At 42.9% G+C, this 144,179-nt stretch overlaps 6 protein-coding genes across 13 annotated transcripts in view; 4 read left to right on the plus strand and 2 right to left on the minus strand.

Annotated features, from left to right (window-relative positions):
- The first annotated feature begins 546 nt into the window (after positions 1-546).
- On the plus strand, positions 547-13,790 carry LOC128749155 (guanine nucleotide-binding protein subunit alpha-11-like). 2 transcript variants are annotated; one of them, XM_053848465.1, is made up of 8 exons: positions 547-992; positions 1,089-1,245; positions 4,027-4,211; positions 7,330-7,484; positions 7,697-7,825; positions 9,953-10,082; positions 10,339-10,492; positions 11,443-13,790. In XM_053848465.1, the coding sequence occupies exons 2-8, from the start codon at positions 1,110-1,112 to the stop codon at positions 11,628-11,630; spliced, it is 1,077 nt and encodes a 358-aa protein (XP_053704440.1). In that variant the 5' UTR covers positions 547-992; positions 1,089-1,109; the 3' UTR covers positions 11,631-13,790. The 2 variants fall into 2 exon arrangements, with proteins under 2 accessions (XP_053704440.1, XP_053704450.1); XM_053848475.1 differs by having other exon boundaries at positions 1,089-1,225; positions 4,006-4,211.
- Positions 13,791-14,149: 359 nt separating this feature from the next.
- Positions 14,150-24,765, plus strand: LOC128749164 (guanine nucleotide-binding protein subunit alpha-14-like). The gene is made up of 7 exons (XM_053848489.1): positions 14,150-14,478; positions 17,201-17,385; positions 20,367-20,521; positions 20,723-20,851; positions 22,122-22,251; positions 22,404-22,557; positions 23,722-24,765. Exons 1-7 carry the CDS (start codon positions 14,358-14,360, stop codon positions 23,907-23,909), a joined length of 1,062 nt encoding a protein of 353 aa, XP_053704464.1. The 5' UTR covers positions 14,150-14,357; the 3' UTR covers positions 23,910-24,765.
- Positions 24,766-24,891: 126 nt separating this feature from the next.
- prune2 (prune homolog 2 with BCH domain) lies at positions 24,892-43,587 on the plus strand. 4 transcript variants are annotated; one of them, XM_053848501.1, is made up of 12 exons: positions 24,892-25,021; positions 25,133-25,272; positions 29,164-29,230; positions 29,296-29,496; positions 31,824-31,991; positions 34,948-35,050; positions 39,215-39,346; positions 39,420-39,506; positions 40,075-40,173; positions 40,258-40,296; positions 42,078-42,128; positions 42,212-43,587. In XM_053848501.1, exons 2-12 carry the CDS (start codon positions 25,252-25,254, stop codon positions 42,234-42,236), a joined length of 993 nt encoding a protein of 330 aa, XP_053704476.1. In that variant the 5' UTR covers positions 24,892-25,021; positions 25,133-25,251; the 3' UTR covers positions 42,237-43,587. The 4 variants fall into 4 exon arrangements, with proteins under 4 accessions (XP_053704476.1, XP_053704495.1, XP_053704504.1 ...); XM_053848520.1 differs by lacking the exon at positions 25,133-25,272 and having other exon boundaries at positions 24,983-25,021; XM_053848529.1 differs by lacking the exons at positions 24,892-25,021; positions 25,133-25,272 and adding an exon at positions 25,321-25,575.
- A 301-nt stretch (positions 43,588-43,888) lies between these two features.
- On the minus strand, positions 43,889-79,726 carry pcsk5a (proprotein convertase subtilisin/kexin type 5a). Its single transcript, XM_053869512.1, has 37 exons — positions 79,577-79,726; positions 77,174-77,278; positions 73,380-73,428; positions 73,106-73,275; positions 72,743-72,816; positions 71,908-72,002; positions 71,616-71,788; positions 71,356-71,553; positions 71,008-71,108; positions 70,836-70,939; positions 70,396-70,516; positions 69,996-70,184; positions 67,527-67,663; positions 67,307-67,432; positions 67,035-67,137; positions 66,713-66,903; positions 64,964-65,048; positions 63,960-64,063; positions 63,756-63,894; positions 62,376-62,491; positions 60,931-61,033; positions 58,806-58,942; positions 57,943-58,143; positions 57,789-57,857; positions 57,661-57,703; positions 57,197-57,339; positions 56,097-56,297; positions 54,079-54,162; positions 53,772-53,970; positions 52,397-52,614; positions 51,909-52,151; positions 50,068-50,304; positions 49,812-49,989; positions 48,326-48,543; positions 46,903-47,003; positions 46,367-46,556; positions 43,889-44,819 (listed from the first exon to the last, which is right to left on the minus strand). Exons 1-37 carry the CDS (start codon positions 79,724-79,726, stop codon positions 44,344-44,346), a joined length of 5,571 nt encoding a protein of 1,856 aa, XP_053725487.1. The 3' UTR covers positions 43,889-44,343.
- A 13,608-nt stretch (positions 79,727-93,334) lies between these two features.
- On the minus strand, positions 93,335-136,681 carry LOC128746997 (mucin-2). Of its 4 annotated transcripts, XM_053844507.1 has the most exons (5): positions 136,029-136,681; positions 127,561-131,180; positions 125,595-125,669; positions 94,119-94,251; positions 93,335-93,990 (listed from the first exon to the last, which is right to left on the minus strand). In XM_053844507.1, exons 2-5 carry the CDS (start codon positions 130,482-130,484, stop codon positions 93,961-93,963), a joined length of 3,162 nt encoding a protein of 1,053 aa, XP_053700482.1. In that variant the 5' UTR covers positions 130,485-131,180; positions 136,029-136,681; the 3' UTR covers positions 93,335-93,960. The 4 variants fall into 4 exon arrangements, with proteins under 4 accessions (XP_053700482.1, XP_053700464.1, XP_053700473.1 ...); XM_053844489.1 differs by having other exon boundaries at positions 93,335-94,251; positions 136,156-136,681; XM_053844498.1 differs by having other exon boundaries at positions 93,335-94,251; positions 125,595-125,666.
- A 6,727-nt stretch (positions 136,682-143,408) lies between these two features.
- Positions 143,409-144,179, plus strand: part of zgc:73226 (uncharacterized protein LOC402792 homolog) — an 8,962-nt gene continuing 8,191 nt past the window's right edge. The window contains exon 1 of the mRNA XM_053854576.1: positions 143,409-143,579. Within this exon, the coding sequence (XP_053710551.1) occupies positions 143,537-143,579 (43 nt within the window). The 5' untranslated portion in view covers positions 143,409-143,536. The remainder of the gene's footprint in view (positions 143,580-144,179) is intronic.

Raw genomic sequence — 144,179 nt, forward strand, 5'->3', positions numbered from 1 at the left:
TGGAGTTTTCCGCTTCTTGCCTGCAGGGGTTAATGCACCTACTTTATGATGCTGAGTGTCAGGGAAATAACGTTGTGATCCCGGTGCAATAATAAGTCCTATACTCCTGTGTCACTTCAGGGATTCACCTCTGTGCTTGCCCATCCCCCTTTTAATAGGCACTGACCACCGCAGTTTGGGAATCGTCTCACAGGCGCTGCAATGCGATACTGAGGAGACAGTTGTTATAAACAAGTGGTCCTGGCCCAAACGAACCCAAAGTGTCTTCGGATCATGTTCACAAGTGAGGGACACCTCGGTGACAGTGTCTCCTGTCACAGGATGCTGTGTTTTCCATCCTGGTGGTGAAGGAATAGCCCAGTAGTCAGAAGTTCCAGGGAACTGTTCCGCCCGCTGCATGACACTTCCTCTCACATGGTAAGAATAACAAGAAAAATCCGCCTGATTGAAACGTATGGATTTGTATTATAAGTAATAGCTCTTAATAAATAGATAATTAAGTCATGACAAGTTGTTTGAATGAAACAACATTAACGTATGTCAAGTGGCTTTTAAATAAAGTTTGGTTCAAGACAGCTGCGCCAGGTGTTTGACAGCTCCACCTGCTGAGAGGAAAACAATGTCGCGGCGGCTCCCAGCTCGGTTTCTTTGAGCCACCCGGATAAGGACGGGTGACAAATGGGGCTCATAAAGCGCGTGGCGCTGTCAGCAGCATCCGCGGTTGTCGGGTCAACACCGGATATCACTCCCGTAATGCAATAAGGGCGAAGCCCACACGGCTTCCCATCAGAGGCCCGCCCTGCTGGAGTCCACCCTCGCGGACAGAGCAGGAGGAAGGAGGGCTGAAGAGGCGTCCATCACTAGACCAGGACCTGTTGAAGACTGGGGTTAACTTCGACGGTCACTGAAGTCACACTCCGCCATATTACTGGACGCCACGCCCGCAGACTCTGCAACTCACTGCCAGTTTCCCGTTCACCCAGAAGAAGAAGGTAAACCGCTCGGCAAGTCGCTGCAAAGTGGAAGTCACGGGCTTGAACTGCCGCGCGTTACAGCTAGCGTGTGTGTGTGTGTGTGCGCCCGGGCAGGTGAAGCGGTGGCCGGCCGAGATGACCCTGAGCTCCGTAGGGACTTGTTGCCTCAATCCGGAGGCCAAAGAAGCTCGAAGGATCAACGATGAGATCGACAGGCAGCTCCGTAGGGACAAGGAGGAAAGTCGACGCCAGTACAAGCTGCTTTTGCTCGGTAACGTTCCCACGACAGACGTCTCGATGAAACTCATGAAACATGAAAACTCATGAATCAATATTTCATCTGACTACTTAGCTCGACATTCTTGACTCAATGCTTTGACCTAATATGGCATCATCTTCTCATCATCATTTTCAACTGTTGATTCGGCCTAGTTTTTCCCCATTGTATTTTTACCGAATGTCTTCTTATTTTACCTACCAGAGCATCATTTTCTGCATTTATTATTATATTGATTCAGTGTCTCAAAATGATTTATTCCCTATACTCCAACTCATAATTCTTATATTGCCATCACATTCATTTTCAACTCGGTCATTGCAGACATTCTTTATTAGTTCATTCATCTGTTATTTGTTTTAATGTAGAAATGTTAATGTAAGTAGAGTATTTTGCCTCTGGGAAAATGAAAACAAAAGCATAATAGGAATAGATTTGGATAGTTTGAGGTTGAACTTTACACTGCGACAGTTGCCGTTTGACCTTACACTACATCGGTCCGCTACTGTGCAGTGTCTCATCATGACACTGGTGTTTGAATTTACATTCTTACTCACATTTCTTTTTCCAACAAGCATGCGACACATGCAAGTATAAGTCAATTCCAAACAAGGTAAAGTCTTGTGTTTGTATCATCCCGACTTCTGGGTTTCAGTGCAGTTATCTAGAAAAGACTGACTCATGCTGACAAATTTGACCACCCAAATGGGTTCAAAGTTTTATGCTCCTAAAACACAACTAAACAATGACTCAACAGTGGTCGAGAAGCAATGATCAACGTTTCTGAGAATGACGGTTGACCGTTTTTATATTTAAGTGCGCTGTGCTCTGTATAGGACTGATGTCACAAACTACAGTTTTGATTTCGGTGATCACTGCGATAGTAAAACATGTTTTTATTTTGCGAATGCTATGAAAGAATTTAGAATAAACTCTCTTACTGACCACTACTTGTAATAGGGTGAACATTGGCCCTGAATGACTTTTTTATAAGAGGTCAGTTGGTTGTCATTCATCTCTGGTTATCGTGTCTTAAGTCTCTTTCAATGTGTGAGCTGATGATTCAACGTCATTAATTTGTCACAGACCATCATTCCAACGGCATATACAGAACACTGAGACGTTTTCTGCGCTCAAAACACCAACCCATGTACATGTGGACAGCACACCTCTGTACGAACCCAGAGAATGGCTGCAGGAATCCACAGTATTGCTCTTAAAGTGCCAGGACAGCAGCAGCATGACACTGATGGAGACACTCATGAATATCGAGTCTGCATGTTACAGCGGGGCAGGAAGTGGACTGAGTTCAGCATCCTGACTGTCTGGTGGACGACACTGCTTGATAGCTGAGTTGAACAGAACAGCGACTCCAGGACCTTTTCCCTGATGACAGGATGCTGAGCAGGGAGGGGGAGTGGTGGGCGGGGTCACCTGCACTGCTGACGGCTGTGTGAAATGATGAAACATGAGCTCATGTTTCAGGAGAAATGTGATGATTAGCTCTATTTCTCACATTTATGTTCATCTAAAAAGAAATGTTAGGATCACTGGGTTGCGCAGTTTCAAATTCAGTTAATTCAAGAGCAAAACTGAGGTTATCTGTATCCAATCATCAGTTCAGTAGGTCAAAAGTTAAACAACAATATGAATCACGTTTAGTGACAATACACAAGTCTAAACACACATTTTTACCAAAATTGTTTTATGAATCCATGTCTAGTTCAAAAGTAAATTCAAGTCGATTGTAGCGAAATGGCTTGACGTAAATGGTGCTGTGCTGTGCTGTGTTTGTGGCCTCGTGTGTGGTTCATAAACTCCCTGGGGCTCAACCTACCTACTCCTCACAGCTTATCCATTTAGCTGGTTTGTAGTCTTCAGAATATTCCTGAAACCATGGACAGTGCACCAAACATGCAAGGTTAGCTCAGTAAAAAAAAAAAAATCTTTTTCGACCTCTTAATCACGTCTGGAGAATGAGAGAGGAAACTGTTCCACCTGCTTGAACAGTGGGTGGAGTGGAAGCATGAACTCAGCATTAAATCCTTTTCACCCATCCTCAGTTAAGATGCCTGAGTTTGAAGACTGTTAACCTTGGCTGGGGGCTGGGTTGGTTCACTAACTAGTCTCAACAGATGTGGGTCCAGCGTCACATTTTTCGGGACTAGTTACGTCCAGCGTGCTAGTAGAAAGCTCAAGATACTACACAGACTTGACCTTAAAGTGTCAACACCACTGGACCGGTGCTGTCTCAATGAATATACAATGAAAGCCACTCATAAGAGTTAAATATTAGACATAACCAGGAGTCGTAGTTTTTGTTATTTATTTACACAATAAAGAGCAGTTATCAGAGAGATGTATGTTTTGCAGAGGAAAAAATGGTAGGGACCTTGTCTAATGTCTTTTGCGTCATCTGCAAAGAAAGCATGGGAAAAATGCAATATAAACACAAATATCCTGCAAATTACCTCTTTATATTGTGTGAAGATTCATTTAATATATATATATATATATATATATATATTGTTAGTGGTGTAAATGATTAATCGGTTTCTTAAAACAGACTTGGACAAAATGAGTTCAAATTTCTTTAAACAAGCTTAGCTCAATTTAGATATGTGTGTGTGTGTGTGGCAGTCAGTTTATTTTATAAAACTGGAGTTGTTTCAAATGGTTACGTTGTGAAGACATTTTCAGAAGAACACTCGTTTTTTTCAAACTTGTCAAAAATAAAGAAATAAAATGATTCAGTTTTCATGTGTTTGTGGCCAGGAACTGGCGAGAGTGGGAAAAGCACCTTCATCAAACAGATGAGGATCATTCATGGGCGTGGCTACTCGGAGGAGGACAAGCGAGGCTTCAGAAGACTGGTGTACCAGAACATCTTCACAGCCATGCAGGCCATGGTCCAGGCCATGGAGATCCTGAAAATCCCTTACAGACACGAACTCAACAAGGTAAAGCAGCCTTTTGTCGCTCACAAAGATCTGTGCATTGTCTCCAGTCAGACTGTGAAGTGCTCCTGGAAATGTGCAGCGTTGTTTAGTTTTCCAGTCCTGCTGCAAGAGAGTCTGTTGCTCTGACTTGTCAGGAACACACAGTGTTACTCTGCAGGCCTGTGAAGACAGGTCCGGGGGACAAATACAGGCAACGCGACACGAAGATTGCCCCATTAACCACTCAGGAATTTGTCCGTGCAATAGCAAGGACAGGAGCTTATTAGTCACACACATTTGCCCACTGGTAGGTTTGATGAGGACAGGCCGCTTCCTGAGTCATGTGACTCTGATGGCCCTCTATGTAGCATTAACTAGGTCTGAGTCAGCATTAGTTCACTTAGCCACGTTTCAAGTACATGGTTGTTGACATGCTCTACCTCATCTTGGATTTCTCACTCTAGCTCTGCAGGTGGATTGGAAACTGTAGAACCTTCACCTTTTTTCAGAGAAGCTACTTTTCTTTTGGTGTCCTATCGGCATCCGAGTGTCGACCACTTCGGTTTGCGGCTCGTACAGTATTTCTTATTCATGTGCCTTTGATGGTGAACATTTCTGACGTGTGTATTGCAAAATAGCCTAGTAATTATTATCTGTGCGTTGCCGTTTTATGTTTTGTTTTGTTTTTTCCATTCACTTCAATTGTGATGGTATTCAGGAATGTTAATTCAATGAATTTTACATTTAACATTTTTTTAAATCAAATTCATTTCTAAATTACTGTCTATATATATATATATATATATATATATATATATATATATATATATATATATATATATATATATATATATATATATATATATATATATATATATATATATATATAAATACAGTGGTACCTCCAGACCTTCAACACTCCCGAAAAAAGCCGGAAAAACATAACGTGCCCGGACCGATTAGCTGACCTAGACGCACTTTGTTATTGTGTATAACGCAGTCTCTGTATGCAGACGTGTCCGGTTGGCTACATTTACTGACTGTTTTTTCTTCATACTGAGGTGTAAAACCTTTCCTGTCTCCTCACTGGACCGTGGTAGAGTGTCACAGGGGAGGTGCTCGCTCTCCACACCTCCGAGGCTGGAGCGCACACTCCAGGGTTTGATGTCCTGTTGTCGGCTGGAGCTGGGACAGGGATGAGGCGAGTCTGGGACAGAGCGTTACTTGGTTTATGACTTTGTCACAAACAAACTGCACAGAAGCGCACATTCAGAGCTGGACACGCACCGGGCACCTCTTCACTTCTGGAGAGACGTCACTCACTCGGCAACCCCTCCCACATGCAGCGGCCACACACATAGAGGAACAGCGCACCTGCAGCAGACACTCTACATTTATTCCTACAAAAGCCTATTTTAAGGCTTGGAACGCATTATTTATTTTTCCATTAATTGTAATGGGAAAAATCGATTCCGATTTCGAACAATTCGCTTCTCGAACAGCCTTCTGGAATGGATTGTGGTCGAGAACTGAGGTACCACTGTGTGTGTGTGTATATATATATCAGGGGTGGCCAACCAGTCAGAGGCTAAGAGCCACATTGTTTTACTTTGTTGCTGAAAAGAGCCACATCCTACAAATATGTAAGGTTGTAACGCTCAACCTGAACAGCTGGTCACGTGACTTCACGGCAGTATAGCGGTTAAAGCACATCACTGTGTGTCACAAGGTTGATTGTTGATCCAGCGTATGTCTCTTGTGCATGTATTTTTAAAATTCATACTTTTTACCGTGATCCTCCTTGAAATATCAAGCGATGTAGATAGAAATGTGCACAATTTATTTTACTTATATATTTTTTTACGTGGCTCATGCCACCAATAACATGACGCCCCGGTCTGTGGGTGCGCCACCAGTGTGTGTCCACAGTATTTTCCAGATTAGCAATTTGACTTACGCAAGATGAACATTACAGGAAACATTTATTATTGAACATGCACACAGTCTGCTGGGTGAGGTGGCTGTTCCCAGAAGACACAGCTCATCAATTTACAAGCCATCGGGGATTACAACAGGATATTACCAGGGACGGCAGCCACGCCAGCAAGTTGTTTACCTCTGTGTCTCTGAATGTGTTTGAATGAAAAACTCTGTGATGAGGCAAAAGGGGTCGAGTGCTTTGCTTGTAATCAAATTTGCTGGTTGATGCTCGATACCGCTTTAATGGTGGGCTTGTTGTGCTGGAACCGTCTAATGGTCAATTCGTAATTTTCCGCTTTTTTGGCTGTGTACTTAATTGCTTTTGCACGGACAACATATTCCATTTCAGTCTGCAGTCCAGGAATCACGTCAGAGATTTTTAAATACAATGGACAGCTGCCATTTACTAAGAGATTTTTTAAGGTTTTTGTGTGGTGCAGCAACTGTACAAGCAGGTCATTTTACTGTTGCTTGTGGTAATAGTGTGCGTTGTTTGAACGTGTACATGTGTATTTCTGGAGTCACAAGCTTAGACTTTTAAGAGTCAACTTATGGGTGGTGAATTGGCAATAATAATAATAACACCAACTATAATACTACTGCTACTGCTACTACTACTACTACTACTACTAATAATAATAAAATAAATAAATTATGATTATGATTATTATTATTATAGTAATAATAATAATTATTATTATAATAGCTTTCACCATATTTATGTGGGCTTCTTACCGGAACTCTAGTTTCCTCCCACAACTGGGTGTGTCACTCTTATGAACGTGCAACCTTTCCAGAGTGTCTCCCGCCTTTATGCAGCTAGAAGAACCCCCCTTGTGGCCTTTTCATTGTAGGAAAAGGTGGCACAAAATGAATGAAACACAGTTTAAGTCAATGATGTTCACATCGCCTGCCCTCAGTCACAGATCTGCACGTGAATGTTACGAAGCAGCCTTATTTGGTCCGCTGACACTTCATGAGTTTCTCTGCAGGTGTTTCATTTATGTATGTGTATACTTTTATAGAAGCTTTTTCAAGGTGTCTACTTTAAATGACAGCAGAGACGGAACTGGTGTATGTGCCAGGTCCAGTGCTCTTCCAAACAGTAAGACGTTGATCTACGAGATGCTCAACATTCTTGTCCTCCTCTGTTGCCCAGAACTATGCCAGGACTGTTGGTGAGCTCGACGTGGAGACGATCACAACATTAACAAAGCCATATGTGGATGCAATGAAGAGCCTGTGGACTGATCCAGGGATTCAGGAATGCTACAATCGGAAAAAGGAATATCAGCTCTCGGACTCGGCCAAATAGTGAGTGTAAACAGACCCTTATGACCATGCTGACGTTGCCAAAGTGATGTCCAGCATTTCATCTGCCACTTCTCTCTTTAAGTGCTGTGCAAGCTGTGACTCCTTTTAAGGATGTTGACATGTTAGCTGTAATGACAGGGATCGGAGAGGTTTTACTGGGTTATGGCTCTGCTACCATTGAGATGTAGTTCACTGTTCTTTGCTGCCGACAGCTACCTGGATGACTTGGACCGGATCACTACTGACACCTATCTGCCATCAGAGCAGGACATTTTGAGGGTGCGGGTCCCAACGACGGGCATCATTGAATATCCGTTTGAGCTGGGGAGTGTGGTGTTCAGGTGAGAGTGGCTTGTGTACTGCCAATGTTAAATGAAGTGAATAGTCAATGTCATCATCGTGAGCGAGGTTCACTCGATCATTTGTTGTGACTGGTTTATGTAACTCTACAGCGGCTTCTGGGAAACTCTGTCATGTGACCTGCTCCGTCATTGAATTAGCAGTCAATTTGTCCTCAACATTTGAGGTGCACGAATGGTGTGAAGTGGGCATGTGCCAAGGGGCACCATGTTAGAAGGGAACACTAAGACATTAAACTATTGTGTCTATATTTTATAATTGAATTCCAACAAATCATGCTTTGGCCCACAGTTATTTAGCTCTTCATTGTAGTTTTTGACGTGTTGCTGTGAGGAGAGGGACGCTCGACGCTTAAAAACATTGTGCCGGAGTCGCTCCTGCATTTAAGGCTCGCACACGACGCTGCTTTCACTTCAACTCTGCTGGTGGTTTTAGCCTGATCTGCCATTCAGAGAAACTGGAGCGAGATCAAGGAACTTGTCCTGAATCCACATCCATTGGTAACTGTCCTGAATTTACACTGCATCAGTGCTGAAGCAGAGTTAATTATGCTCATGCTGCGGCTGGAAAAATACAAGCCACCTCTGAAGGCAGCCCAGAGAACTTCCTCGGCACGGAAGTTACTGCCAGAGATTGAGCAGATTGTGGTAAAGATCTGTAGCAAATGTCTTGTAGCAATGGTTTAAGCTGCATTAACGCAGACATTTTGACTGCTAGTATGAACCAGATTCTCTTGATAACTCACCACTTGATAACTCACCACTCCTTGAATTTCACCAAATTTCCCTGCATTTTCTTGTGTGGCTGGGAGAAATTCTTGGTGGATAAGTAGCCATTAAAATCGCTAAACACTCCTTTAACATTTGAGCTAGGGATGCTCCGATCGACTGGTTGCCAATCACAACAACTGATCATGTGTGACAGCCGGCGCTCTGAAGAAGCCCCGCTGATGGCGGTGCGTCCGCTCCTCCCTACTCGCTACTCACTTGGCAGCAGCTAAACTGCTGTTCTTTCAATCTGTCATGTTAAGTTTGCATCCTGCAACACATGGACGGGAAAATGCTGCGCAGGGAAGCGGCTTCAAATGAAACACGCCATTTAAAGCTCCAGCACGGAGAGTTTTCTGGGCTCATGAAAGTCAGACCGCTGGTTCCTCAGCAGCAGGCTGTTAGCGCAGCAGGCTGTTAGAGCAGCAGGCTGTTAGCGCAGCTGACGCTTAGCAACACCCGCCGGTCCGAGCGTGACATTCGGAGCGCCAGAAATAACGTTTAATTTCACAGAGTTAGATTAACAGTTTATACGGAGACGGAAACGACTAGACCGTTTTGGAGTCAGGTGTGGCGTTTGTCAACCTGAATCTGAAAGTGTTGAAAACGTCTGAGTGTACACTTTCATAAATGTTAAAACGTGTCTGGATTAAAATGATTTAAAGTTCATTTTTTCACATCATGTACACACAAGGTCATCATATTAATTACAAATTCATTGTCAATGTGATCGGTGGTGATCGGCACTCTGGCTGACGTTGGTACTTTTCTTTTCTTGTTTTCTGTTCATTGTGCATGTGTGTGTTGTGCCGATTGATAGTGGTGTCCCTGAGGGAATCTTCCAAAAGGGGTTAATAAAAGCATGTCTGTGTCAGTCTTGCTCCCTCAGACATTACATTTCATCTTGAACTTGTGTTTCTTCATGGTTCCTGGCTCAAACATATATATATGTGCGGATATAAAACTCTGTGTTGGCTACTGTTTAAACTTGTATCTCCCAAGACCTACAGTCATTACGGCGATTTAAGGGCAGCACTGTGTCAGAATGTTTGCAAATACTGCATTGATGGGTGGTAAAAATAAGAACATGCTGCATAGCTGACATCTGTTGCAGAACAGCATGAGAAAGATTCCCACAGTGGCAATTGTATCACATCTCTCCCACCTTTTATTAAGTGCATGGTATCTCATGACGTCTATCTCTGGTTGATATTATAATGAAGTGAAGCGGCATCGTGCCACGCTGGTTCAAAACATAAGACACATGCTGTCCACTCAACATTTCCTTAATGTCTCTTTTTATTGTGAAAGTGATGGATTTTTCAACAATCTGTCCTGCAGGATGGTGGATGTGGGCGGCCAGCGGTCTGAGAGGAGGAAGTGGATTCACTGCTTTGAGAAGGTGACATCCGTCATGTTCCTGGCGGCGCTCAGTGAATACGACCAGGTCCTTGTTGAGTCGCCACATGAGGTGAGATGTGAGCAGCACACACTCATCATGATCATCAAGCTGGGCAGACTGTTGTGCGCTAGAAAGGAGACAGATTTCCGTCTCAGCACTGAGTACTGCTCACCTGCAGGGGGAGCCCTTAAGTCGCTCTATTCTGCACCACTCAGGCGGGCTCTACATTAAATTGCCTCACAAACATTCTTCACTTCTACTGTCTGCACCTTTGAAATCATGCGTGTAGTCTTACTGAGACGTTTGTGTTTTCTCTGCTGCACAGAATCGAATGGAGGAAAGCATGGCCCTGTTTCAGGCTATCATAAACTGCAAGTTGTTCAGAAAGTCTTCGGTCATCCTGTTCCTCAACAAGATAGATTTACTGGAGGAGAAAGTCATGCATTCACATTTGGTGGATTATTTCCCTGAGTTTGATGGTGAGTCTTTTGTATTCTGTTTGAAACATGATTAATGAAACCTCTCCCGGGAGAGTGTACAGTGATTCTCTGCAGACAAATCCCCGCGTTATTATCGCACGGAAATATCAGCTCATAGTTTGTGCTTGCCCATGTGAGTTTAGAAATGTTTTTGCATTTTATAGCAAAATAAAGTTCAGAGACATTCACATCGGCTGGAAAGTAGAGGACAGAACCAAGAACATCTCCAAATCGAAACAGAAGGAAACAAAGGAACAATGTACCTATGAAAAAATGCTTTGATGATTGTCTCTGTATTCTTACACAACAGTCCAAACCTAGAGTATTTCTGCCCAGCAGCCTGTTTTTCATCCCATAAAATCATTTTTCTTGTCCTTCCTACTGTGTAAAGCTCATTCTTGATGGGCTGTCCTGACGGCAGCGTGGCACTGCAGGTCACTCTTGACTGAGAGTGACGGGTCCTTCAGAAGATGTCTGTATCCGGATGCTAATCCAAAACACCACCAAAATGTGTTCCTGGCCTTGTTATCTACTCTTCCTGTCAATTTCCTCATGTTATTTTTGCTGACAGGCTGACAGGTAAATGCTGGCAAAAAGAAATATTCTTGGTCGAGGAAACAAAGGAAATGGGAGGTTGGGGAAGAAATATATGGCACCATGGGGACTTGGAGTACATGCAGTCCCACTTTCCCTTCACACTTAGGACCTGGTCATTTCCAGTGGGGCTTTAATTCATGAAATAAGGATGTGTGCCTGAAGAGGCTTCTGTTTTCCACCCTACTGCCTTCAGCTTGCTTACCTTCCTCGTGACTCAAGTCTCGATATCTCTGTATCAGTCGTTGCAACTCTCTGTGGAGGGAGGGTGGAAGTATTGTTTGGTTTAATCCCTATTTTCACTCGCTGGTGTGAGTGTTTGGTTCACTTTATCCTTCTCTGTGTGTCTATGTCAGGTCCACAGCGTGATGTGGAGGCAGTCAAAGACTTCATTCTGCACATGTTTGTCTGCTTGAATATGATGAAAAAATCCTTCTACTACCACTTCACCTGTGCCACCGACACGGACAACATTCGCTTCGTCTTCAAAGCAGTGAAGGACCATATTCTGCAAACCACCATCAGCACCTTCATCCCAGTCTAAAGCCCTGATGGTTCCAGCTGAATCACTGGCCAGCAGGGCTTCAGCCACACATGCTGCTGTCCACCCAAACAGTGGTGTGGTGTTGAGAGTGTTGAGGAGACTTTGAGTCGCTACGACTTATGTTTCCAGTTCTCCTGTGAAGCTCTGCAGCTTTCATGAAGTGTGTCCACACAATTGATGTGCTGCCTTCCTGAGGAGTTTTCACACTTGGTGCCATTCATCGTGAGCGGTATAAATGCACAGGGATGGACGGCCATTGTGTGTTTATTAGAGCACTGTAGCAGAACCTATACATGAGTCATAATTCATTTACGAGTGTGTAGTGCATTTACATGTCTTGGTGTTTATTTCAACTGCATATTTCTTGATGTGTATCGAGGAGGTTTGTGGCTTCTATTGATCGCCACTATTGGTTGACCTGTTTCAAAAACACTAGAAAAATAGACTCCTGTCTCTACTCAACGAGTATCACATGCTGCCAGTGAGCTGCAGTGGAAGCATTTCAAAGGATAAAATGCTCTTGGTCTGATGATATCAGTGGACAACTTCACTGCTTTTTAAGTATTGATGTTTCAGATTAAACAGCATTGCAAGAAGCAACTTTGCTAATGATTTAATGTCTTGTCTAAAGTAAAGACGGCACAATACGGATAAATATGGTGACAGTTAGAAACCTAAACTCTCCACTAGGTTAACTTTGAAAACTCACTGGTTGTGTGTCGAGAAGGCTTACGCTTCACCATTATATTTTCATTGTATGGTTTGAGTCAGTGAATGCACCACTGTTTTTTATAAGCCTTGTTGCTTCTAAATGATGTTTGATTTCATCATGTTATTTCTGTGCTGCAATATATTTATTTTCCTTTGGCTCAGTCTCCCTGAATGAATGTTTATTTTGGTCAAAAGTCAAAACATTTTTTTTTCACTCTGACAGCAACCCTACTGCTACTTAATGTCTTAGGAACTGTGCTGTACGTTTACTGTGTGAACTCGTTGTCTCAATGGTTTTATGGAAATATTCATATGAAAAACATGTTATTCAGATGTCCAAACACGGACCATTGAGTGTCATTGCACACTCATCAACACGGATTAACTGTTTTTTTTTTTACCACGGGACAGTATTAATGACCAATTCACACTGGGTTTGAAATAATATGTAATATGTAATGATATAACCACAAGTGGGAGAGGAGATCTGCTCACACATCACCAATGCTTCATGTGCGTGCCATGCTACTTCCTGATATCACTGCTGAACAAAAACGTGCTTGAAACAAAAAAACAGAAACTGGACTGAGGAGGAAACTTTTGTGTAATTTCAGCTGGTAGGAACACAGGTTTTGCATACACTTGCCGGTTTTTCACCACCACAAGATCCATTAATGCTAGACTCAGGTTTACTTACTACGTACTTGTTTCGCAGTGGATTAGCATCACCTGGGGTTTGGTTCCTTGACCCTTCAATCTGAGGTGGGAATTCAACAGAGCTGCGTTCATATTCCATGTGTCCACAGTCGCATCAGGATGTAAAAACAAAAATGATTTCTTTACTTCCCTTCCCAATGAGTGCTCCAGTAGGTATGAAGATCACGATCAAACACAAGAGATGAAACGTTTGTGAACGTTCCAACTGTACGCATAGATTGAGTGTTTTGAATGAATGTTTCACCAATTTGAAGGTCGAGTCTACTGTTTGTTCAAACTACAATTTTGCTATTTTGGAACACAGTGACGGAACACAGCTCTAAATACAGCATACTGCAAATGGTTATTATTTTAGCCTAATAATGGATGTAATTATTATCATTTGTAATTATTTTAAACATCATACTTGTGTATTTTTCTCAATTATTTCACGTCTTCTGTAGTTGGATGTACTTAAAAATTGTAATTTTACTGAAGCCATTAAAAATGTAAAACATTCGTAAGTATTTTCATATTTAATCTGTATTAAGCGAGAACTGTAATTGGTCTGTATTGGAAATTATCTCAAGCGTTCTCATCCTTGATCTGATCTCAATTAAAGGCCCTAATGTTCAAAGTCACTTTGCCATGTTTGTTTTGTTTATTTGTTTTTGAAGTTATTATGGTTGACACAACTGCTTGTTTTTTATGCCTTTGTTCCTGTATCTATTTGGTTTTGAAATCTTAAAATAATTTTCTGTATCACACTGTTGTAACCATCCACATCATGCTTTTTACTGAGTGTCAATTTTGTATTTGAATTCTGATATTTACTTTTAATTAATTTAATTTTTTTCCGTTTAAATGTACGAAATAAATGCACTTGCCCTTTTTCAGTTCTTACTTCATAATTTTTTTCAAAAGTATACGTAAAATAACAGACTTCATCTCTATCTTTAATGTCTACCTTTTGATAATACAAGAAAGCAGAATAGGAATTTACTCAAGCTCAGGCGAAAGCGAGATGCGGTCCTCACTGCGCACGCGCGCTGAGCATCACCTTCTCAATTCAGCCAAACTGACTTTCATCAGTCTTTCAGGTTTGGCTGAAGTGTGAGGTGTTAATGAAAAGTTGGCTTTGTAAACGTTACTGTCAGTTCCCGCTCTAGATGAAGTCGGTGTTCCGGCCCGTCCTCCTCCTCCTCCTCCTCCTCCTCCCGCCGCTCCGGCAGCTCAGGTATGTGACGCTCACCTGAGCTGAAACTTCGCCTCGCTGTTCTGTGGCGGAGGTTCTCCACAAGCTCCTGGTTCGGACTCAGAATGGCGGACTGCTGCGTGTCTGCGGACGAGTTGGAGAGTCGGCGGATCAATAAAGCCATCGAGAAACAACTGAAGCACGACGAAGAAGAGTCGCGACGGATGCTGAAGCTCCTGCTGTTAGGTGACGCTCTGAATTTGTTACGTGCCACCATCCCGCTGCCTGTGTCCGGATGATGTCAGAGACTGTAGTTGTACTGAACTGGTACCGTGTTGACGACCGTGTTTAAAGGCGACACAATCGCTGTCTGACCTTCAACTATCTCTGAGTTTACTGTCAAATGTCGAATCATGGATGTTCCCACTTATGATTGAATGTGAGCTATGGCAATTTCAACTAGCTAGCAAGTGTCTGAGACAAGTCCAATTGAAGCTCATTGTTAAAACCCATGGTTGTGATCATAGTGTCAAGTGTTGGGGGGGGCTAAATCTGACCTGCCAACTAAAAGCACACCTAAAAGAGCAGATTCTCCTCAGTGTTCATCTTAAAGTTAGCACAGAGTAATTCAACAGCAGGCAATGTTCCTTCATTCATACTGACACTTTATGTTGGGGCCCTGACTCGGACGGTGTTTGGCATCCTGGTCCATCTGAGTTTAAGGCAAAGGAAAATGATACTTCCAACCAGATGAACTGGTTTTATCCCCGGTAGAAAGATACTCCTATCAGTTAGTAAGCATCTATTTTTGCGCTGGTGCTGCCTGCTTATTTTAATGTAAAGTAAAGTGGATTAAGTTCCACTAAGTGAGTTGATCATGTCGCACACTTGTTCTGCCACAACTACCACTGAACAAACGTTTCTTCTGGTTCCCTTGTATCTGATATCAAAGAGCAACTACAACCATGTCTGGTCCGTGTTGGGCCTCCGCTTTGCCCAGTCGGGAGTTGTTTATGGACTTGTGTTTGCTAACCTGAGCATTACTCCATGAAAGGAGTCAGAGTGCCTCTGCGGTTGATACCCTTGAGATTGATGGCAGGTGGGTGTGATCCTGACCTGCAGTTGGTGAGGAGGTACAGGAGAAAACTGATCGCTCATCAGAGAGTTTTGCCTTTCACACTCGGCCTGTCCCTGCTCAAGTGTCCAACTCATTGTCCATACACTGCCATGCACCGGCCTGTGATATGGAAACACTGAAAACTGAGCAGAAAACTGAGAGACCTCACTCGAACAAGAGAATAATTGGGAAAATAACAACACACAGAACCAGTATATATTGTGTGCGAAGAAGAATTGATAGCAGTCGTGTCCTATGCGAGGCTCGTGGGCCACCCACATTGCTACTATATGGCCCACTGGCGAATGACAGTCTCCACAGTGCACTGCAGCAGCCATTGTGTTATAATGCTTTCAGATCCAAAAGTTCAAACCAAGCCTGCTCCTTGGGTTCTTGTGCGGAAAAAAAAGAAAAAAAAAACATGTTGCATTTCTCTACTCTTCTAACCCACATGATGCCTAGTCCTTGTTTGACTTGAAGTCGACAGTGTGACAGCCGGTCACTTCCACATGACACATGGTGTGTTGTTGAGGTGACATTCCTACGATAGTTGTAGATGAAGAGCTGATTAGTCAGCGTCTGGATGCTGTTCTTCCTCGTTCAGAACTCATGACTCATAAAGGCATGAAAACATGCAGCAAGATGAGATGCAATCTTAGTTGCATCGTGACATTAATGTTTTCCTTGGTCTCCAACACTGATGCTGCCTTGTTAAAACTGATTTGGGAGATGGTGACTGGGGGTTCAGCACTTGGTGGATACTTATTAGAATTGGGGGATTCAATTCATTTCGGAATTCAGTTCATTCCTGACTGGATCACTTGATCCTGAGACCGCTCTTGATCAACATGTCTAAGGTCCAGGTCTCATCTGCGGATCGGTCTCGTTGTGGCTTCATCTTAGGTCAAGTGGTCTGGATGACACGTCTGACTTGTGAACTTGGTCAGCTCATGACTAGAATCTGTGAAAGAGATTTTAGTGTTCAGTGTTAGTGTGCAGTGTAGGGCTGTGTATGGTTGAGACCCTCATGATTCCATTTGATTTTGATTCTTTAGGTTGCGATTAGGGATGCTCCCATCGATCGGTCACCGATCATCTTCGGTCGATCTCAGTCTGGTCAGTGAATCCAGATCACTACCTGTCACTGCCGATCACAACAACTGATCACCTGTGACAGCCGGCGCTCTGAAGAAGCCCCGCTGGTTGTGATGCGTCCGCTCCTCCCTACTCCCTACACGTCATGTACCCATAGAAGTTCATTGTCAATCAGTGATTGGCACTGACACAATTATTATTATTATTATTATTATTATTAGTAGTAGTATTTTCATCAGTGAATGAGATACAAGTGTGACAACAAACTGGCCTAGTGTGACTTACTCCTCTCATATGAGCCATCCACAGGACGCGAGGTGACACTGCGATTTGCCCCCCACTACTCGAAGTTGAGTGTTAAATATATGGCATCCATTTGTAGTCCCACCTTTATTTGTATACCAATAAAAGAAAAAGCTTTTCTTTTAAAAAAAAGGGAATTGTTTCCAACTATTCTGAGGGAGTTTGAAAATAAAAGAAACAATTTGGTCAACAGCATGCAGGAACAGCCGCTGTGTTATGACATTCAGATCACACGCATCAGTCAAAATGTGATGAAACCTGTGGAACTCAACTCCTTAAAATGAACCTCTATCATGCGCCTCTGTGCAGTTTTGTTTGTTGCTGAAAGCCTGTTTGGCTGCGTGTGATTGAAGTTTAGGGGATTTTTTTGTTGTCTATGTCACAGATGTCCTATTTCTAGCCTTGCTTTGATCTTATTCCGTTTCTCATCCTCCATTCATCTCATTTGCCTAGGGACTGGTGAAAGTGGGAAAAGCACTTTCATCAAACAGATGAGGATCATCCACGGCGGCGGGTACAACGATCAAGAGAGAGGACGCTTCGCTCACTCCGTGTATCACAATATCCTCACATCCATCCAGTCGCTGATCAACGCCATGGCGACGCTCAAGATCGACTACGCAGACAGAGGTGTTGTTGTAAGTGCGAGACAACCGTCACCTTCTTCAGCCTGTGGTCGGCGAATAATAGCACGCTGTCTATTTTGACCAGATTTGATCGCAAATTCGCCTGACTCTGAAGAGCACGAGCTTAGCACACGCACAAGTAGAGTCCAGTACTCTGTCCTCATCAGTTGGAGAAATGAAAGAAATCTAGAAGTTCAAATACAGTCATATTGAAATGAATGAAGACTGTTCAAAATAAGGAGATACACGAGGAAAACAGGTAATAAATATGTATGAAAAGAGGTAAATAAATACACAATCGCACACAGAAGACAGTGTATTAATGAGACATGCATGCCCCACACAAGCAGAGAAACAGTCACACTGCTCCGGTAATAGCAAACAAAGAAAATAACATTGATGTTTTATTTGGCAAAGAGATGCAGCTTCCAGGAGACAGGCGTGCTAACTTCATCGGACCTCACAATGCCATTCATCAGAGCAGTCAAGTAGTTTTTGTCGTTCGCTGCTCGAGAAGTTGGTGGAAGAAGGCACAGATGGTGTTGTTGAAGTTGACTTCAAATATCATGCCGAATTCTTTGTGTCTCAGGTGACGTCACGTTGGTAGCTGGCAGGAGTGGAAGACTCTGCTCCGGAGCAAAAACGTTGGATGTATTTTGGGTTCCGGCTGACTAATTTCTAATAATCCGAACTCAATGAGAAATTCAGCTGAAACAAAATAAGATAAAGTATTATTATTATGATCTAAGGAAGTTTAGGATAACCTTTTCAATGAATTGGTTTTAATGATGGATGATTCGCTTGCCACACACACCACACTCACACACACCTTAACACATACTCATGCATGTTCACCATGACCTCATGAGTCGGACTTATTCACCATCTGTGCCATCATGCCATCTGTCTTTGAGGAGACAGGTTTTGTCAGTGGTCTGAAGCTCGCTGGATATTTTTGAAGCCACAAAAAGGAAAAACAGTTTTTCCTGGAGAATTTTTGTGTGTGGCATTTCCATCTCACACTCCCCACAAACAGAGATCTTGGGTGGTGTTGCAGTGAAGACCTTTGACTATAGCTGGGGCTAACAATGCTCATTTCAGTGCGAGCAAGTAAAGAGAAGCAGAAGCATCTCATGCTCGTCTAAGCAAAGCAGGTTTCACGGCTTTGTCAACATCAGCGCAGTCTGCAGGTCTGTAAGTGGAACAAACAACTCACTTTGCTCCAGTCAAAAAAAAAAAGCAAGAAGCTGGAGGAGCAGCTGTGGAACTGTTTCTTTATCTTCCTGACTACATCTGAAAACTGTCGCACCTGTCATGCTCTCACCGATCATCCTCAGATGCACTTCTCCTGCAATGTGCAGCACAATGTTTGGGTGGATAATGTCCCCAAATTGTGAATAAGCTTGGTGTCCTTAAGCATCAACCCCAAGGACAATGCCTTTATCTTCTTTCCAAATGATCCTCCAATAAATCCTCAGTTATCACAGGAGGCGTATCATCCTCCAGGTGACAACAAGGTTGGGTTGGGCCAAATTAATTCCAGATTTCAAGGAATCACACTCTGGATAAATTGTTGTGACAAACTAGGGATGAGAGATAACTTATCGTACGCAGTATACTGCTAAACACAATCTCCACGATGACAATTCTGCATCTCACGATAAACACGCAGCTCTCTCGCTGCATTGGACTTGTACACTCTCCAGCTCCGCTGCGCTTGACAGCCGACACCGGCGTGTGACAGCTGTGGAGAATGTGGTGGACTTTGGTTCACGATCATAGTTTTAAACTTCCAGGGAGCCTTTTATTTACCCTTAAAGCATTCAAAATGTGCTATTTTCACCCATGTGTCCACAACTCAGTCTGCAGAGTGGATCTCCTGCAGGTCTGGAATCGAGAAGCACCACTGAGACCGGCAGTGGTGTTGGAACTTCGGGCACACAGGCGAAAACAGTCCATTTTGAGGGCTTTAATGTGAATAAAAGATGTGAGATGCTGTCTCCAGACAAAGTTCGTTCAGATCAAAAGTCCGACGTGAACACAAGCGAGTCAAATTTTGGCCGCTGTCTTGATCCCGGCTGGAGAGCTGCACCTTGTCTACTGTGAGAGCAGCGTGGATAAATCAAGACGCTCAGTATTACACAGCTTGATTCCGCTATTTCCTCACTCTTGATGCTGGATCCAGTTTTATGTATGAACAAGATCTATTTTTCTTCTTAAATGTAGTGGGTGCAGCTATTATTCCGGTGCGCTCTATAGTCCGGAAATTACGGTATATGCAAATGTATTTATTACACAAATCAAATGAGTGCCTATCTCTGTATTTTAAGTTTTATGTACCATTCATTGTTTAAGTGTTTGCGCTCCCAGTGGTTTCTTGTACAGTTGTGTATCAGGAGAGAGACTGTGGAAAGTGCTGATGCGGTGGAATGTAAACTGTGTCTTTCCATGTTTGATTTAGACTCTTCTCAATCACCCTTGTTTGAGCTTCACCTCTTTGCTTTAAGAATTGATTTTATTGTTTGGCTGTTCAGTTTTTCAGTAAACAATGAAACATATCAAATTAAAACAATCAATGGGATGTTACTTGAGCAATATGGAGCCACATAGACAATGTTACACTTGTTATCAACTGCATATGACTGAAAAGTCCGTGGATAATAAGCCAAATTCAAAAACAATTTAATAGTCGCAGCTTAGACGTAGGAGTAAAAAAAACAGTCAAAGGTAAGCGAAACAAAATGGAGGCACAATATTTGGAACCGCAGCTTGTGCGTTGACTAATGAGGGTCGTTGCAAAAGATTATACATTTGATTGTTCATGTATTAAATATGAGCGAAGTGCTTTCGCCGGCTCTGTTTTTTAATCATATCCAGAAAAAAAAGTGTGTATGTCTGTGGGGAGTTGAGTTTCTGATTGCATTTCTTAAGATCTATTTTTATGTGAAGCATTTAAACTTGAAGTGGGTAAAAAAAAAATCCCCTGGTGCCAGAGCCACGCGGAGAAGCTGAGCCGAGTGGAGCCGGAGCAGATGTCCACTTTGGAGTCCTGGCAGGTGGAAGCCATTAAAAGAGTGTGGAGTGATGCCGGTGTTCAGAGGTGCTATGAGCGCAGGAGGGAATTCCAATTACTGGACTCTGCCAAATAGTAGGTATTATTTATTTCCTGTGAAAATCATGAGCTTGCAGTCAAACCAAGAGGGAGCACAGAACCTTGGCACAGAGCTCTTTTCTTGAGTCATCATTTTTAAAACCCTGTTTTAGTCAAGTTTAATGTTGACTTTGAAGAAGTGAGTCCCGTTCTGCTTTTTTGGATGGAGAATCGTGCTGATAGCTCTAATCCTTCCAGCTACCTTTCTGACGTGGACAGAATCTCTCAACCGTCGTACGTTCCCACTCGAGACGACATCCTGAGAGTGCGGGTGCCCACCACTGGCATCATAGAGTACCCTTTTAAAGTCAAGCCAGTCACCTTCAGGTAGCTATCACACTGTTCTCTGCACACAGTCCTTGGCGTTTCATCTCAGTCTTTTCAAGGTTTTGTCACCGACTGTCATTTCCAGACTGCTACTTTTTTTTCACACATAATCAGATCTGCTCAAAAGTCTGGAAATGATGGTACGTGGCTCTCACCACAATGGCTCATCACAATAAATCGTCTTCCATGCGACTGTGATAACAAAACGTGCCATTGTTTATATTGTTCTAGAGTCTTATTCACCCCCACAGGCGGAGTTTCAGATCAGGTGTGGCTGCTTCTTATGTCCCGTCAGCCAACCAAAGTTTAGTGCTGTGTTTCTCTGTGCAGCTGTCGTTGAACTCTTGAATCACGGAAATTCTTCTATTGAATTGTTTGCTTTGTGAAGTCCTGTGAAACGATCTCCAACAAAATATCCACTTCATAGTATTGATCCACATTAATGAAAGCCACCAATAAAAATAGTTCGATGGATTTTAGGGTTCGCAATTCGCATCCACCCTGTGGAGACTCCGCCTACTTGTCATTATCTCTCTGTCATGTTGGCTGTGCAGATCAAACCGGTCAATTTTGAGGCAACGAAGAGGGTAGGCCAACACATGCACCATACTCAGTTTCTGCTATGTCAGATTGTTGTAGACTTTCTTTGTTCTTTTGAGGACAACGGTGTCTGCTTTTTTTTTACCAGATTGAAAAAAAAAATCTGGCTCTGGAACAACAGGAAATCAGGACCTTTAGTGTCAGTGTCAGTTTTCAGCACAAAAAAAATGACCAATCTGCAAAGACTTAGAGAAAAGATGTTGTATTTGCAAAAAGCGACATGTATTTCAAATACAAAGAACAGACACACACGCACTCCTATCCTTGCAGGGACTTTGAGGTTTCTCATTGTTATAATGCTTTACCCAGCCTCTACCCATCCAAAACACGTGACTAACCCTAACCAGGACTCTGAACCAAACTTACAGCCAATTATGATGAATTATAATGATAGTTTGAAGTTTTAATCCTCAAATTGAAGCTTAATGTCTTGGTATCCAGCCACAGAGTCACAAGTGTATTGTCAAGAATTGGTCCTCACAAAGTAGGATGGACAAGCACACACACAATATATAAATTAAATAAATGTACATGCTAAACAATAATAGTAATAATAAAACAAACTATGACACAATAAGTCATAAGTTCCGTCAGCAGTATGGTGAAAGTGAGAGAACCTTCCCTGCGTGACCAAGACTCATGCTGTTTGGTCTTCTTGTGTTGTTTTCAGGATTGTAGATGTTGGTGGGCAGCGTGCAGAAAGAAGGAAGTGGATTCACTGTTTCGAGAATGTAACCGCCATCATTTTCCTCGCGGCCATCAGCGAGTACGATCAAGTTCTCTCTGAGAACAAGGACGAGGTAACCAAATTGGCTGCAGTCGAAACTACATCTTGCAACATGCAAGATACAATAGCAGAATATTACAATTCAAAATGAGTCGCACTTGTACCTGTGACTTCCTTCAACAAGTTTCATCGTCCTCTGATTAACATTTTTTTTCTTTGAAACAGAATCGAATGTTGGAAAGTCTGTCTTTGTTCAAGATCATTCTCACGTACCCATGGTTCCAAGACACCTCCTTCATCGTCTTCCTGAACAAGACGGACCTACTGGAGGAGAAAATCACAACCTCTCATTTGGCCACTTACTTCCCAAACTACAAAGGTAACACCCCGATTGATTGATCCGCAATTTGCTATTGCCTGAGAGAAATTGGAAATACAGAAGGATTGGGGTGAAACACTATTTGAATAACTCACTAGTTTTACTTTGCATTTGAGCTGGAGTAATGGCTGAAACAGCTACTGGCGGTTCTTGGTCTATGTAGGCTGCTGACATACTGTGTTTTGATCAGGTTATTCTCATGGAAAAAGCAGTCTTGAAGTTTTCATGATGGCGGGGCATTGTCGCTCCTCTCCTCCTGTCCCGGACCTGTCCCTTGTAGCACACCATGGGAGACCTTTCTGGTCCATTTCAGGATCATTTTTTTCTTAGGTTGAGTCCTATATCCACTTCACACTCCTCTCTTTTTGGGTTTGACCATGACCTGGCAGGCAATAACTTCTCTGGCTCACTGGTGGTTCAGCACTTAGTTTGCAGAATAGCAGCAAAATGAGAGCTGATTAATCACAGAAAGTGTGTATGCTAAATTTTGAGGAGTCATGAGAGCTTATTGTTTTTTCCTGCAGCTGCATTTTTAAAAGAGCGATGAATATTCTGTTTCTAATGAGTCATTCAGTTTCAATGCGTCCTTACCAAACTAACCTGTTTGAAACTTGTCAGCAAATAAAGAGGAAGAAAACGTTGACTCTGCACTTCACGTGTGATAATGCAGTACGCTCTCTTGAACTGTAATGATAATAAAACAGACAAAAATTTGGACGCAGTCTGTTTCTTGATATGTGACGTTCTCACTGAAGCAAATACAGTAGAGGAGCTGCCTCAGTGTTTTTACAATTCTGACAAATTCCTGCCACAATTTAGTTTAAAGTTATCCTGAAAAAAACAAAAACAATGAGTTCATTTATGTGTCCTTGGCGGATTGTAAGGATCTGCAAAGGGACTTACTTATCTTGAAAAATTGGTTTGTGTAAGTTGACAACTAACTTTCCGTTAACAGCCAAGAATTCAGTCCGTAGGTTGCATCGCGACAGAGTCGTGTGTGTCTGAAAAAGCTGTCTGCTTCGATCACTTTCTGATGTATATACTGTATGTCCCATATGGATGAAAGCAAAAGGCAGCAGGCGAAATTGGTATCTAGTGCTCCTCAAACAGCACTCGTGAGGCAAGACAGTTGGTGACTAATTCTGTTGGACTTTACTCCCGCAGGGCCGCGCTGCAACGCTGCAGAAGCCAAAAAATTCATCCGTGAAATGTACGAGGAGCAGCTGGAGCCGCAAAAATCCTTTTACTCGCACTTCACCTGCGCCACAGACACAAAGAACATCAAGTTTGTCTTTGAAGCTGTCAAGGACAAGCTGCTCCGCGATAACATGATACACTTCAACCTTGAGTAGTTCAATTACCTGCGAGCGGTACAGTGCTCGAGTAGTAGTTGTAGTGATTAGTTAAAATAAACAGTCCAGATAGGAAGTCTTCGGAAATGTTTGCGTGAAGATGCACAAGAATGTTGGACAGTTGCCACAGTCATGCGGTGAGAATGCAACCGATCCAGTTCCAGAAATGAGGATGAGCCTGCCAGCAACTGTGCCACTTTTGAATGTTTGTACTGTGATCATTTCTGTTCAGTAAAAATATTTTTGACAGTAATACCAGACGTCTAATTTTCAAGCACACACCACACATACAGCTGACATCTGTGCCTTACAGTTTAGGAGCTAGCTAAAGTAATTCTCATGACTAGGTTTGTGTAGGTATTTTTTTGATGTGAAAACTGTCATTAACTTGTGTCTTCATGGTCCAACAACTGTGAAAAAGCAAACATAAATATATTCCGTGGTGTTGTCTAAGGTTGAGTATGCAATGATGTGACAAACATGCAAATAAAAATAATTTATCTTTCGAGACGTTCCGCAGAGCTCCCTCTAAACTCAAAGGTCTCATCTCACCAAGCACTGTTGAATCCTCAAAACAGAGCCTGTCATGTGGTGACCTGGTGACAAACCGTACCCCAGATCTGAATGCTTGTATGCCCAGAAAATCACACTGTCTACTGCCATGTTCTAAATTTATATCGTTTTTTAAAAATTTATTTATTCTTGTGGTCAAGTCTGTGGATTAGTATTTATTTATGTACATTCTTACGTACGTGTACTACACATTTTTAATTTATGTCAATTTTATGTCTACTCCTCTTTTATGATTTTTTTTTAATGATTATAGTACATTTTTCTGTTGTTAATTTCTGTTGATTTTTATCTTCATTAAATGTATGCAATAACAACAGTAATAATATTCATATAATGAACTATCATTATTTTATTATAACATGAAAATGTGTATCTGTCATATATCTAAGTAGGTCAAACAAAGAAAACTGATTAACTGCTGGCGCTCCAGGCGTGGCCTCCGTGACACTATCACCTCGGTAACAACCTTTGGACCACACTTCGACAATAATGCCCCAGATCTCGTCGTCTTCCAGTCCAACTGTCGGATCAGAACTGTGGTAAGTAGATCTTCAAATCACTCCGTGGAGACATGCTTATCATGTCATCCGCCTAAGTGTTGACAATGTTCTACAGCAGCCGTGCATGATGGTGATGTTTGCTTTCTAAAGGGGTTCGGTGGGTGTCCTGGTTTGGGATACAATCCAGCTCTCCCCTCGGGAGCCATAACCTCCACCAGACTCGTTTCCAATGGCGGAATAACAACACCTAGTGTTGGTGTCTGGAAGCCATGGCAACAGTGCAGGACAAGGTGAGGTCTCTTGAGCTCTAGGGAAGGTCGGCGTTTCATGCTAGATCTAAAGAGTGTGAGTGATTGAGTTATAGTTTTTGCAGCAGGTAGAGTACACACAGGAATTCTTCCAACAAAAGTCAGTACATTTTCAAAATAAATCACTAGAGGAACCAGTCAGAGACATGCGTGTGGTTGGTAAAGTAACTTTCTTTTTCCTGTGATGCTGTTCTTCTTTGGAGCGCCAACAATATTGAGGTGTTCCATTTCTCACGTTGGTGACACGCTCTGCCTCATCAACGCCTCTGGTGTGACTACATACAGGTGTGTGGAGCCGCTGCAAGGCTTAGCCGCATTTGCTCTGATTCCAGAGTTTGTTTCACATCTTGTTTTCAGAACGAATGAACTGTAGGTTGCATTGTAATTGTGCGGCCCGGCAGCCACATGCAGCTCAGCTTATGTGGTCCTCATGAGGTCTCAGTGAAACTACAAAATAATATTGTACTTTTACCATCATTCATTACTATTTCACGTTTTCTTTCTTCATCCATTTATCTTTATCCATATATATATATATATATATATATATATATATATATATATATATATATATATATATATATATATATATATATATATATATATATATATATATATATATATATATATATAAACCTCCAGATCTTGGAATGCAGACTTCACCTAGATAAGAGAAAGCTACTTCCTTCTTTCTAGTTTTAGTGGCTAGGTTTGGCTCAATGGCTCAGTTATCGGTCTCAGATAAATGTGGCAGTTAAATGACATGCAATGCAGTGTAACAACAGTATAATTATTATTCATTTCTCATTCTCAGTATTCTGGGGTGACAGGGAGCAGATGCCTATCTCATCAACCAAAGAAAAGGAGGGGGGGGGGGGGGGGGGGGGGGTTTGTAAGCAACCTATGTTTGTTTTTTTGGACTATGGGAGGAGTGCCAGCAGGAAGTGTGGGGAGGACATGCAGAATGACAGCCCAAACTCAGATCATTTTACTCCTTTAATACACACATATTAATGTAGTGAGTCTTTATTACTCATCAGATTTTATTAGAGAAAAGAAGTGTATTCTAAGAACAGTATTTACAGTATATGGAGGGCTGTGTGAGTCGTCCTACACCACAGGGCTGGCTGCTGTGCTCACCAGCAGGTGATCGCCCTTATATGGTACGATCCTCCTGGTCATGTGACTTCAAAATGGTGGAAGCTGTGAGCTGTTTGTAGGCTGAGCATCACCACCGGGAGGAGAAGTGGAACAGGAAATAGGCAGGGAGTCACCATCCATGATCTAAGACACTGAAGATCAGAGACTCCCGAGCAGTGGTGAGTACCTGCTCTTTGTTCTGTGAGCGTTTTAGCAGGAGAATTAGGGTTTGTTCCTTTTTCATGCTCACAGTCAGGCAGACAGGAAGCAGGAGAGAGGGAGGGGCTGCTGTCATCAGCACTGGGCTCCTCTGCTTCACTGTGGCTTTGAAGCAAATTCATTCAGCTCCACTCACAGTGTATAAGAGACGGGTCGGTCTGTGGCTGCTGATATTGGTTCGTGCTGTGTGTAGACCTGTAAAAGGTGTCAAGTCAACATCGCAACTGTAAAGCAAACACAGTTTCCTTGTTCGCCCAGGAACACGTGACACGAATTTGCATCCTCACCAGTCCCTGCGCTGATGTGAGCATTTGAGTTGAGTGCCAGATAGAGGCAGCGCGGAGGGGGACTGGGTTTGTTGTGATGTAATGAGGACACCCCTCCCCCGGCATCTTCATCATCCACTTTCCCTTTCATTCACTCACCCCATCCTAGGTGGCCTTTACTCTCACACACTTCCACTCTCGCACCACCGGTCGTCTTACATGGAGGATGTTGTGATATTGAGATAAAGGTGCCCTCTGTAATGCCACCGCCCATATGTGACAAAGGTCGGCAGTAAGGCATCCTCTGACTTGCCTCCAGGACTGTAACATCAGTTGTCCTCTTAAAGGAGTGAAGGTTATTGCTCCATGTTAGCGAGCGTGTAGTGCGAACTCTAGAACTAGTCCTGGGATTTGAGACGCATTCTTCCTCTCAGAGAATGCGGTGTTGACAATTACGTCCAACCTCTGAAAAAATTCGACCTGTTTGGCGACTCTTGTGAATATCAACATCTGCGTGTTTGCTGCCCAGGTTGTCCCCTTCCTCTCACTCCATGTAGCTGGGATAATTGCATCACAACTTCAACAGCGGTAAACTGGGCTTCTCAGTCAAATGTGTTGGCTACATAGTGTAGCCCATTTAGCCTTTGACAATTAAGTGTAATACAAAAATACATGAACAATGATAACAACAGGGCCCAAACAGTAGCCTTGGCTCACTCCAATATAATAAGATTTATGGGAATTTTAACCAGAGGTCTGTGGATGGTGTCAGACACTAGGACCTCTAGTGTTGTTAACTCTTGCTAAGTTATACAATAGCAACTAAAGCCAATACACTCAGTACTGTCCAGAAGGTGAATCTGGTACACGGTGAGACTTTACTTACAACTTGGTGGCTGGTAACTTTATACCCCTATACAGTTCATGGCAAAGGAATAATGACTGTGTTGAGTGAGAAGTATTTTGCCATGAACACACTTATTCATCCAACAATTAATTTAAGTCTAGATTTGTCAACAAACATCAGTTCTGGTGGTAAAGGTAGAAGAACAGAAGTGTGATGTGGAGACAAACAAATGTTTTCAGGCCTTAACTGCAAGATAAAGAAAGTCTTTCAGTCTCAGCTGTCAGTCTACTTGGTGTGACAAGATTGTCAACATTTCCCAACTGCAGTGGCACTGGAACTTATCTGAAAACTATCAGTGTATGTACGTAGAAGTAGCACTGTGGAGGTACTGGAACATTTTTGTATGACAGGAACAACAAAACATTGTCTCCTCACTGAACCAAATGTACCTAAATTGTGATGAGACAAGTTGTTTTCTTCAGCTCCTTCATTACATTCATGTCATCATCTATAAGCTGTTTCATAGCTTAATGCCATTAATATTGAAGTAAAGTTGTCAAAAAAAGCAAAGCAAAAAACACACAATAATTCACCAATAGTTTAATGAAAAAAAGGGGGGAAAATGGACTGATAACTAAACTCAAGTGAGCGTAACCAAGACCAAAAATAAATGAACGAAAAAGAAGAAATTCATGAATAAGTCATTGAATGCAACATCAAAATCACTTAATAGCAATAGAAGAAGGACTGTCTTTTTTAAACTATCAAGTACTAAAAACACTAGTGTTTGTTGTCAAGACTGTGTCAAGACCAGAGCAAACCCTGACCAAGACCAATGAGGGCAGTAAGACCGAGACCGAGACCAAAGTGAAAACAGAGCAAACTACAAGTTTGTACCAATGAAATGATTTATTTTTGAAAAAGACTACCGCCTCTTTTGCTGTAAGAACTAACTGTGTGTCTACATGACTGGTGGACTTATGCTTCAGTATTCTGTATTCAGGTTGGTCTTAGTCTAGGTCTCTGTGTGCTGTGGTCTCAACACACTCTCCACTACCGCACTGTTCAACACACCAATAACAATGGAACTAACAGAAATGTAGCAACAGAATGCTAAAAGCTGTTGAGTGACTCGGCGGTGTCTTCCGTCCTCCACTGCTGGTGATGGTGTTTTATGCCTGCCACAATTTCCATTTATCCTTTCACGAAATGATAAATGGCAGTCCACGAGACACTGGGCTACATTCGGGGCCTCCTCTTGCACTGCCACTCTTAATTAAGATGGAAGCTGCTTTTGAGGATCAGAGTCACCACAGTCACGGCGGGTGATTGAAGCGCTCCCCTGGTTTGTTGTCATATCATGGCTGCTTCTTATTACTAATTCTAATTATGATCCTGCAGGTCCTCCAGGGGATGGACCTGGTGCCAGACACGAAAATGACTTCTGAGGCGAGCGAAAGTCGGCCAGGTAAGTGAGAGAGCGATGGACAAACTTTGAGAACGGTTTTGCCTGATCATGATTTTACCTCGTAGCTCCGCCCACCTCGCTCCCCCTGCAGGGGGCGCCCAGCCAAAGGAAGAAGCTGTCGGCTCCTCGTATCAGCCTGTCGCTGGACCAGAGCGAGGACGACTTGGGCGAGACGCCGGACGATCTGGACATTAACGTCGATGATCTTGACACCCCGGATGAAGGGGATTATCTGGATTACACAGACCATGAAATGGACTGGGACGGTGAGTCTGTCAGAATATCAACAGAGTTTCACGCACTGTTCCACTCACAACTTCCAAGTGTTCCCACCAACTTAGACACCAAACAGGTCGATACACTAACCCCTCCCTGCAGGTGTCATCTGGACTGAGCTCGAGAAGTAAAGCAGAAAGTACAATTGCAAATACATTGATGAAATATACTGTATGTATGTAGGAATGTAGGAATGTTGTAAGATGCTTCATTGTCAGGGCTGATATCCAAATGTTCCACTTGTATTTGTGTACTTATTGTGTAATTAAACAAGACAGAATTTAGCCATTTGACATCACTGCCTGCTCCTGTTCACCAAAATGATTTAAGGATGACCTGCAACAGACTGGCAATCTGTTCATTCGCCTCTCACCCTAGGTAGCTGGGTTCTGCTCCTGACACCTTCGCTCCTTATGGGGAGTAAGCAGAGGGGTGGATTGGACATTGCTCTAAGTCTGTTGTTTTGATATCTATATTTCAGGTTTTTACTTATCAAATATATTTTGTCAGATGCATTTTGGGAATTTCATGGTGATGCCACTTGGTTTGAAACTCAACACCATGTAAAAAATATGCATCAAGTTTGGAAAGATGATGCTTTTGCCCAAGTTAGTACCCACTGTCAATTGTCTTGTCAGTTCTTTATGATTCTAGAGTATCTGACAGTTTTGAACCAGTTGGATTCCCATCCCCACTTATTCAGCGTTGCATGTCAGTTCAGACGTCACCGACTTGACATTCAGTTAGTTTCATGAAAAACTTTCATTTTTATGTGTATTCCAGTTGAAAAAAATGATGTACAATTCAAGTTTTAGGTTTTTTTGTTAGTTTTCATGAACTATAGTTACCTTGGTAGCAAATGAGAATCTCTATATTACTTGAATCGATTTTTTTGGCACAGCCCACATTATCCTGGCAGGTTCATCCGACTAAATTAAATTCATATTTCTCTCCCATAGTTGGACAAAGCTGCACTTTAAACATACGTTTTTCTGGGCTGTCATGTAACCATCGTCACATTTCTGTTTATTACCAGCTGTTTCAGTCAAACCATGTACTGATATACTTAGTCAGGAAAGCAGGGATGGGCAATTGAATTTCCTAAGGGTCCATTGTGACCGTTGAAAGGGGCAGTCAAAACCCATAGAAAGGAGGGTAAGAGAAAACTGAAAATAAAATTCAAGTGATGACGTGTGATTATGAAATTACATTTTAAAAATGCACAGAAAATGTTGGTGGTTTGTTGTTTTATTTATTTGTTTTATTTAATTTAAACAACAAACCACCAATCTTTCCATTTAAAGATTCTCGATGTGTCTCATACATTTCAAAATCGACTTTCAATTCTGATGTATTTTAATAGCCAATGGAAAAGAGGAATGATTAGAAAAAATCAAAAACGAGAAAGTTACATTTCAGGTGCATCATAATGAACAAAAAACAATGCACAAGACAAAAACGTCAGGGACAATGTCAGTTTTATAGTTTTACCTTGACTCCAGGAGGGCCACATAAATACAGTCAAAGGGCCACATTTGGCCCCCGGGCCGCACTTTGCCCAGGTCTGAAATAAATCGTTGTTTCAAGTGAACTTTTGCTGACTTTTCCAGGGCAAAACATGGTCTAACTTAACAAGTCACTCCTTTAAAATGATTAGTTACAGGTTGTTGCGCTGCTCATACGCACGTGAATCAGTTGTCTATTTCTGATTCACCTCCAACCAATTGGCTGAGGTTAACTGGACCGACCTTGAGTGATCTGAACTTTTCACTTCACTTTTCGACAGTGAGGGATGAGACGTGGTGCACAGTGATGAACAGAGTGCAGGCGTGGTGGAAAGAGTGGAGACGACTGGCGTGTTATTTGGGCCGTCAGAGTTGTTGCTGCAGCGTGAAGCCAGAGGTTGTTTCCACGGTAGAGAGCGCCGCCATGATTGATGGGTTTGAGACAAATGCAACAGGCAGAGATGTGTCAGGGACGTTCTGGCGAGTGGTCGACTAACACAAATGTGTGCCGCTAATTGAGAATCCTGGTGCAAAGAGCTGCTACCGAGGAAAGTATGAAATCCTTCAGAGGAATCCAGGCTTAACCAAATGTATTTCTTTTTCAATCTGAATCCTTCTTACAGGATGACAAATAGCTTACAAGTGGGGTTTCTGCTCAAGTCTTGTAATCAGATTCTGGCTCCTTCCTCATCTTTATGACCGAGGGCTTTAAATCACTGGACAGTAAAATGCTTAGCTCGCGATCGCTCGCTCAGTCTATAAATTCCAGTTCTTTGCAGAATCAATTCAAGCGTCTCTTTCTGTGGTGTCAGATCCCAACACGGCCAACGGGAGCAGGACCAGCGAGTCCATCCCCACCTACGCCGCCGAGGAGGAGCGTCAGGATGGGAAACTGTGGCGGACCGTCGTCATCGGGGAGCAGGAACATCGGATCAACATGAAGATCATTGAACCGTACATGAGGGTCATTTCGCACGGAGGTGAGAACAAGATGGCCGTTTTGATTTCCCTCTTAAAACAGTGTGATCAAATCCTCACATGATTCAGGAGAAGCAATTACCTAACATTCAAACTGAATGGAAACTTTGGGCCAGTATGTGACCTCTTTTCACCCCGAATCAAATCGAAGAAGAAGCCGAGACACAGCTGACAATCTAGTGCCTCCTCTGCTGCTCCACTCTGGTCCAGAGAGGAACAGTTTAGATTCTCTCCCTCACAAAAGCTGCCTCTGTCAGTAAAACACTTCTGCCTGACAGATCATTGGTCCTTGGTGGATTTCTAATAAAAGTGTTGGAGGCAAAAAAAAAACTTTTTTCAGAATATTCCATATGCCGCCTCAGCAGTCTTAGACGATCACTTCAGCATGAACGACTGTCCAGGGAAACAAAGTGGGGAAGTCCTGTTTGAGATGTGGCGACAGACTTTTGTTTAATGCACTTAAAGCAGCCAAAGATTCAAGTTCTTTGACAGAATACTTAGCTTTTGTTCTATAAGTTCTACATTTCAGATTGGTGCAATGGATGAACAAGGTGTCTCTTAAAAACAAGGGACGAAGGCCCGTCATCATCCGGAGCCTCAGCAGAGCCCTGGTTCTCTCTATTGGAAGATGTTTTTGAGATCTACTGAGGGTAAACTCAAAGAGACAGAACTCGGTGTCACACACCTTTTCAGTCACTGCAAGCATTCTGAGGTAGGGTCCCAGAGTTTGTGGATTTGAAATGCTTATTGCTCCGTCTCTTGGGTCGTTTGGACGACAATGACGTATGACAGAGTAGTGCTCTCTGTATTATCTGTATATATCTGTAGTGCATCTGCATTGACTGTTGAGCTCAATAGAAATATCAACACGTGATCTTAAGCTTCTCTCCACCAATGATAGCAACACAGCTAGTCACAAACACGTGACAAACCAATTGAAATTCATGGTAAAATATATAGTTGGGGCAGGATTCGATTAAAAAACATAATCTAATTAATAAGAGAATTTGTGATGAATTAATCTCAATTAGTCACAGTTTAATGGTTTCAATTGGAATGAATTTGGTATATGACTGAATCAAATGATGGACCCGTACATACATTTAAACAACAAAATATTGTTTATTTTGCATCAGTTTGACAGTAGCACAATAAATCAGGATGGTGTCTATATTCAAGTTTTTATATCACCTTATTTAAACTAAAGCTCTTTTAATGTCTTGAAAATATTTGTATAAGAATTTCAATGTTATAACAATGTCAAATCCATTCAGAGTAGTAGAAACCCTGGCCATTGGGTAGTGAAAAACATCCCTGAACCAAAGCAAACAGATGCTTTTGTTTGCTTTGGTTCAAGGATTCCTCCATGTTTGTTGTTGTTGTTATCATCCTAGCTGTCACGTGTCTTGTGTCCATCAGTGTGATCAGTGGAGCAGGAACACCTTCGGGTGGAGAAAGCAAGAGTGGCCTTTTCTGTGCGGGGGGCTCTTTGGAAAAAGATTGGACAGGAAAAAATGTGTCTTTGGAGTGGATGACTGGAGAAATGAAAATGTTCAGGCTGAATAGACAGATCCATGAAGGATGGCATGGGTGGACGTGTAACTGCTCAGAGATGGAAGGAAGCATATATAGATGGATGCTATATGTGGATAGATGAGTTACTTCAATGGGGACATAAAGAGATGGCTGGATAGATGAATTTATAATGTCTAAGGTTTTGTTCCAGGAAAAGCGTAATGGATCCTTCATTGATAGAAGGTGGACTAAATAGATACATGGAGTGATGGACTTGAAGCTGGTGATGCTAATGGCTGCTGCTCATCCATAGTTATGTCACATGATCAACGAAATCCATCAAGGCTCGAGGACATGAGCCGACACAGTGTGCCTTCAAACCACTGTACAAACAGCAGCGAATCGGCCGATCCAAATTTAGCTGCTGTTTTTCCACCAGCTTCATGGTTTGAGTGAAATAGCGTTTTTGACAGATATTGAAGCAACACGGCTGTGGTGACTTTCCACCGTCTGAGACAAGAAGTCTCTCTGGGATAAATGCAATGGCTGCTCCAGTGAGGCTCTGGAGGATGGAAGATTGTGTGGAAGCTAATCATCAGGCTGGCGGGGGCCGCCATCAAAGTTTACGAGGGTCTTCCCTTTAATTCGCTACCAATCTGTGGCCACATTAAAACTGCCGGAGGGCTGAGACATGGTTTCAATGAAGGCCAGACTCCGACTTTCAACATATTGGCTCCTGGCGTTGGTGTGCTCCGGCTCTGAGATGAGTTATTGGCTCGAATCAGTCCTCCAACCACTGCACTGTGGTCGTCTCTCCACAGGACTCTGTTGCACGCACTGAAGTGAATCACTTGGAAAGAGTCTTTCACTGATCATCACTGGCTCATTTTCAACTCTGATGATGAATGAGGGGGTGAACAAAATGGAGATGTGCAAGACAAAGATGGGATTCACTTGAGGGAAAGAGAAAACTCTCTTCAATGTGATACAAATTCAGAAACCCTTTTTCTCATCACTGAATTTGATTGTAGCTTCCAGTACCTCCGGAAATCTCTTGCAGAAGTCGACAAAAGGTTTGTAAAAAAAAGAAAACTAAAAAGTTCTCTGATTAAAAAGAATAATCATATACAAATACCAAGGAGTAATTTTGCAGATGGTACTGTGGCACCAACATGTACTGTACTTTTCAAAAGTTACAGTTGTGTTAGGGTCAGTCCAGGGACCTCCCTGGCAGCGCTGACCCTGGTGTACACGCAGAACCATGTGAAACAGAAGGATGACATGAAGGAAAACTCCAAAGAGATGCATGTTGAATATTCAAACATACTAAAGGTTTAATTGCTGAAATGAATCTTTTTTTTTACCTATTGAACTTGAATTTCTACTAGATGCTAGTACATGTGTGTGAAACTTGGTTTAAATGACCTTGATGAATGTTTGTAGGTTACTACGGCAACGGCGCCAACGCCATCATAGTGTTTGCTGCCTGTTTCCTGCCTGATAGCGACAGAGAAGACTACCACGAAATTATGGAGAACCTCTTTCTGTGAGTAAACCATTTTACATTCTATTACATCTCTCTTCCTTAAACTCCCATAAATCGTATCGTGTCACTGATGAGTGCTGAGCTCGACGCTGACTGGGTCAAACGCTCTAGGTCCCAACACTGTTTTCTGGACTATAAACCGCAACTTCTTTCTCTTGGTCTGAACCCTGCAGTCTTACACAACAACATGGCTAATAAATGAATTTTACAAGGTCAGAAGCCTTGAGCTGCCAAAATATTGAGCCTTTTCACATCAAACCGATGCAATCGCAGGCGCTTTATTTACCTTAAAACGTTCAAAATGTTTTTGAGCGTGTTAGCCCTCGTTTTCTGCCAACAGAACTGATCTCCTGGAGGACCGGAGATAGGAGGCAGCAGCTGAGACTGGCTGTGGTGTCGGAACTTAGCACCCGTGGCTCATAGTAATAATATAAGTATGTCATGTGTGTGAGTAAACAAGATACGTAGACTTTTTTTCTGGCAAATTTTGACACTGCTACTTCTCTTTGCTGCTTCAACTTTCCTGTTTGTTAATGTTTGAAACCTGTGGGTATTGCAGTCTATTTCCGATCCAGTTTGAGGCCAAAGGTTCGTGAACAGCAGCGGAACGAGGCCAATGGTTGCAACTGGTCCCTCATTGTTTTTAAGTTTCTTCACCATGTCTTATGATGCTCTCCATCTTTTGGGAAGAACAGGCTTACATGCTCACCACGACGATTACTACATCCTGTCGCCATACAACAGTTCAGCACTTCCTCTCTGTGTTTATCACGATCCGACCAAACAGGCAAAGTGAAGAGTGAGAGTGAAGAGGTTGAAAGATCCCAGAAGACAGTGCAAACCAGACATTACAATCCGGGCAAGCGGAAGGCAGAGGATGGCATAGAGGTCACTGACAACATCCAAGATTCTGAGTAGAACAGGTCAGGTTTTTGAGATCCTGAAACAAGAATGGATGTGGTGACCAGGTGAATGATGAGTGTGGAAGCTCAACTGAGCCTGGACTCTGGAGTGACAGAACTAATAGCAGACAATATCTGTGATAAAAGCACAAGAGAAAATGGTGCCTTGTTAATTGATCTGGTTTTAACATCAAGATGGGTTGTTGTTTTAAAGTGTAGCTTTTATCTACTTCTTTGCCATGAGTGTCGGTGGAGTGGCGTTTCACTTTGTGTTGTCACACTGTGGACACACACTTGTTGACATCAGTGAAAGTGAACTCTGTTACCCCCTGGTTTATATATCGTTGCCATGCTCCCCTTCACCAGATCTAATGGACTGACAGGCCATCGTTCCATTGTAGGGAGTGGGGCAGCTGCTGTTTTGACTGGATGGACGCTGTTCACACCACTTCCGCTAGGTAGTGACATATAGACACTAGCTGGATGAAATGACACCTCTTTTAAGATGGCGGACTGAAAATGAGATTTGCTCATAAAAAATTCAAGCTGCCGCGAAACAAAGAATTAATCACTAATGTGTCACTTCATTCCAGGAGTAGTTGAAAAGCAAGGAGGCTTGTGGAACAAAGAAAAGTAAAATGTCAATTCACAGGGTGGAAAAATGAGAGACTTTTGACTTTTTCATTTTCATTTTCACCCAGAGCTACATTTTGTCCCCATCGGGCTGCAGGGCATGCTGCACCATTAATACTTAAATGCCCAATAAAAAATTCAACTGCAGTCTACAGTGTGGCAGCTGTGAACCCACAACTCAAAAACTTGATTCTCTAAATCTTATCAATTTAGTCCTGACTGAAGAGCCGTGTTTGGACACTGAGATCCTGATCCTTCAGGTTGTTTCTGAGAGATTCTGGTGAATGCAGTTCCAGTGTTTCGAGTCTGTAGGTTGTGCTGCCAGAGAGCTGCGGGTTTGAATCTATGTTAGGAAGAAGAGCCAGGTGCTGAGCTGTCTGCTGAGGTGATAACCATCAGTGAATGGCTCTGTCAGCCGTACTCTGACACTGAACCAGACAGTTCCAAGAAGTTGTTAAACCTCCAGGATCAATTATCAAAAATGACTGAAGGAAAAAAAAGGCAGGCTCAATATTGTCGATATTTTTTGGCAGCTGGCGCGACAAAGCAGCTCACTGCTGGAGAGAAATGAGAAAGTGAGCGATCCTTTGGCAGAGAGGTGTTTTTAGAGAGCGGGAGATTGAGAAGCTGACAAAACCAAAGGAAAGGATTAGAAGCACAGGAAGAGCTATGAGGCAACTTCAGCATGACTGGATGAAAGGGGAGAAATAGTTCAAAAATGAAAGTCCGCGTTAAATGTTGTCTTCTATTTCATCATGACATATTTTCTCTCAGTCCGCTCTCCTGCTTCGAGATTTTTTTTCATATAAATTCTTTAAAATCTTCTGCAAGAACAAATCAACACATGCTGTATTCATATTTTCAAGCCTCTTCAAATGCTGCCATTCAATCTCTGAAATTAGGATTACATTGCTCTTCAGCTAAACAGGGTCAAAGTTAACAAACAAGCGTAAACATCATTGAGTAGATCTGGAGAACTGTAGTACCAACCTTGAGCTAAGCGTCTTTTTATTTTGTCCACGTTTGAGCAATTGAAATTAAAAAAGTCTAATTTAATTTAAAAAAAAAACCCTATCTCCACTTACAGCCTGATCTGAATTAACCACTCCCTCTCTTATAAAATGAAAAACATAACACATTCCAGTGAGTTCAAAAGGACATATCATTGAGGTTTGATGATATTTAATGGGTTAACAGGTGCCAGAGCCCAATGATTTTTCACAGAATAAGCAGTTCCTCCAGCCTCTGAGGGCATGAGAATCTGCTCAGCTGTAAGCACTGTAAGTTCTGTCAATCCATCTTCACAACACCAAGAAGCTATTTTCAAATGAATAAAATAGAACAAATAGTTGTCGACTACAAGAATGAGGCCAAAACTCGGGAGCATCTTGACACAGCGGTCCTCAAGTCAGCGTCTCAGTTGGGAGTTAGAGTGACCTCACCTGGTTTGGAGCTCACATGGTGAAATGCAGCTAACTGACGACACTTCACTTTGTGTTGTTTTTGATTGACCAACAGATGTGTGCAAGCAGCTCTCAGCATCTTGATGATTGAGTTGAGTTGAGCGGGCGCTTTTTCAATGAATAACACATTTCAACTTAAATTTCAACTTAACTTAAATTAATATAACTTGGTAGATACTAACATTTAAAGTTGTGTTTTGATTTGACGCTGCTCATTGTGTATGTGTGTGGGTGGAGGGTTTGAGGGGTAAGAAAAACACTATAAGGCCCCTTAAAAGTGATGACTGAGGGCTTGTTACCAGCTCATGGCCAGGAGCGCTATATTTGTGTCCCTTTAATCTCACACGGTGTAGCTCATCCCAAAACACATATGACTATATATGGGGGTTGACGCCGCTCCATGAGTAAAACCTGCTTAGCTAGAAAAGAACTGGAAGAGTGCAAACCCACAACACAATCTCCCACTGACAAAGTTCCCTTCAAAAACCTTGGATAATGTTAAAAAATCCTTTAAAATGTCCTGGATCCAGACAGTGATCTGGAGCAATCACATATTTCCTGATCATTTCCAGCAAATCCCTCCGTAATTCTACGTTACTATACAGACACACCAACACTTTTGAAAGCCTAACCTCACACCTTAGCATAGGTCATAATTATGGCCAGTTTCATGTTTCTAGCTAGCATGCTAGCTACAATACGGTAAATGAGTTAAAGTAAAACATTCACATTGTGAATTTAACCACATAACTCATGGCGTTAGCAAACCAGAAAAAACATGCACTTGGACCAGAAAGGTCCACAGAGCAAGTTGCAGAAGTTTTGCTCATGAAGCGCATCATTTGCGAGTGTACTTTGCAAGGCCACCGTGAGGTTGGATAAATCGGCGGAATTTTGGAAGCGGCCCTCTTTGAATCATTTAATTATGACATTCATTTGCAATGGCTCTTTGAAATGCTAAACTATTTGAAGCAGGGTTTGTCCTTGCAATCCAAGTCTCTGTGGGCACAAAAATCAGACTTTGTTGAGTGTTGTCTGCGGCTGACACTGGGAGGTGGAGCGCCGTCCTCCTCATGCTAACTAGCGCACGGTTCCAGACACATGACATAGACTCAGCATTCAGCTCATTCTCTGGCAAAGCCTTTTTTCCCTCCATCGTCCCTCAGGTATGTCATCAGCACGCTGGAACTGATGGTAGCAGAAGACTATATGATTGTCTACTTGAATGGAGCGACGCCACACAGACGGATGCCGGGTCTGGGCTGGCTCAAGAAATGCTACCAGATGATTGACAGAAGGTCTGCGGCAGCCTGATGTGTCTTTATTTAGAAAGCGAAACATGGAATCTCTCTGATGGTGTATTGTCCTCAGGCTCAGGAAGAACCTGAAGTCCTTCATTATTCTCCATCCGTCGTGGTTCATCAGGACAATTCTAGCCATCACCAAACCCTTCATCAGGTAACCATCACTTCCTGTCACTTTGTCCGACCTGAATCCCAGAGGAGCTTTTGAAACTGTTCTTCTGCGTTTCAAACTTTTATGATAGTTTCTCATTTTGTTTCTGTATAAAATGTGTTTTTCACACCACATTCTCAACTCTATTACGAGTATATCAGAGGGACAGCACATGTGGCCAGGTGTTTAGGAGACAAAGTCAGAGAGGCTAGATGGAGATGGTTTGGACATGTACAGAGGAGAGAGAGCCAGTACATTGGTAGGAAGATGTTGAGGTTGGAACTGCCAGGCAGAAGGTGGAGAGGAAGGCCAAAGAGGAGATTGATGGAGGTGGTGAAGGAGGACATGAGGTTTGTAGGTTTGAGAGAAGAGGAAGCAGTGGACAGGGTGAGATGGAGGAAGATGATCCGCTGTGGCCACCCCTGAAGGGAGAAGCCCAAAGGAAAAGAAGAATATTCTCAGTCTTTTACATGCATTTTGGTCCCAAGAGGCAGGAAATAAAAGAATTATAAACAGATGTGTATTCATGCTGTTTGCACGAGGAATGTCATTGTAAGCACTTTTGTCTCAGCACCAAGTTCAGCAGCAAGATCAAGTATGTTAACAGTTTGGACGAGCTGCGAGACCTCATCCCGATGGAATACATCCAGATCCCTGAGTGCATCATTAGGTAACTCTCTCCCATCAAACCTCAGAAAGTTATCTCCACAGTAACTTCATATATTCCTTCTGTTGCATGACCTTTCACCCTCAGCCTCGACAAGGAGCTGAAGGAGTCGGCGGAGAACTCAAAGTAAGTAGCAAACACCACTCTATTCCTCAGTGGTCCTGGTGGCTTCCCCTCCATCCGTCTGCTGATCCCTTGTTTATTAGACGGCTCACTTTTAGATGAGAGGGACTCCGGCTCCTGGACACGGACCAATCGGTTTTGGCTCCGGTCGTGGTTACGCGGAGGAGTCGAATTAAAAGTTGCTAAAGATGCTTAATGCATCACTTTCATCTCATTTATCATCGCGCAAGTATAAAGAGCTGCTTCCACGGACAGAGTGATCTATTACGCCGATAGCAATGCACGAACAAAACCTCTGGCTGATAAATGAATCTCAGATTACATCTATATCCAGCGCTGCACTGCAATTTTAACCACGGGAACAATGTTTCCACTGTATAGTTCAAGCTCAAGAACGAATTTGAGAAACTACACAAAACACAACATCAAAACACTCATGAATGAAGTTCAACGAATCGAAGATATGAAGACTTTTTACACAGTAGTTTGTTGGCTCATGCAAAGCTACTTGTACTGACTTACCTAGACAACATGTTTTCAAAGTTGCAAAGCAGCAGAGGGCCATGTGATTTATCAAGCTTTTGAATGTAAACATCGCATCTTTATTTTGGACGTATGGTGCATTCAGCCTGGGTGTGTGGGTGCCGCAATTGTAATGAGAACCTGGTTTTGAACTGCCCATCTCTGGTGTGACAAAGCTCAGAATCCTGCCCTGTTGCACCACACTGGAACAGAGTCTCGAAATGTTATCACGCAGCAGCAGCTTCTATTTTTCATTTCTGTTACGTTCATGACTCACATTAGAGCAGTCCTTGGTCTTGGACAAAACATTATGTTTTGATGAATAAGTTACAGAATTCAAACCACTTGCTGGCAGCCAAGGAACAAACAGAAAAAAAATCCTTTTATGGATGTACTGCAACACTCCAACTGCAACACATCTTTGGTCAAGCATTCAATAAGACTCAAGTGAGGTTACTTAGGCTGCGTCCCATTTCTCACCCTAACACTGGGTTGTGCGCGTTCACATGTCAATGTAGTGTGTCTCAGTACTCCTCAGACTGAGGGCACTCGCCGTTCACCACTTGAAATGATCCCTTCAAACCGAGGGAGCTCCGGAGCTGACTTGAAACCAAGTGGGAATATGATGTGTGGATAGATTTCCAGGATACCAAAGTACTTTATTTAAAAACAATGTTGGACAGGACAACAGGGACATTTTAGTAGCGAGGACGACTCTTCCGTTTGTTGACTTTATTTTTTATGTTTTTATTTCTTCTTAACAAACAACAGTGGGATAACATCCAGGCTAACGTTAACATCCTCACACCTCTAACAGATCTATCACCGCAACATAGTGGAGAAGCCCATTTCTTCTGTGTTGGTTCACCAAACCAAGTGAGATGATCAGCACCGATGCAAGAGGTTGCAAACAGCTGGCATTTCTAAAACCTCTCCAACACTGGATATGCAGGAAACAAAACACAGCACAGCAGCCAATGACATAGTGTCGTTACGCGTGACGTCATGAAGCGTTGTCCCAATTCTTAGGGACGTCAATCACTTCACTTGGTCGCCAGGGGCGCTTCATAGTGGAGGGCGCTCACGGCAGTGAACGACAGCGTGATCAACAACTCTGCAGAGACAGACAAAACTACATGTCTCTCTCGTCCACCTGGACTTGTAAACGAAATCTTGGTTGTGAGGCCCAACCCAGTGCAACTGAACCAAGTAAACTGACCGATGGATAGATGGCTGACCTGATTTTTCTCCGCCCCCTCCAGAATGAATAGTTTCCTGTATGGCCCTGAACCTCCGGCTGCAGGGAGGACAAGGTGAGGACGAAGCTCACACCTGATGCAGGCCTCTCCTGCGGCATCAAGCCTCTGTCATGGTTCTGTTCTCTTCCCTGCTGCAGAGTGAGTGAAGCCGGAGGCTCTTAGGACCCTCAGTGGTCTCCTGCTGGCCACTCCGGAGAGCTGACTGGTGAAGCAGTTGTGTGTGTTTGTCACATAAGTAGACACAGGAGTTTAATACAAAAACACATTGATACACTGAAGAATTAAATCTCAGATCGGCAGCACACTCACCTGCAATCTGGACTGGTGAACAGTGGAGTGTGATGCTCGTCAGCCCCGACGGAGCAGCATCATTGTTCACGGCTGCTGTACGAAACGCAATTACACACTAGAGAGCCGCTGAGCAAATCCATTTGTCGACAGTATCGTCGCATAGTTGAGTGCATGAGAAGCAGTCAAGCAATAATCGCGTCATTTACTGGTTTCACAGCCGCACTCTTTTAGATTAAGAGGCAACTTGAAACAATAAAAGCACCCATGTGGCCAGAAAGCAACCTGGAACTACTTCAGCCAACACTCCTGTCTTTAAACTCAGTGTCAGTGAAACTTCCAGGCCTGTATCTTAGCATCACAAGGACGTGTGGACTGACTGAATCATTTGCTTCTACTTGAGAAAAAAATGCTTTCTTTTTCTAAATGTCAACATCTATTTTTGTTTTTATTTATTATGTCACAATGTTAATTAAGCAAAACACCAATTTAATATATAAATAAACAAATAAAAGAAACATGAAGTTTATTTTTGAAAGTGTAATATGCAGATTTGAATAATAAAATAATTTCTCTTCATATAAATTGAGTTAGTTTATTGTAGAATAAATCAGATTTGTATCAGTTAAGTTAAAAAGATGAAAAATGCTGAGAAGCTCGATCTAGTTCAGGAAACTATATAATATATATAATAAAATAATATCTAGAATGAAATATTTATGCCAATTGAAAGTTGGGTTTGATTATGAGGAAAGTGACTAAATCAGATGTTGTAAAAACCTAGATTAATATATAGTGATGTAAAGTAAGTCTTTCACTATATATATATATATATATATATAAAGGGAACTACCCAAGTGAATCCATGATTCTGTGACGTTGAAGGGAGAAAGGTAGCAGGGTTCATTTTTTTTAAATATTTAGCAAATCTGAAGTGCTTTTTCTCCAGTGAAGACCAAGAGAATCAGGGAGAATTAAGTTCACTGCAGGATCTACGTGAAGCTCTCGATCTGAAGATGTATTTTTGTCACGTCATTGCCAGTTTAGCTGTTAAATTATCAAGCGGTGCCATTAGACAAAAATCCCAGAATAGTCTCTGTAAAGCACAATGTTGTACTTGTGTGTGCGTCTGTGCATCAGTGCATGTCATGTAACTTCCAAGGCACTTCTGACGACTCTGGAAAGTGCAGAAGAAAACCTGTCTAGTCATGAAATAAAGACAGAAGAAGTGTCACATCTCCTGCAGTTGTTCTTTGGTGAATTGGATGAGAAGATGAAACACCTTCACAAGGTCGTGAGGACTTTATATGTCATTACAGCAAACACCAGTCAACACACCACTGCACTGCAGATGGATAAAACAGACAAACGAAGAAATGAGCAGCTCAATCAGAAAGAAAGAAGATACAGAATGTCAACAAGTCCATTGCATAGATACTGGAGCTGGACAGATAGCAGTGAAAGGCAGCGTGAAGCTGCAACATCTGGTCCAAGGTCCCCCTTGTGGTCATCAGACAGCAGGAAAACCTCCAAAAGCAGTTGCCTTGCCCAGGGTGGAAGGGAGTCACTGCCCCGGGAAGATCACTGCTAGCACTCTATGAAGGGAATGTTTCTCACAAATGAGGAAACGGTCATGGAGACGCTGAAACAGCAGACTAGTGTTGTCATGAGGCCGTGTGGAATCTCAACCAGGAGAGGCTGAGAGTAGAACTAGTGGCTCCTCTGCATCAAACAAAGATAGTTTCAGTGATTTGTTTCCCAATTCTTGCTAAGCATCATTTGGAACATGAAGCTTTGCTTCTCAAAAATGTGTTATTAAAGCATTTCGCCTCCAAAATGAAATGACTGGTAACCAGTGTATCCGCAGTGTTTGGCGTAGGCACTGGTCAAATTTAGAAATCCTAACACGGTCAATCTTATTATTACGTACACAAACATGAGCGTCTCCACACAAAGATGGCCTCCGACGGAATAGCCAACCTCATCTGTAAGTGTAACTTTCGTCATCATACTCCAGCTCGTCCTCATTGTCATCGGCCAGCTGTCCATAGCGGAACTTTCTGTACACAGTCCCATCCTGGCCCATGTAAACAATGTCCTCATCGTCATCATCATCGTCGTCATCTTCGTCTTTGCTCCCTGTCCGCCGCTCTCTGAGGTCAACCAACTGCGATTCCTGGAAGTGACCAGCGGAGGAGCTGGCGTGGCCACTGTAGGACGTGTTGGAGGCGGAGCTGAACCCTCCGAATCCGCCGCCACCGGAGCCGAGCTTCTCGTAGCCGCGCGGAGGAATGTCAGGGGGAGCTCTCTTGGAGCGTGAGTGTCGGATGATGAAGACGATCGCGACCAACACCAGCACCAGCAGAACGCAAGCAATGATGAAGACAGTCAGGTTTCCTCTGATCTCCTCCTCCTCCTTGTTTCGGAAGGCCAAGTTTGTGCTGAGGATGCACTCGCCTGGGAATATGAAAGGAAAGGTTTAACATCTCTGATCCGGGATGAAAGGCTCAAATTGTTAACCATCATGGAGTTGCACAGAATGTTTCACAGTTTCCCACTAAAAATCACTGATCTGTTCACCACCTCCAAATCTTTACATGGATCTACAACACTCTTCAAGATGGCTAAAACTGTGTTTGTTGCCTGTGTTCGTTGAGAGGAAGGAAAGAAATAGCTCCATGTGTCATTGACAAAAAGAGATATTTTTTGCTGTGTCATGGTCAATAATAAGCAAGACAGGATTTTAAACTGGCTGGTCTTCTGCCTTTGGCGAGACCTAAAACAGGCAGGAACAACAGATGGCGAGCTGGAGCCTTTTCTGTTGGAATATTCCGTTGTTTGCTTACTGGTCACTCATTTCACTGTTTTCTTTGCCTCATTATTTGGAAGCAAAGTTGTCAGTTATGAGAACACGATAGCGCTATGCTGCCAATGTTTATGAGTGTGCTGGAAAATGAACTTCATCACGCTTGTAGGATTCTAATTTTACAAGGTCCGATGACTCACAAACCCTGAAGCTTTTCACTTGCGGCTCACGACACCGACTCGACGAAGCATTTTAAAGACTAGAGAACAAGAAAATAACAACTTAAAAAAAGAAGAGAATAACTATGTCGATGTGATTTATGAAGCTTTATAGATCAGATGATGATGGGACGAACAAGTAATATGAATAAGTAATATACAAACATGTGTGTTCAAATGTCAAAAACATTTTCACAAATATTTTTTTCACCATATTTCTTTTTTCCCCAATGTACATTTAACAAAATGACACGTCAAAATTTTGAGTTCCTTCATTATGGTCATTTAACCCCCAGGAAGTGAGATCTTGCAGTACGAGTATCAAGCTCACTCACCTAAGCTGGCAATTTTAAAACACTGTTACTGGCAGTGTAAAGCAGTACTACTGTAGTATCCCTAGTATTGACTAAGGCAGCCCCCAGGGGCCACATTATCTACTGTGACGTATTGGGGGCCATCAAGCCAAATGAAAGGAGGTGATGAAACAAAATATTATGGCGATTATATAAATTACTTTTTTTTTTAAATAAGCTACAATTGTTTTTTTTCTTATTTCATTCAAAATACATTCCATTTAAACATTCTCATTCTGTCCAATACATTTCAAAACATATTCCAGTGTATTTTAATGGCCTGGAAATAAAAAAAATAAATAAATGAATAAATCAAATTGAAAAGGAGGAAAAGTGAAATAAACCGAAATAAATAAGTCATATTTGAGATAAACTTAGGATGAACTCCAGGAGGGCTGCATGTGACCTTCAGGCAGCTCTTTACCCAGACTAAAGGCTAATTTGCCACTTTCCCATCTTTCGTCAAATTTCCTTCCATGTGCATCGTCTGGTATTTTTATGTATTCATTATTTCCATCCTAAACGCACTACGGACTACCCAAACTAAGTGCCTTCCACCGTGGTCTGGCCGTGACAGCTCACTCCTGGCCTCATCTGCTCATCTCTCCTTTTGCTTTCAACTCCCACCTCTGGTCCTAGTGCAGTTGCAGCAGTCCTCTGGTTGCCCTGTGGCCTGGTCGTCCAGGTGGCAGCAGAGCAGACAGCGACCTCCGGCCTCCAGAATGGCCGGTAGGGGACACGCGGTGCAGTTGGTGGGCCCCGGCCCTCGGCACTCCTCGCAGGAGACGTCACACTCCTCACAGGAATGCCCCGCGCTCTGGTGAGGGATGAAGCAGAGGGATGGCAGTAGCAGCTTGCAGCGCAGACACTCACTCATCCTTCAGTGGGAGTTCACCTGATTCCTGCATTTGCTAACGTGATAAATGTTGCAGCCTGATGCCTCTCGGCTTCATCACTTCATCTGCATCCACCAGTCAGTCTGCAGCTCAGTGAGCCGCCTCACAGCTTTATTTAACATGAGCACACATTCATAATTTCCACTCTCTCTCTGCCGCCGTCTCTCTGAGTTATGTTGCACCCCAGGCAACAACAAGGCTAGTAATTACAACGGCGGCGTAAGAACGGAGTTTTCAGGAATGAAATGGTGTTGGAGAAGTCCTCACCTTGATCTGGGGGTACTTTCCCTCGTCGCACAGGGACAGACACATGCCGTCTGAGAGCCGGGATCCAGGCTGGCACGAGTCGCAGGACTGAGCACGGCTACCTGCAGAGTTATGCCCCATTGAAAAGTCAGTCAAGAGCAAAAAAACAGTCTCAAAGTTGAAGTGTTTATAGTAGAACAAGCAGTCGCAGGAATATCATACACAGCTAGTAGAGTAGTTGCTGGAGTAGACTGTGGCGGTGGATTCAATTATACTTATATGATATTTAAAGAAGTAATTATTGACATTAGTTTCACGCAGTCAATGTTTAGTTGAAGTTTCAATACAAGTTGAGCTGCAGTAAAGTAGTGGCCTTCTATTGCGTGATGATCCAGCCCGTTGTAACGGTCAGGTTTGCTACCTACTACTCCCGACCACTGGGGGCCGCTGTTCCCGGGTGTACCTACACTGGCACCTGTGGCGCTTAGAGGGAGAGCTAAAGGGGAGTTTATTTAACAAAGAAGTGCGATGGTCGCGTCTTCAGTGTGGAAACTGGCTTTCTCTCGTGTCTATTAAACCAAGAGCAGTCCTTTTTCCCTACATTGTCGCGTCTTTTATTTTTCTCTTTTGACGCTGAGGAAGACCCGAACCATGACACCGTGACTTTAACAGATGTGATGGCTGACTACCGTGTCTCTCTAGGATACAGACATTGAAGGAGGCACAAATAATTTTACGTATTCGCCGTTGTGCTGACCACCTCCAGCATGAGAGGCATGCAACGCTGACACATCCTAACTGACGTCCTTGTTTAAATGTTTCTATCTTGTAATGTGTACCTTAACACCTGTTTGAATTTCATTTATCCAAGTTGCCAAAATGTAAAAAAAAGGATTGATTTAAAATGATAAATATTAAATAAAAATATGGCTATTGCATACCACATTAAATGACTTGATTTGGCCTTCAGTGGACACCAGACTTTCCTTTGCTGCCTCTCTAACAAATGAGATATGGGGAGCAATTGAGTTACTTTTTCCCATCTCGCTGGCTGTGTAATTGCAGGACCAGTTGCAGAGCCACTAGTGGAAACCACTGCCATCACTGCTTCCAGTAAGGACATAAAAAAAAGGAGCAATGCTTCCGGTAAATAAAGTAAGTTCATCAGTTAGCTCATATATTAAATTAAAATGTAACTCATTTTCTGGTATGAAGCAGGGCTACAGAATGTATTCTAAAAAAGGCTGCAGTAGAATACCCTGTTAGCTGGAGTATGTTGTTATTTCCGCCTGTTAGTGAGCGCCGTGCAGCGCGCCCGAGTCCTTCCTGCTCAGAGTGTATCAGTATCTGGTCATAAGCCACGCCATCCTCCAGTTCTCATCATCAATATTTGATCACCACATGGTGGCCATGTTGGGGGAGCCATTGTGGTGGGCGCTGGTACCTGAGCAGCTCCTGCAGCTGGCGTGGCAGGACTGGCAGGTTCTGTGCGCAGTGTCGTGGAAGTATCCCAGTGGGCAGGAGGGCAGGCAGCGACCTTCTTTCCGCAAATAAATAAGACCCAGAGCGCAAGTGAGGCAGCTGTCGTCCCCTCCCTCCAAACACTCGCTGCAGCTCGGGTCGCACTTCTCACACATCCTCGACGCCCTGTTTCCATAGTGACTGGCGGATAGAGGGTGAAAAAGTTGGGATAGATTAGATTCAATTAGAGGAGACCAGATTAGAGCTTTGTTTGTCCTCCGAGGAAATCCCCCTCCGCAGCCACTCGGTCACATGCAGCTGGCCCGTAACTACTGGCATCAGCTCTCCACGCACGGCGGCCGCACACATCCAAGTGCCGCCGAGCGCAGCCGAGCGCTTGGGCTTGACAAAGTTGGAGTGATATTTTGTTTTGGCTCTGCTGCCGCGGGGCGGTCTGTCATCCAAATAAATCCTCTTTTGTGTCACTTTCTCTGGAGTCTTTAACTGCACATCAATTTAACGGCACATTAATTTTAACTATGTGGCTCGCCTTCCCCCGAATCACATCAGGTCTGATTAGTATTTTATAGGCCATGAGAAGGTCTATTTAAATCTCGCCTCTAATGAGTTCGGACCTCGGTGTCCAACCTCCAGTTAAGTCGAGCGTCGTGTCTGGCGGCCATCGACTGACCAGGCAGATCACTGACCACTTGTGTACATCAGGAGCAGGTTGACAAACAAAAACACTCAAAGCTCCATCGTCCTGAACGGAACATGCAGCAGTGGCTTTTAAGACACGTTTTTTAAAGCAACAAACGTCCTCTGACTCTCTCCCATGCCTCCCCCTTCTTAGCCTCCATCCTCTTTCCCCTTCCATCTCATCTTCATTCCCACCTCCAGCCCTTCACGCTTGTCTTCCTACTTCTTCCCTTTCATCACTTCCACCTTCCTTCTCTTATCTTTCTCTCTTGGCTTCCCTCCATGTCCCGTGTCTGTCCACTCTGCCATCCTCCATGTCCACCTTGCATCTCCCATTTGCTTTCCGTATTCCTTCCAGCTCCTCCTATACCATTCTTTCTTCTCTACTTCATTTTTCACCGTCTCCTTTTTCCTTCCTTTTCAATCCCTCTCCCCTCCTCCTCTTCGCGCAATGTCTCCTCCTCTCCTTCACTCACTCATTCAGGCCTTCTTTCGCTTTTCTCTTGCGACCTTCTGTTTCCTCTGTTCCTAAACTTCTAGTATTGTCTACTTCATTCTGTGCTTTCTAACTTCCAACCCTACCTCAGTCCTCCCCCCTCTATCTTCTCCTCTTCCCTCTGTCTATCCTTCCATCCTACACCTCATTGCTTCCATATTTTCCCACTCTCCATGAATATATATAAAGAAATGAAATGAAACCCATGGACAAACAAAACAAAGTCAAGTCTTGTGAGAATGATTTGATGCGGACAGTGGTGCGGTTGAGGTACCCGTGCTGGCAGATCTCCACACACTCTTTTCCTTCTCTGAACAGGTCATCCTTGCAGGTCAGGCACTCATGACTGTGCATTCCACCACACGACTCGCAGGAGGGATGGCAGGATTCACACCTCAGTCCTGTGGCATCTTGGTAAAATCCTGCCGGACATTTATCCACACACGTCCCATCTGCACCGACAAACAAACACAAACTTGAAGCTGCACAAACAATGCCAGATGTTCGGAGAGATTCTGAGCATGACTCACTGAGCAGGAAATGTCTTTGGTTGCAGCTCAGGCAGTGACTCTTGCCTGGACCGAAGCACCTGTGGCAGAACTTATGACATGGATGACAGTCCCCGTCCTGGTCGGGGTACTGGTGAGGTGTGCACTCGCTGACTGATGGCACACAGTGACCGTGTCCGTCCAACTCATGGTCCTCTCTGCAGCTGGAGCAGGAGGCAGGGAGGGGCCCGAAACACGTGAGGCATGAGGCATCGCAATCTGGGGAACACAAGAGAAAAAAAACTGATTCTTCATGAACTTCTGCTGTATAGAAGAGGATGATTATGAATAGTAACATTTTCACTGGTGAGCTGGAATGAAAATTGTCAGCTCTGCAGTCGACAATACATTTTCATGTGCAGCAGCATCCATGTCAAGTGACAAAAACAAGAAGTGACTTCCACGTTTTTGTTTCCGGCTGCTTTTTTTTTTTTTTTTTTGTTGTTGTATGAACGAAGAAAAAAATGTTCCCGTTTCTCCGGGGAACTGTCTTGGGAATCTCTGTTCTGCGTTCAGGCTCTGACAGCTGCCTGTTAACTGTCTGAAGAGCGTTTCTATTTCAGTCTGAGCCAAAATCTGCAAACACACGCAGGCATGGTGAGGAATATAATTGAGGAAGTACATGCTAGGAAATCCTCAAGTGAATCAAGAAATCCAGCTACATCCAGCTACAACACGTGGGAAGTATATATATATATATATATATATATATATATATATATATATATATATATATATATATATATATATATATATATATATATATATATATATATATATATATATATATATATGCCAATCTTGCATTGCAGTGTCCCTATGAATAACTGAAGGCTAATTTTGGCATGAGGCTTCTCTGTGGTTAAAATGCATAAACTCCCAGCGCTGCTGACTCATTGTGCTTATCTTCTTGACGCACAAATGTTCATCTGTATTCCTTCTTTCATTAGATTCCCTCTCACCTGCGTCATCACCTGCATTTTCCAGATTATTTTTCTATGATCTCCAACACATCCTCACTCCCTTGGCGTGATATATTGATGTAGGGAAAGACTTTTGCATCCTATACTGATGCCAGAGACACACTTCAGCCATGCATGTTGACACATAAGCGGTATGTATGTATATATATATATATATATATATATATATATATATATATATATATATATATATATATATATATATATATATATATATATATATATATATATATATATTCTTCCAACAAACATGGAAGAATCCTTGAACCAAAGCAAACAAAAGCATCTGTTTGCTTTGGTTCAGGGATGTTTTTCACTCCACAATGGCCAGGGTTTCCACTACTCTGAATGTACTTGACATGCTTATAAAATTGAAATTCTTATACAAATATTATCGAGACATTCAAAGAGCTTTAGCTTAAATAAGCTGATATAAAAACTTGAATATAGACACCATCGTGATTTATTGTGCTGTTGTCAAACTGATGAAAAACAAACAATATTCGGTTGTTTAAATGTATGTATGTAAATTTATGGGTCCATCATTTGAGTCAGTAATATACCAAATTCATTCAAATTGAAAAATGTGGCTCTAATTTAACTCGATTTTTTTATTGAATCCCACCCCCAATATACATTTAAAATTAAAATTTTAGTGAGCTCTAAATTGGGCTCTTGCAAGAGCAGCATTTCCAACAGCACTGTAGCTCCAATTGCATTTCCGCACGATTATATCTGGCAAAGCTCCGTATCATTCAGAGCAAACTAACGCTAATCCTCCAAAATCTTATGAGTGAAAGGCCATCTTAGTGTTTTACAGTATGCTGTGTGACAAATCACCTTTACACTCTGATGTTATTGCGTCTCTGAAGGAATGAGGCGGACAGAAGGCAACACAAGCGCCATTGTGCAGTGTGGCCTCGGGGTCGACGCAAGCATCGCAGTCATTACTGTTTGGTCCGTCGCACAAATCACAGTCAGGGTGGCAATGCAAACATTCTCGCAGCTCTTTGTCCTCGTAGAACCTCTCAGGGCAGTCAAGGACGCACAGGCCATCATGGAGAAAGTGATAGTCCTCACAACCTGGACATGGAAAAGCTTTTAGCGGGAGAACCGGACAGAAATAGATCTGAGTGTGATGTTGACAGACTGAGCCGAATAGACATGTCAAAAAATGATCTTTTATCATCTATTTTACCCCCAGGTACTGTTGATAAGATCGACAGTTAGTAACATAGGTTTTACCTGACAAATTTATTTATTTTTTTTTTTTCCAGAGCCACAATAACAACTAGAGCCTGTTGAATTCAAGCTTGAACCCTCATTACCTGTGCACTGGCCAAGTGGGTTGCAGTCGTGACAGGAAGTGGGGCAGCGTTGGCATTCGCCGTCTCGTACCGTGTGACCTCGAGGACACTCGTCCACACACTGGTGCTTATGAAGAAGCAAATGTTCCTCACAGCTCAGACAGTGACTTGCGTTTCTCCAGCAGGACACACAACCCGCCGCACAACTGCGACAAATGGGACCAACAGGATAGAAGCCACTGTGGATAAATAAAGAAAAAAATGGTGTGTCAAAGCGATTCAGTACACTTCAGTGTAATATTGAACAGTAACAGCAAAATGTGTGCGAATATACATAGACAACTATATACAAATAGCTAAATATCACTTGTGTTTTTGATGCATATTCCTTTCTGTTCACTCTGGGTTTGATTGTTTGGGTCTGCTGCCCCACACAGTGTGGATTTACAAGCTCTGGCATGAACTTAACATGATAGAGACAGTTCTTTACTCTCCCCGAAACCTTTTTAAAGTGATCGTGACAGTCTTTGTTTTCACGGCCCTGTGTGAATAGCTTCAGCAGGCTAAAGCTAAAGCAAGAATGAACAATGGCGGCTGTGCAACTGCAGAAACTACGTGAAGCCTTTGGCCCTAATAGTTAATAAAGGTTTATGAATAATGATGAAAATTCATCAATTTGCATAACTGACATTGAAGGAAGGATAAATTGCATGTATAATATATATGTTTTGATATTAATACTTGGATATTATTGGATAGTAATTACTGTGTAACAATATATGTATAAAAGGTTGAGGTAGTCTTCACATTTTCACTGTAAATTGACACGATTCCATCTTTGATATTAAAGTCAAAGGACATGTGTGAAGGTGGTGATCGACACGGCAGGTTAGTTTCAACTTCACCTGCAGGACTCAGCTCTTCAGACTGCTCACTGACTACTGAGGAAAGTCCTGGACTGTGGAGAGGCATGTGGTGCTGCTGGGGTAAACACAGCCTGACATTTTGTAAAGCTATGCTCTTTGCCGAAGTCGACTCATGTAAAAATGTAATTTATGCAGACAATCATGTTGCACTTGAGTTGATTAAGAAAAAAACCCTGGCAGGTATTAGGGCGTTAAAAAAAAAGGGTTGTCTGGATGCTGATGGCGTTTCAGAGGAGGCCGCGACACAGATGTCACAATTTAATTACACCTAAATGTCAAGAGGGAAAGTCCAAATCGCAGACATGTCGAGGATCACAATTTAGTTTGGAGTGAAGTTCAAAAGAGGAGCTTTTACTGCACTTCCCCGCTGCAGGCTGCGCACGCCAGGATTTTGCAGAGTTAAACTAATCAATTTTCAAGTGTTGAAGGACACATCACAACAAGACGGTAAAGCGGGATTGACCTCTGACCTGTCACACTGTTGCACACACTCCCCGTCCTGCAGGAAAAGAGGAGCTTTTCGAGTGCTTTGACAGCGAGTGCAGTGTTGAGCGTCGGCGCACTGTAAACAGCCTGCAGGGCAAAGCTCACACACGCTGCTCAGTCGGCTGGCAAAGAAGCCCCCTGGACACTTCGACACACACGTTCGCTGTTCGGTTAGAAACCTCCCTGCGGGGGAATGCAAGCGTAAACAGCATCGGTGTTGAGCAGACGTCTCTGCCGTGGTTGAACATGTGAAGCTAAATTTGCAGTCAAACATCTAACTTAGATTTGGACCTTTTGCGCAGGCTGTGCACTGGTTCTTCTCCTCTCCGGAGCAGGACTCGCAGGAGGGGTGGCAGTCCTCGCAAGATCCAGCGACTGGGGGCCAAAACAACAACAGTGAGGAGAGTGGAGTCTCGTGGTGCTGTTCTCTTGAAAGCAAAGTTTGCAGCAGGACAAGTCTGAAGTGGCACAAGACAGGATCAAGCAGTAACAAAAACAATCAAATATAGGAAGCCTTCAGCTGATTTTAGTTCAGTCTTTGACTCCAAGGATGCGGGAGAGCTGCCTCATTTTCCAGAGAACATGCGGTTACGCCAAGCACATCATCAATCCTCACCATCACATTTGTAAAAACGCAGTCATGTGACATGACTTTACAGCTAAACCATTCAAAAGACCTTCCCTTGTTTCTTCTCTGCCCTTCCTGACCTGGCTTACTATGGGAGGAGCTGAGGGTCATTCAAAACGTGGGCGATACAAACGTATTAGCAATGTTAAAATTCATGGTTATTAACGTGTCCATAGGGCTGCAACGATACGCATTTGATTCAATATTGTCCTGATACTTGGGTGCCAATTTCAAAATAAATAATAATATCCAATATCCAACTACTTTCCCCACAGTTTTAAAGCCCAGGTCGACCATCCATCGCATAGATGGTGTTACTCCAGTGTCGACAATTCTCCAGAGCTATACTGAGCAGCGGTTAGCAGGGAGTGCTAACATGTTAGCACAGCGTTGCCAATTCTCTTGTAAGCGGCATAAAACTCTTGCAAAAGAGAGTTTTGTCAGGCCCCACTTCCCATTTGTCTCACCTTTCTAGCCACGTGACTTAATATTTTTGTCTATTATGAATGTAGTATGTGGTGCGCTGGCAAAATGGCACTGTGCAGTGACAGTTGGCTGCCAGATGCAAGCACCAGCGACGTGACTCCAGCAACCAGTCCATGGTCTACATTTGACAATAAATTGTGCTTGAAAATAAAAGTTTGTCACAAGTATTAAACTTGTGGGTTTTCTCGCTGCTCTGCTGAGCAGGAGAGGCGCTTTAGCTTGGCTACCCAACTGCTTATCACATATGATGTTGCGTGTTGCTGCTGTCATAATGTGGGCAGAAATATTGATATTTAATAATGTCATGAAAAAAATGGTGATATTATCATGTGATGTACACTGTGTAGTGTTAAGAAACCTTTATTTCTTCCAAGACTGTATAACTGTGTAATGACACACTGCCACAGTCAAGAGAAGCAGCCATGGCCCAAATGAGTGAGTTCAAAACAGACCAACCAGTTCAGCCTGATTCTATCAACAACCCAAACTGCACCTTTTCACAACACAAGCAGGAAACCCATTAAAGTCAGCTTCGCTTTACAGAGCGCCGAGAACAACAACTTGCTCCGTCCATTTACATTTTGGGTCTCATTAAACAGATGAGATATAACGGCGTGATGAATAACTTTGCCTTTGAGCCGACTCAGCGCTGCGTCCTCTTTTGTGCCGAGCTCAGCTGATCGGCTGGTAGTAATAAATACATGAGCGCAGTATTGATTGTCGCAGTCAGGAGCGCGACGAAGCCCATTTCACGGGAAGGTAAAAGAGCGGCTTTGATGGAGGGAAGCTCACGGCCGCCTTGGAACCAAAGCTGAGTGTTTCAGTTTGTTGGGAAGTTGGGGGAAGTTGGGGATAGTTTGACTTTTCTGCAGTCACCTTTGCAGGGACTTTTGCTCAGACTTATTTCACTGCTTCTAATTAAGACGTCCTGCCAATTACCATATGTTGTTTTAAGGTCGGCCTAATTCCCGCGGGACTCCCCGTGTTCCACATATACAATCATTTATTTTAAGGCCCGTATCGGTCAGTGGCTGGCACTGTTATGAGTTTTTAAGTCTGCGCTGGGTTCAGGGACAGAAGCACGCAGACCAATTACCCTCCAAGATTTCTCCTCAGCCCCTGTGAAAGTAGCCAAATCCCTGATTCATTATGGACAAGCCCTCGGATTAGCGGAATACATCAGTGTTAATCTCACCAGTGCGGAAGGTCCTAATGGGGCAGACCTCGTGGTCCGACACACACTGTCCCATTTGAAGCACTTTTCCATCCTCACAGGTCAGACAGTTGGAGAGGTTCGGGCCGTCGCATGTCAGGCAGTCAGCATCGCACTCCTCGCAGTTGTTACTGTCTTCGTCGCCATAGAAACCGTCGGGACACGCAGACACGCAGCTTCCCTCTGGGAAATAAAAAACAAGTCTGTGTAAACAACAGTGCTGCTCACGTTGGTGCTGAAACAATGTTTTGTTAATGGACTCTTCCAGATTCACAGAAGAGCAAGTACAATATTCACTGGTGAATTTACTCACATTAGTTTGATGTCCTGCTGCTTTGTTGTGGTTAATCTCAAAACACTTTTTTTTTTTTCCCTAAAGGCGTGATTACTCACAAATGTGTTGTACTGAGGAAAACATGATCACACAGTCCTTTAGCAGGTGTGATATTATTTCTATCAACTTTCAGCTGCGGTGTGTCATCTGGCTTTACTGGCTCCCTCAGTGATGTCATTTCTACTTCTACTTCTCATGTTCCTGTGCTCTCTAGGATAGAAAAGTACCATCACTAAAACAAACAACATTTGACAGTTTGTTATTATTATGATTATTGATACACCTTTTCAGTTAAATTAAGTTAAGTTATGTCCCCAAAGCAGGGACATTTGACAACTATTCGTAAAATTACAGCAGATGTGGATCTGTTCATGAGGTTATCCATGTACTTGTACTTTTTGTATGCAGTATATATTAATAATAATAATATATTACGCCACGGGAGTGAGGATGGGTTGCTAAAACATGAGTATAATTCATCAACCAAAAGAAAAAGAACACCAATACAGACAAAGATGGCTTTGAATGCTTGTACCATGACTATTTAATTTAAATTTTGTCGCTGTTGTGATAATATCATGATGGTGACATAATCATGAAGTCAAAACCAGGAATCGTGTCAACGCTGACAATGTTGAGGCCCGTGTTCTACACATTGTTCCAAGTACACAGCACACTGAAGTTAAAGTTTTAAGGCTGTGGGAGTGTTCTTGTGTGAGTTGGCGTCTGCAGAAAGTGGCTGCTGCACCTGATAAGAAGAGGTCAGTCTCGCACCAGTAGCACTTGTTCTGGTCACAGCTCACGCAGGTGTCATCGCAAGGGATGCAGGTCATCTGGTCCTCCACGCTGAAGGTTTTAGCCGGACAGTCACGGTAGCAGGCGTCCTGAAAGCTGATGACAATAGAGATCTGGATCCGGTGTCTGGGCCGCTCGTGTGCACATCAGAGAGAAGGGCACTTGGTTTGTGAGCCCACAGCGAAGCATCTCTACACAGCCACACACGCACAACCAATATATTTCTGCTCGCTCACACTCACCCCTTGTTGCCCACTAATCCATAAACATCATCAGACAGGAAGAAACACAGACACACTTGAAAACATGGCAATATATCAACACAATCTGGCTTCCATCACAAGAGTTCTTCAATTCAACATCACTGTCCTCATCTACAGGAGAACTGGAGGAAGGACAGCTCTGCGTCTGACTTACTTGTAGTAGCCCTCCATGCAGGACTGGCAGTGGCGAGGGTTATCTGTGGAGCACACACAACAGGACTCACTTGCAGCACTGAAGTATTGAAGCGGAGCTCTTCTTCTGGATCTGAAACAGTCACTTACACAAGACACACTGCTTGCATCCCTCTTCACATGGCATGCAGTCATGATAGTCAGGATCCTCCACCTCTCCTGAGAGTCAGCAGAGGCAAGTTTTCCAAGGTCACAGACCAAAAATTGGCACTGAAGCCAAAAGAGAAGCGTGGCCTCCCTTTACCTTCTCCACATTCCAGCTGGAGGCACACACCATCAGACAGGTAGTAGGAGGACTGACACTTGAGGCAGCGTCTGGAACTGCTGCAGAGTCTGCAGTGGTCAGGACAGCGCTGGCAGCGTCCATCCTGAGTGTGGAAGAAGGCCTCAGGACACGAGTCCAGACACTGGCCGTCCAACAGGTAACGCTCCATCCCAAATTTATCTGGACAAAGAGCAGCAGAATTACAGAAGGATGAAAAGTCAGTGGCCAGGTGGAGTCATTCAGTATTGCACTCACTATTGTACTATATTGTAACAAGACGGATATTGTTAATAAGGATTGATGCATGCAGTACATAAAAAAAAAAAAAAAAAAAAAAAAAAAAAATAATAATAATAATAATAATTGTCATGACCCGCTTTTATTTTGTCACTTGACGGCTAGAGTTGATAATCTCGTCAGCGTCAAAAGCTTAAAGACACCTGGACTCCAGCAACGTGTGCCAGATCGTCTCCTCTTGTTCCCGTGGTAAACTGGCTCTCCTTGTTCGTTCTCTTTCTGTGCGCTTGTTTGCTTATTTTGATTCCTCTCTCTGAAACCCTGGTGCCTGAGTTAGTGTTTTGTTCCTTCCTCTGTTTCCGCGTGTTTCCTGGTTTGTTGTGATTATTTTTGTCCCTTTGTTTACGGGTTTAAGTTTGTTTGATTCTCCCGGTTCGGTGACGCTTGCTGTTCTGGTTTCATTGTTGTGATTTATTAAATCATTGCTCCGCACCTTGCCTCCTGTAAGTTACTAATCACTGCACTTGGGTCCCGCCCCGCATCTTGAACCATAACAATAATAATGATAATAATAATAATAATAACAAAATCTCTCACGCACGTACCCGTGTCACAGCTGCTGCAGTTGCTGGAGCCTGCGTCCACACACGTGGCACACGTGTGGTCACACAGGTGACACTGTCCACCAGACTGGTACTTCACTTTGTCGCACTCCAACACGCACCGGCCCTGGTCCAGAGCCCTGTGGTGCGCCACACACATCCACGTCATGGTCAGAAGACAAGAGCGAGCTGTTTGAAGTGTGTTTGAAATGTGTGTTTGAGATCACGACATCCACTGACTCTGGAAGATCTGCTTAAGATTCATCACAGGGACATTTGATTTGCAAATCCAAGCACTTATAACACGTTCCTCTCAAGTGTAAACACGGTTACGTTTCCCATTTCACTCTGTGACCACCAAGTAATGAAGGTCTCGTCGGGATTAATAACTGGATGATAAATGTTAGTGAAACAGCATATTTTACTTTTCACTTCTATCTCCTGCACCTCACCAAGTGATCAGTGCAGCAAGCCATGCTTTTGGCAATGTTCATGAAATGTATCATGCATCAGTAATACACGAGCAAAAATGCACACAGACTCTGGAGATTTACATCTCATATATGCGCACATTCACTGACGAGATTACAGAGAACCAGAACAGCGGTCTGCAGCCCTGACTCCACCACCAGTCAGAGCCTGTATGCTACCTGAACAAAGGTACTGGTACTGATTTCTTTTCAGAATTCACAGCCTCAATAAATCTATTTTTATATTACATACATACAAAAATAACAGTGTTTAAAATTGACCATTAAAACACTGAATTGAAAACTTCAGGTTAATTCAGTGAAAGATTTCTAATGTACAGTATATTCACTTCACATATTGTGTTCGTTCCTTTTTAAAAATTTCAATTTGTCTTGGTCAGAAGTCTCAGACTTGTAGTTCCTTGCAGTTTACGTGTTCGTGTGTATCTGACATTCGACCATTGCTGGCTCCGACGGTACGGGCGACTGCTGTCAGTGTATGGCTGTGTGTGCGTGGCTAAGTGACTCAGTACGAAGCGCTTCGGTCGATGGATAACGCTGTCGATCACACCATGGTGCTTGGTGGTCTTTTACTGAAGGAGCCTGTTCTACAGATCTTCAAGCTGCCCCTGTTGACACTAAAGTGGATTTACTATCAACTCAAGTTTTGAGTGCAAATACATTACTCCATGAATGTTTACTGTTTATGTGGCTCCAATTACATGTTGAAGATGGAAATAAACTTCACTTTACTTACTTTCCTTCCTTTTAAATGGATAGAATACATGACAGTGGCATTTACTTTTAATTATATTTACCATTATTTTTTCAAACTGAAAATGTATTTATTTGAAAAAAAAAATCATGCTTTCATTTAAAAAAGCTAGATCTACAGAATCAAATCATCGAAGAATATTGGCCACACAGCAGAATTTTTTGCACTGGCCTGGCATACTTATCAATTTTGTTCTAACCAAGTTGTTTCATGTAAACAAAAAAAAAAAAAAAAAAAAATCTAAGAAAATAAAGTAAAATAACTTGATGAGGAAACTTAAATTTGAAAGACCGTATTTATTGAACTTGATTTTATGTGACTCAAATGGATGTTTTACGTCATAATATTCAGAAAATTTATATTATAATGAGGTTGAATTTCCTAAAGGGCCACATTATAAACTGTCACAAACAAAACAAACAAACAAAAATTTAGTCATGAATGGGTTGTATTTACTCTTGAACCAGTACTGGCTAAAACGGAAGCGACAGAAAAATGACAACTTATCAGTTGTATAATTTTTTGTCTGACCACAGGAGGGCCACAATACCACAGGCAAAGGGCGATATGTGGCCCGCGGGCCACACTTTGCCAGGGCAGTTCTAAAGGAAGAGTGAGCATGAAGCAACACACGATGTTGGTTTCTGTTTCGATTTATAAAGACAAACTGGTGAGGAAAGGTCAGACATGATTCACTTCTGCACAGATGGAGATTCAGTTCTGAACAGTAGCCCAGCACGGCTCTTTAATTTATAGAAAATGAACAATGCCTCCGTCAGAGATTGCATACACGTGAAATATTCATCGTCGCCACTTAACACTGCCACATGACAAATTCATTCCCCCTCTGACCCCAAATGGGAACAGCAAAACTCCAACCCACCGTGAAGCGACGCAGCTGATGCAGTCTCCGTCTTGCGGCCCTCTGCACTTCAGACACGTTGCATCACATGCGTGGCACTTCCCGCTGGAGTCCTGGAATTCTCCTGGTAGTAGAACAAGAAAGATGCAAATCAAATATCACGCAGTGGCACAGCAGTTTCCCTCATTCCCATTCATATTTGATGTCGCAATTAAAGAGAAGGAGCCTTGAAAGTGGCAGGCGGACGTCACATGTCGCTGTATTACCAAATTGGCACCGGAAACTGGAACTAAAAAGACAACACGTGTCGGGGAATTGGCTGCTTGAATAGCTACGGTTTAGTTTTATAGCAGAACATATTCGTACACCATGGGATGTGCTAGTCCTGTTGTGCAGAAGAAGAACATCCCATGATGTACAGTACACCCCGTCTGGTGTGATCCGAGCGAGTCAGCCTCCTCCATCTTAACCACTCGATCATCATCCGAGTCACACACACTGACTTGCTGGGGCCACAAGCTGTGAGAAGAAGAACCTCTAACTGGCTTAACTGTCAAGAGTGCTTGAAATGTTATTTTTAAATCTGTCATTGGACAACAGAAATATCTATTCTAATACATATTATCATTAGGGGTCATACATCTACATACAGCTTGAGGTTTTCCTGCAATAAAACCATATTGTTCGATGGAGAGAAGCTTCATCATTTGATGGATATCAATCAGTCGAGTTCCTGGGCCTCAATGGAGCCAGGGTTTCCACTACTACTCTGAATGTACTTGAAATTCTTATAAAATTGAAATTCTTATACAAATATCTTCAAGACATGAAAAGAGCTTTAGTTTAAAAATGGTGATATAAAACCTTGATTATAGACACCATCCTGATTTATTGTGCTACTGTCACACTGATGCAAAATAAACAATATTTTGTTGTTTAAATGTATGTATGGGTCCATCATTTGATTCAGTCATATACCCAATTCATTCAAATTGAAAAATCATCGGCACAGTGATGTGTGGGGAAATGTGAGGAGCGAAGCTGAGACAAGGACATCGCATTCCAAGATAAAATTCAATGTCAAACAGATTTTTTAAAGAAGTGCTGAATATTTAATGAGAAAAACCCAGATCTGCCAAGTAGGCCATTTCCCTCCTCTATTATTGTCCTACATGTACAGTGAAGCTTGTTCTTGATAGGCTATGTCTGGGAAACCTGCTACATTCCTGGAGTCAGCAAACCTCTAGCAACCGTCTGCAGCCAAAAAAAAACAACAACGTTGACTGAACAACAGCAGCAACACGCTGCTTTTACTGATTTGATGGTGCTGTGTTTTATAATGATAATAATTGTTCTGCACGCAGCTTGGCGCTGTCTCACACAATGCATGTGATGAAGTCTTCAAGAGTTCCTTGTCTCAAAATCTTGCACTACTTAATACACAGAGCACATGATGGTTGACTAACCGTCTGCACAGAGGGAACTAACAACACAGACTCCGTTCTCCAGGCGATGTCCACTGGAACAGCTGCTGCAGTTCTGCCTGCTCGGGCCGACACAGGTGAGACAGCTGGCATCGCACCTGAGGAGCACCAACACTTAGGACATCTGGACGGAAATGTTATGAGGCGGAAAAGGTCCACTAAACAGCTTCCCAATAAGCAGATCTGAGAGTCTTTAAGAACAAGAAGACAAATGAAAATGTGGGTTCTACTGTAACATGCAAAGTCAGTGATCGGTTATTGAAATACATATTCATTCTCTCTTCTAAGTTACATGACTTTTGATCGACAGTTTGTATTATGAATCAGCAGTAAAGAGGCAGAGTGGCAACAAGAAAAGACGCCAGAAAAACAGTGTGATTATATTGGTGATCTCAGGCTCGATTCATGCAGCCGACGGTAATAAAACAACAAAGCAAAACAGAGAAGAAAAAACATGACAAACACAGACTGCATATTACACCTTTTCAGCTCTTTGTTTGCCACAGATGAAAATAAATTACCCAATTTAAGTTTATTCACTACAGTAAGTAGAGTATTTTAACACTGCTCTGCACCAATGATGTGGTTTGTGACCTTCAGTGCTGACTAAAATGGTCTGCTTCTGAGTGGGAAGGAGGAAACATGCTTTTTTTGTGCTTTTGGTAAATAGTACAGACTGTAATGAGCTCAGCCACAGGCAATTCTCCTTGTTTTGTCAAACTACCTTTACGTATCTTCACCTTTGACCAGAAAGTCCAGGTCATTAAAAGGGATTTGGGCACCCACGTCGATGTCAATGAACAGCTCAGTAGATCAGAGGGACAGCATGTGTGCTCAGGTGTTTAGGAGACAAAGTCAGAGAGGCTAGATGGAGATGGTTTGGACATGTACAGAGGAGAGAGAGACACTACATTGGTAGATGAAGATGTTGAGGTTGGAACTGCCAGGCAGAAGGTGGAGAGGAAGGACAAAGAGGAGATTGATGGAGGTGGTGAAGGAGGACATTTGTAGGTTTGAGAGAAGAGGAAGCAGAGGACAGAGTGAGATGGAGGAAGATGATCTGCTGTGGCCACCTCTGAAGGGAGAAGCCGAAAGGGAAAGAAGAAGAAGGAGATGTGGATGAATAGCTGCTGCCATGGAAGGTTTGTCAGCAATAGAAGTGACATCTCAATCTAAAGTCAGATGGATGATGATGATTGGAAATGATTGTGATACTACACACGTTTCAAAATGAATATTAATACATTTAATAGTTGAATGAGTGAAGAAAAACTCAGCACTGAAGCTGCTCCACCAGAACAGACCTGTCATCGACAGATAAACAAACCACCCACACCTGAACACACACACAAGCCAGCTCACCTCCTACATATCCCCTGCCTGTCGGCTATCTCCGGGCTTGGCTCTGTGGCATAGAACGCGGCGCTGCAGGAGGGTACACACCTCCACTCCTCTATCAAGTAGCCTTGTGCACACAGAGTACACGCCTCGGCGCCAGCACCTGAAACGCCGTGAAAAAAATGGTTGGAAACAAGCTGTGGAGCGTTTGGAGCGTGATTGATTCACCTGCACAAGTGGCACAGGCTTCGTGGCACGGCCGGCACTTTGCTTCCTGCTGGTCATGGTAGAAGCCTGGTGTGCAGCTCTGCCTGCAGCGGTTCCCCTGCAGACTGGGGAGAGCACATGTGGAGACGGAGCACGCATGGTCAAGCTTGAGTTCAAGTGGCGATGAGTCAAGGACGGAGAAACTCTCTCTGCATTCCCCATCAGGGTTGCCACAGCAAGTCAGCCTCCCTTGTCCTCTTCATGTCCTCTTTGCTCACATCCATGAACCTCAGAGGTGATCACACTCGTCTCCCATCTGCTGTCCCTGATAGACTCATTGGTCCTTCCTCTGCCTCTAAGTCAGACCTGGGCAAAGTATGGCCCGGGGGCCATGTGCGGTCCAATGCTTGTATTTTCGTGGCCCCTTTGATGTCAGACTAAAACTGTATTATGATTTGTCATTTTTCTGCCTTTCTTTGTTCTTCATCTTTTAGTCACCACCGCCACCACTTCCACTGTTCCTCAAAATACATTGAAGGGACATTAAAATATATATCTTGAAATCTTATTCAAATCATTTGAAATAATAACCTTTTCTAGTCTAGTCTGGTTCATACCTATGCTGATTTAAATTAAATGCATGTAAAATGAAATATTTTAATATGTTTCATGGCATATTTACACTTCTTAATATACTTACTTGCATTTTATATGTTTAGGTACATTCCTCCTTGTTACCTAAGTATATATTTTGGATATTTTTCCGTCATGCTTTATAGTCATCGCTGTCTTTCTTCTGATGATGGCCCCTCACAGCTGTTACAGTTTCTAATGTGGCCCTTTAAGAAATGTAATTGCCCACCACTGGTCTAAGTGACAGACTATTAAGACGCAGTACTTCCAGTACTGTACAGGTTAAACCGTGGTATTTGATGATTCAGCTCACTGTGCATGTGCAGGGAGGATAGAGGTGTTCAATATGTGTGAAAGAGGAGAAGCGCTGGTTAACTCAGCTGAGGTTTTACCTCATGTCGGGTCTGCATTCGATGCAGACGCTGGAGGAGGTGCACCTCAGGCAGCTTTCACTGCACCTTCTGCACATGTTGGTATCTGTGGGGAAATCAGACAATACACTCGGAATACACATCGGAGCCATTCATCAATCTCAGTCACACCAGTCAAGTGCGGTTACTTCAGCTGTCGCCCGACAGGAGCAGATGCAAGCAATCGGCACTTCCTGTTTAGATTAAGAGCGGTTCATTCAGGTGATTAATGTTGAGACTGGTTTGAATTCTAAATGTTTCTGACGGTTGTAGTTTCTGGTCCTGTTGTGTTGGAATCCTTGAGCTAAAGGAAAACATGGACAAACATCATTGACATATGTTAACAGGAAATGTATTGATCATGTGACCTTGCTCCTCTGTAATCCATCTTGTGTCTCTACTGTTTAAATGCCAGTTCAAGCCTTAAAGGCATGTCAGACACTGCTCTTTTTTTCCATGAAGGAGATGTAACATGTAAATACAGGATGTGTACCACCATAATCAACCACGTACGATTAATATTCATATATACAGCAACATTGTGCAACACCAATTTAAATGGAAAAATGTAAAACCAAAGAAGGGTAAACAACAAAAAATGACTTTTCAACTCAAATAAGTATGTTGCTAACTTTGAAGTTTTACTGTTTTAATATATGTACAAAAACACATTGTCACTTTTATTATTCCATTTAGAACTACGATCAAAAAGGCTTTCTGATATTATTTTCTGTTACTGAAGCTGTGATCACCCTTTCTGTGGGCCATTATGTCTACCCTCACTTCAGCTGCGCTACTGAAAAGCACCCACTAAATAGACTGAAAACATTCAACTGTGGTGCCCTAACCATCTTCCAGAGGGGTGGCTTCAACATATTTGCTGGCAACATCAAACACTTCCTGTTCCAACTCAGTGTATTTAGTGTATTTATCTTCACACTTTTAAAAGAACGCCAACTGCAACAGCAGCTGTTGTGTGAAATAAACAATATGGCGTGAGTTCAGCTCGCCATATCTTTGGAATCAAAGAAGTCACAAATAAGGAAAATTAAAACACACAATGTTTCACAAACCCCCTCCGTCTGGTCATATTGTTTTGGACAACTTCCTGCTCCCACCTTTCTCTCCTCCTCTCTTCCAGGATTGGGGGTCTTCTTCCCGCCATACAGGTGTCACAGACACACACACACACCTGAGCCCAATCATCTCATCACCTACTGCTCTACTTGAACGCCAGCCAGAAGACAAACGGTGTCAGTTCCTTGCTTCTGCTAAACCTGGTATGACCATCCATGATCATTTTGTGAATGACTCCTTATCTCACTGTGGGCATTTTGTCCCATGCGCTCTGAGTTTGTTAGTTTTTCTGGTCTCCGTTGTTCCTCTCCTCCAGTCCTGGGCTTATTTCCGTGCCCTGGACTCTGGTTTCTTCCCTTCCATTTGCGCTTATGAACGCTTGTTTCTGTTCCTGGACTTTTTTTTTTTTTTAAATTTATCAGACTCTGTCTCCCTTTGGTGTTGAGGTGTAATATTGTTTCGTGTGCGTTTGTCAGCGTTTTGGTTCTTTTGTTTTCCTACCTCCTTCTGGTGTGGAAGTGTAATTCTGTTACTTTTATTATTACATTTGTTGGACTTGACTCCGGTCACAGTCGCCTTCCTGTTGCATGTGGGTTTCCTGTTTGAAATCGTTACACAAAGGAACCATTAAATGTGTAAGAAATCGATCCTCACCATGATCCAGATAAAAGCCATCGCCACAAAACGCAGTGCAGGTATTGGTTCCTTCTGTCAGGTGGTAGCCGGAGATACAGGCGGTGCACTGGTCCCGCCGACTCCCTGTGCAGCTCTCGCAGGAAGAGTAGCACCTTTTACATCGCCGGCGGTCTCCCCAATATCCCCGGGGACACTTCGACACACAAATCCTATTATACATTAAAATGTAACCGGAGAAGAAAGGGTCGAATTAGTCAGAGGCCTGCATTCCATCACGTTCCGGCAACAATGGAATCCAGCACAGTGCAGCACTGAAGTTCCATTATTTCATCAAACTAACCTTGTGTTGTTCTTGAACTTGAGGAACAAGTGTAAACATGTCACACACTGCTCGGGGCCGGGCCCCTCACAACCGTCCTCGCTGCATTCTGGGTCACATGGTCCTGAAGAGGGCAATACATCACAGCCGTGTCATGAAAATAACAGTTATTGCTGATTTAGTTGCTGAGATTCATGGGGCGACATCAGCACATTTTTCTGCGCCAGTGTGTGTCTGAGCCGCTCCAGAGGTCACGAGGGAAGGCGTAATACGGTCACGCGGACATGACTCACCGCTGTATTCTTCAGTGGAATCGTTACTATCCACGAGCATCTCAGCTGATCGAGCGCTGCGATGATACTTGGGGTACGGCTTTTCTGCGGTGCCATAAATCACCAGGGACCACTCCTTCAGCAGCCCTGTGAAACAACCAGTACAGCTTCACTGGAAATCTATCCCAGAAGGCCTGCACTGTAATTTAGTTTCATGATACTGAGAGGAAAAAAAACAGACCTCGATCAGATTTTCTTCTCCGATGAGACGGCCCATCCAGGATTTTCAAGGTCCATTCCCCGGCAGCCTGCTCTCCCCAGCAGTGGGTTGTCATGAATTCCCAGTGGTGGAATCCTTCTGTGGAATTGTCATGAGGCCTGGACGAAAACACCGCACCATTGTTATCCATTTTTCCTCCACAACTCAGGCGACTGCTGCTCTGTTGCTTTTATTAACGCCACCTATCATTTTAATTTCAATAGCCGTGATGATTATGACTACTGCGGCTTTAATTACCAACTGCTCACTACTACAACAGTCACCACAGTTACTGCAAACAAGAGTAATTCCAGTATCCAAAGTACCACGTCTATGACTTTTTTTTACAGTAAGTGTCGAACGCCAGCTCCATTTGATCTTTCTCCATTGTACATTTAACGGCTGTCGTTCAGTTCCTCTCAGAAATGACTGTACATATAGAAGTATATACTGTGTGTGTGTGTATATATATATATATATATATATATATATATATATATATATATACTGAGGGCGCAACCCCCAAAGCCTGAGGAACCCATATTCACTTTCAGTCAACCCTCGAAAGGGGGGCACTGCAGGACTGTGGGAGCCCCTGGATTTTCTTCAGAGGCAAATTCAGGGGTACAGTGTAAAAAAGAGAAAAAAGTAGAAAAAAAGTAGAAAATTAAAATTCCAACCTTTTAACAGTAAAATACATGTAAGACAATAATATGTGTCGCAATTATGGCCAAAAATGAGCACAATTATCAATTGGTTGTTGGCACAACAAAATTGGAAAATTCCCATCATGCAGTTCTGATGTTGAGGTTGGGTGGGTTTCCCACGTTACAAAGCAAGGCCCTGTGTTCTCTAGTGGTTAGCGGTGTGGTTACAGGAGTGGAGCTTCATGGTGAGTATTTTGGATTATAATGTTTTCAAGGAATTCACGATGCCGAAATGTATCATAATTTTAGTACTGCTCTTGTTTTATAGGAGGTGGATCGAGCTTCCAATGGAGCCGCTGTAGACATCCTCTTTGTCCTAGAGGACTGCATTGCACCTACTGCATCAACAAAGGTGCAGAACATATCTGTGATTTTGGAGGAGACCATTGTCCTGAAGGATGTGCCAGATCTTCCATCAGCACTTGGATACCTTTTTGGATTGCTGTACGCTCTCAATAGCTCCTATCCAAAGGCCCTCAGGTACACTTTAGAGACATTTCAATATGTCTTCATGACAATCTCTATTCATTTGTAGCTACTGACACTTGATTGTTATTTTGCCAGGCTATTTGCAGAAACAAATTGCAGAAAATGTATTTGTTTCAAATGTGTCCAGAAAGTTGTGGGCAATATGGGAAACTATATCATGATTTATTTATGTATTTACTCACTTTAAATAACTGTTTAGATTTTATCGCTTCTCTTTTGCATGATTTTATTGTAGTTCTGAGTTTAACATTCTTTGCCTGAACTTGCTTCAAAAAAACAATTATTCTTTCTCTCTTCACATTTTGGAGCACATGTATTGAGCATTTAGTTTTTCGCCAACTTTAAAACCACAAAGCAAACTTTGACAGTCCATGAGTATCAATAAAGTTTTGAAGTGAGACGTCACATTAGCTCTATTAGCTCTGTGGACAGTCTTTGGCGTTGCGGGTCCGACAAGGATCCCTCCCTCCATGGTTCTGTGGTGAAAGTGTGTGGATCAGGTTTAAAAACAGCTGGAAGTTGCGCATGTGAGCGGCTTCTTGGCTGTGAGTGTGTGGGAAGAGGAGCGCCGCGCACCACAGCAGCGCTGCTTTGACTGACGGACAGATCAGCGCATCAACACACTGTAGCTCTACAGTGGAATGGAGAGAAAGAACGTCAGTGAATCCATGTGATCTCCTCACCTTGGTTGCTGGTTTAAAGTCATCATATCGCCCACCTCTGTCTCCGGACACATGAGGTGAAAGGGGATCATTTTCCCACAGCACACCTGACGCTCTCTCACCGCACACTAGTGTGCTGTGGCACCCCGGTTGAAAAACACTGGTCTATTCAGCAGGGACTTGCACGGAGGGTTAGGATTCCAAAATCCATCACATGTAAAATATGTAAATGGCAGGTTTGGGACTGAGGGTTTATTGATGTCCATCCCAGCCAACCTCCAGACTGGCTCATCTCAGCTCACATGACTGTTTGTGTCATTACCTTTTCCTTCACCATTTTGTAAACATACATTTAGTGAGATTTTGTTGACACATTATGCAACTTGGTTAATGGAACAGGTTCAGATTGAAGTCAGTTAAAAAAAGAAAGAAAAGATATGAATCTGAATCATTTTCCCGCAAGCCACATATACGCAGTACAAACGCCTTTCAAAAAAAGTGTTTCTTTTTGTCTCTGCTTGCACTTGGGGTAGAGTCTAAAATAGAAACAGAAAGGATGTGTGAGGCAACAGTTCCAGTCGTCACTTGATTACCTGTTAGCTAGTAGCTCTGACACAGTGCCGGAGGGGGATGTGAGAGTGAGGGAAAGGTCACCGCGGCGACTGCAAACAATGGAAACCCGGACGATGACATGCTCCACATAAACAACGTGCTGCTGGGATTCTGTGGAACAGCCTGTAGTCTCCATGGCAGATGTCAGCGCGGTGCCAGGATGAATCGTTCTGTCACGAGCCAGAAGAAGGAGAGAGAGGAGCGAGGGATGAAAGTGAAGGGAGGGAGCAGCAGAGGAAAAGTGGGAGTTACAAGGACAGAATTGACAAGGACGCTCATTTAAGTGTGTGAGAATCATCCTGAGACCGAAATAGATGGAGTCATGGGAATCAAGGGAAGCCCTGACTCAAAGCGTGGCATGCCTCGCAGTGCTGTTGATACCTGCTCGCTTGGATGGGATTTTCCTGCACACACACATGCTGCTGGGGGACGTTCTTCCACTGCTCAGCTTCTCTCACCATCATCTCGGCATCCAGCAGACCAAAGCCGTACACGTGACTCACTGACAGAAACAAACAGAAAAAGCTGCTCTTCATCACAGACACTGCACTGAATCTAGATCATGTGGCGGATTGAATCAATTCACCGTAAAGTAACCTTCAATCTGCTGTGAGGATATTGAGTCCCAGTAGCAAGTCTGATGTTCTAACTCTGTCAAGGAGGTTATGTTTGTGTTTCAACAGCGGCAATGACAAAATGTAGCGTTGATTTATTTCCTCATAGTTTCCCTCACCTCCAAACTGATCACATGAAGTAACGTCGCCTCAGTCATGAAACGTCACAGTGGATGTGACATTTATAGCACAAGAACGGTGATGTACCTTTGTGCCCGGCACCATTGACGCGCCAGTCTGAGGCCAGGAGGTGGCGAGGTGTCGAGGCTCTGACAATAATGTGCTGAATGTCCCTCCAGGTCAGCAAGGGACTGACGGATGAAAAGTGAAATTGTAGTATCTGATCACATACTACGTGTTGAGGTCTTCTGAAACTTACTTGGCCTCCAAAGCGAGCGCAACGACTCCAGCAACGACGGCCGACGACTGGGACGGGCCGCATTTCGCTCTGCTGCAGGTCTGGTTCTGACCCAGTGTGAGCTGTGAGTCAGAGCAGATGCTGGATCAAATATCTGGCAGGCCAGTTAAAGAGCACGTAGGCACAGCGACAAAGTATCAGATGCTGGAATAATTGTTGATGTGAAAATGCATTTAGAGCAAAATGACACATAGCAATAAATAATAAGTGAAATGCAGTGAAACTTTGACGTGATTTAGTAAGATTCAACTGGTCAGAGTTTAAAACAAATAACAAGGAAGCATTTTTTTCCTCCCAGCTCCGACTCACCACCTCCTCTGTCTCAGCAGCAGTGGCCAGTGTGGACGCGCACCTCTCCATGTACTCTGGTGGACCCCCCCTCCATGTGCTGCTGCTGACAGAGATGGTGTAGATGCTGCTGCTGTAGCCGTCGCAGGAGCAGTGGTCGCCGTTCTGACCTCCACTCCCCGAGCCCCACACAAAAATGGAACCCTTTCCCTGCCGACCCTGAGATCAGTTGTGATTTAGAACAACATATATTTTGGTCAGTCAGTCGTATTGTGTCATACTGTCATGATGCTGTTCATCAGAGCCAGGCGGGCTAGAGGCCCGGGTCCATCCACAGTTGCTCCATCATCTGCTGGACCCCAGTCGGCTAAAAATATATCAATGTATTGAGGTCGAAAGCTCAGTGATGCTGCCTCAGTGGCGTCTGTTTGTTCTCCTCTCAACATGTTGACTCCTGAAAAGAGCAAAACATGTCGTCCAGCTGAACTGAGAGACAGCAATCATTGCAAAAAAGAAAAGGAAAATGTGAATGGCAGAAATATGTTTTGTTTTCTTAAGAGGAAGAATGCTCACCTCCAATACGTGCTTGGAAGGAAACTCCTATGCTGCAAGAGTGTGAGCTTTTTGCAGCAGCGGTGATGACTCCTGCGCACTGCTCCGTCCTGAGGCTGCAGAAAACACAAGATAGACGGTTGGAAGCTCTAAGCACGGAAGCTTTGCCCGTCACTAATCCAGTTAGAGAATCAAACTAATGAATTACGAAGTTTCTATAATCTGCTGATGTGGAAAGGAGGTTTTCACATCAAAGTTAAGGGAGAAATTTTTATTTATTTACTCCTGAAGTATAAACTTGTTTTTCGCCCAAAAGTAGTTTGTGTTGTTTCAGTGGGTCTCTATTCCTGGGGAACAAAAATAATTTTTATTTTTATTTTTTTGTTTACTACAACTCAAATTTTTATATACAAGATTTTCAACCGGGAATTCTACTCTCCATAACATAGATTATCATTAAATTAGAATTGACATTTTGTAGGTGACTGATGATAGGTCCCAATGAAGGGCCACTGTTTAAAACTTTAGTTTCAACATGACGTGGTGATTTTTATGTAAAATACAACCCAAAAATGACAATGACAAATTCGACTGTAAACACATAGCTATGGAATTCTGAGCTCAAGCACCAATTTTTGTGTTTTGAACGATGGTATATTATGGTAGATTAGATTACATTTTGATCTTTTCATGATCAAAGTTACACTTCTTGGCCTTCTGAAGTGTCAGATGACCACATTAGCATACGGGTGTAATATTTTCAGCAAAAATGAAAACAAGACATTTCTCAAGATCAAACTGGTGGCAAATAAATGTATCCGACTATCGAGAGGGTCACTTCCGACAAAGAACTCACTCTTTGGTGGCCTTGCTGTCTTTTCTTGATGGGCTTCTCTCTTGTCCCTTCACATCAGAACTGGCCCGAACATCCTAAATCAGAGGCATATTAAGTCACGGCACATAGTGAGATGCCATCGGCTGTCTGTCTCTGTTTCAACAGACAAATCACAAAGAGCATTATTCACGAGGTCACTTAACAGATAAGTGGATCAGACGTTTAATGTCCATTCCAATACTCCCAGACGACCTCTGCGAACCTCTGGACCAAGAGCTCGCCCAGCAATATATGTCTCACCGATGAGTTTGTGCGCTCGGAGATCTGCCAAATTGCTTATGAATAATGTTCCCGTCGCAAGCCTGTCTACCCAGGGGCACTTACATAATTTGGCTTCAAATCTGGATGCTCCATCTCAATGCCATCACCAAGAACGGAGACCACCACACCCGATCCCGTGTAGCCCCTCCTCCAGGCCCCAGAGATGTTCATGTGAGACTGAGAGGCCAAGAGCGAAAAATTAATCTGGTTTGGTTCAAAGCTTTGACGCCTCGGGCAGGGTTTGGACTCACAATGTACCACGAGGTGTTCCGCAATGGATCCCCAAACTGGATGCGGTCAGTTAAGTGGCGAGGGCTTTGTTTAGGGGAGAATGTCGAGGTCCGTTTTGATCTTCTCAGAACCACCTGCTGTTGAATCCATTCAACCTTAAAGGAAAACAGAACAACAGATCAGATACCCACTGGACTCTCTGTGTGAATTTATTCAAATACAAAACTCGTACTGCACATGGCGAGAGGAAGAACAGATCTGAAAAGTCTGCTTGGACATAGAGAGGGTGCATGATTGGGTGCCCAGGGACAAGTTGTGGGAGGTGCGTCTGGAGTATCGGGTGCAAGGCTCCCTATTGTGGGCCGTTCAATCTGTGTAGGAGTTGTGGCCAGATCCTTGGATAAAGGCCTGATGTGTTTTGGTTGGTGGTTGATCTCCACCAGTGTTATGCTTTGTTTTTGCTTTCGAAGTGCAGCTGTGGTGGGGAGGGTTTGCAGTCATCTTGGGGTTTGTTCTCAGGTGAGGGGGGAGTAAGGAGATTGGTTGGTGAATCGCAGGGGGGAGGTATTGCAGTCGCTCTACTGCGCTGTTGTGTGTACGAGAGAGCTGAGCCAAAAGGCAAAGCTCTCTATTTACCGATCAATCTTCATCCCAACCCTCACCTATGGTCATGAGCTGTGGGTTATGACCGAAAGAACGAGATCCCAGATACAGGTGACTGAAATGAGTTTCCTCCAACGGCCAGGGGGCGTCTCCCTTAGAGATCGGGAGAAAAGTTCTGTCACTCGGGAGAGACTCGGAGTAGACCCCCTACTGCTCTGTGTTGAGAGGAGTCAGCTGAGGTGGTTCGGGCATCTCATGAGGATGCCCCCTGGAGGCCTCCCTTTGGAGGTGTTTCAGGCACGGCCAGCTGGGAGGAGACCGAGGGTTGGCCCCAGGACCAGGTGGAGGGATTATATCTCAGCACTGGCCTGGGAGCACGGGATCCTCCAGTCGGAGCTGGTGAATGTTGCCCGGGTGAGGGTGGAAGGATGGAAACAGATGGACAGAGTTCAATGAAAATACCAGGATTTATTAACAGGATGAAGAACACATGGTGTTCTGGATTAGCCTCTGGATCTTCTGAAGGACTGGTCACGCTCACGACTAAAGCTCATCCAGAGAAATGAACGATTTGTCCTTCAACTAAATAAAACAGCTTAATTCAACAACTTGTCCAGGTGAATACAAGACCTCAGCATGTTCAAGCAACAAAGCACTGGAAGCAACAAATGATCTGTCCTTGTGTTCAACTTCCAAGACAGTAGTTGCTACAGTTAAAAAGTTGCTCCATGCAGTCTGTGACTGGGTCAGTTCTCATTAAAGAATCACAGATGTTGGCAAAGGGAATCAGCCGAATTCTTTGTGTTGGCGCCCTATTTGTTATTTTTAAAAGTCAGTTCTCGGAAATGCTCTATTGAAGTTCAGTGTCTGCTCAGGTTACGTTTCATTTTTCGAACTCAGTAAAAATATAATAACACAGTAAATAAAAAAACAAAAAAACAAACACAAATAAACTACAACACCCAAGTTCCACCTCGAGCTAAGCCCATTTGTTCACATCGAAACATATCCTGCTGCCCTCTGAATTCTCCTTGGAAGCAAATGATTAAACATCCCGACATATGATGTCATAAATATGACAGGGGTTGCAAAAACTTTTAACAACTTAGTTATTGTGGTGAACTTCTTTCGACTTTCCTCCTCCATGAATTACTCGACGTCAGGATTTATCTTCCGCGGCTGTGCAAACCAACATAATCGAATTCAAACCGTCAGCAGCTACAATTGATGCTTTACTATTAACTATTAATTCTTGTGATGAATAATAGAAGTGGCGGCAGAAACAAAGCAGGGCTGCTCCACTCCAGAGATCTTATCTTGGCTCGTAAAAATGTTAAACCCTGTGTTAAGTACGAGCCTTTCTTTTATCCAGCGGCTCTCATTGGTGCATGAGCCTGTGGTGACATGAGTTAGATGTATTCACTGCCTCTTTATAACAACATGAATGACCTAAGTTAATAATTGAGTGGGGCAGATAATGTTCAGGTGTAGATTTAATTTGGCTTTTAAAGTTAATCAGTTGAATTTTATTTATGTCGGAACATCAGACTGTTTTAATAGTCTGGAACACCCTGTGAAGAGGTTGAGGCTCTCCAGGGAGAATCCACCCTTGATCCTCCTACCTGAAGCAACACGTGCTTCTTCACAGTGGCCAACTAAAATGGCCTCATGCCTCTATGGTTGTGCCATCCTGGCCTCGGCGGTGAGACGGAGGACGCCTGATCTCATGCAACTGAAGCAGGATGTCAATCTCAACCCAGAGAACCAGTCTGATGGAGCCAGTGGTACAGTATCTTCAAGAAGCAGTGATGAAGTCCTCCACACCTTGATGAGGATTTCTATATGTATTGCATGGGTCTCAATTGAATCTATTCTGTTGACGTGTAACATTTTAAATTTCCAATTTCTCACCGTTTGCCTCAGTCTCTTTTAATATTTGCTTTGATTTGCATGACAGGCTTTTCCTATCAAGTCATACAAGGCTTCTATATTTAATATCTTTTTCTCTGTTGTCCCATTTTATGGTTGCTCTATGTTGAAAATGAATCAGCATCCATTGTTTCATCGATTGGGGTTGGTGTTTGCTATTTAAAGCCCATGAAACGTGATGTTTTGGTCCCTGTACCTTCACTGAGGAGGAGTGTCAGGTAAGTGGGTATAAATAGCAACGTTACTATATTTCTTCACAGGAGTGAGTGTAATGTAGTAGGTGTTTGAGCCTTGCAGGTACCGGTAATGAATGACGTTACATTCGGGACTGTTGTTATGGATGTTGGAATACCTGGCTGAGCTGACACAAAGCTTGATGGTCACGACTCATCGATGTTACAGTGAGAATGGGCTGTCTTTGACAGACTGTTTTATCTTAGTGTAAACAACAAAAAAAAATTCACCCACTATTTTTGAAAGTAACACCATATGTTTTCTGTTTTGTTGGAAAAAGCTGGATCATTATTTATCCAGGAGTTGGTGCACATGCGCCATGAGGCACATGACTCATGCGCAGCTCAGTGAACAAGTGAGCTGAGCGAAACTGACTGGTGTCGTTCTCACGTGCTTCACAGGTAAGCAGGGAAAGCTAGGCATACATGCTCCTAATCTCGTGAGAGTAAATGTGAATTGTTTGCGAGTGACTGTATGTCTGCTTGAGGTAAGCACCCTTGCAATGAGAGTCACCAGGTTTCTGAAGCTAATATAGAAACGGTCAATACCACGTGGGTAGCGTGTGTGAAGGTATAAATTGTTGTATTAGGGGTTTGAATCCTTTTATTTACCACTCATATTGTCTTGATGTGCAAACATAACTATTGTCTCCTATTTTTGTTGCTTCAAATGTATTTTGAAAATGTTGAATTATGTTTTCCTTGTGGAAGAAACAAACTGCAAAAACAACTGAGCTGAGCGAAACTGACTCGTGTCATTCTCGCGTGCTTCACGGATTTTCGGCAGATTGTATACAGCTGAGATCTATTGTCGCCAACCAGATACCCCTAGATCTGAGGCCGTAACGTTTGCCGTCTCTTTTTCCTTCTGCGGGTTTTCATGAGTATTTATTCATTACTCAGTTTTGATTCACGTATCGCTGCCAAGAGGTCACAGGTTGGCTGTCTGCGCCTTGGTTAGAGGGCTCGGTGGCTTCATCCCTCTTTGCTCTGAACTATATTTAGGTCTATTCTATGGTAAGATGACGAGTGCGGCTGTGTAGGGTGCACATGCGCGAGCTCATTGTTGGAAGGTCGGCAGCTGATTAATAATCCAGGACACTGTTCCTGCTCTCCTCCTATCTCATCACGATACCTCCGTCTCCTTGGTGATCCCAGCAGTCGCTCCTTTGTTGGGCTCAACGGACCTTCTCGGCGTCTCCAGGTGCCGGAACATGTAATAGTCCTTCAGCTCTCCGATCTGTGAGAACAAGACGTCCAGTGAGGAAAAGAAAAAGCAACAGAAACAATCATTTATTTGAAGGAGAAAATCTTTCAGTGCTGTTTAATTATGAATCTCCCCTGGTGTCTCTCATGGAGATGGAAACGCTACACCCGTGATAGGTTTTCAGACGAGGAGACGCGTCCACACACACTGCACCTTTGTGTTGCAGACGGACGAGCGCGGCGTTATCAAATTTTAATAAAAGTTTAATAATGGAGGTGAGAGGTCAACAGCCCTCTGCCATTGATGGGATACTTCAATTAAGTTTGTGCTGAGACTCATAAATTAAATCCCATTTGTGAATAACCGCTGTTATTGGTATTGCAACTCTGTCACTCAGTTGAGGCCATTTCTTTATGGAACTGGAAAATGATTTAGTCAAGTTCAGGTAAATGAATAACAATTCCATAAATACATGAAATAAACGAATTAGAAAGGGGAAAAAAAAACGTTATATGCTGAATCATCATCTTGTTATAAAGAGAAAGAAGAATGCAAGGAATCGTATCTTCAAGGTCGTCCGGTTGGATAACGGATAAAATATGTTCCTAGCAAGTTAATGAATTGGGTTCAGGAGGTGGGAGAGCAGAACGAGTTTTTTGGCAGCTTGTTTTAACCTTCTTACCCAGACACAAACTGCCTCTGACTTTGTAAGTAATAAAAGCTTTTTTTTTTTTACTATCTTGCCTCCTACACATGCCACACTATAGGAAAAGCTTTTTCATCAGGTTCCTTTTCAAAGGTTTCCTAAACGGTGGTTGGATATTGGCTATATTTCTGTCCAGCGGTTGTTGACTGTGCATTAAAGACGCTGACATTTACGACACCTCACATCCCGTAAAGTACAATTTACAGTATGCCTCCGCTCCAGTCGGGTATTTACAATGACCCTGTTTTTATAAATATGTCATCGCATATTATAAAGAGGCTGAAACTCAGTTCTCTAATTAAATCTGCATGAATCTTGTTTTTATTTGGAGAAGGTGACATGAGCTCTGAAATTTATCGTGTTCTCATGAATTAGCGTTTCGCCTGAGATGCAATCGTTTTTTGTTTAGAGCGAAACAAAAATGGCAGACGCGATGAAACCTTCTCACGCAGAGTTCATGTGCTGCTGTTCTTCTTTTATCGGTTAACATAACACAAAGCACAAGGATCCATGCAAGAAGAGCAAGAGGAGCGAGTCAAGTGAGCAGTATGCACAGGTTTATTCTAGTTATTATAGGACTGGCTTGATGTAGCATCGAAACAAATCTAGGTTGGTGTTGAATTCATTTGAGGGTGTGAATCTCATATTGGCAGAGAAAGACATTTATCGATTTACATGGAGGCATTTTGAGTCTGCTTTTACTTTGGCTCTTCAATTCAAATATTTGAACTAGATCATCTTTTTTGCTCTGGTGTAACTTGAGTTGCACAGCAAATTGATTATTATCCCAATAAATCTAATAATAAATCTAGGAACATTTTGGTTGCATTAACTGCGTGCAGTTGAGCAAAACAACATTGGAATTATGAGCCGAGTGGTTCCATTCTCTGAACACCCCATAGTAGGATGAGTCCAGTTTCGCACCACAACCCAGTGAGAAAGATGAACCTTTAGGACTCCATTTTTCTCCAGAGTTGGGAGTCATTCACACAGGAAATGCTCTTCACGTGTGACCTCTTCTCCTCCCATCCTCCAGTTCTCCTTGACTTCCTCTGAGCAAACATCCTCACCAGTTCATGACACCAAATGCAGTCACATTAACATTATCACTAATAAATTACAAGTTGGTTTGAGGCGAAATACACAATAAATATTAACGAATAACAAATAAATAAATAGAACAGAATTCAGATTGGTGCAACCATTTCGTTGCCGTTGTGTCAGGATTTGGAGCTTTTGACATGAAATGATGACATTAAAACAGACTTTATTTCTCTATCATTTCTAAAAGGCACTTACCCGCTTCATATTTGGGATCCTGTTTAGTTGAATATCCTCAGACTTTTGGTTTGGCCCTAGTTCCCCTAGCTTTAAGGGTTTTGGTCAATAATTGTTAACAGTAAGTTAATTGGGAAATAACTGTAGAAGGTATTTACTATAGACACACAGTGCATGGAATATTTGTTGACACACAAGTATGAAAAGATGGTTGCCAGAGGATGATTCTTTGGATCCCAAAACTTATTTAACACTCCTTACATGCACTTTTAATATCTTAAGTGCAAAATATTTCACGTTTCTTGCTAATAATCTGTTAAAGTATAATTATGTCACAATAAACGTACCTGTCCCAAATTCAGGAATCCATATTTTCTGGCCAATCCATCTGCAAATCTTGAGTCCGAGGTAACTTTTACGGCCCAGTCGTTGGTGTAAATATCAGCCCGAGAGAAGTGCAAGACGGTTCCAAAGCAAGCAGCTAAAAAGAGCTCCATCATTGCTGCTATAAAGAGTCGGCCTATCTGTATTCACTCCGGTGACTCACCTGCACCACCAGCCGATAGTTTTGTTCATTATCAGATTATGAAAGAAGAGCCAGAGTAAAATATGATGCTCTTAATTAACAAGATTCATCTGATGTTCTGCTGAGACGGAAGGAAGCTTATCTAGCAAAGATGGCAGGAGTGTCCTTCACCTGGGAGCAGGCAGATATCAAATGACTGGTTCAACATGGCGGCCAGGTTTCGCGTGGCGTGTTTTGGTGAGCTCACTGTTGCACCTCTCTTCGCCCTCTGGAAGAAGCATTTCAATCAGACAGACAGCCCCCTTTTATTTGTCCTTTTAGGATCGTGCAGACATCCTAACTTCAGATGGCCATTGTTGGCAGACTGGAATGTGTGAGAGAGTTTGGAAATCGTATGCATTTCACAACATGAGCAGCTCGTAATTGCACACTGGTAATGAATATGGTCAAACAGACTGAAAGGAGTTCAGCTGGAGGGACACTCCTGGTGTTGGTGAGGACTCTCCATGGCATCATAAAGGCAAAGAGTTGTTTCACCAGGTTTGCTACTTTCTATGGTAATAAAAAAAAAGAAAAAAGAAAAAACGGTAATGTGGTAAATCCACATTAGTGGAAATTCAAGTAGTGAAGCAAAATTTAAAATACACATTATTTTGCAAGCCATTTTGCATAAATATATATTTTTCATGTTTCATGTGTTTGATTCTAAAAAATCTTTGAAGGAAAATGTGCGCAGTGGAGGAGACGGTGTCAAGGTTTCCGGTTGGGATCGGGGAGGAACATCCGGGCTTCCCGTCTTAAGTCAACTGGAACTTGAAGTGTGTGCATCATCTTTTCTCCGCTGACATTCATTTATCATTTCTCAGGTCAGTGTCCTGGGTTTTATGTGTTATTTTCCTCACAATGTTTATACGTAAGAAAATAGTTCCGGGATAGATCAGGGATGAGAAGGGGTAGTGTAATAGTTTTGACACTACTATTATTTGTATTATTTGGAGTAAATTGCATCTGTTTGCACAGATTTAATTTAAAGATTTATATTTTTTGTATGTGTGTTTTGCGGATCATTTATTTTTATATATAATGTATGAGAACTTGGTGTAAGTATCATTTTTTTCTAATATAAGTCAACTGGAGTTTTGTGCACATCATCTTTTCTCTGCTGACATTCATTTATCATTCCTCAGTTGCATCATTTTTGTTCATGCAGTCACCACAACCGGGATCCGTAACAATAACATAAGAAAAAATGATAAAAAAATAGTACTGAATGAATGAAATGTAAATCTTTAAAAAAAAAAAACCCAAACAAACAAAAAGAATCACTTAAAAGGAAAGGAAAGTATGAAGCTGGAAAGGAAAGTAAGAAGCAACAAGGCAGGGTTTCATCATCTTCCTTGATACTGTGACAAAGAAACCAGAGGAAGGACATTGAGAACAGTCATTGTATGGAAGTGTAATACTGATGTCGGTGTTTGCTTGACCTCAGATTCATGAGAATGGATGGAAGCAGCTCGGCAGGTCACAGAATAATAGCAGGATCTGTCTCTTCTCTGTATTTGCAGTAGGTCACTGCTCAGTGGAACATTCATAATCTCCTGGACAAACCTGAGGTCAAACTGTAATAAATCCTCCCAGGAGGGTCGTGTGATGCCACCACCCCTAAAATCATGTTAGACAATCTCGGCTCCATAAAAGCCTGGTCGTTCGCAGTGCAGCACATTGTGACACACGGGGCGTGTTACGCTGATGTGTTTGGAGGGGGATAATGTTTGCCTCGGGGGCCAGAGATGATTATTTTGGGCCAAAAGCCTTTCCCCTGGGCCACACGGCAGTTTGTGAAGTGATATCCCTGTATTTTAAACATCTCCTGCTTTAAGTGGGTCAGGCAGGGACGCTGCCCCAGGTCTATGAGAAGACCGTAAAGATTAAAGTTTCATGTTCTGCTCACGACGGCAAATTCAAACCCATTTTTGTTTAGCAAAAAGTCAACATTTTCTGCTGAAGGTTATGCAATATTTTGCGCACATTAGCATAAACGATCACAACGATGAAGTGAGTGTCGCCCAGTAAATCTGAATATGTCCAAAATGACATGTAGATAAACATAAAAACAGGGAGTAAGGAAGTCTTTGTCTTCCAGGATCCGCATCATCGGTTGACACTCCCTCTTGACCTAGCTTGATTATTATCATGGCTGTCTATGGGTTCAGACCCAGGTGCTGGATTGTTGCAGGCTGACAGACTACTCAGGAAATCGAGGGTAGATTTAACAAGGTTTATTAACAATTACACGAGAACACAAAAGACGAACAGGAACAACAAAACGTGCAGTGAGGAATATGAACAGGGACAGAGGACAAAACCTGAAACAGAAAACAAACGAATAAGGTTAAGCCTGACTAACGGGGACAACACAAACACACTCGGAAATTAAGTCACGAGGTCCAAATAACAGAAAGCGCTCGGTGGTGCTTCAACACACACACACACAGGAAAACAAAAGGTGAGCTGTACAAAGAATCACACAGAATCAAATACCGAGAAGCGAGAACCAGAAAACTGAGCAGGGAGAACAAACTAAGGAGGCGGCAGAAAGAAAATCAAGCACCTACGGAATTTAGAGATATACAACAGGAGCACAAGAGAACGGACAGTTGAGAGAGAATTTACCGTGAGGACGGGAAGCAACCATCTGGCAGCGCAGACTGGAACCCAGGTGTAGAAATCAGAGTAGTCTGATCAGTGGAATGGGATCCAGCTGCGCTGCTGTGAAGCTGAAGAAAGTTAAGGAAAAGGAAAACGACACACAGGAAATAACAAAAGAGAAACAAAACATGACAATTATCCTCCCTAGTCACGTCTATCCTCCATCATTACACCCATGAACCTCATTGGTTGTCCTCCTTTATATTTTTTTTTTACCCAGTCATTCCATGATCTGCATTCTTCTTCCGACATGTCTCTGGTCTCTCTTCTCCACATGCCCAAACCACCAGAGCGCCGCAGGTCTTGTCTGCTAACATCTCCCAACGAAAGCCTGGGCATCTGCGACTCTGCCATTTCTAATTCTGCTTCTTACCTTGGTGTCAACAACACGACAACAGTCGTTGCCACCCATTTCTTGCTTTCTCCTCCATGCCTCTCAATAGAAAATGCAGGTCCCATGAATTTCAGGAAACATTTGTGTGGGGAGAAAGCTGATATATAACAGAGGGCACAAAGCAAAAAACAATTCTACTGTGCTTGGTGTCATCTAACACCGAGCAACAACAAAAACTCCAGGGTCTCTTTCGGTTGTGTCCTCCATGATATCCCTAAATTTAACTGCAACTCTTTGCACCATTCTTGTTTAAGCACTAACAAGGTATATCTGGCATGTACCTGTACCACAGATGCACACTGCACCAATTCATCACCAAGAACATGCTGCTCATACAATATGCCTCCTTTCTTTGTTCACTTACTGCTTCTGCACACCTTGAGCAGCGCCACTTTAGAGAAGTAAAGTATGAAAGCCTCAGTACGCTTTCAGTCTGGAAATAACAAAACATTGGTCCGCACAAGCTTTCCACACACTCCAATGTGACGTCTCTTGTCTTGGCACCAGAAAAGATTTGTTTGATCCATGTTGCAAAAATGATACTGCCAAGTGGATAAGACTGAGATGAGACAGGCAAACAAATCCAGAAAATAGTTGGAAGGATACACAGTAAGCAGAGATCCAACATAAAGATGTCATGGCTGTCTGTTTGCCTCAGAACCAAAAAAAGTGAATAGTCTGATCAAACTTGGCTGAGAGATGCTGCGTCACAAGACGCCTCATTCATATTTTAGGTGGATCCAATTAAAATGGAAAAATACAGCTTGGTTTGTTTATGTGCAGCTTTCAGAAGATCCTTCGCATTTATTTCCACTCATATATAAGTCGTCATGACTCCATCTCAATGAAGTACTTCAAGTGTTTTTTGTTTGAATATGTAACAGATTTTCAGTCATACAAATCTTTGAAGAAATCAATTCCAAGCCGTGCGAGGATGACGAGACTCAAGGCATCTGCTGAAGGGTTTATCTGGTATCAGAGTTGTTAGCGCCGTCTACTGGGATGGAGCAAAAAAGTCGCGCTACTGTAATGCTAAGATCTCAGGTTATGATGAGAACGTCCTGTTGGTGTGATGACCTGTGTGTATGAGAACCAACTGGAGCCTATGTCAGTCTAGCTTCTGACCAACATCCCAACTCTGCTCACAGAAAGAAGCGTGTTAGTGGGAGATTGAACAAGGATCCAGTGTACCAGTGGTATGTTTCGTCGTCACAGGCATTGAGTCGACAGACATCCAAAAAACATTAGAATAACTGACACTAAATCGTCACATTCTTCAATCAAGACTTTGTTAAGGTATCGGCATCATTTAGCAAAGTGAACTCCAGATAAGCGGTAAAGAGCGGCACAAGCGCATGCAACCATGACTTTCGTCTGAACTGCAGATCTGAGCGCAATGTAGAGCCCCTAAAGGCGGAATGTATTCATTTTTAATGGGAGGGATACAGGGCAATTACAGGAAGGACACTTCAGTGGAATGCAGGAAAAGCTTATTAGATAAAAGCAAAAACTGTCACATCTTTACATTCAAGCTTAGGTCCACTATGTCCTTGGATCGTAACAAAAGAGGCGACCTGATTCAACATGAACTCTGCTTCCATCCATCTCTGCATCCGACTCAGCAATGTGATGGAAAACAAACTCTGGGAACAAAACAAAAGCGGGATCACCTCTTGGCGAAGCAGCCATTGGACTTTGAAGTTATCTAACGCGTCTTCAGAGAGACTGACTTTGATGTTCAGAAAAAGCCCTCTCAAACGGTGACACGTTCCTCGGAAAATAATTGTCAAACGTGTTCCTTCTGCACGCCGCCTCTCACTGATGGCACCGCAGGCACGAACTCTTCTTTCTTCGCGCAGCAATTCTCACTGTTTTATTAGTTGTTATTGTTTCAGTGACATGTGTTTGCCACGTAACATTAGGCCATAACAATGATGACAACTCCTTTTGTACCACCAACAATCCAATTCCATGCGGGGGAGGGATCCACTTTTAAAGCGGGTGCTTTGCTGCTGTACTTTTCTCTGCACTGAAAAATAATGAAAACCCTGGATTCCTTCATGACACATTTTTAATTGGATATTGAAGTGTTGTGATGAAAAAGACCACTTGCAATGTTAGTAAACATGTTGGAGAATTATTGTTGCAACATCACAGATGTTTTTACACCACCAGTTCCAGGAAACACAACTCCTTGTGGCGGCCTTTAGCTATTTGTGGGGACTTTTAGCCGGTCCCCACCTCCAGGGACAAGAGCCGACTGCAGCGCATCGTACGTTCTTCTGAGAAGGTGATCGGTTGCAGCCTGCCACCTCTTCAGGACCTGTATGTCTCCAGAACCCAGAGATGTGCAGGTTGGATCAGAGCCTACCTTTCTCACCCTGGACATGGACTGTTTGTTCCTCTTCCCTCTGGCAGGAGGCTACGGTCGATCCAGACCAGAACCTCCCGTCACAGGAACAGCTTCTTTCCCTCGGCCATCAGACTGTTAAATTCGTGAACAGCCTTGTTGTTATGTTATTCTATTTATTTTATTTTATTTTATTTGTTTTTTGTTGCACTTTATTCCAAGGCACTTTCCTAGTCAGTGGGCTCCCCACTGACCATGGCAATAAATTTGATTCTGATTCTGATCCTGAAGGTTAAGCATCAAATGAGGATTAAAGCTTCAAAATAACTGGGTCATTGTAATTGGGTTTCAGTTTGGTTTAGGTCCCTGTTAAGGTTAGCCATTTGTTTTGGATGGTTACTGTAGATTTAGGGTGAAAGTCAATGAAATGTTCCAACAAACCATTAAAATGTTTTGTCATACTTGTGAGTCTTGACAAGCCACCTTCGTATGAGGACAATTTGCTTTGTAAGGATATTTTGGCCTGTCCTCACAAGGTTTAAAGAGTTAAAATATCAGTCTGGTTCCGAGTCCTGGTTAAGGTTAGCTATTTAATTTGTATGGTTAACTTAAGGTTGAGAGGCTGCGAAAAGCCTTGTGTCAATGAGAGGTCCTCGCAGGACTGTGTGTGCGTGTGTGTGAAATGATGCAGGAACCACAACAGAACTTGATTATAAGCAGTGCCCAGTCTGAATAGGCGAAGCACTGTCGTGGTCCTCAAGAGGCAACAGGACACAGGATGAACTAGGGAAACCCAGAAGCAAAACACATTCTTGAAATGAACGGAAAACTTCTGTTGGGGCAAAAGAAGAAGCTCATCATTACCTTGTCGAAGACACAAAAGCTACAGGATAGCTAACACTTTGAAAAACACATCAATGTCACATACAAATGGGAGGTTGTCATCAATCTGCTGGCTTCCTCTAACAAGCCCTGTCTCCAAGCTTTTTTTCCAACCCCCAAAATGATGGTACAGACACACTATGGCTAAATGAGGGGAAAAAAAATACATTTTTTTAATGTTATTAGACGCTGCAGAGGACGAACGGCCAGAAAAACCATTTGCGATATCTGTGCAAGGGCACGGCACGAAGCTCTTCCTCATTTTATTTTTCAACTCTGCCACTGGAAAACATCTAAAATTGCTAAAATTCATTACTAAAATAAAATTGTCTAAATTAATTTGCCCTGAAAATATGAGCAAAAACTGGTGAAAGTCTTCACCTCTTCTGTGGCAGAACTTCACTCTCATCAAGAAAAACTCAAACAGTTCCTAACGCACTGAAATGTTTTTCTTAAAGCAAAGGTTTTATAATTCTCCCTGCATTCCCAGCAGTCTTGTAATTCCAATCCATGGAAAAACCTTTTGTAACTTCTCTTCTACTCCAGAATGTGACAGACAGAATGAACCCTTTCTCTGTTGGTTCCAGGCATCTATTTGAAGTCTTGAATTTAACAACACTTCTGCATCCTAATGTTGTAGTCAACCCTATGTTGAAACCAGAGCACCAAGACTGAACTCAGAATACAAAAAGTCTATTGATCAAACAGACACATTTATTTCTTACTGCGATAGAAAAGGTACTCTTTTTTTTTTTTAAATAACTCAAGAAATTAAATGCTGTCATTGGAATAAACTTGTAGTTTTGTCCGCAGTCAGTTTAGTTTCTTGGTCTCTGTATGCACTGGCCTTGACTCAGTCAGTGCTACAACAATACTACATCCCTTATGACAGTAGTTTACCTTTTGATGAGTCAGGATTAAGTTTAAAATGTTGTTGGATGGAGTAGCTGGAATGCTGAAATACAGGTGACACCATCCACCACACAGTCTGCTCGCGCTGCTGTTGGGCAGCGACACCAGGGAAACATGATAGGCCAGTTTCAGGTAGCAAAGACAACACCCAGGAGTACTATGATGCACCTGTTTTCACCAAAGTGAAACAGACGAACACAGCACATAACAAGCAAGGCAGCAAATCATCATCATCCATGATATGGTTGAAATAATGTTGTGTATTCCCCCGAGGGAGGTAGTGAATAATCATTACAGGTTTATATCTGGTTGCCTTCCTGGTTCAATTCAATCATAATGATAGTAAATGAAGGGTTTTTTTAAACACAGGATGCTCATTTGAAATATTTATAGACTCACTGTTCCAAACAAACAATTTAAAATACTTCTCCATTGTGTAACAGCTCATTGTGTCTAAACAGCCTGAGTACTTTCATGCATATTTCAAAGAGAGTTCCAGTTTTTCCAGTGCTTCTTTCAAGAAACACTTTGAACAACATAATAGCAGCAGCTGAGTGATACGCGATGTTCTCAAAACCGGCCTAAATTCATTACTCTTCTCTGCGTAGTTTTCAATGAAATGCAAAATCTTGTCTATTTGAATAGACCCTTCTACTTTCAAGTTCCACGTGTGTTGCTGCACCTAAAAGTGCCATCTAAATAATTGAAGTCCCTTAGAGGTACCATCGAATTGATACTGTGAGAAAGGCGAAATTCCAAAATAAAATATTCCACCTGACTATTCATCTTTCTTTTGCATACATGAGCACATTTTCAATTATTTTCGGTGTGTTGTTCACTCGCACAGCATTGTTAATCGTTGACAGTAAGCTCAGCTTGACCTGTGAATTGGACATTGGGAGCATTCGGCTGGCTGCTGTTGCTTTAGAGTTATAGCATGTCCCAGGAACAACTGGTATTTACCACAAAATTCTTACATACAAGATGATGCCATGAAGCCCGCATAAAAAATAGTGTCCAAGTTGTCTTTGTTGTCATTGGCCAGGAGGACTGCTGGGGCTGCACATGTCAACTCGGCTCCATGACAGACAGGATTTCCAGATAAAGACTGAATTATGATTTTCGGTCTGGTGACCTCAAGATTGCCTCTGCTTTTCCCAGATGAAGGCACCATGTTGTCTCCATCAGACTGAGACCACCAGAGTGGAGGCCAAAAGCCTTTAGTCCGAGACAGTTGGAATGTCCTGTTGTGGTCGGAAATGAGTCCCTGCTAATGTTCTACGGGCTCAAAAGACAAGCTTCGGTCTCAAGGTTGTTTGGAACTCATCTAGGGTGAGGTGCTCAGACATCCAAGAGAGGCTCAGATCCAAGGCTCCTCTGCGTTGAGAGGAGCCAGTTCATGTGGCCTCCCTAGGGAGCTGGTCATGGGCACCCAAGACAAGCTTGGACCTCTGCGTTCCCCAGAGGATCTGAAAGGGGAAATCTGGACTTGGGCTTGGCTTAGCACGTCTCTCAGAAGATAACTTTCTTTTTGTCCCTTTGACGCATCTCTCATCAGAAACACCACTGTGTATCCAACCATAAGTTGATGATTCTCGGAGAAGCAGAAGCCCAGAGAATGACAGATAAATTCACAGCCATAACGCTTCATGAAGTCCTTGCCGCTTCTCAAAAGTGGAATAATGCCTTTCTAATGCTCATATGTAGTAAGCTGTCCTTGAATAGTTGCTGTGTGTCTCTACGAAAGTAGCTGCAAAGAAAATCAAGTCCAAAGGAGGTCACTAACCTTGAAGCAGGCTGCTGACATGAAAAGAATGTTGTCTGTGTTAACCTCAGCCACTGTGATGAAAAATGCTACATGTTATTGAGCTGTGGATCCTTCTGCAGAATCCCAGGGATGCGGCGCTCCCTGCGCTCCGCTGCAGCTCAGTCACGACGTATTTACATTTTTAGACTTCTTTATTCTGCTTCAGCAGCAGCAGTGGCAGGGGAGAATTTAGCTCATATTTTATTTAACCAATCTGCAGCAATCGCGATTGACTCACAAACCTGGCAGGTCGTCTTGAAATGCACTTTTTTTTTTTTTTTTAATTCATCATTTTGGCGCATGCACAAATACAGCCAGGCAGTGTAGGGCTGACTAGGTGAGTGTGTGTGGGCGTTTGGATCACATTCAACCATGTCTTCTACTTATTAGGTCACCAAGCTCCAATTTAGTTTTGCTCACAGAGCAACGGAAAACACATTTCAGCTGTTATAACCAGAGCACTTGAACACATTTGTAATTGTAATTTTTGGGTTTTGCGCGTTCATGTGTCAGTGTAGTGTGTCTCAATACTCCTCAGACTGAGGGCACTCGCCGTTCACCACTTGAAATGATCCCTTCAAACCGAAGGAGCTCCGGAGCTGACTTGAGTTGGAAATATGAAGTGTGGATAGATTTCCAGGATACCAAAGTACTTTATTTAAAAACAATGTTGGACAGGACAACAGGGACATTTTAGTAGCAAGGACTACTCTTCCGTTTGTTGACTTTCTCTGGTATCACACGTTAGCGACCCAAATGGTCGACTGTGTCTGACAACATGAACAATACAACATGTATGTACAACAGTATGTTTTTATTTCGTCTTAACAAACAACAGTGGGCTTTTCAAAATGTTAACATCCTCACACCTCTAACAGATCTATCACCGCAACATAGCGGTGAAGCCGGCTTCAGCTCCGCCCACTTCTTCTCCATTGGTTCACCAAACCAAGTGAGATGATCAGCGCCGATGCAACAGGTTGCAACAATGTTGGAGCTGGCATTTCCAAAACGTCTCCAACACTGGATATGCAGGAAACAAAACACAGCACAGCAGCCAATGACACGTCGTCTTTACGCGTGGCGTCATGAAGTGTTGTCCCAATTCTAACTAGACCACAGGCTTAGAGCTGCACATTTACTTGTGACCTGGGTGGTGGACAGGGTATGGGATGCATGCGCCTCAGATCAAGGTCTTGCTCAAAACACAGCCTCTATTTTCAAACCTTCAACCTCGACATCCTCTGAGCCGCACGGTGTGGTGGTGTCGGTTCTTTCGCTCGCATCCAAAGAACATGCCATTGTTTGTCTCAGCTTTTTAGCGAGAAGACTACTAGAAAACTACTTTTTTTTTATCGACAAGAACCTTTCAACATCAAGCATATATCGTAAATCATGAGGTCTTTCAATAAGTGTTATCAATGGATGATGATTTTAAATCATCCAACAAGTCATGTTATCAATATTTTTGTTGAGAAAAAAAATGCTAAATGGAATAAGACCTCTGAGTGAAAGTGTTGAATTTTCTATGCTTTTTTTTCCAAAAAAAAAAAAAAAAAGCCCCCAACTCAACATAAAATTGTCATCAGAACAAAAACTACACAAAATGTATTTCTATTTTTTTCATTTTTATAATTTCTATTAATACACCCTGTCTGCAGTACAGTCATCATTTTCCCAACTGTTATTGCCTCCTCATTGCCACCACACCTCTCATTTTTTCATGGTAACATCATCCCATATTGACACCTCTCTCTGTATACCTGTCTGCATATTTGCATCCTCATCCCTCATCTCTTGACACGTTCGTCCACCCACCTTACCAGCTCATGTGTTGGAGCCCAGCGTGTGAACGTGATCCAGATCATCATTAACATGGATCCGCAGGTTCATGTCTATTTTCCTTCCTATTTGGACACTAATGAGGCAGCTGTCACGGTTCAAAGGAAGTGCTAAATCTTTCACGCGTCACCGTGAGTTTGAGGGCTTGTTCGCCGGCGTCGTCATTAAATCAAGATCATTTGCGTTGCATCATTTATCGCACGAGCCTTCCGACGGCAGTCGCTGCTGGGCTTGGACGGACAGATTCCTACTCCTGCACCTCCGATGATCCGGGCCTGACTGTGAAATGACCCCTTTAGTTTGAATGTGGGAAAGTGAAATACAATATCTGGCTAGCCGCTCAAGCTCAATGACTCATGCAGCATTAGCTGTGCGGCTTCCTCTCAGCATGCAGGGCCAGTTGTAGTTGTTTTCATTTGGCCATTATGCACGCTTGTTGATGCCTCCAGACATGGTTATTTTTTTCTCCTTGATTTGGAGTCCAGCCTCAGCTGATGTTGCTGTGAGTTGCGTGAGCCCGAGTTTGACCTCCGATGCTTTCTCAAGAATTTTCTTGCTCTCCGTGGAAGTCCGTTCACCTGATACAGTCAGCGTGACCCAGTTTGGCTTGTTCCTCATGAGGAGCATGTCTTGTGGTGCGCGCCAGGGCTCGTGAACAGCAGGCCTGTTGACAAAGTTGACGCTTGCCCCAACCCTGAATAGACACACACTCACTCTTTCTCTTTATGGATCAAACCCTTAGCTCCTTTGTTCTTCACTCCAGGCTGGGCTGAGATCCTCTTTGCTCTCCATAAGCCCACACCGCTTTGCCATCAGGATTACAGGATGTGCTGCAAGTGGAGACTCCTCAACACTGTGTGGCACACACAGAGCCACCAGGAGGGAGCGTGTGGCTGCCTGCTTGCGCGGGAGAGAGGAACAACTGCATGGGAGACAATGCATCATGCTGGTCTGGAAACAATATGTTTGTTATCTGTTAGATGCGTGTCAGGTTTGTGCGTGCCTTGTTTTCAAGCCATGATCTTCGGCTCTGAGCAGCGGCCCTCTGTCGTGCTCTGTTTTTTTGCTTATGCAAACATTTTCATGCTTGTGTTCTGACGAATAAAAGCACACAAGGGAGAGCTGGCTGAAACGGACGCCACCAACATCTTCTCACTCCAATTAGTCCCGTTTCAAAAACAAAACAGGGTTTGGATGTGGTGGAAGCAATGTGGAAATAAGCCGACAAACAAACCAAAAGAAAACACTTGTGAAGTTTGAAATAAATTAGGCTGGGATCGCATGCCACCTCAGAGCCTGATAGACGAAGCTTATGTGTGCCATGAATTGCTAAGTAGCAATATTTCAAGCATCTCACAGTCATCAAACAGCCGAGGCTTAATTCCCCGAGACTTGCCCTCAAGTGTCCGTGGAAGTGGGCTGCAGTGCCAGTTAAGGACTGACGCTGTGAGATTGGGACTGATGAAAATGGAGACGTTTTACGTAAGACCACATGGCGCCACATCAAGCATGGACTTGCTGTGTTAATGTTCCCCGAGGTTCTTGCAAGAGTTGTGAATCCAGCTTCATCAACTTCTACTTCTTCTTGAAGCACACAATTTCAGGCAATATTTAAAGTGAAACAGTCCAGCTGGACAATCTTATCGGCCACTGTGATTGAATTCAATTGGAAACAATTACAAATTGTTTATTTCATTTCAGGATTAGCGCTGCAGGACATCTCCAGTGTAAATGATTCAGCCTCCTCTGTCCTCATGTGCATCCTCCCAAGTCTCCCCTGTTTACTTCATATCCTCTCGTTTATCCGGGGTCCTCATAGCATCCTTTATGTGTCAGTTATCAACGATTATTCCATACAGCCATTTTTGGCTCGGAAACGTAAATGATAATTCTGTCCGTTAGCGACACCCGACTGAGCCCTGCAAGCCTCTAAATTAGGGTACACTTATAATGCAAGTGTTGAAAAGGTTCATTTCGATTCAGCGTGAGAAAAACAGAGAAAATCCGTTCCGGCAATGCACATTTCTCTGTGACGACACGTAAATTTATGCTGAAAAATGTAAAAATTCTCCTCCATAATGACCATCTCAATTAGCAATGCAAATAGACTTCTGAATCCTTGGAAGGTGTATATTCTAAATGCATGCCGCGTCAGCATGTGAGCGATGAGATACAGTTGTTTGCATCTCTCGTTTCAGGAGCGCATCATGGGCCACTTTGGAAGGTTCATCGGAGGCTGTGCAACCACTTGCGCAGCATCCACAATATCTTTTTGTCTGTTGCATTTTAATCCAATTATGTAGCTCCAATAGCTGTTCAGAGGTGCTGGTCACCTTCTCTCGGTTGTGCATTAGCAAGTCTAATTCACAAATGGAGCATAAAGGGAACGTATTTGGTGATGCAACTCTTTTCATTGTTCTGGATTGAGATACTATCCTCTAATGGCGTGGAATCTAAGTCCGTGAATCAAATGAAATGTTATTGTGGACCTGCAGAGTCATTTTGCAGAAAGAAAAACAACATGTTGCCGGACAGCTGGAACCTTGACAAGATTCTGGAGGTCGATTGAGCTCAGGAAAAATAATTCTAACAAGGAGGAGTCGACCAACTCGAGCGTCTGTCTCCCTCACGCCTTTGTTGAAGGGACTGTAACAGTAAAAAAGCAAACAGAAACCAGTCGTGGTAAAATACTTTAATCGCATAATTCATCTCTGAAATATAGTATTCAAGCAGCACAGCTCTGATATTTTCAGACCTCACTCATTTCTCCTTTATATATATATATATATGTATTTATATATATATATATATGCTTTCTTTGCAAATATCTCAATATATCCGTGTGTGTGTGTGTTACAGTTCCCCCATTGCTTATGATAATAAAAGTGTATTTTTAATACAGTTCAATATTAATAATTCAAATGACTCTGGATATAAAAGCTGGTGTTCTGACCCTCATTAGTCCATTAATGAAGATGAAACTTTTCTTACTTTTCCTTTTTTTTCTTATAAATAATATATTTCTGTGTGAACAGCTCCGTCCTCCTACATTACCTTTTGCTCCGTCTTACTCACACCACTATGCATAACTCTCAGATATTTTTCGAACTTAGTCATACAGCAAACTGAACTTTTGCTTTTATTTGGCGTCGGAACTTTTACCTCCCGCTCTGGTTTCCAAACTGTGAGTGTTGTCGAGGCTTGTGAAGAGCGGCGCACTCCAGCCAGACCTCTCTCTCTCGTCAGCTCCGACAGCAGCTGTTTTTGTTCAGAACCTTTGTATCGTGTTGTCCTCCCACAGTTTGCATTTTAATTTCCACGGTCAGTCCTCTGCACACACTGTTTTGAATTGAAAAAAGAATTTTCAGAAGGAATGCAGTGCAGTATCCAAATGCCCTTTGCATTGTCCTCTAGAGGAACCAGAAGCATTTCTTCTTGTTCTTCTTGGTGGCGGCGGGGGGACGCACCGGCTGAGGGGAGTCCTGCTGTTGAGGGACGGTGTGCACTGGGGTGGAGGTCTGTGGCATGTCCTCAGGTGGGTCGCCCACTTTCCACGTACGTACCACCTGGCCCTCCTGAAGACGAAAGTCGTGTTCCACACTGCAGGTGAAGAGAGAAAATGCATGGTCAGACACGATCTTTGGCACAAAATCATACTTGCTTTTAGTCAGAGGCAACTATCTGTATAGTTCCATCCATCGCACTCCGTCTCCCTTCACCTCTTTGTCTTTCAAACGAAACACCTGTCATCCTCGCTCACGTACCACCAAAGATCTCATGTGTTTTCTTAATCCCCACTGGCAGTGTCAGCATTTTTCAATAAATCCTTTATATTTCTCCACGGTATGTACTGTAGGGCAGAATGAAGGACAATAATATACAATGAAAAATGGGCCAGTTTGTTTGTCAGCTGCTAATGGGAAGAAATCATAAACACTGTTGCAGTTGCAACAAACACCACCACGGCTCCATCTTTTGTTCTTGCAACAAGTGGTGAAGTTCAAGTCTTACTGGGTTTCTCTACGTGTACGCAAGGTAGCCTGCAGACAACTTTGTTTTCAGTAGTTAGTAGTAATATACCAACCTCTTCTGGATAAATAAAACAAAAGGAAAAAGAAACATTTCCCATACTTGAAGTTAATTTTCTAACTAAGAGTTGTAGGTTCCCATGTTGCCTCGTGGTCAATTGTTCATTGCAGTTTCCAGGTGAGAATAATGCTCCCCCAAGAGAGTATGGTTCAGTAATGGGTGAAATTTAGCAGCAGCTCCTTTCAAATCTCCAACTTATGAGAGGTTCCCACCTGGCTGAAATTGGGGAATGAATGCCGGATGGATTATACACTATATACAGAAAAAAAAACCACTCGGATTAATCTAAGCAAATAGGTACAAGCCTCTTATTGGCTTATAGTTCAGCAGCATTATCCGTCCAAAGAACAAAGCCAGGATTCATCAAGCTCAAAGTGTAAACAAGTGGAACATCAGGCATTATTTTCCCACATGAATGCTACTAGACGGTCATTGATACTGTAACAATCCTGACTTCTTATGACAAGTGCGCTGCCTCAGAATTTGCTAAATAGCACTGTAGTCAAGTCAAGATCAAGACCAGAGCATACCAAGACTTTGAGGACGGAGGGGTCGAAACCAAGACCAAGGCCGGTTGAGACACGTCATGAATCCGAACACACCAACCGAACACCACCAAAACCAAATATTCAGGGAACTCCAAGCAGTCCTGAAAGTTTTAATGGACTCTGTTCGTCCATTTCAGAGTTCTTCTGCTTACAAATGGACAGTAGGTGAAGAATAATGAGTCGATTCTGAGAAAATGTGGTCTGGAGGCAAAGGGTGAATTCCAATTCCTTGCTTAATCCTCGATCTTAACCCTCAAGCTTAGCCCTCAAAACCAAGCTTGAAGGGCCGTGTGACTTGGAAATGGGACACCCCTTAAATGCAGCTATGTCCTGTAGGGGGAAGCAATGTGCAAAAGCGGCGTTCAAATGACACTTTGCACTGAGGCCAGAGTCGGAAGCACCTGATACTTGACACCATGGGCAACAAAGAAATGATCAAAAGAAGAGGATACGTGTGAGACATGGGTCGGAAAATGAAAATTATTTTGACTTGGGTTGAACCTCTATTTTTCGGTCACCAGTGGCAGTGAGCCAGGGAGTTAGTGCTGTCACCTCTAAAGTGCAGAGCTTGTTTCACCTCTGTGGCACATTTTTGTAATTGAAATACATATTCGCATTGCGCTGTTGAGTCGAAGCGAAAGTCAACATTCAAGCAGCTCTACATGTTGTTTCCCTGAGTCATTGTGTCACGCGTTGTTATTCTGGTGCTTTTTCTGGGCTAATCCAAAAAGCTGCCTGAATATATTTGGTGCATCCCCTCAATCCTAAGGTAGGTGCCAGCGAATCTCAAAGTTGAGGAAGCTACTTTCCTTAGTCTTGCTCTTCAACTCCCTGAGAGTCAGGATGGTCCTTGCTCTTCACAGGAGCACGCGTTTTTAGATTGAGCACTGAGGTTAAAGATTAAGGAAAGAATAGGAATTCAGTTAGAATCAAGTACGTCTAAACTCAATGGTCGCATATGGAAAGTTACCAAATAAATTCCGGAGCATTCCTGCTGCAAGTCCTGTGATCAGGACTAGAAAGTCCCATGGCAGAAAAATCATTTTGCAGGCTGAGACAATGAAGGATGCTTTGTCAGTCAGTGGAGCTCCTCAAGACTGGTGTACAGCAACTGCAACGTCACCAAATGTCTGACCTCACACGACTCGAACGTTTTGATGAAAAGCACTAAAACTCCAAAGTTTCAAAGTTGAAGAAGAAGAGCATGAAAGGATCATGAAGCTGTTGACGAAGTGAATGAAGTGTTAAAACGCTGAGTGTCACAAAATATTGCAGCACCAGGAGAATATCAGGATTGTCCGCGCCACAACACACACACACACACACACACACACACACACACACACACACACAAACAGAAAGTCAGCTCGGTGCACTGTCAGTCATATGGCAGTAGCGCTCTGGGCTTCACAGTCAAAATGAGATATGAACTCTGATGGACCTCGGCCCAGGCTCTCGGTAAAAGGTAAGCAATAATAAATGAACAGAGCTGCAATAAAATGAAAAATATATATAACAGCACAGTCATATTTGCTTCAGAATTGCTTTCACAGCAGCCGCATATTGAATGTTCTTTCCCCACTGAACTGATTTCTTATTTTCATTTGAGTCCGTTCATTTTACTTTGCCGCGGTCCTGGATAATTATGCAGTGGCCTAGTTAACTGGTGTTTCTCATCACAGCGTAGATGCTGGAAATGCAGAGGACTCCTTTGGTTGTGGAGGGAATTACTTCCGAGGATACAGCAGTGGTCCTTCCAGAGAGGACTGATATCCATCTGGTTCAGAATCGCCCCCCGTCAATAACCCACTGCTATTTTAACGCAGAGGAGCAGCAAACGAAACATCAAACACCAGACAGAGGCAAAGAGAGAGTAAACACGGGAAAGCGAGTGGGTACTGAGAGCAGTGGAGGATTTTCTCAGTGTAACGTTTACAGCAGGTGGAGGAAAGAGCCACTTCAACCGAATCCTCTTTGCAGCGGCCAGGACTTCTCCACGGTGTGAAACAACACCCCCAAAGTCGAATTAAAAAAAGAATCTACTTGTCGGTTGGTAAGTAAGTTATGCACTTTGTCCCTGCTGTTCTTCAGCACGACATGAACACAGTAAATAAAACCAATGCAACCAATGGTCCAATGCAGCGAGTGAGCCGCGTATATATCAAATTTATCGTGAGATGCAGAATTGTCATCGTGGAGATTGGGTTTGGCGGTGTATCGTGTACGCTAAGTGACCACCCATCCCTACTGAAAAACCCTCCCATTCTGGCCGTGTCTATCTACGTGAACAGTGAACTGAACTGGTGGCAAAGGGCAAAGATCCAGTACCCCGTATCAAAGGATTCCCTGAGGGACAAATAAAGTGTGTTTGGTCGCCTCGCCGTCCGTCCCACCAAACAGCTCAGCTTCGGAGTGACGCTCGTGTCTCTGCCGTTCCCTCCCAGAGCAAATGAACTGCCTGTGAGATCAAGACGATTTGAGGTCAGAGGGAACTGTCCACCCGAAACCTTAATTGTCAGCAAGTGACTTGAGGGTAACGTTTCACCTTTCTCAGTGGAGGTTGTTTATATCTCATCGCATTGTTGGCATCTGATCAATTTTCAGTTGCCAAACTGTTCCGCAGGCTCCATACAATGCCAATGCCCAAAACGTTGACTAAAGTCTGTTCAGTAGGAGCCAAGGTAGGAAGCATCAGAGCATCATCAGAGCGGTTTATGGATTTCCATTTCCATTTATTTATGTGGATTATTTACTCTTTTATTGTGTGTTTCACACGTTCCTTCATTGGTTGCCTAGTCATCGTGTTCACCAAAAAGTTTGCTTCCTTGCTCTTCCACGACTAACCTGTGTGATTTCCTCCCTCTCACCTTTGACAGTATGAGGAGCAGCCCATTACCAGCAGCTGTGTTCTCTCAGTGTCTGCACATGCTCTTCCCAGTGTTCATGGTAGAGCTCTCCATTTGGATGTCCTTTTTCCTGGTCCACGTTTGTTGACGGATATACAATGTTTTTCTTTTTTTGTTTGTTTGCATTTGCCTCTGAGTGTATTGGAGTAGTTCTGCTCGTCCTTCGTGGTGGATACTCTTAGTGAAATGACACTTTTTTCCAATCTTCACAAGAGCATTCTATTGATGTACATGAGCATTCAGTGAAAACTCAATCACACAGGGGGTTAAAATTTCAAACGTCAAAAAGGAAATTGCAGCAAAAACAAAAAACAAAAACAAAATTGTTGTTTGGTCAAGGTCAGGGTCGCGGTCAGGGTCGGGGTCAGGGTCAGGGTCAATTTGAAGACCACTAATACTGACCAGAGCGGGAGTGAAACACTAACCATAAAACCCAACACAAGCTTCTTGGGCAGCTTAAGAGCAGCACCAAAGAGGACCATGTGGGTTTGGTTGCTGAGAGTACATGAAGCAGCTCAGCCAAGTATGAAGGGGCCATTCCATGGAGACATTTTTAAAAACTTGAACTGGATCCTGAATGGAACAGGAGGCCAGTGAAGCAGGACTCGCAAGAGTCATGTGCTCACACCGATTTGTGCCAGTCAGGAGTCGGGCAGCTGCGTTTTTGACCAGCTGGAGCCGACGAAGTGAAGCCTGCTCAAGACTGCAATGCAGTAAGTTGCAGTAGTCCAAGTGGGAACAAATAAACAGATGAATGACTTGTGTGGTGGGACACAAGGTTTTCGCAAATGATGGAACTCCGTCCAATATCCAACTATTTTCACCGCAGTGTTTTGCCGGGAGACCTGCATGTGTTGATGTGAACCTATGAGGACCACTCCATCTAATAAAATAAACAGGGATCCAGAGACTCAGAGTCAACCAGTGTCATTATCAAAGGTTCCCTGGATTAAAAATAAGTTTAAAACTACCACACTCTCCACAACTGTCACACGGCGGTGGAGCTGGAGAGCGTGGCGCGTCGTCACGGTCTCGTCATGTTCACGTGTGCAGGTCCAATGCAGCGAGTGAGCCGCGTATATATCAAATTTATCGAGAGATGCAGAATTGTCATCGTGGAGATTGGGTTTGGCGGTGTATCGTGTACGATAAGTTATCGCCCATCCCTACTGAAAACCCTCCCATTCCGGCCGTGTCTATCTACGTGAACAGTGAACTGAACTGGTGGCAAAGGGCAAGGATCCAGTACCCCGTACCAAAGAATTTCCTGAGGGACAAAGCTGAATGCAACAAAAGAGAACAAAAGTTTCTGTCTCTAAACTTGGTGTTGTTGCTTCGCACCAGCTGCCTGAACGACCTTTCATTGCACCTCCCATGGGTTGAAAGCTTAAACATCTCTTTTTGAATGATTCAGTTTGTGGGAGTGACCTTGCCCAATAGCACTACCCTCAGCACATGTCTTTAGGGGATTGGCTCAGCAGATTTAGAAGATGATTTGCCAGGAATCCAAGGTTACTCATACAGTAAATGCAATTGGAAACAATATAAAAGCAAATAATGGCTCTGATGTCAGTGTCAGTAGTGATGGCAGCATGACGCCACACTCCTGTGAATGGACTCTGGAAACTCAATTCATATTGGACTGGTGATGAAAACTTGACAACAATATTTTATAGCAGTATTTTAAAATAAAACAGGCACAGCAGGGCCTCATCTCTTTTTCATCCTCACATCCATAAAACATTCATGCAACACGAATAGCGGGAGATCATTTCTCCTCCGTCACTCCTCTGCTTTTGCTGAGCAGTGGAGGAAATACTGCCGCGCAAAAGCAATCAACACAAAATATCTTTGCAATTTTCCTCCTGCATACACGTTGAATACCACAAAAAAGTGTTTCATTTTGGAAGGCACTAAACGAAAAGATGTCTATTAAGATCAACTCCATCTGCGAGGAGTCATTTATCAACAATGCAGGTTTGCTAACATCCAATTTGCAGATAAATGTCCTCACACACACACCACTTCTACAGCCTCTCCTTAGCATTCACATCCACGCGGCGCCTGTCCTATTACCGACGGAGTCGGCTGTTCCCTGAGGTATTACGTGCTCCCGAGAATATCACTCCACCACAGTCGTACCAGCTGGGTGACTGTCACTGTCCCAAACACTTTCCTGGCACGGAAACTTTTTATCGCGGCTCACAGAAAGATGGCGTCTCAAACAGGTATGTCATTTTCAAAATTTACAAAGTTCTTTCACAGTTGTGAGCCTCGACAGTTTTGACACATTGCAAATCATATTTAAATGATTTCTTCAGGCCACTGCCTCCTCGAAGGGACCAACACCTGGACTAGCAAACTCAAGGCTACCGCACTTCCTGCTCTGGTGCTTCACAGCACATCCTACCAAACTGTATCAACATCCCAGACCCTCAACTTTACATTTTTCTCCTGATATTTTTCTCTTCATTTAGCTCATGTTAGTGGTCAAGTGGAGAAGTATAAGGCTGTGTCCCATTTCTTTCTATGTTGCGGTGATAGATCTGTTAGAGGTGTGAGGATGTTAACGTTAGCCTGGATGCTAGCCCACTGTTGTTTGTTCAGAAGAAATAAAAACATACTGTTGTACATACATGTTGTATTGTTCATGTTGTCGGACACGGTCGACCATTTGGGTCACTAACGTGTGATACCAGAGACAGTCAACAAACGGAAGAGTAGTTCTCGCTACTAAAATGTTCCTGTTGTCCTGTCCAACATTGTTTTTAAATAAAGTACTTTGGTATCCTGGAAATCTATCCACACTTCATATTCCCACGTGGTTTCAAGTGAGCTCTGGAGCTCCCTCGGTTTGAAGGGATCATTTCAAGTGTTACTCTTAGCAGTATTGGGACAAACTACACTGACGCGTGAACGCACAAAACCCAGTGTTAGGGTCAAAAACGAGTGTTAGGGTGAGAAATGGGACACAGCCTAACTATCTTGGGGTCTTGTTCTGGAGTGGGGGTTTGGAATCGGTGCAGCATGGGCGGTATTGCAGTCACAGTTGCTCTACTGCACTGTTGTTAGCCAAAAGGCAAAGCTCTCTATTTACTGTGAAAATCTTCAACATGACCCTCTTTGCGTCTTGACTGAAAAAACGAGATCCCGGATATAAGCGGCTTGGGTGGCGAGCCCCTTAAAGATAGGCTGAGAAGTTCTGTCAGTTGGGAGAGACCCAGAGTAGACCGACTGCATCTCCGCGTTGAGAGGAGTCAGTTGAGGTGGTTAGGGAATCTCATGAGGACGCCCCCTGGCCAGCAGCAGGCACGGCCAGCTGGGAGGAGACCAAGGGGTCGACCCAGGACCAGGTGGGGGGATTATATCTCAGCACTGGCCTGGGCGTGTCTCGGGATCCCCCAGTTGGAGCTGGCGGATGTTGCTCAGGAGAAGGGCGTTTGGTGCGGACTCCGATGCCTGCGCAACCCGGCAACGGATAAGCGGATGAGGATGGATTAATGGACAAACTGGAAATTGGCATGTTCACTTGAGGATCCTCCCGTTCAGATAAAACGTTCCCCTTCGCAAATCGACCACATCATCCTTGTCTTTCATGAAATGTTCATATTTCCATTCGCTGTGCTGTTGTAGTGGCTTCAGACTTTCTCACTTCCTGTTGGTATCAGTTCTGCATTGTCTGAGACTCGCGAGATCGTGAGCGATGAGTGATTTTAATTTTGGCATCGATTTTCATTGTCGCGCCTGAAGTAGGATTTGCATGTCAAAACGCATGCACGCGCAAGCATGTATATGCATGTAAAAAGTGTTTGGGTATATGTATTCAATGATAATAAGTCATATGTAATAGACATTAAAATACTATCAGCAGAAAGGGAAAACAAAAGTGTTTAGGTGTTTGCTTATATATCGCACAACTGACAATGCAAACCGGATGATGATGCAGCGGCTGAATTCACCTGTCACCTGGAGAAGGAAATAAACAGCAGAGCAGATTATCCTTGGAGTGTAAATTAAGAATCCTCAAACTGAACACTGTCTCTGACAAGGGATTAAGGGTATTACCATTTTGGAGAACGTGTGAATGATATTTTATGATGCAATTAATTTCAGACAACAGGTGGATCTGCGCGGAAATGAAACAGGATCTCTGGATAATTAGGTTTTGATGAGGAGACATTGCCTTACATCTAAACATCATGAGGCGATTTAGACGTGAGATTCAGGCAGTCAGACTACAGTCAAGTTTGTTGAGTCGTATTGTTTTGGCGAGAGCAGAGTGTCAGGCTTCATGCTTTGAGGAGCTTCTATGTGTCTTGAATTGATATGAAGGAAGTGAAATCACAGGTCTGTCTGACAGCTGACGGTCAGAGTTCCTATGGAGCAACTGTATTAGAGTTTTTGTAATAGACAGCAACATCATTAGGCAAGAGGAGGGTGCAATGTGGACTCGGAACTCACGGAGAGAGCTGCTATACATTTTCATGACTGTTTTTTAAAATCCTTTATTTCAGCTCCAAAATGACAGTGCTGGACACAAGGGCCAAAAGATGAACCTCTTTTCAACCTATGACTTAATTTAACCTATTTCTTTCAGTACGGCAAGGCACAAGGGACAATAATACGTTGCTACAAACTTATATATCAGAAATGAAAGTTCATATCTAAAAAATAAAATGTGCACCAAAAACTTCAATCATCAACAGAGCATGCCACTATCATGAGCAGTACAGATCAATGTTCAAGCTTTGCCCTTCGACCAGCTAGCAAATGCAGGTTAAAAATGTCTGGTGCGTGTGAAAGAGATTTAGATAGGTGGGGAAGTGCGTCCATCTTTGTGCTTCAAGAAGACAACCAGGATGTCAACTGTGTTCTGAATCAGCGGGTGAAGGAGAACAATTTGTGTATCTTGACGCTAACCTCAGAGGTGCTAAACATACTGTAGCATGCTAGCGTTAACAGGGACTGTTGATTCAGAGATTCTTATTTGACTAGTCTTATCATGAAAGAATATCGTTGCTTGACCAACAAATGCCTTGACATCGCGTCTGTGTTTGAAATTTGGCTCCTTTATGACTGAAGTAACAAAATATACTCAGTAGTCACTCAGTCTTTTCTAGATAGATAGATAGATAAATAGATAGATGGATGGATAGATAGATGGATGATGATGGACGGATAGATGGATGGATAGATAGAGATATAGATAGATGATAGATGATAGATGGATAGATATTCAAACAATGTCATTTTTCCTTGGCTGTGAAGGTCTTGTCAGCAGTTCATGGCAAACAAAAGAGGAACCAATGGCGCATTATTCCATACAGCTTAACAATACACTGTAATGATGTCTCTGCCTCTCTCTGTGGGCCAGAATCTATAGAAAGACATGATAAATACTCCACGAAGACTCTACTGATGGAGAAGCTACTGAGACAAACTTGAAAGATAGAGGTCAGACGGTTTCGCCAACGTCAATATAAAGCCGGGGAAGTCGATTAAGGAGCATAAATAGACTCCAGAAGAGAAAATAAAAGCTCATGTTAAACAAGGGGTGACACGTCCTGACTTTGAAGGCTAAGCTCCATTAACTCCTGACGGACCGTAGGAGCTGGTTTGTACATTGTGAGTAATAGAGCGTCATGTTGTTGACAGGTTTTAATATTTGGGTAACTAAATCTAGTCCATGATTTTTGTAATAGGTCTATTAGGAACATTTTGACCAGAAGATCCTTCTAACAATCCAGCTGGAATCTATTCTCCAGGCTTTTCTCAGTGTAGCTAACTGAGGGAGGCAGTGTGTGTCAAGAGGAATCCCACGCAGAACATACCAACTCAACACAAAAAGGACCCCAACTGTGGATATGTGAGCAGCATTACCTCTGTTCCGTTTCCTGTTTGTATGAATCATCTGATGTTGGAGAAAAGCAGCACGTTTTGCAGAAGAAATGTTAAAAATGGTTTTACACTTCTACTTGACTTTGAAAAAAAAACACTCACAGACTAACTCTGTGAGCCATGGACAGACATCACTGGTGGAGAAGCGGAGGGTCCAGGGTTGGGGTTGCCAGTGGATTGAGCCACAAGTTCAGTTTTTTGTTTTTGGATAAACATGACCATGGTTTTGCATGGCACACCAACAATGCCTGGAACACATATGTGGGGCGGACACTGTCTCCTGAGGTGAGCCAAACTGAGTTCACCATACGGTGTGTGTGTGGGGCCAGTCTTGCCTCAGCTTATCTCCCAGCCAATATTTTTTCACAGCACAGGTCCAAAGGTTTGATTTATCCCACATTCAATAAAGTGCTGCAGTGAGCTGCTTTAGTCGCTTGGAAATGTTTATAAGTCATGGCTTTTTTTTCCCCCCCAGAGTCGTTATCTTGATGAAAGAAGTGCTGAATTTAAAAGGCTAGAAAGTGACGGCTGATTGCACACAGTGCGTGTCTGTCCTCGGTTCTCCTGACGTATTGAGTGATATCTGCTGGAGCGGAAGGCTCTGATGGATGAGTGGCCGGTGGAGATCAGAGACGAAGAGAGAGGGGGAAGTTTGACAGCTGTGAAAAAAAACAAAAAAAATCTTCTGCCATTTCAGAAGCGCTCACCTTCACCATTCATAAACACAAAGACTGGAGCATTATCAGCCCTTCGTATTGTGTGGGCTTTGGGGTGGTCACCTTCAGGGGTGAGCTGACAGGAAGAGGCTGGATCAACTGATCAGAGGCTGCTACAAACATTCTGGAGGATATTCATAAAGCTGTCACTCATGTTGAGGGTCCTGTACCGTGCACCACATGAGACTCAAAGCACCTGCACTTGTCAGTACTCCATCAATCCTGCAGCACATCTCACCACCAGTGTTGGACAAGTTACTTTAAGTTAGTAACTTAGTTACACTTACTAGTTACCACGTTGAAAAGTAACTTTGTGACTTCAAGTTACTCATTACACTCAAAGTAACTTGTTACTAGCAAAAGTAACTTTTTAAAAACTGTATATCATAGCGGAGCTCAAACATAGTCATCTTAGAACAGTCACGGTTGTCAGGCTGGTTGGGGAACCAGCATCATTGGGACAGAATCGGCCACATTATCGTTGTTTGTGTGGCTTTCTAAACTACACAGTCAGGTAATAAAGGTCATCTATCGATCTGTAAGCTCTAACCCACTTCAAGTGCAATCCTATTACAAAGTCTCCACTTAGTGACCTAAAGGTGGAATGGCAGTGTGAGCGCAAGTGAACGCATGACAATATTGGAACGTTTGATGGGCATATTTATTGTAACCATTTAGAGGAGAAACTATACTTTTAGAAGTGCAAAATAATCAACTCTTTTACAGAACACTTTGTAGTGGCAGGAACAAACAATAGTGCAAAACTGATGCTGATGATCATCTCAACAGCAACACACCTAGACCAAGTGGAAACGTTAACTGCAGTGACAACTCCACAGCTGTGATAGGCAGCATGTCTTCCACAACACACCTCGCTGCTACTAGTGTGTTCAACTGCTTCTGAGATAGAGGCTGTGCAACATGCGCTCCCAAGTCGAGCTTCTGCTGTTTGGCGCAGTGGCTTCTCCTGTGACATCAGACCAGCGAACCTTAGCAGCGTCTGCTTCTCGCTCTATCTCCACCAGCTTGGACGTGTGCACTTTTTGAAGGTGTTTCGCCAGATTGGAATTGCTCGTTTTGGAGGAGCATAGAGTTTTCAAGCCTCCACATAGCTTGCCGCTACTGCAATATTTCTCTGGTCTTTTACAGCTAAAAAGGAAAAACAATGAGAATATATCCACAATGGGAATCCCACACCTGGACCGTCATCGATAGCAGCCATTATTTTTTTCACATGCACGCCACTGCATCACGTAACTAATGTGGGCTTCACATCCACCTCGGAAGCTTTTCATGCGTATCATGGACGCTGCTTTTTAAACTTTTTATAGAGTTGTTAATGTGAAGTAATGAGTAACAAGCATGTGTAGTAATGATAAACATGTTGGTAATTTTGGCAAAGGAACACGTTATGGCACTTGTTATTTCAAAAGATATGGTAGTTCCTATAATGCGTTACTGAATAACGCATTAGTCCCAACACTGCTCACCACTGTCTCATTGTTCGCAAACACATATACCCACCACACCAACACCTGGTCTCCTTGTTCTCCTTTCACTTTCTAGCACTGCGGTTATCCCTCAACACTTCTGCTGTACTGACCCATTCCTCTCGATGGCAGGTGCCTCCCTTCTGAATGACAACCTCCACTCTTGTAAGTTCCTCTCGCTTCTGGAAGTACGTGTGTTCACCACTACTATCGCCGTCCTCTTAGCAAGATCTGCCACCATCTGTTCCTCAGGATGTCTGTCCTTGACTCCGTGCCTTCCCAACACTTCCTCTGTTCCCTTCACCTACATGGCCATCAAAGTCGGCTCCTATCACTCAGGTGAATGCCCTCCATCACCTCATGTAGTCAGGTCCAGAACTTCTCTTTCTCCTCCTACTGACACTTGTCTGTGGGGTATAAGCACTGACCATGTTAAGACTCACGCTGACTCCGTCAACATCTTGCTTCAGGGTTATGATCCATGCCTCACTCGCTCTTCACTTTAACAAAAGTGTTCACATACTCTACACCAGTGATTATTAACCATAGGGCCGGGGTCCATGGTCGGGCCGCTAGCAGGTCCAAGAGAGCTGCTTATTTTTTTTTGTTTTACAACTTTGGGCTGTAAGGGCAGAGAGTGCTCAGTCTTAATACATGAGCCTCGTATGGTAGTACTTAGGTGCGTAGTAGTGAGTCACTGAATTGACTTGACAGCTGCAAATCTGTGATAGTTACCAACTACGGAGGAGTTCTTGAAAAGAAAAAGTGCTAAAGAAAGAGATGGCGCCCCCCAACAGTAAAAACTGTTCATGAAATGAAAGCACCTGTTGAAGCAGTTTTGAAAATTAATTGGAACATTTTATGGCGATACTTTCATTTACACTTTACTTATATTTTCTCTGGAATTTAAATAAAATATATTATTTTTATGTTATGATATTTAGACATGGTTTTATTATACTTATTTTGTTCTGAATTTTATTCCGTTTTTCCAATTTTCTCAACAGTTTGCATGGAGGGTGTTTTTTTCTCCTTTCTTTCCTTTTTTTTCTTTCTAAATTTAATGAACATGACTTGCACCTGGTTCTGCTGCTGGTTGGACTTTTCAGTGACAAATAAATATCTTTGCAATGATCACATTAAATGTGGTTATTGATCACAAATGAACTCAAGAGTCATGAATCGGTTCCATTGAATCCACAGGGACTATTTGTTCTGGGTAAGGTGGACCCCGAGATCAAAAAGGTGAAGAACCGCTGCTCTACACCATTACTCTTCCTGTCTGGTATAAGAAGTTGAATCTATCTTCTTGTTTTACTTCCTGTCCAATCGGAGTACAATTCATTGAGCTTGCAGTATTTTAAAAAATGGAATCCGCTTGTTTGATCAGCAAGATCTTTTCCAGAGTACAGCTCTTTGTGGCCTCAGGACCAGTATCTCCTCAAGGTCACACACACAAGTTCATCTAAAACAAATGGCCATGGCTTAACCAGGACTCTGAACCGGTCTTCATCCTCAAATTGAGGCTTGGATTTGTGGGGTTTTGGACAAACACTCCTCCTGTGAAGTCCAGTAAGATCTGGGACAGCATTCCATGTCAGCAGCTTCAAGACTCACCTCAAGCCGTGGTTGAAAGCAAACCAGTCTTGTGACCATTGATCTTGTACTCTGTTGAGATGTGTTCGATAGTGACCTCTTGCTGTGACCTGTTGTCCTATTCTGCCTCACTGTCATGTTTTCTTTCATCTCTCCTGCCAAGGGACTGCACTGACTGAGGTGTGTAAATGAATCCTCCTCTACTTTGCTTTCCTTTGGTGTATCGACGTCTGCTACACAAGTGTCTCCTCTTATAAATGGGTTCGAAGGGTAACTAAAGAGAATAATGAATTATTAATGATGGACGATGAGGTCACTATCGATTGCCTTCCCATATGTTAATGCGGTGTTAATGAGTTGTTGGCCAAGTGTGATGGAAGAGCTGGCTGCAAAGGTTAACCACTCATTTATTATGAACGTCGATGAATCGTTGGTGAAGCATTTCCGCGGCCGTGCATTCAGTCTGTGGATGTGAAAGATACACATTATTTGCTATTGAGCAAAAAAAAAAAAATCTGTTATGCAAGAAATATTTTGCGCGCACGGCTCTAATGAGGACATTTCCTGTCAATATTTGTCGGGCGAAAAGCCGATCAGTCACAAAGTAACACAACTGAGGAATGGTGTGGAAACATCTTGGTCATTAACATACACCCTGCGCCGATGTAAAGGTATTTTGACTTTAAGAAACTCAATCCTTTTAAGGAATACATGTCAGTTATCCATCACGCAGACTCAGATGAGGGCTGAGGGACTGTGCAGCCAATATAGAATGGTTAGTTAATGGTAAGTTAACTATGATAAATGAATTACAATATTGTTACGATTAATTAATTACTACAAAAAAAGTAATTTAATTTATTTTATTAAACAGTTTGCTCTCCAGTCAACAGGGAACCTTTGTAAGTGCAGGAGTTCCTGCTCCACTGATCCCACTGATGCACAAGACACGTGGCAGCTAGGATGATAACAACAACAACAAACATGGAGGAATCCCTGAACCAAAGCAAACAAAAGCATCTGTTGCTTTGGTTCAGGGAGGGTTTCCACTACTCTGAATGTATTTGAAATTCTTATAACATTGAAATTCTTATACAAATATTTTCCAGACATTAAAAGAACTTTAGTTTAAATAAGGTGATATAAAAACTTGAATATAGACACCACTGTGATTTATTGTGCTATTGTCAAACTGATGCAAAATAAACAATATTTTGTTGTTTAAATGTATGTATGGGTCCATCATTTGATTCACTCATATACCAAATTCATTCCAATTCAAAAATGTGGCTTCTTGTGGCAAATATTCTCATACCATTAAACTGTGTAGATTTTTTTTTTAATCCATCCCACCCCTAGTTACAAAACTAACTTTTGAAATGTCTGTAATTTCTATGTAAAGCAGCAGAGAATTGAGATTAGATTAGATTAGATTAGATTAGATTAGATTAGATTAGATTAGATTAGATTAGATTAGATACTGACAACAGGGACTCAAATTTGTCTTGTGAAAATGAATTTCCAAGGTAAGATGGCATGCATCTGCCTTGGATTTGCCGCCAACCCATTACATCAGACACCATGTTAGTTATGCTGCTGCTTTGTTTATGGCACAGGTTTCAAAAGCCGCTTTCACACCGCAGGAGACTTTTTAGTTCAAGGAACCATTTGGAGTGGTCCTCAAAGGAGGCTTTTGTTCCAACCAACCAGGAGGAGACCTTCTCAACAATCAGGTGTCTGACGGCTGTAGCCACTGGATTGTCTGTCTGGTTTGTTTCAGCTGACACCCATATGCACTTGCAGGTTTGGAATAAAAACCCGCATCAACAGCTTTTGTGGATCAGTTTGGAACCATTTCCTTCCTTCTCCACTCTCCACACTCCACAAGACAAAATACATAATACAAAGAGAGAGCAACTCAAAATGGTAAACTGAAATCAAATGCAGGTTATATATTTCCTCAGCACTCCCACAGAGATCATACATTTGTGGTAAGCAGCTCCTTATTCCAAACTGTGGAGGCACCAGAGATTTCCAACAACCTTGCTGCAGAATAAAAGTGACGGATGAGGAATCAGGAGAAGATTGACTAATCCTAAATAAGGCAGCTTGAACCCTTCCACAATATCAGTCTTCCTAATGAGCAGCAGCAGTGCAAAAGTATTTTTCAAGCGCACAATCGGTATCTTACATGTCATCTGGTGATGCGAGCTGATAAAGACGTGCGTGTCGAGGCAAACAAGAGCACAGAGTGGGCGCTGGCGGAGGAGCTTCAGGGAGCTCATTTAGCTGCGGCTGCGACTCTGCTGTGATTAGTAGTTGTATGACACATCATCCACACTGGGCAGTGATGCTCCGTTCCACATGCCACTCTTGATCTTCATCCCCTCCCTGTTTCAAAGACTGGGCAGAGCGGTGATGGGCACCATCTGGCTCACACTGTTGGCACCGGTTTAGATCTCTGCTTATTGCCAAATGGTAGGAACAAGGGATGGCACTTAACTTTTTCTCTTGTGAAGTGTTGTCTCCCGTTTCGCAGCCAGCAACTTTCCTCACTCTCCACCAGCTAAGTGGATTCACAGACGCGTGAGTGTTTGCTATGATTTTACACCGAGGCAGTTTTGGATGCTGAGCGAAGGCAGCGCAGATAAAACTCCTCAATTGGACTTGGTCTTGTTTTCCGATCTCATGTTAACTGAACATATCATTTATGCCATTTCAGGTGAAGGAGCTTGAGGTCTATGGTATGATTTCTCCTGATGCCTGTTGCTCCGCGGTCAGCATGAAAGTAAAGATGGATTACTGCAGAAGAACTGTCTGCCTTGCCCTTTACACATTACACACACCACTTCTCCATTATCTACCTCATCCACGCACGCACACACTCACATCAGGATGCTCTGACAGGGTTGTTTGCAAAAGGTCAGAGTCAAGAGAATCTTTCTTTTCGACAAATCTTTCCTTTAAGGAAGAAAACATCTCATAGCCACTTAAAGTGAATGTGCTCCAACTCTTGTTTCTTCTTCTTCTTCTTGTTTATCTCTCCTGCTGCTCTTTATTTGGGGTTCATGATACTCTGGGAGGACCAGTTCTATTCTTGTTTGGATCAATGTCCTGCCAGATGTGGACAACCTTACTGTTTGATAAGACAAAAAGCTGGAACAAATCCTGGCTGCAGAGTCGTAAGATTATCCCGATGTTGACTGACTTCAGGGACTTAACCTTAGGCGATCAATAGGTCCTTCATTGACTGGTTTTTGATTGTTTGGAGTCCCGCAGGTGTAATGTGGAATTCTCTTAAAGGTGGAACCATCTGCAGAACGCTGTCCTGTAGCAACCTAGTAAGAAAAGATCAATCCATAATGGAAAACTGTCTTAACACATGTATGTGGTCCTAATGTATATTTTCTTTTAAATAATTTTTGGCAAGTTTTGACATTTTTGACAGTTAAAACTGATGTCAAATACATTTTTAGATTTACTAAAATATTTCAATTACATGTATCCAACAATCATCACAGAATTATTTATTCATATCGTCCTGCCACCAAGTTATTCTATGTGGTGCACAAAAGCTATATATTGTTATGTTCGGTTTCTGTGCTTTTATTTTGTTACTTCCTGTTTTCTTGTGCGTTGTTTCCTTTTCCTGTTTTCGTTCTACCTTCACAGCAGCGCAGCTGGAACCCATCTGCTAATCAAGCTCCACTGATTTCAACACCTTGGTTCCAGTCGCTGTTGCCAGATGGTTACTTCGCCTCTGCGGGTAAATATCCTCTTGAGACTTGGTTCCCTAGCGTTCTTCAGAAAATGTTAATAATGGAGAATGGAGAATAGATTATTTTGGGTTTTGGGTTTGTTCAAGAAGTCAGTGTGGATTTAATACAATTCTGATGGTATCGTCATTCACCTGTATGGCCACTGACCGCCAACTGACGTTGTAAATCACTGCAAACTCTCCCATTACTAAACTAAATCAACATTCATGTGACAGAATATGGTATGTTCTTGTTCGTTCATTTTGTTGCAGGGTTTCTACGTAATCTTGCTAGATTTCTAGTCCATTGGGGACCGAGTTTGATTCGTTAATGATACAAATAAAACAAAATAATGGCTTGTTTTTATAAATGAATTCCATAAAACAAAAAAACAAGTTGTTTTTTGAGCAGTGGATTTTGTGCTGAAAACAGAATAACAAAAACTGAATTGAACTAGCGCCGGTTATTTTTACATTGATCAGGTTGACACACGTAGCGTGTACATCACTGATGACAACAACATGGCAATAGGACAGAGGCAACTTTGACATCAGCGAGCTAACAATGAGGGGACGCTATGAGGTGCACAGATATGGCTTCAAACCACCGTGTTAAAAAAACAACTATTCAATTCAAATGAACCAAATGTCCTGACAGTATTATCATATTTGTTAATCTGTTTTCAGCACAAAATCCACTGCAGGAAAAATGACTTTTTGTTTTATGGAATTTGTTTATAGAACGAATCATAAAAAATGAGCCATTATGACCCAGCTCAATTCTTGGAATTTCAGTCACATTTTAGATTGCTTTTATGAGCTAATGTCACATGAGCCATGGACAGAAGGCTCCCTTTAAGATGACGTGACGTCGCGTGGCAGTTTGACATGTGCAGTAGTTCTTGGAATTCGCTGTTAAAGTAGTTGGCTGAAGCTTGTCCTACCTGTGTTTATTTTCTGACTTTCAAACACATGACCGGAAACTGATGAAGAACTTGGAGTAATAAACATTAGAGTTAATACATCTCTTGACCTCCTGTGCTCTGACCGGCCAACCATCGCAAATTCTTTATTTGGAAATATAAACTAGCCTCATCATGATCCTCCCTCCGCAGCAAGCCAGTTGGCTGAGGTTCTCGCTGGATGCATTCACGTTGTACTTTCATTTAGCTTGTATCGTTCCAGGTGTATTCCATCCTCGCTGCACTTTCCCTCAGACTCAGTCCAGTTGTCTCCTATGTTTTCGACATTTTACAACAAAATGAACACACTACTTATCCTGTTACTATAGAGACAGGTCTGGCGCGTCCGATGATACGACAATAGCAGCGTGATTACAAGACAGAAATAGTGAAAGGTCGCACAGATTAGTTTCGATCAGCCGTGGGGGGAAATACGGCAGCACAAGTGTGCAGCAATCTCATTCAGAGATGGAAAGACTCCTGCGAGTGAAGTGGTGATGGAGGCTCATGGCCTCTGATGACTGACCTTTTGTACCATCGGAGACACGATGATCAGCTGTATTGTGTCGCCCACCATTTTGTGTTGATGAATTTTTGCAAAGCGAACGAAAGACAATCACAATAGATCCTTTATGTTTGAGAATATTTTGAACAGATCTGCAAACTATCTCATCATCAGCCTTGGTCCACCATGTAACAATTAAAAATAAAAACTTATTAAGCAACTTACGAGCGTTTGATTGTGCACAGCTGCGCTGATCACAACCACGACGACAGCTTCATCACTGCCACGCACAGAAACGTTTCGCAATGTCGCCTTGCTCATGCACCACATTTAAAGTGCCTAATTGTTTTCTAATTGTTTTGCTCCACGAAGGAATTTCATGGGTGCTGAGTCTGCTGTTGTGCGTGGAAGCGCGACAAGTTTCATTTACGACTCATTTAAAGAACCAGCATGTTTGGAAAGAAAAATGTCATGAAGCTCCAATTGTTTATTTGGTTTCGCTGATTTACTAAAAAGAGCCAATGCACTGCATATATCCGCTGGTACGACATAAATTATGTAATAAAGTCAAAGAATCACTGCATTCATTTTAAAAAGACAATAAAAATGTGCTGGAATGAAATTCAACATAAAAAAAACAAAACAAAACATGAATGTTGCGCTGCTATTTTGTCAACATATGTGTAATACTGTTTTTTTTTTTGTTTGTTTTTTTAGATAATGTTGACCTGTTTGTTTCATGTCAAGAGATCCATCAGTCGCTTGGGTGCGGCGAGGGAAAAAAGTGAAGATGATTTGAAAAGAGTTGATAGGAAATGATCTATCCAGTATCATCCCTCACACCGCTGTTGTCCAAATATTGCTGCTTTTCTATGCTTCATCTGCATTTCATTGTAGTCTAGACAATGTCGAGATGTGATGTGATGTCATGATTATTGTTTCTTTCCAAATAAATCTAGTTGTTCTGTATTCACTATAGTCTCGGTCTTGGTCTCTATGCTCTGGTCTTGACAGGGCACATCTCAGCACCCATGGAGCTTCACACTAAAACACAAGAATGATTCAAACCAATGTAAATTGTCTTTCATGGAGAACTATTGAAGCAAGCCTGCCAAACATCTGATCTCACTCGCCACTATTCTATATGGTGGGGCATCAAGCTGCTGTGAAAAACTCATATTGCAATGTTAGCCTGATACACTTGTCCTACTTTTATTTATTGACATAATAAAGGTTCAAAACAATTGAGACCAATAAGCTCAGTGGGACGACAGGTGGCAGTATCCTTGTGAAATCTGCTTGCAGACCACACAAAACAAGAGGAAAGAAGAAAGCTCAGCAGCTCATTCAAAATGCCAGAAAGATGTTCATCAACAGGCCCCATTTTCAGCAGAAAAATGAAATGCTCAAATGCATTCATCCAAGTTTGGGAAAGTTTGCAAAAACAGACAGAAATAAAAGGTGAATTTTTATTTTGTCCTGAGATCTCTTTAGTCCAAATCATTGACACTTAAAATCCCTCCCAAAAATGATAAAACAAACAGGGAACATGTTCACAGTTTCAAATAAGCTTACAGCGGCAGCTTAAACAGTCACTTGTTTAAGCTTTCACATGCAGTTTGAAAGTTCAAGACATGTCAAGAGAGTCCGGGGTCGAGAGCAGTCAAAAAGGGCAGGTTCAGTCGTGAAGACTGGAGGCACCTGACTGAATGTCTTGACTTCATGTGCAGCCAAAAGGGTCTTAAATAACCGAAAACATTCTGACCAACATTATGTCTGAGATGGAAATGGAACTGAAAACCTTATGCTAAACACTTTCTCAATCATGCCCCACAGGAAATGAACCTTACAAAGCCCTTCCACGAGTGTGATTCCAATGGAAAGTGCCAGCAACCTGAATAAGATTTTTTTTTTTTCTTATAGTGGCATTTAAAATTCATATTACACTTTCTCTGCTTCATTGCTTCTTCAAGTACAGATCCACTTTCCCCATCCTCATTCTCGCCGCATTTTACTCGGAATTCATTTGAAATTCCATTCAGTCTGGCTCTTCTCACTCTAAGTTATGGTCGTAGCAATCGATTGTCAAGGTTTAATGAATGGCTGGTGGGTAGAAACAAGTCTGAGGAATATCCATGTGACTGTGAACATGAAAAACCTGTCTATAATTTGCTTGGGCAATGCTGTTAAAAAAATCATTTTGGACATCATATATGATGCTTATTGTCTGTGTAAATATTGGCTTCCAGCCAAAGGAGCACCTCAGGGTTTCAAAGTGCTTAGATGCAGGGTGGAAGTCAAAAGCTCGAACTTGTTGATCAGGCAAACCCTCTTACTCATCTTCTTCGACCCCTGCTGCTACTGCACACTTCACAGACTTCTACATCAATAGGCCTCATGTCACAGATTCTGAGTTGTTTTTTCAGCAACAATAGAATATTTAGGGCTGAGCGTGGAGAGGGAGGGCTGCACAGAGCTCAGTTTGTTCCTAAACCGTGTGGGTCAGTGAGAAAGTCAAGTCACATTTAGTCATTTACGTGCCATTTACATGTCACAACGATTAGTTTTAGTCAAACAAAAACTCAATGCATTTCAGTCATGTTTTAGTCAAAACATTTCAGTCAGCCTTTTCATTCCAGAAATCCTTTTTTTCCCAGTTGTTCCACGGCTAAAATATTAACTAAAAATCTGGAATAATAAGCCTCTTGAATAAACTGAATGAATGAATCCTCAATGCAACTTTGCTGTTCATGTTTTATATTTATTAGAAACATGAAGAAATACAGTTAAAAAAGGGAGTTAAACGTTATAAACTTTACAGCTACGCTTTTGTCATTGAACATCAAAAGAAAATACAAACTTAAAATGCCGGGTTTTCACTTCATCTTACTTTAGAATTCAGTCTGATGGGTAAACGCCACCATTCATACAGCCAAGGATCAGACTGAGATTAAACCACGTGTCAAACAACGGGATCACCAACTCATTTTAAACTCAGTTTAAACTCAGGCAAGCTCTCCACCTGCTACGCCATTCAGCATTCCCAACATTTGATGCAGTTAAAGAGAATTCGTCGAAGGATGGTAACCTGCGTGAATGCTAAATCCAGCGTTGTGAGTGACGGTGAAGGGGGACACTTGAAGTATTTTGAACTACCCTCAGAAGCCGTATGCCCGTATGTAAGTTCAGTAACTACGAGGAATACGCTGATCCTCTGTAAACCATGTTTTCCTGTCTAAATGTGGTGTGGTTTTCTTTGCCCTGTGTGCGATTGCCAGACATTAGGCATTCTACAAAACTACTTTGAACTCCAATAACAGGTGGCACATCACCAGAACACAGAACTCTGGAACTGTAGTAATTACACATTGATATATCAATCCAGAAAAGCAGCAAAGGCCACGTTCCATCATTGAACATTCCCTACAACCCCAAATATGTCAGCTACTGGGGGCTGTGTGGAGGGAATTTGAAGTGGACTTTTCTGCTTCTCTGTATCACAGGAGAAAGTGAATCAAGCTGGTGAAAGGAGACCGAGCCGGGAAGTGGCACTCTCGAGACGTGGAAATCGACAGAAGCACATTAGAGAGGGCAACACTTGTGTGAAAGAGAGCAGCATGCATCCCAGCCTGAAGCTCTGAGCGGCAGCCCAGACACAACACCATGTTCCGACCGTATATATTCTCCACTTTGCCCCATCCCCACCCCACACCACCGCACCGCCTTCACTTCCTCCGTGGCCTTGCATAGCTCACATGTGCCAGCTCCCGTCACAACACTGTCACGTGCACATATAGACAGCCACATTATCCATTCAAAACATGAACCAGGTTAGCAGCCATTGGTTTGCACACTGGGTGAAAAGCATACATTTAGTTAGTTTTAAAGCTATTGAAGCTGCTTTGTATGGGGCGTCAAACGTAAAAATGAAGACCCGTTTTTTTCCTGATTTACCAGAAATCTTTGGCAATATTTGCACAGATTTAGCAAATATTTGTTACATTTCAGACACTACGCTTTAATGCTACGTCCCATTGTTCCATCTCTGTAAGTGTTAAAACTAAATGCTAAGTCTAAATCTAAGTATTAAATATTAAACAAAATCTTAAATCTAAATCTAAATATTAATTCTAAATCTAAATCTTAAATCTCAGTTTTAAGGATTTAGACACTCCTTTCCTCCAAGTGGAAAGTTAGATCTCGCAACCAAAAGTCTGCCAGCAGCAACTGAAAGGCCCTATTTAATATTTAGATGTAATATTTTGATTTTGATTTAGTTTTAACACTTACAGAGGTGAAACAATGGGACGTGACATTAAACTGTAGCATCACAAATGTAACAAATATTTGCTAAATCTGTGAAAAAAACGGGTGTCTTCATTTTTATATTCGGCGCCCCACAGCTTTGATTCAATTAATATCGGAGCTATAGAATATCAAATGCGGAAGAGAAGATGGGGATATTAATATGCACAAAAGGCTGGAGCGAATGAATTCACAAATTATTGTCGAAAGTAAATTCACTCATATAAGACTGGGATGGTACTTTAATTAAGTATCATAAAAGTCGGAACAAGTCCCCTGAACAAATGCTAATGCAGAATATGAGCATGTGGGGTTCATCATAAAAACAGTCAGAGTTTATTACACATCCTAAATATAGTCCTCTACAACTTCCAAGATGAGAGAGGGAGGCGTCTCTGCGGACATGATCAGTCATACAGAGTGGCGGTGAGAAATGAAAGAGGCGAGGAGGAGAGTGCAGGCAGGTTGGCAGGGGAGGAGATGACTGTCAGGTGTGATCTGTGAGAGAGAACTGGCATCTAGAGAGCAATGGAGGGAAAGGGACCTTCAACAGCAAAACTTCACCGGACATGCTACCGAAGTGTCCCGCAGATCGCTCTTTGTTGTCATTCCAGGAATAGCAGGTGAGGAATTCTGGGTCTGTTTTGGAAAGGAAAACAGGACTGTGTTGTCCTCACAACACGTGCCACTGTGCAGCTTTACAGCCAGCGAACATGAAAAGAGACTCTGTAAACTAGCCGTTCTTTTCTTGGTTCATGGAGGTGTCTTGTATATTGTAACTACAAATGTACAAATGTAACGCATTCAGTGTACAACAAAACACATTGCAGCTTCACAAACATTATTTAACCAAATACTGACTAAGACGAAAGTTTCCCAAGGTTGAAACGTGACGCACATCATGCAGATTTTTTTACTGATCTCTTCGATTGCGACTGAGAAAATACACCATAGATGATCTATGTAGAAACAAGAGCACCGACTCTACACGCCTATTCGAGCGATCCTTATTTGAGACAATGTCTTACTCCGGCAAATATGCTCAACGTTTTACAAAATGAATTCTCCATATTTATTGCAAGTTTATAACTTAATGAAATTCAAATATCTTGAACATGAAGGCATGACAAGGACTTTGTGGAGATGGGGATGAATAAAGACCATGTATAAAACTGATGTCATCACAAAAGCCTCCCTGTGCTTTAGAGATGAAATAGTTAGACCTTCGACAAGAGGCTCATCGCCCCCAGGATCAGATCTCACAGTTTTTATTCCAACATCTATCAGTCTAGAACTCACAGTAAAGTGAAGCGTTTTGGCTGAAAGAAGCAGTTGAACACAAAACATTCGTGGAATCCCATCGACCTAGTGAGACACCCCCTGAATATGTGATGGTCCAGGGAAAAACACATTTCCTCTTATTGTTCTCTGCAAATGCTGTCTCTGCTCGGAAGCCATTGAAAGGCAGCGTGCAATTGTCCAGGCCAGTCGTGCAACGTCTCAGTGGAAATGTGTGTCAGGAAGTGCTGATTCATGGTGGGTGTGCAGAGCGGGTGATGAGTTGTTACTGTAGGCGCTGTCACAGAATGTTGGTCAGAAGCCCTCCCAATGGGTCCCACTGCCTCCGTCCTACGAGAGCTGACTTTGTGTCCAGACACCACAAGCTCATGCACAGTGTTTGCCAGTTAATTCCATGTGCAGAGCCTAAAGAGCCATCCAGAATGATATGAGAGGCTGTGGTGTGGATATCAAACAAACCCAAGTGGGTTCCCCTCAGATAAGCGTAAGCTTGCAGGGAAAGAAAAAAGAAAAAAAAGCTTCAACAGCCTTTTTTCACTATTATCTCTTGTTCAGCAAAGGCGATGATGGATTGTCTTTGAAAATGAGAGGGAAGCGGCAGCTTGGTGGACTTACAGTTGATCTGAAAAGCAAGGTCCACAGAACATTTATCCAAGTCTGTAGCGGACCATCGAGCACCTCCAGCGGAACGTGTGATGGGAGCGGGAGGCAGACGGAGGAGACGCAGAGATAAAGAAGTGCAGATCTGATTAAGGCTGCTGTCTCAGCTCACTCTGCAGGGATTAAGGCCAACGGTACCGCGTAAGACCTCCTTCCCCAGTACTGATCGGCCTTTAGCCAAAACAGTAATGGGAGATCACAACTTCACCCACTGACTGAGCCCCAAAGCCTCAACCTTATGGCACCAGGTCTATGACACTTTTGTTGGTAATCTGCTGAGATCTCTTAATGGATTTTAGTATTTACAAAACTTTTTTACAAAGCTTTTTGATCTTCTCAAATACAGGGCCACATGTCTTCATCCGGACAGCATCTACACTTGCTTTCACCGATCATTTGCATTTTATTTAAGTCGTGTGCTAAAATATGCTGAGTAACAAGAGGACACACCACACACGTGTGTCTCTTCTAAAAGTATCTGACCTTGTCGCTTCTGCTTCCAATAAGTTCTGTCAGTAGCTACATAAAAAAAAGACATTTTGACATCCCTTTTGTCAGATCCTCTTACCAGAAGCTCTTCAGTATTCTCCATCCCGCCTGTACAAATCAATTTAGTCACGTCAAATTTCAAGTCAGCTGCTACAGCTCCATTTTTCCAAGTCAGACTTGTCAGACTACATGCCTTTTGTTTATTCTTTAAATCTTATTTCGGTTGAATTGTCAATAGTAGTCCCATACTCAAAACACCAGCATGATCAAAGCTCATCCTCACGCACCCAATTTCCTTACATTGTATGATGGTGCAGCACACGGAGCGTTCACCATTGTGATAATTGTATATTGAATTGCAACTAAATCTTTGATGTTCTTAAAAGAGAAAAACATTCCACTTGATAACAAGAACCGTGCAAGATGGATATGAATTTCACAAGCTTCTGGTCAAAGATCAAACTCCGTAGCAAGTGTGCATGTGAGCATGTACCTCCATCCAATTCATCAAATGAACCTCTACACAACCCATAATGCTGGATGGGAATTTGCTGGGGGAAACCAGTCGTAAGAGTCAGGGCAGGCCCGAAACAATTCCAGGGTTCCCTCTGCCGAGTATCACCTCACGCTTGACTTTTATGGTTGTGTTTTAGCCAGTGTGGACATCGTAAAATTGATTCCTGAGCTTAATCTAAAGGTCGTTGCAATGTCACAACAAAAGCAGCAATGAGAGCTTACACTTGTCACTGCTGCACGCCCTGAACATCAAGAAATGAAACATCCAAATATTTAAATACGTCACTCTCGTATAAGGTGCAAATGTCATCAATGCTTTCTAAAGTCCCCCTTGACCCTCGACCACCTCCTCAATAGGTGCCATGTCTCCGTTGGGGCAGATGAGAGATGTAATGGGAGACTGTAGAGAGTTAGCTAGTTCAGCGTTTGAAATTATGATCTTAATAAACACTTGATGTTTCAGAGGGTGAACAATATCATATATTAAACATTGTTTTAAAACAACGTTATTGTAAATAAATGACGCGTTCTTCATTTGTTTTGGAGACAGACTACAGGAATCAGCAGTGTTTATGTTCTTTGCTTTATAGATGTCTCCTCCATCTATAACCCCCCTCAGTCAAGGTCACAGCGTTTAAGAGACGACATAAATTTGTGTCCAAACCAAAACCAAATGGTCTCACGGTCACTTCATTACTAGGCAGTACATACTGTGGCCGGGCTAAACTCTCCTGCTGAAGGGAGATGGACTCTGAAAAGCAATAAACAGCCTGGTTGATGCTCATCGCAATTCTCTCAGCGTTGATCCCAGTACCATGTCTATCCATCTAGTCTATCCATTTGAATGTGAACATTGGCATGAAGCAGAAATGATTCAATGTTTTTAAGTGGTGAGATGAAGTTGATGACACTGAAGGACTCAAAAACAAAAGAAAGTGTCAGGCGTGCCTTTTAACATTAAAACATGGATTGATCAAACCCTTGTTGCATTGGATTTAGCAAAATGAGCCTAGGAGACAAATGATTCCTTCCCACTTCACATCATTTGCATTTGTCATGAAAACAGCTGTCGGAGAAGGCAATCTAGGAGCTACCCTTTTGTCTCCTTCAAGAGGCTTTTCATCCGCAGGAATCTGTCTTGTCCCATTCACAGCGTTCTCATCAATCACCTACCATTGAACTGATCATTCCTTTTCCCCAAACACCTTTTTTTTCTCCTCCGGCGCTGCCAAGTTCACTTTACGTTCTCTGCTCAATTTGAGCCGTAGAGAAAAGACGATTCCCTCCTCTTTCCGAAGCTGTGAAATCCTCTTGTCACGCTTGAAAGAGTTGACAGGTGATCGAGGGATAAGTCCTTATTTCACCGCAAACATTCTTTTGGCTGAATGCTGAGATATTTAAGCAGAACAAGTGAGGAACATCACTAAAAATAACAGCTTCGATATCCTTGAAACAGCATCCGCGACGATGTCACTGTACAGGACAATGCTTCGAGTCACACACAGCCACTAAATGTTCTCAGAAGCACCCCTTCTGCTAGTGTCCTTAAAAGGAAAACATTGACTATTGGGCAAAATGAGGCAAAGCAGAGCTCCCTCTTTCTATATACCAAAGACTCCATTTTCCATTGCATGTTTTCCTACACGGCCAGTTCCCGATGTATTGGACTAAACCAGCAGTTACTGGACCAAATAACAGTCTGGCCCCCATAAATGCAGTTTCAGAGCAGAAATAATGTTAATAAACACATATGTGCATAGTTTTCCTGTTTTTAAACACAGCTTTTATTCTTAATAATAAATAAACAAATAATAGTTAAATAGTCATGTATCATGTAAAGCAGCACATTTAGAATGTTTGTAATGTATTAGAGGATTAAAATAAACATTAGTTCAGTTATTATTATTTGTATTTTTTTTGCCATGTTTTTCTTTACAAAATGAATTCCACTTCAATATCATCAATTGAACTTATTCTGCATTGGTTTTATCATAGTTATACTATTTCTTTATATTTAATAATTGGGTCAATTTATGTATTTTGTAATAACTAGAAGTGGGACCCAATTAAAAAAATAATTGAATGAATGAATGAACACATTTTTATTTCTAGCCACTGATTGAAATACATTAATTACATGCTTATAATTCATTATAAACCTGTAATACTTAAATTATTGTTGTTGTTATTTAGTATTTGATATCAGAATTCTCTTATTTGAACTGAATCTGTTTGACTCAAGTTTGAACAGTTTTTTTTGGCCTTAAATTTTACATCCATCAGCACAATCTTTCGTCTCCTTCATCATGGATGTTTTAGTTATAAGAGAATGGAGCACAGAAGAATGTTATTGCTAAAAAAGCGCTAGCCTGAAAATTGGATTTTGGATTTTTTGGGGAAAAACAAAACTCTCTCTTGAAGATCTCGAATAACATTTGTAACCAGCCAAGTCGCGATCGTCTTCATTGGGTCTGTCTGATAGCAAAATAAGTGAAAAATAGATGTCCAAGTTTCAATAAACTTTTCAGGGAAGGTTGATAAAGAGCCAAAGAACAAACTATATCAATGAGATAAGATCTGCTAAAAAGTCATCTTGGGACGTAGACATGGTAAATGTTAGAGAATAATATATTGTGTGAAACTCACAAAATGAGGGCACATACGTTGCTTGGTAGAGGTCTGTGCTTTCTCAATGAACTTTTATATCGTACAAACGCCTGGAAAAAGAAGTCTTTGTTCATGCTATTCACATCATTTTCCATATTGGGAATTAGTCTCTCAATCATTTTACAGTGCTTTGAAGGTGCAGAGTTAAAATGTGTTTTTTTTTTGTTTTTTTTTTATGGTCTTTTAGCAATTATCACGGCAAACAGTGGTGTACCATCAACAACTATTCAAATCTTAAATGTAAAACCTTTATTCAAAACGTCAAACAAATGTTCACCCTGCATGGAAATGGGTCTCATTTTGAAGTGTTCTCTGGAGGTTTAAAGCAAAAGGGGGGACATATAAAATAGAAGAACATATGCCGACTCCAACTACCACAGTGGCCACGACGCAACCAGCCGTGAGCTGGCTTTACTGCTGTGGTATTAGCGTGTGCTGCATTGGAATATCTTATTCCCCCTGTCTTGATGATTAGAAGCAACTCCTCTCTTCCTCTGACATTCACCAGCAGTAAAACCTAATCTTTCAAGATGAAACTGTCTGACGGACTTGTTCTCCCACTTCTCTTCGCTCTTTCTAACGTCCCATCTTTTAGATTTCTTATCTCCTCCCTCAGATCTGTTTCCCTCTCTGATCAGTTATTGCTGTTTTTTTTGTTTTTTTTTTATCATCTGCTCCCTTTATTACTTGTGGAATGTAGCCGGATGGATCTACTGAGGAAAGAGGGATTAGGAGAACATTCTTATTAAATCTCCCAAGTAATTTAGCCTGAATCAACTTTGCAAATAATACAATTAGTGCATTGATCAGGTCAGTGTCGCTTTGGGGAAGATTTATTGGCCCACCGAAGTAATAAATAAGTGAGTAAATGAGTGCGCAGTATCAACTCAGTGGACGGCATCAGTCTCTGCTGTGGGCCGCCACAAAGCCAGCTCTGAAACAAGGCTGATGATAAATCTCTGTCTGCTAATGAGGTTATGAGTTCTCAGATGTATGACTTACATAACCCCTCTAAGGTGTTTACATGAAAGTTTTAATACAGTGTGCGCCTTTAATCCCATCATAATGAAATTATATTTGTGCGTGTAAGCATCCTGGAACCAATCTGTCTCTCTCTCGTTTGTCTCCTCCTTTCCTACTTCACATTTCCCATCGTCTGCTAGTAATGCTTCATTTTTCGCTTCAACCTCTGTGAGATTTGCGTTGTCTTCCCCACGTCTTCCCGTTTTTCATTGTTACTGAGATATCATATTAGTTATTTGATGCAGCACTAACCGGAGAGCAAAACACTTCAGTGTTGTTGGATATGAAAACACTCATCAAACAAACACTGAACTTTAACTTAAACCTCCATCTGCACCTCCATTTTCCAGCCTTGCAGATGAAGGTCAGTAGCTGAAACAAAGAGGTCCAGACCGTCGGAAACCTCCTCCAGCTCTGTAAACACAGGCATGATCTGGGGTCTGGGTCTGCCCCAGGGCCTCCTCTGAGTTGTGTGAGACGGGGATTTCTTTTTTGCTCAGCTCCTCCTTCCACACTCCATCTTCCCTCACTCATGAATAAGACGGTGAGACACGGGTGCACTCTAGGAAGGATGTCTTGGACAGTCCATGGTTTATCCGACTGAGAACCATTGTCTCACATTTACAGGTGGTTCTAAACTGAAAATACCACTTCTACAGGACCCAAACTAGATGTTTGCTACAAGGCTTTTCACAAGTGAAAAAAAATTGCTGGGAAGCTATTTTTTGGTTCACGACAGGAACCAACAAAAATTGGTTGAAGTTTGTGAACTGCGTCCAAATATCTACAGGTAGAAGTGAATGAAGTCAACAGGACCATGTCATCTGAAAATAATTCCATAATGACTGGGGACCACAGCAGAGCTCCTACCTGCGGTAACCTACACCAAACCATAAATAAATGTGAAGCATGCAAATGTGTGTGTATGCGTTTATCCTTTGACAATTGCCTTTGTGAAAAGGCAGGTTTTCGGTCGCTTCAGCTCGACCTCTTCCATGTATTGTGTGTTGATTTTTCTTTTCACTCATGAGAAAAGCAGAATTGTCAGAGCACATACTCTTCTTCACTTGTAATTTATGCTGCGCTTACTGGTGAACACCCACACATTTCAAAGACAGCGGGAGTTTCCTACTGCTTCAAATACTTGAATGGAATTGAGCTGAGACTTCCCTTGAAAGTGAGTATGCAAATTCACCAAAAAACGCAGATTGAGCCGCCGCCTGGCAAGTCATCAACATTTCTGTCCTCCTCATTAACGTTAGAGGAAGCACAGAGGTGCGCACATACGATTGGTACTCAAAAACAACATGATTTAATTGGCATGTCTTGCAGCACATGGACGTCCTCCAACAGTGGCATCCAGCTGTGCTGCCATACAGAGCAGAACCACAATCCGACCAAAAAAAAAAAAAAACACTGATGTGATTCCAAATGACAGAGTGATCAGCAGCGAGATACGCAATCTGTTTTAGCGGCAACAAACGTCAGAAATACACAACAGGATGTGCGGCACGTACCTATAGATGATGCAGGCACAGTCCCTGCAGGTGCCACAGTTCTCGATGTCCTGTCCAGCTCTGTATGAATGTCTTCTGGAAAGCAAAGAGATGACAAATCAGGGGTATACGAGTCACTTTGTCTGCTAGTGCGTCGAGAGAAAAAAAAAACATTCAGGTTATCTTTGGTCTGGTTAATCTGATTTTATTTTTACCCACAGGCTCTGCAGACTCCTTCCCCGAAATCCCCACTGATCATTTTTTAATGAATGAGAAGGCTCTGACTGTTACATAAAACCATGAGTCACTGGATCACTCCAGGCATAAAATAATGCTTATGAGGTAAAAGTCAAGTCTGTTTGCATTAGACCCAGCCCCTTCACTGAAATCTAATAAAAGCACATGAAATATTTGTCACTTTTTGACAGCTACAGTGGGAATGTGCGCGAGTCTGGCTGCCATGTTCACAGCACGCGCATCTCAAGCCGTCCCACTCGCAGACCAGCATGCATCTATATGATTTTTCATCCTTGAATTTTGTAATCTGCTGCTATTTTGGTGAGATAAATCTGAAGAAATCTCTAAGCAGCTTAGAGGAGATTAATTAAAGACTTGATGAGAATATAGGTTTACTCTTAAGAAGCTACTAACATGATGTTATCTGCGTCTTCTGTATGCGAGTTGTAAAAAAAACCTTGAGGCTTCAGAGCTGTGTGATTTTAATTTAACATTCAGAGCGTCACAAAGCGCTTTCTTATTTCATTGTGTTTTTGCCGCTCTGCTCGGTCAATAGTTTCTGAAAAGTCACAGTCACTGGATTGACGATAAATAGCCGCATCATGTGAAGGCTCAGGCCTACTAGTCCTTTTGTTTCTGTGCTGTAAAACGACTAAAAAAACAAACCAAAATGTTTATTTATTCTCGTACGAGAGACTCTTGGTGTCTATTACTGCCGAGATGGTTTTTCACATTTCTTCTTCAGTTAATAGCACCATTAACCTCCAGGCGACAGCGATTTCACACAGAACTTTTTATTTCTTGTAGCTCACCCCCTGGCTATTGACCGCGCTAATACCTTTAAATCCAAGTCAAACTCTCACTTTGACTTCAGGCCATGATTTTATCCAATGTCGTTGTTGCCACGAATTAATGTCATGTAGGTTGTATTTTTTTGGTTGACTTCCACGTATAGAAATGTCTAGAATCACAGCCAAACACAACAGGCGCTACTTTACTGAACTTCATCGTCGATATTATTTACATACGGACACTCTTTCCAAGTCTTATTTGAATTTAAATTCAAGGGAAGCAGTGAGTAAACATGGAAAAAAAGAAACATTTGGAATGAATACAAAATGAAATCCAACCAAGGTTCAGACTAGGGGTTGCTGACCAGTCGATCAAAAAAAACAAAAAACAATAATAGACAGCAGATAGTTGGTTTTCCATCCTGATTATAACATTTGTCATTGTGGCAATGCGAACAGAAAGAGCCTGCAGTCTCTACTATCTGACGGGAACATGACTTGTGGTGAGGAGCAGCAGAGGAGAATACAAGTTTTGTGACGCGAAAACATGAGACACGACTTCAAACAAACATTTCCAAAGACAGTCTTTCATGGCTCACAGCCGCCCTCCACTCGCAGATATTCACCAGATAGGCCTTTGTGCAGCAACACAACTTTAATAGCCCGGTGCAGCATTCAGCACAGAATGAAGCACTCGTTTTTCCTCAAGACCAACTTTTAATTACCCTTGCAAGGCTTATTAGATTAGGTCAGCTCAGGGTTAATTAAATGGCAACAAGCACAAAGAGAGCTCTTCACGGCACCTGTTGCCATATTGTCGCCCTTAATACATTTGCAATTAGAATAGAATCACGCCGCAAACTGACAAACATGATGGATAGAAAATAATTCCGATCCATGCAGATGGTATTACGCTTTCACCACCATGATGTAGAGCAGTAAAATGAAGTATGCCTCACCCGTCTCGCTCAGCTTCCTTCTTCTCAAGGTCTTGAATGACATCCAGCAGAACCTTAATCGTATTCTGGCTGGTTTCCAGGACTCCCTCCAAGCTCTGGAGTTGGGTCTGCAGGCTCCGGATATCACGCAGCGGTCCGTTGGGACTCAAAAGCTTTTCAGCCACCTTCGCTGGATCGAGTTTGCACCTCGCCCCAGACATCAGTCCTCCCAAAATCTCCTGGACCTGTCTCAGTGTGTCAGCCTGAGCAGCTGTCAGAGGCCCAGCTGTAGGCTTGTCAGCAGAAGCAGAGCATCCCTTGGTACCAGAACAACCTTGCTGGTTTGATGGGAGAGCATGTTGGCTATTGGGGGTACTGGGCCTGGTGCTGGCTCCTGAGCAGAGCATTTTGTGGAGCATCCCAAGCTGAGCCTGGGCTGAGCTGAGGCAGCTGGATTTGAAACAGGCTTTTAGAGGTGAGGATGACGAGGGCTGCTTTTCTACCTTCATCACAGACACCGGCGGTGTTTGAGCTCTGTGCATCAGAGAGTTGGCTCTCTCGCAGCGCTTGGGTGAGTCTGTACATTTTTGATTTTCCCCGTTCTCCTTCTCATTGTCCTTTTCTTTCTTAACCGGATTACTTTCTGCCCTGAGCTTGGGTGTTTGAATTGTAGGACCCGGAGGATCACCTTCCTTTTTGCGTGGTGTGTATGGTGGAGGTGGTGGCGGAGGAGGTGGGAGTCGCATACCTCTCTTATCCTGAGCACTGTAGGGGACCTGAGAAGGGGGTGTATATGGTGGTGCTGCACGAAATGTGGACGAATATAGTGGTACTGCTTTAGTGGGTGTTATGCACCGTTGAGCATTTGGAAGCGTAGAGGTGCCCGTTTTCACTAGAGGGGGTGGGGAAGTGCAAGATTTGAGTCTCGGGACAGGGGAGGAGTAGGGAGTTATGCCGGTACTGGCAGCAGAGGTATTTTGCAGAGATCGACATGGTACATTGCAATGGGACACAGTTTGTATTACGGTAGCATAAGATGGCTTTGTTGTGTTGTTGGGAAAGCCTTGAGGAACTGTTGCATGTGTTGTGGTATAATATGAAATGGATGTACATGAAAGCGCGGTTTGCGTGACAAACGTGCATGGGATTTGCTTCGTCGTGGCCGTTATTTCTTTTTGTTGTGACTTGTCTGGTATATTTGGTGGAGGGTCAAGAGGAGTTTCATTTGGGGTTGCAGTCGAAGCAGTTGTGGAGCAGACCGCGGGTGAGGTTGAGAGGGTTGTTTTTGCAGAGGATGTCTCAGTTAGGGTTGGACATGGCGCTGCATTTGAGGACGGACTCGGGCAGGCAACAACTGCAGAGTTCGGGCAGGGTGAAACGACAGTGAAATAAGGGACGGTTGGGTGATGATTTAGAGACGAGGCAGAAGTACAAACGGAGATAGGTGGTTCTTTGCCCGGTATGGGGTTAATGCAAACTGCTTGGGGTTGAGGACAAGACAATTTTGTTTCATTTTCAGGTGTTTGCGTCGGTTGATTTGTTGGCGATGGAGTAGTACAATAAGGCACAGTATTTCTTTCTGTGACAGGTGTTTCGCTTGGCACAGTTTGAGATGAAGTTCTGTCTGCAAGATCCACGTTTGACTCGGATGATACAGGTAAAGAGGGTAAATCACGGGGGATGTCACTTTCCGCATCTGATGGGTTCGGAGTGGAGTGGGAAGCAGATTCAGTTTGTAAAGTAGTGATGGACTGTTCAGGACCTGGAAGCAAGGACGAATCCGAGCCTTCTTGGGTTGAGGGTTTGGATTTTGTGTTACTTAAAACTGGAGACTGTTGGGGGGTTTCTGTTTGACATTGGGTGGTGCAATACTTGGTGGTTACAGGTGGGCAGACACTTTCAGTCTGCACTTGTGTGGTGCAGTGCTTGGTGTTTGAGGGGGGCGGCGATGAGCAGGGTCTTTCCGTCTGCGTGGGTGTGGTGCAATAATGGATTTCTTTCCCAGGGTCACTAGTAGTCCTGTTCAGTCTCTTCCTCCTCCGGACAATGGATGGAGTGACACTTCCTGAGCGCTTAGGCCCCTCTTGACACGATGAAGAACACTGACATGACTCAGTGATCTGAGAGACCGACGGTGGACAACTATGCCTTGAGTTTTTAATAACAGCAACAGCTGATTTGTTATCAGTCCTCGAAGCCTTGGATCTCCGTTCGACTACCGGTCTGTCCACAATCGCAGGTGGACCATTCTGATGCTTGGACCAAGGCAACAACGCATGGTTGTGCAGAAGGAACTCGTCTTGAGAGTCATGTTCATCATCCCCATCCATCCCGACAGAATCCCCAAAGCTGTGGCTCCGAGTGTGATTTGATGAGAGAGAATGAGGCTTTCTCAAGCACGGAGATGTCTGGATTGCTGTGCTGGTGCTGGGCTTGCGGGTCATTGGCAAAGTCAAGGAGTTAGTCTGTGGGGGCACCCAGCATCGACGGGTAGGACCTGGCGTCAGTGGGTGTGGTGGCGCTCTGGCCAAAAAAGCGGCAACCACCTCTATCGTACTTGCCATGTCCCCTCGCACAGCACCAACCACAGAGGTTTGACCAGGGAGGCTGTCGGCATGTAGGCCGTCCCGATCACTCCATGGCTTTATGGATCGACTGCTGTGTTTGCGGACAGGATGCGGACTATCACAGTCAGTGGCGGGCCTCTGATGGCTGTTGTTATCTCCAGTTCCACTGTTGCCACTGCTGCTGCTGCCATCCTCAAGGTCTTTGAAATGGACCTTGTGAGTGCGGTTGCGGCGTCGCTTCAGTCGGCTTTCAATATCCGGGGAGTCGCGATTGAGAAGCACAGATCGTACAGTTATTGTCCCTGGCATTTTGTCGGCCAGTGTGCTCTTGCCGTTGGGCTGGCCTGTGAGCAGGTGGTTGGGCTCCTTGCTCACCATTTCTTTTTCCTCTCCTGCACCCAAAGGCTTTGCGAGGAGTGCAGTTATGAAAGAAAAAAAAAAAAGCCTTTTTCTGTCACTGCATCAACACATGTGCAAGCTCCCCTCTGTTGTATTATCACAGCACAAAAAGATCTGTACAAATGTATGATGACTGCGTTTGTTGTTGGATCATGTTTTCCTCAATTTACAGAATCAGCGTCTTGCCTGGCGAATACCAATGTTGTCAACAGTGGACAGCTTGACATGTTCACAAGCAGACTGGGATTCAAATTCGAGAACATTTATCAAATCTTATAGGGTTTACATTTGTACAAAAATAAATGTATGCAGCATCGAGTATGCATGTATTTCATATATAAATACAAATACCATCCGAATCTTTACGTTGCACATTTTTATCTTCCAGATAGATTAACTCTGGTAATAATTGAAGGGCTCAAGAGGAAAACAGCAGGGACCAAGGAACATCCTGTCCATCGGGTCCTGTACCCATCACATTGGCTTGTCTACTTCTCCACCAGCAAAGTCTTTAGGTTCCGTGAAAGTCGGGATGGCCGATTCACTGAATGAGCCAGGATCATTCCCCATATTGTCTCCCCCTTTCCGTTTCACTCCACTCCTGAACACTTTTTAAAATCTTTCAGCTCTTCCTCCACTGACTCATCCTTTCATGGTTGAAGATTGCAGGCCCTCCTGCAAAAGAGCACAAGACAAGAACAATGTATAAATGGTTTGTAAGGCACAAATTGCTCCCATTGTAACACATGCACATTTCCTCAGGTGCTGAAGAATGTCTAAAACAAGCAGCTATTTTTTTTAGGTCAACACAATTTCAGTGACAACATGAAACCATCTTGGGCAAACACAGAAGTAGGAAAAAGTGAGGAATCTGTAAAAATGGTTGAAGGCCATGCCAGTGTTACACAACGCTGTTTACCAAATCTGTTCTCAATGTGGTGTGCTTTGTATACTGGCTTGTGAAAAAACAGTTTGACTGTCACACAGATTTCTATTTCCCACCATGTTCAACAGTCCCCGGCCCCGTTATCAGGCCTTGATGATCTGCGATAGTGACAACCATTCTGATGCATCCGGTCACAGTGTGACATTCTGTCTACATCGCAGTGGTTCTGCGTGTTCTTGTCAGTTTTTGACAATACGTTTCCCCCTCACAGGAATGTATCGAATCCACTTCCCGCCCGTGCCACTGGAAGTCAGCCGTGATGCCGTTGTTCTAACGCTCTCTATAGATGTGTGGCCTCTTATTTGTATTTCACAGCCTCCGACACTCACAGGCCTGCACTGATCTGTGCACGACTGGGACTGGCTGCCCGGTTCTTGTTGATGGGAGGGGTAATTAGTGACTCCTCCATCGCTCCCAGGTTATTTAGGGAAAGAGACACCCGACGGGGCTGCCGGTTTTATTTACTCCGCCGCCTTTTCTCTCAAGCTATGAAGATGAGGGTCCTTGTAACAGGGTGGGTGAACAGAATCAAAACAAGACAATTCCTTGGACTTAATGTCCCAGCAACGGCAGCCTTCGGGGTGGATGTTAAACACACACATCCAAATATCAACTACCGTCATCGGCCTTTTCTTTGGCGCATCCCTTCAACCAGATGTCCCGCAAGACCAACAAATTGGCCTGTTTCTTTGGCTCATTTGTCATGGACTGTCTTCCTGAGCCATGTACGTTTGACCTCGGTGGGGATTTTTAATCTTTCAGCTCTTTGGAGTGCCTTCACTCCTGCGTTTCATTTTACTTCAGTCTTCCTACCCAGTTCTTGTGAAAAGCACTTTACTGTCAACCTTCACCCTGACAGATTTTCCTCTGAGCTTCATCCACCATTCGTGGCGCTATTACACTCTTTCATTCTGCACCATGTCATCCCCATCGTTCCATCTTGGGGTCTTTCCTCTCCTTATTTCTCCTTCCTGGTAATGTGCATCAATCCTGCTTTCACCAATGTGTCGCTCCCCTTTGCCTTCCCGATACACAACCTTATAGTTCCTCCTTCTCAGTCAGGCAAACTAGCCTGAGATCAAAATTTACGCTGACAATTTAATGAATCTGGACCCCCTTAATGCTGCACAGGCTCACTCCTGTCGTTGGAGCCGGCCCTCTTGCATATGTGACATTTTCACGTTGAGGTTTATTGGCAGACGAGATAAATCACCAGGCGGGGGAGATGTGCGACAGCATAATGTCAGCAAGGGTCATAATTCTTTGTGGGTATTATTAAAGCTTTGCCACAGCCCTATTGAAAGATGTTTACCTCCCCTCAGAGGGCTTTTTTTTTCTATCTTCCACGTACCAACCTGCTTCTGAACAATAACAGTGGGGTCCCATCCGATCTGTGATTTTTATCACAATACTGTTCTCGAGGCGTGGCGAGACAAACCTTTGGATGCATGTGCTGAGGAGAGGTGGTGAATTGTTACATAAAAGCATGTCAGATCAGATCGTCTGGGTGTGTCGAATTTTGTCAGACAGCACTGTTATGAAGAGGCATAGAGAGAAAGAGGAAGGAATGGAGGTAGACATGGTTATATTTAGAGACGTTATGAGACATGTAGCCAACTAGGAAGAGTATCTGAATAAGTAGGAGGGAACAGAGGCAGAGGTGGAGGGACGTAGAGCAAGGCAGGAGAGAACAACCCCTGGCAGCAGAGGAAATGTCATGGTTAGGGTTCAGTGAAGTGTTAAATCAGGAGCATCAGCATGTCAGGCCATTTAAGGGGGAACTGAAGAGGAACCAAGAAGAGCTATATGATCAGTGTTGGCCCTATGTGCGTGGCATAGTCTAGGAGCAAATGCTAGTCTTTGTCAAAGGACGTGGCACGTAATCCGTAATAACTAGATATTGTTATTCAGATCGATTTTCCACTTTCTAGATTTGAGATTCCTGAAGAAGAGGGGAAGATTTGTCAGGCGTTGCCGATCACCTTCCATGATAAATGTTTGCGCTGAGTGAATATAAGGAAATTCTTCAGGGACCATGATAATGTAAAACATGACTGAAGCTACAAATGAAAACAGCTGAGTAAAAGCCCTCTCTGTGACGATATTTTTCTTCATCATTATCTAAAAAGCAGAACTGACAAGAAACAACAAGCTACCAGGTTTAATCATAGCAATTAGCAGGTTTGAATGCTGTTTTCAAAAACAACCTGCTTCATGAATCCGGCAGCAGGAATGAGATTGACATGAGTGCAGCCACCCAACGGCAACGATGGATTCTCAAGCCTGCTCATGCTTAACAAACAATTGAATTAGTCAAACAAGCACAAATGAAATCATGGGACTGATGTCATTATATATTCAAGGCAAGCAGTCAAGGCAAGAAGGTAATCGCTGCGGGACGAAGACCTCACTTTTTTCATCCTTGACTCGTGCACAAACAAGCTGACATGCAAGGCTTTCCATATTTATGGACAAATGTCTGTAAGTCAACGTGGAAATTGTGTTCCCATGAACCAAATTAATCTTTCTGATTTTGTCTCTCGGTGTCTTTAAACCCCGTAAACAAGTTAACACACTTACAAGAAAAATCCAAAATCGTTTACATCCTATTGAAATAAAGGATTATACCCTTTTGTCAGGATGCTCTAGTTGCACCTGAATGTCAAGGCATACGGTGCAATCAAGCTTTTGGACTCAGAAATATCCCAAATTGTGCTGATGTTACATAAAATGCACAGCCATTATGTGAAACTGCACGCCATGCAGCATTCCAAAAGATCTGTACTTCATTCCCTATTGTCAGTGTCCTGGCGGAATTATAGGCTGTGCATTACGGAAACAAAACAGCAAATTTTCACAATTGGCATCAACAATGCTGTCTATTGAATGGTGTCTGCAATGTCAAAAAATAACATAACACTGTCCAAGTATTGCTTTCCCTTGACTATTTTTATACATTTATTTACATGTTCAGAATGACAGCTGGACAATTTAAAACAAATAAGGTTAATACCACTACCTTTGCCATAGGAAGCAGTTGAGGACTTTTTTTTTTTTTTTTTTACAATTAAGAAAGGAAATAGCACGGGATAAAATGGTAATAGTGGTAGTAAATGTAATTCAGTTTGTGTGGTAAAATATTTTGCACCAAAGTGCTCATTTACATATAATGATATTTGGGAAAAAAAGACAAATTCACTGGTGTCTGTCCATTAACACGGAATGAAGATTATTCAGTAGGATACAAAATAAACTGGAACATAAATGAATATATTGACCCACAAACTAAATGTGAGTCCATCTTTTTTAGGAGCAACGTTGACTTGCTGTTATCTTTCACACCAGACTAACAATTTGTTTCCATATTATATTATTTTTCTGCACCGTAACTCAAGCCTTGAACATTTTCAACATGCAAATGAATGGTAAAAAAATTGAAGCCAAAGTTTGAATAAATCCCCCATGTAGACTAGAAAGATGGAATGGAGGGCTCATCTGGTCCACTTCATCTTTAATGACTAATTATCAGTGGTGTCGACGACAGCACATTTGCAATCTAAAGGCACGATAACTATAATTACATGATGTGAATGAAGTGCCTCAAGAGCCTCTTTTCTATGGCAGGATTGAAGAAAGGACAATTGAAATGAATCGGATCATGTACAAGAATCATCTTGACTGACCAAACAGTAGATTCACTGTATTATATCATGAGTTTGATCTAACATGGTTTAGTGAAAACAACTGTCATAGTGCGGTAGAAGTTTGTGTGATTCAGGACAGGTGGCACTACTGTCATGGTAAGCGTACAGCTCCACACAATATGAGACTGTTATTGTGCTTTTTTTCAACATCGTCCCCCCAGAGAACTGGTGGTTATGGCACTTTTCAGTACAGAAACTTAAGCAAGATCTGCAGAAGAATCAGCACAAAGAAGCCAGTCAAGAAGAGCCACGGTCGAAAGAGAAGTTGGAAGGTTTCGTAGGCGGATATTTAATAGGTAATGCAGCCTGTTTCTACACAAACATTAACAGTCATGAATAAACAATAGGTGACATTTCCCTTTGCACACGCACACTTTGGACCAATGGAATTCCCTCACAGAGTCACCCCCCTCCAACTTTCTGCTCCAAAAGCCAAACACCCACATCTACACGCCAGAGTCCTGCTCATGACACACGCTTGGAATCTGCAAACAGACAGAGCAATCTAAGCTCCTCACTCTTTAAAGCCTCTCATTAAGCTGCACAATCTTGGAAAAATGACTCCCACACCTGCAGTAAAGCAAATCCCCATGTCCAAAGCAAACTGGAACACACACACAATCCCACACACACATAAACAAACACAGCTGAACTGTGAGCGCTGGAACACACCCCCTTTGTGGGGATACATATGCGCACGAGCGCACGCACGCACACACACGCGCACACACACACACTTCCAAAGACATAAACAAGACGCATGCACGTGTGCGCTCGCATGCAAGGGCATACCCAGCACTGCCTGCTCGTGCAGAAGAAACAATGAGATGAAACGATGCCCCTCGCTAACATGCAGAAAATGCATACACCTACTTGCTTTGAAATGTGTCCTTAGCTCTGATCTTTAGCGCTCGATTATTTCTATGGTGATGCTGAGGGAAGGCTGATGGGGAAATGCTCTACTATCCTCCGTCAGAACAGAGAACTGAGTCACACGTACCACATCTCACGCTTCCTGTTTCCCTCTGTGATGTCTCTAACGCTCTCTCCTCTTCTTTTCTATTCCTTCACGTCTCTTTTTTTCCAATCTTCCATCCCTCTGGCGTTCATGTTTGCTTTTGTTCCCACCTCTGTCACTGCTGCTCCGTAAGCTTCACACTGTTTCCTCTCCTCTGTGTACAGTCCATCTGGCTTCCACTCCTCCTCACACCTCTTCCCTCTCCTCTGTGGCAGTGTCTTCTTCTACGGCACCCTTCTCTTCTGCCGTGGATTTATGCCTTTTCACGTGGGAACCTTTGCATCCATCTCTGCGAGCTCTGAGCTCCGCTGTGCCTACCTAGCTGTCTGAGCGTTTGTGCTGTGAGTGAAAGTGAATGGACAGGAGGGGGAGCAAGAAGACAAGAGTGAGCAAACAGGCAGTTATCCTCTCAGATGCTCCTCTCAGTTCTTCCTCTCCCCTCCTCTCTGTCCGCATCTCTCCATCATGACCTCCTCTCTGTATCACCATGCAAGCCCGTGTAAGCAAAGGCAGTGGGGATGGGTGGGGGTGTGGGATGGACAGTAGGAGGACAAGGAGGGAGGAGCTACCACGTCTGACTAATTAAAAAGCAGAGTATGTACAGCTGCAGAGAGCAGAGAGGGAGGCAGCTTGGAAGAGAGAGCCGAGCAGGAGATCCAGGGGGTGGAACCGGGGGATGGAGTGGGAAGGAGTTATGCACTCAGGCTGGGAACGAGGGGCAAGAGTGCTTTTAGACCGAGGGGGGTTGGTCAAGAGGAGTCAGCAGCAGAAGGATGGGAATGGGAAAGAGCTGATAGGACACCAAGGTCAGTTGGAGAGGAATGCAAAAAGGTCACATGTGGATGGAGGGGGACGGGGGGGACGAAGGGCGGGGGAGAAGGTGATGAGAACAGACAGGTAGAAAATATCCCGCATACGATGTAAACCCATCGAGTATTGTGTTGAATAACAAATTCTCCAGACGGACGGTAGTTTGCGATTCATTTAACGTTGAATAAATTTAACAATGACACCAAGCGCTGGTGACAAATTTTAGGACAGAACATTGAATACAATATTTATCATTTTCGATCGACGCAGTGTTAGCTGGGTGGTCCCTCTGTCCCACTGCGCAGACCCCCCCTATCAGAGCACAACGTAATGTTCCTGTTTATTTCACCTTCTGACCCCATTGGGGTTTTTTTTCCTTTTGTCATGATCAAAACAATCAAAACTTATTTTTACACTATCACCACAGCACTGTGACCTCAGGCTGCTTAGTAAAATAGCTCGACGATACAACAGAGATAAAAAGAGGAAGCCTACACCTCAGTGCCTTCGGGCTGATACGTCCCTTCCTATTCTATCAGCTCTGATCACTTATCTTGTCCTATCTTTTTTTTTATGGTTCTGTTTAGGATTTTTTTTTTATTTTTTATTCTCACATCTTCACTATGTTCTACTTTTACACCCCCATTTCTAAGAACTCACAGTGGAATGGCTCTGGAAAACTGACGAGCACATTATTTCCTCAGAATTATTCAGGGGAGTGAGCTGGAGATATAATCAGCCACAATACTGATGCATAATTCAAATGGTACCTTCCAAGAACATAGATGAGAACGAGAAGTATGTGAACAAATGTCCCATAAATAAAGGATTTGCCCTTTCCCTTGAATCACAAGATTTCAATAATGACCTGAGGAAAATAGGAAAACAATACGCTGTGAAATGTACTCATATTTCATGACAAGTTCATATGTGGATAAGCAAGATATGAAGTTTGTAACTAAAATAAGATCACACCAAATATAAAATTAGTGATAGAAAATCTTCAGATTGTGATGTGTTCACATGACAGGATGCTAATGTAAGTAAGTATTCTGTGTTGCGGCACATGTGAAGCACAGTATATGATGAAAAAAAAGACGCATGTATCATCCTTGTTTTTATGAACAAAGCACAATGATTCCTCACCACATGGACGTCACACTTCTTGCCGCGGTATTTGGGTCTGGCGGGTAAGTAGTAAGTAAAATAGGTTACATAAGGAAGAAGGTGTCACCAGTTCAGCACCTGAAGAAAAGCTATTTGCAGTTGTCTCCTCCAGCTTACACTTGTGGCAGAGTCAAACGTCTTATTTTTCAAAACCCTGCCATTGTTTACCTAGCCAGGGTGCAGGGTGCAGAGAAACTCTCCGGCCACTGTAATGTATGGTCTCTTCCGTTAAGATACTAGACTGTAGATGTTAAGACCACACAAACAGGGATCTTGTAATTCAGCTTGTAATTCAACACCACAAGATTCGCAAGCTCAGCAAAATGAATATTCTAGCCGTCTCTTCGTGATGATGATGTTTCTACTTGGCAGCAGCTGTAGCAGCTTCCATTTTCAACATTTCACCAAGGACTGGGGATGCTTGAAGCAGTGGACCTTTGTGTTCTGTTGCAGACTGTCAGCAGGGCAAACAAACACAAAGTGGATGATAAAGGGACAACAGACTTTATTGGTCTGCCGAACAGGAGATGCAGTCTATCAGCAGCACACAGCGCCCAGCTGTTAACAAATGATGAAGAGCTTCTGCTGGCACTCGCTTTAAGAAGTTCCTGTTGTACTTTGATGGCGTTTGAAGCTCATCGCCATCCGAGCTGTCCCTCTGGTGATAATGGAGCAGTTCAAAAAAGGTCAAGGCATCTGAAGAGAGCTTCAGTCGATCGCAGATGTACACTTGCTAGTGGCAGGACGGCCTTGTGAACGGAGTTAAAGAAGGATCGTGCTCCTCAAAAGTCTGGTCAGGTAGTGGGCTACACACACGCAGATACTTCCTCGTTTCCGATAAGTCAGTCTAATCGCTTGGCGGACACAGGTTTCAACACGAGTGATGGTGCTTTATGTACCTCTGTTCTATGCCAAAGGTGGATGGATTAAATGGAGTTTTCTCAAGAATCGGGTCAAATGCCAACTGAGAAAGATTAGACGGATTTTAAGCTTCATGCGCTGTGTTTTATCTAGAAATATAAAGGTGAAACTTCTGCCCTTTGAGCAGCTCTGGGTTTGTTTTTTAGCGGCTGCTCGCTAGTTTGATGCAGCCTGGTTTCATCTCATTTCACTTTTAAACCTATTTATCTGCAGGCGAAAAGACATTTTGCCCACAGATGCATTATCCTGAACTATAGTCTTTTGCTGCAGACGTTCTCCCCTTGTGCCAGCTAATACATGTTTGCCAAGCCCAAGGTCCTATTGAGAAAATATTGCAGTTTCACATGCGCGTGTGCTGGAGCTGGTATGGTACCAGGCTGAGCGGCGCCTCCATCAGTGCCTGTGGACCTGTCCTTCAGCAGCAACAGATCCTAATGAGGCTGGAGCCTTTCATGGCTGCACGCTCCCACAGCTAATGAGAGGGGAGTTCATGCAGGACAGTCAAACACGTTCTGAAAATGTCTAAAAAAGCGCAACAGTAATGTTGTCGGGATACATCAGTCGACAGCTTTATAACACATCCCAAGTTTTAAACGGCTCAGTTAGTGCGAGTTGGAATGATGTCGTCATTCACCATTTCATTTGAAGCAGTCAGACGTGAATAATGGCCAAATCTGACTGATTCCATTACCTTACATTTCTACTATTCCATTCTTTAGCTGTCTGAGTTTCAGAAATGATGGATGAAAAGAGGTGCCCAGTCGTTTGCCGCGTCCTGAGTGCTGCCGACGTCGGCCTATTTGCTCCCAGCCGCTCTGAGGACACTGCCAGAGATCTGAAGTTCCACTGATGGATGAGGGGACTTTTGCTCCTTTGTTTCTGTGCCCAATAATGACTTTCAGAGTGCGTCCTCCGCGCTGGAAACAAGGCTGGAGGTCAGGAGAAAAACGCTTTATGGCAAGATAACGAATGGTCGAAAAGATGAAAGTTTCAGGTTGCTGCTGATCGAAAACGACACCGAGGATACGTACCATTCATTATACCTGCCCCTCTGCCCTTTCCCTGCTTGATCCAAAATCTTTATCCTTTCAGGGACTTGTAACTAATACAATAAGAAAACAAGGGATTTTTCCAGTCAGGGCATCTGGACAGTCGACGGCATCTCATTTATGGCATCGTGCAACGCTTGCTTCGTCGGCCTTCCTTTGAAGCTCCAAAATTTGCTTTGACAGATCATGCCTGGAGTATTTTATGCCGTTCCACCAGCAGGTGGTGGTAGTAAGCTTGAAGTGTGTGAACCTGTACATGCTGCAAAATGTCATAAAAAGAAAAAATATATACCTTAGAAGTTGTTTTGCCAAGCTTCCACAGGGTTGTGATGCATTTATTTGGTGATTACATCGAGCTGTTGTTTGGGGAACGATCCTCTGGAGATGAGACATTTGAGATGTTTTCTCCTTGCTTCAGGCGACAACAATGAAAGACATCTTTCAATCTGCTGATGTCATAGATGTGAAGGGACGTCAAAGAATGTTTCACCTTGACTACAGGGCTTATTTCATTCTGGGGGAAAAAAACAGTCACATTGTAATGTTTAAGTAGGTCACTGATGATTCACATGTTTGTAGGTAATGATGCAGAGCAACTGATGGTTGCGCCATGAATATCTCGATCAGCTCTGGCTCACTGGAGTCCATTTCTTGTGATGCAGTAAGAGTAGATTCAAAGCAAATTCCCAGTTGCTGGCCATAGATTGAAAGATGCAGCTGAATACATTATGAAGTGGGAAAACACTCAGAGAGTACAGACCTCAACTAAGCTGCTTATTTCCACCAATTCTGTGTTTCACTATTGGTTTTGTTTTCTTTCCCAATATTATTTCTTCAATTATTTTACTTATATCAAGCCATACCATTTTGTGAATGAAAAATATTATTGACAGTAATGACCTCCAAGGACTGCAGATGGCAGTGCGGATCTCATTCGTACAACACACACAGTAGACCCAAACAAGAAAGTGCAGCATCGTTCTCTGGTGAGAGGATGACAATTCCTTTAAGGTAGCTTGATCCAGATGGTAATCCAGAGCATAACCACCATTTAATCTGCTGTTTCAATATATCCTAAAAATTCTCTGGAAATCTGTTCTTCTGCTACTTTGTAAAGAGGTTCTTAGACATTTTTAGTAAACTCCAATTGTGAGAGTCTGAGATGCTTACAAGCCTGAGTGGATCTCACTTAACACTTGCACTCTTCACTTTAAACAACCAATGTGATCTTCCTCCATAGCAAGAGTGTCTGGAAGTTTCTGTAACAAGATATCCAAAAGATAGCAAGTGTAAGATTTGACATAATTAATATGCACTTGCACGGTCAGCAATCACAATATGGCTCTCCATCTTATCCGCTGGTGGGTCACGGGGTCACGCCATACACCTTTCTCCCAGGCAACATCCATCAGCTCCAACTGGGGGATCCCGAGACGCTCCCAGGCCAGTGCACAGATATAATGCCTCCACCTGGTCCTGGGTCCACCCCTCAAGTCTCCTCCCAGCTGGTCCTGCCTGAAACACCGCTAAAGGGAGGTGTCCAGGGGGCGTCCTCATGAGATGCCCGGACCACCTCAACTGACTCCTCTCAACACAGAGAAGCAAGGTCTCTACTCGGAGTCTCTCCTGAGTGACAGAACTTCTCACCCTATCTCTCATTTCAGACGCTTGTATCCGGAATCTCATTCTTTCTGTCATGATGGCTTTCCAGCCAACATTATTATATGTCGTGATTCACAGCTCTCTTTCATTATGGCAGCGAACGCTCCGACGACAGATTCCAGGAGGAGATCACAGCATGAAGCATGAAGCACTCTGGTCCGGAGTTGCATCCAAACCTAATAATAGGGCTAATAAATGGCTCAGAGGTTTTTGTATTGATAACAGACGCGTCAATGTCCTCCAGCCATTTTATTGTACGGTGGTTACAAAATTATAATGCTGTCAGTGAGCAGACATGTTGTATTCAACTTTGTTAAACAAAGATTATTGCTAGTTTAAATTTATTGTCATGCACATGGGCTGCAGAGCAGAACGGAAACCCAGTTACACGCCAGGTTGCAATTACACTCTTTTACCACAGGTGACGCCAAAAACAAATACTTAAACTCTATCGTTGCTTTCACCGAGTTGATTAAATGTCATCATTACGTCATACACAAATTCCCAATTAAAAACAATATTTATGTATTTATTATTTTATTCTATAGTTTGAGATGACATTGTATCCATTTCAGTTATTTATAATCATCGATCTTTGCATTCAGTAAATCAATCATTGGTTTCCTGAGCAACTTGGTGTGTACTTATATTCTTCATCAAGGGTCATTGTCGAAGAGAAATGTGGAAGAAAGTCCTGTTTTGTCTTAGTTTAATTTAGTGGTATCAAGTTCTTGATTTAGACTTGAGACTTTAGAATTACTGCAACAAAATGAAACGTATATTTTAGGCAAAATTTGGGAGCAAATCTGAGGCCTTGTGGAATATCTGGGAAGAAAATGTAGTGTTGAATTGGAAAAAAAATATTAGTAAAAGGTGGCTATATTTAGCTCATTTCCATCCCAATTTATCCTAAAAAGGTGTAGTTCCACTTTCATTTTGATACTCCTAGAAGTCCACAGAATATGCAACAATACTAACAGCTACTACAGACTACAAACACACAAATGCAAGGAAGAACAATTTGGAAAAACAGGTTTTTGATAGTGCGCATTATTTGAAAATTTCCACCAGTTAAAGTAAAACATACGATCAACAAACCATTTCACAAGAGTTTAAATCAAAATAACATCATCCACTATCATGGACACAGACCATAATAATAATAATAACAATAATAACAATAATAACAATAATAATAATAATAACAATAATAGTGGTAATTGTATTTACTTGACTTATTGCTCAATAGATGCTTTGAGTGAAATAAATAAATCTTTCTGCTGTACAAGCATATTGAAATGAAAATCTCGAATGTGCCGCTGGCCCATAACCGTTATGTTTACACGGTGTTCAACGCTACCGGATGCTGGCAACTTTACTTCATAGTCAATATATAGTTGCGCTTACCCTCGTCTTTTCACTATTCTCCGCAGTCATCATTCAAAGTGCCCGTATTATGCCCGCCTATTCTATTAATAAAAGCAAAGAATTGCAAGTCAAAAATACGAGCTGTGTATTCGTTGTTGTGGAGGACCGCTTGGTTACCTCCGTTGCCTGCTGTGTTTACTTCCTCCTCCACACACGTGGGTAGGGTTGGGTGGCGCGCGGGGGGGGTGAGTGGGATTAACGCTGCGCCTGTGCCCGGTGTTCTTTCACCGCACCACAACAAACAGTGCAGCGGCATTACACTGTCAGCTCCTCCTCAGTTGGTGTCACCAGATCTCCGAGTGTCAGCAGCCTCGCGGCTTCCAAGCATGTCTCTGTCCGGCGCTCAGACCACCGAGGACGGACTCTGTGGTGAGTGACGCCGCTCCACGCACCAGGCCGCTGCATCATGTGTTCACTGCGCCGCCTTGTCTCGGGCTGAAATACAACTCGTTATGGCGGTATGCAGTAGCACAGCAGCCCTCTGTAGTTTGCCACACTCGGATGCTGGGAAGAGTAGAACTGTGAGAGGTGGCTGCAGCGGTGGACGAGCGCTGCCTGTGAATATTGTGCTTGTCATTGTTGCCGCTGACGCTGTAAATGGATTCCCTGACTCACCTGTTTGTATCTCTGTAAGCCAATTAAGCTGCAGAGATTTCCTGACGCTTATAGCTTCAAATGTGCACATTGCTTGGCAAACAGGATGGTATTAAACACGTGGGGTTATATAGAGAAGGAATCAACCTTGTTAGACGTTGTTTTCTTATAATCTTTTTAAGTCACACACACAATTTATCTTGATCCATATGTGCCTTTAATGTAAATGTAACCACTTCAATGTATGATACTGGAGAAAAGAAAGCACAATGAAAAGCAAAGGTTTAGTAGGCTAAATGCAGACTTTTTTTTACTTTCTCAGTCATTTTTGTTTTACAGTTCATTTAGCATTAACAATTGTGGTTTTCTGAACCA

This window comes from Synchiropus splendidus, chromosome 1 (genome assembly GCF_027744825.2).
Source record: "Synchiropus splendidus isolate RoL2022-P1 chromosome 1, RoL_Sspl_1.0, whole genome shotgun sequence".
Classification (NCBI taxonomy): domain Eukaryota; kingdom Metazoa; phylum Chordata; class Actinopteri; order Syngnathiformes; family Callionymidae; genus Synchiropus; species Synchiropus splendidus.

Coding starts and splice junctions, on each gene's coding strand:
- pcsk5a (XM_053869512.1), bottom strand. CDS start 79,726: ATGGAGCTCTTTTTAGCTGCTTGCTTTGGAACCGTCTTGCACTTCTCT. Junction 67,664..69,995: donor TCAGAGCTACTAGCTAACAG/GTAATCAAGTGA, acceptor GTTTTCGTCCAG/GCCTCATGACAATTCCACAG. Junction 66,904..67,034: donor AAGTTCAAGAACAACACAAG/GTTAGTTTGATG, acceptor AATGTATAATAG/GATTTGTGTGTCGAAGTGTC.
- LOC128746997 (XM_053844489.1), bottom strand. CDS start 130,484: ATGGTGAGCAAGGAGCCCAACCACCTGCTCACAGGCCAGCCCAACGGC. Junction 125,670..127,560: donor AAGGAAGCTGAGCGAGACGG/GTGAGGCATACT, acceptor TTTGCTTTCCAG/AAGACATTCATACAGAGCTG. Junction 94,252..125,594: donor TGTGCCTGCATCATCTATAG/GTACGTGCCGCA, acceptor CTTCACCTGCAG/TGTGGAACACGACTTTCGTC.
- prune2 (XM_053848501.1), top strand. CDS start 25,252: ATGGCAACAGTGCAGGACAAG. Junction 29,231..29,295: donor GGCGAGCGAAAGTCGGCCAG/GTAAGTGAGAGA, acceptor TTTACCTCGTAG/CTCCGCCCACCTCGCTCCCC. Junction 31,992..34,947: donor GAGGGTCATTTCGCACGGAG/GTGAGAACAAGA, acceptor GAATGTTTGTAG/GTTACTACGGCAACGGCGCC.
- LOC128749164 (XM_053848489.1), top strand. CDS start 14,358: ATGGCGGACTGCTGCGTGTCTGCGGACGAGTTGGAGAGTCGGCGGATC. Junction 20,522..20,722: donor TTACTGGACTCTGCCAAATA/GTAGGTATTATT, acceptor TAATCCTTCCAG/CTACCTTTCTGACGTGGACA. Junction 22,252..22,403: donor TCTCTGAGAACAAGGACGAG/GTAACCAAATTG, acceptor TCTTTGAAACAG/AATCGAATGTTGGAAAGTCT.
- LOC128749155 (XM_053848465.1), top strand. CDS start 1,110: ATGACCCTGAGCTCCGTAGGGACTTGTTGCCTCAATCCGGAGGCCAAA. Junction 7,826..9,952: donor CTGGGGAGTGTGGTGTTCAG/GTGAGAGTGGCT, acceptor TCTGTCCTGCAG/GATGGTGGATGTGGGCGGCC. Junction 10,493..11,442: donor TTATTTCCCTGAGTTTGATG/GTGAGTCTTTTG, acceptor TGTCTATGTCAG/GTCCACAGCGTGATGTGGAG.